The sequence below is a fragment of the Phyllobates terribilis genome, unplaced genomic scaffold, assembly GCF_046119375.1.
Source record: "Phyllobates terribilis strain yellow unplaced genomic scaffold, ASM4611937v1 Scaffold_3__8_contigs__length_932513732, whole genome shotgun sequence".
NCBI lineage: Eukaryota > Metazoa > Chordata > Amphibia > Anura > Dendrobatidae > Phyllobates > Phyllobates terribilis.
The window spans coordinates 831,177,082-831,321,260 of record NW_027362763.1 but is presented as its reverse complement, the minus strand read 5'-3'; the positions used below and the strand labels follow the sequence as shown (position 1 = coordinate 831,321,260).

The following is a 144,179-nucleotide window of genomic DNA, read 5'->3' as shown; positions in this document are numbered from 1 at the left end:
GAATTTTTTTCATTTAAAAATGCTTGCTTATTGTATTTTCGTTTGAGACCCAAGTCCTCTGGGGATGAATCCCAGCGCATAGGGTTCATAATGTCACTTTTGCGCAAAGAGCCTCAGGAGTGGGCCTTTTCTTTGCAACCTAGTGATACATGCTTCAGATCAGTGGATAGTTTTTTTTCTGCTTTGGGACTATTATATGATGATCCTGACCGTGTCACATCAGCTGAGACTGAGTTGAGACGTTTGAGACAGGGATCAGGTAATGTGGAAAAATATTGTACTCATTTCCGTCGTTGGTCTACTCAAACAGGGTGGAACGATTCTGCTCTGAAAAGTCTATTTCTTGCTGGGCTCAATGAAAGGGTTAAAGACCTGCTAATTGCTTATCCTACACCTGAAGATTTGCAACAGGCTATGCAATTAGCTATACGGGTGGATAGGAGACTGCGTGCAAGGGTTAATGAGAGCAAATCCTCTGCTATGTCAGTTTCTGGTTATGAGAATGTGTGTACTAACAGTGGAGAATTTTTCCGGTGATTTGGAAAGAGTTTGGACGGATGTGCGTGGTAATCTTCAGGAGGCCAACAGAAAATCTAAAGACTACTTTGATAGGAAACGACAGGAGGTTTTGTTCGCTGTTGGTGACATGGTTTGGTTGTCCTCTAGGAATCTGCGGTTGAGGATTCCTTCTAAGAAATTGGGTCCCAAGTTTGTAGGGCCCTTTAAGGTGCTTCAGGTTGTCAACCAATCTGCTGTTAGGTTGGAGGTTCCTACCTCCTGGAGAATTAATCCGGTATTTCATGTCTCTCTGTTAAAAAAAGCTGTTGTGTCGGATGGTGACGCCTCTGCCTCTGTTCCTCCGGTGGTGGAGGACGGGGAATATGAAATTTCTCGCATCCTTAACTCTAGACGGTATAGAGGCAGTTTGCAGTATCTTGTGGCCTGGAAAGGTTTCGGACTCGAGGATAACTCTTGGGTGAGGTCAGATGATGTTTCCGCGTCCAGACTTATCAGAGCGTTTCACAGGAGATTTCCTGATAAGCCTGGTCCTAGGGGATCCGGAGGATCCTCTTAGAAGGGGGGGTACTGTTAGAACCTTGCTCTTAGGTTTTTTCCTTTGCTGGTCACATGACCTTGTTGGCCTATTTAATCCTGCTCCGCCCTTCTGGCTTTGCTGGACTTCATTGTATAACTACTTTCTAGCTAGCCTGTGCTCTGTATCTAACTCTGTTAGTTTGCTTGGTCTACGGACCTCTATGTTCTATATATTTTGTTTGTTCGTCTGTCTGCTACTATTTCTGTTAGGAGGTGTCCATTTTCCTCCCAGTCCTTAGTACTTGTAGGGATTCCTTCCCCACATCTATAGGTCTCCGTGCAGACTAGCTTAGGACTTTAGCAGGTTTGATCGCAGGATCAGGTTCCCTGTTACATCGTAGGGATTAAGCTGAGTTCTATCGTAGGGACAGATCTCCTCTCTTTCCTTAGCTCTGGTAGCAGAACATAACAGGTACCATGCATACCAGGATTGGGGGATGAGGAGTGCCATGCATACCAGGATTGGGGATGAGGGGTGCCATGCATACCAGGATTGGGGGATGAGGGGAACCATGCATACCAGGATTGAGGGGTGAGGGGTACCATGCATACCAGGATTGGGGGTTGAGAGGTACCATGCATACCAGAATAGGTGTCTGGGGGTCCATGCATACCAGGATTCGGATGAGGGGCCATGCATACCAGGATAGGGATGAGGGGTACCATGTATACCAGGATAGGGATGAGGGGTACCATGCATACCAGGATAAGGGGTGAGGGGTGCCATTCATGCCAGGATTGGGGATGAGGAGTGCCATGCATACCAGGATTGGGGATGAGGGGTGCCATTCATACCAGGATTTGGGGTGAGGGGTGCCATGTATACAGGATTGGGGGTGAGGGGTGCCATGCATACCAGGATTGGAGGTGAGGGGTGCCATGCATACCAGGATAGGGATGAGGCGTGCCATGCATGCCAGGATAGGGATGATGGATGCCATGCATACCAGGATTAGTCGTGAGAGGTGCCATGCATACCAAAATTGGGGGTGAAGGGTGCCATGCATACCAGGATTGGAGGTGAGGGGTGCCATGCATACCAGGATAGGGATGAGGTGTGCCATGCATACCAGGATAGGGATGAGGGGTGCCATGCATACCAGGATTGGGGGTGAGGGGTGCCATGCGTACCAGGATTGAGGCCGAGGGGTGCCATGAATACCAGGATTAAGGGTGAGGGGTGCCATGCGTACAAGGATTGAGGGTGAGGGGTGCCATGCGTACCAGGATTGGGGGTGAGGGGTGCCATGCATACCAGGATAGGGATGAGGCGTGCCATGCATAGCAGGATAGGGATGAGGGCAGCACATAACAGGATGGGGGAACAGGATTGGGGAGCACAAATACCAGGATGGGGGCAGCACAAATACCAGGATGGGAGACCATATACCAGATGCTCGCCACCCGGGCGTAGAACAGGCTCAATAGCTAGTATATATATATATATATAGTGGTAGGACGCCTCACTCTGCCGCTTCTAGAAGGAGACTCAGGAACCGTGTTTTCTCTGCAGGCTTTATTATGTGGCATAAAGCTCTGCACTCTGAGCATTTAAACATTTAAACCTTGATCAGCCATTAAACCCTTGAGCATTTAAACCTTGCTCAGCCACACCCTGAGGCGGAGGTATGGGGAATGACTTCCCTCCCATCTCTACATCATTCCCATAAAACCACATCCTTTAAAAGAGTTAACCTCCAGCATATAACATGCTGGCAGAAAGTCTATTGGTTTCAGTTTACACAGGCCATCAACCTTTGTGACATATACCTCCCCTCATAAACCATACTAGTGACTCTGTCACAATATATATATATATATATATATATATATATATAAATATATATATATATATATATACAGGGTGGTCCAAAAGTAGGTGGACAGAAAGTGTAATAAGGTTATGAAGGGGGAGATTTATCAAGCACTAAATTGCAGCCGCCTGTTTGGATCATCCTCCAATAAACCATGAATTAGACGTGGACGATGAGCTTTCCACCCAATAGATTTCAGGATTCGCATGATAGAAGCTCGTGAAATTCCCAATTCCAAAGAGGCTCTTCAGTGGACTTTTTTGGACTCTGAACAAATGTTTCAGCAACAAGTTGTTTATTATCTTCTGTACAGACTGTTTTGGGTCGACCAGTTTTTGGAGCATTAAGGATTGAGCCAGTAGCATCGAATTTGTCACGAATGCAGTAAATGGTTTGTCTCTTTGGGGCTTCAGTACCAAATGTTTCAACCCAATTTGCTCTAACGGTTTCAGCATTTTGAGATTTCCAATACTCTGTTAAAATCCATTTTCTTTGATCTGTATTTAAATTATTGCCATTATGTGTTATGTGAATTATCTGAAAAGAAAACAGATTTGGAGGAGATCTATCTGTGAAAACTAGATCTATGAAACTGGCTCAGTTGGCCTTAGCAACCAATCAATTCCACCTTTCATTTTCCAAAGAATCTGTGAGGAATGAAAAGTGGAATCTGATTGGTTGCTAAGGGCAACTGAGCCAGTTTCACTTTAAACCATCTTTGATAAATCTCCCCCTTCATAACCTTATTACACTTTCTGTCCACCTACTTTTTGACCGCCCTGTATATATATATAGCATAGTATATATATAAATACTGAAAATTACACCCAGTATTCAGGATAGGGGCAGTGGTACTGTGCAGCGTATGTATATAGAATAATAATACAGATACTGAAAATTGCTCCCAGTATAAAGGACAGGAGCAGTGGTACTGTGAAAAAATATATATATATATAATATAGAGAATTGAGGGTGAGGATTAGGGAGCATGTGAGAGACATTGGTGCAGCAAGGACAGTGGCGGATTTTCTTCACTAAAAACTATCCCACGCCATTTTAGGCAATACCATGATTGCAGCCCCAAAACCTTTATGGTACGGGGAATTGAAGTCATCCATGGTGGGATTCGAGGAGGTGATATAAAAAAACTTTTAGCCCAAAGAGAGGCTAAATGGATAGTAGAATTGGGAACTGTGATTCCCAATGGCCTCAATGAAATGTTAAGTTTCGCCCCGTTTCTGTGAACATATAGTAACCATTTGGTATTTTTTAATTTAATTTTAATCACACGTTTTATTTTTTCTAATGTTTCTTGTCCTGTTTATATTTCTTTTTTCTTCCATAAAAAGTGTGCACGTGCATGCTGCGCTGTCCGATGTCCCCGCTCCACCCCCGGCATCTTTATGGAGCCTGCGTGTTGTCTGGGAGCCATGGTAACTTACCTTGTTCTTCCTGACATGAGCGGTCTGCCTTGATGGCTGTGGGCGGTGCGGCTGACGCGTGCGGTGCAGTGCGCATGTGCCGACATACCATGATGTGATTGGTTCATTGCGACCATGTGACCGCAGGTCCTGAACACACTTAAACTTGCATGGAAGGTCCTTTTTTGCATTCCCGCCGAGGAAGCTGTTTAATACACCATGCGAAACGCGCGTTGGGGATTTTTTCGGTTGAGCTTATATCTTAGCAATGGGTAAGAGTGCAATACTATGACCTAATTAATGTTTCTAGGGGTTCATGTTCTGATGCGACTATCATATTACTTTGTACAAATAATGAATGCACTTATGGATTTTTACTGTCGCAGGCAGTACTGTGGCACCTCTCTCCATTGTGATTTTCACTCTTCATAACTACCAATCTTAATGTATTTATATATGCAGCCCAATTTTTGATGCCGGGTTGTTCCTTGTTGTATGTATTGTGTCCTAAGTGTTTAATAAAATGTTTTTCTATAAATCATTGCCAAAAACTCCTGTTTTCCATGGTAGCATATTTATCAGTCCTATGGAGTGGCACAAATTTCCACTTTTCCAATTTTTGGGACCTCACTTTGGTTAAGAGTGGCTTTTCATAATGTACCTTATGAATATATGGTTATTTATCTATTTTTCTGTGTTATTCACAGCAGATTCAAAGGGTAATATGGACTTTAGGGCCCGCGATGAGGCGTGGCTCCTAAAATTAAATGACGTGTTCAAGGATGACTCTGGCTCTATGACTGATACCAGTGACAAGGGTTTACAGGAAACGGTGGTGAGACTTAAGAGCCTTTTAAATAAAAGGATTAAAACATGGTGGAACCGCGCATTCCTCGAGAAGTACACCCAAAGAGGATTAATTCCCCGTGGATTGAGGGTACAGGTGTTTCCATCTTTCCCTCTGGAAGATGACACTTTTAAGGCCAAATGGGAGGATTTGGCAGACTCATGTGCAAAAGGGTTCATGGAATTACTATGTAACTTTAATCAAACTACATTGAATAATCTTGAAAAAGAGATAGAGGAATTACAGGACATCTTAAAAAAGGATTTACCAGTTGATACACTGACGAAACTCAGTGAGGAACTGGACCATGATTTCCAGATATGGGAGAAAGAAATTGTATCTACCAAAACAAAGAAGTTTCAGAGAGACCTCAATGATAAAGCGACCGGTTGAGTTTATAAGTGGAAAATGAACACAAATCGCTCACGCACCATATATCATACTAGATCCAGATCTCGTTCCAGATCGGGATCGGGTGTATCTCTCACATCTGGAGATGAAGCTCAAACTAAGATAAATGTGGAGGGATATGAGGTTCAAACCCCTGTTTTCAGATACAATAAAACTAGATTGGCTGCTAAACGCAAGAATTTGACAAGTAATCAACTGGATAAAAAAACTAAGACAAGCCTACAGGTAATTAATTTATCATCTCTTAATCTTACTCCAGCCCAGTGTGAAGTATTGAGTAGAGGTTTGTATTTTGCACCAACTACTCCATTCCATCTGTTTACAGCCATGAAAGATCTTTATATCTTTTCCCGCAAACTCATCATGAAAAAATTACATAATCGTGGCACATCGGATTTTGGCCTGGATAGTGCAGCTGAACGGGAAGCTCTCTCCATTTTGGAGGAATTATTACAAGAGCAGAGCATTGAGAAACAAGGTATGTTTCCTCGGGATGTGGTACCCAGATCGACGAGGTTTCCCCCCTTGTCCTTATGCCCAGCTGTTGAGATCTTCACCAAATTAGTTTTGGATGATTTCAAGGGAATTTCCACACAACGTAGACATAGTAATCTTAGTTATAGACAAAGACAAGCCTTGAGAGAGCTACAGGCACTTGATGATGTGGTTTTCAAGGCTGCGGACAAGGGGGGAAACATTGTCATCTGGCCGATAAACTAATATGAAAAGGAGGCTCTCAGACAATTGAGAGTTAGAAATACCTATGAAAAATTACCTTTCTCACCCCTTGCTTCTTTCTTGACTCACCTGCACTCTATACTTTGTGGGGCCTTGGATCAGGGTATCATTACAAAACAAATTTTTGAGGGGCTAATGACTAAATATCCAAAAGTCCCAACGTTTTACCTGCTTCCAAAAATCCACAAGGATCCCGTCGACCCTCCTGGCCGTCCGATTGTGTCAGGAATGGATGGTTTATGTGAACCAGTGTGTAAGTTCATAGATTACTATTTGAAACCTATGGTGGAAAGTTTACCATCATTTGTGAAGGATACAACGGACGTGCTAAGGAGGGTGGATGGGATTTGTGGAGTCTGATTGTTATGATCTGCAACATAAACTAGGGAAAGAAGGGGAGAGCTGTCCCTACAGTAAGACTAAGCTGAGTCCCTACGTTGTAGCGGGCAACCTGTTCCTTGTGAACAGACCCTCCTTCGTCCTCGGCTAGTCTGAATGGAGACCTATAGAGAAAGGGAGGGGTCCCTAAAAGAAGTAAGGACTGGGACAAAAATGGGACACCTCCTAACAGAAGTTGTTGCAGAGCAAAAGATAAACTGACAAAAGTACTAGAGGTCCCAGAGGACCAAGCAAACTAGAGATAGATAGGCACAAAAGCACCTGGCTAGAGAGACAGTCAAAACAACACTGAAGTCCAGCAAAGCCAGAAGGGCGGAGCTGGAATATATAGGAAGATGGTCACGTGACCGCAAAACGCAAGATGGAAACAAAAACAAACAGTAGGGTTCTAACACTGATATGGTACTGGTTACTGCAGATATTGAATCCCTTTAAACCTGCATTGACCATGAAGACGGTATTAGAGCTGTCCGCTTCTTCCTGGGGAGTTCAAACTGGGACAGCCAATTGGGTGATTTGGTCCTTGAATTGCTCCGGTTCATATTAACACATAACTTTTTTGTTTTTAAGGACATATTCTACTTGCAGAAACACGGCACTGCCATGGGGGTGGCCTGTGCGCCCGCGTACGCAAACCTTTTTCTGGGATTCTGGGAGAGGTGTTTGTTTGGTGATGCGGGGGCATGGGCTGCCGACCATGTGCAGCGTTGGCTGCGGTATATTGATGACCTTTTCATTATTTGGCAAGGTACTGCCTGTGAACTGGAGCAATTCATGGACCTACTTAATGATAACCCCTTTAGCATTAAATTGACCTTCCAATATAGTGCGAAAAAAAATGATTTTTTAGATATTTCCCTTGAGGTAGATGAACAGGGATATATTCAAACTCATGTTCATCGTAAGTCTACATCGGTGAATGCACTATTACATATTGATTCAGCACATAATACTTCTACGGTCAGGGCTGTCCCAGTTGGACAATTCCTCAGGATGAAGCGGATATGCTCTTCTGAGGTGAGATTTGAGAATCAGGCCACAGATCTTACCCGACGCTTTGCAGAGAGAGGCTACAGCAAGCGATGTATAAAACAAGGGTATAGGAGAGCAAGGGCTACCCCACGTAATAAGCTGTTGAGTTCTACAATAAAATCAAAGGAAAACTTCGGACCACCGAGATTCATTTCCATTTACAACCAAGACTGGTCGCTTATGAGAACCATTTTGCAACGGCATTGGACGGTCTTATTGACTGAGCCTTCCTTGGCTCCCCATATCTCGGTATCCCCCCTTATGACCTGCAGAAGATGTAGAAATATTAAGGATATTTTAGTCAAAAGCCACTACATTCCGCCTAAGTCTAATCCATTTGGGTCAAGGGGACCAAGAAAGGGGTGCTTTCCATGTGGTCACTGCGTGGCATGCACCAATGTCTCTCGCAGCATTGAGTTCTCTAATTCCTCTGGAAGTCGCCACTATAAAATCAATGAATATATTTTGTGTGGAACTTCAAATGTTGTATACTATGCTACCTGTGGTTGTGGAAAAATATACGTTGGATTGACATCCAGAGAATTGCGGGTGAGGATTAGGGAGCATGTGAGAGACATTGGTGCAGCAAGGACAGTGGCGGATATTTCTTCACTAAAAACTATCCCACGCCATTTTAGGCAATACCATGATTGCAGCCCCAAAACCTTTATGGTACGGGGAATTGAAGTCATCCATGGTGGGATTCGAGGAGGTAATATAAAAAAACTTTTAGCCCAAAGAGAGGCTAAATGGATAGTAGAATTGGGAACTGTGATTCCCAATGGCCTCAATGAAATGTTAAGTTTCGCCCCGTTTCTGTGAACATATAGTAACCATTTGGTATTTTTTAATTTAATTTTAATCACACGTTTTATTTTTTCTAATGTTTCTTGTCCTGTTTATATTTCTTTTTTCTTCTATAGCTAGACTAATGATCTTGCGGCATGAACCATCATCACCTTTCAACTTATGAATTTATATCATCTGGACTGGATTTAATATTGTTATTGGAAGTTAATTATGTATGGGTCACTGTTATAAACTTGTCCTGAAAGGTGTGCGCGTGCATGCTGCGCTGTCCGATGTCCCCGCTCCACCCCCGGCATCTTTATGGAGCCTGCATGTTGTCTGGGAGCCACGGTAACTTACCTTGTTCTTCCTGACATGCGCGGTCTGCCTTGATGGCTGTGGGCGGTGCGGCTGACGCGTGCGGCGCAGTGCGCATGCGCCGACATACCATGATGTGATTGGTTCATTGCGACCATGTGACTGCAGGTCCTGAAGACACTTAAACTTGCATGGAAGGTCCTTTTTTGCATTCCCGCCAAGGAAGCCGTTTAATACACCACTATCTTAGCAATGGGTAAGAGTGCAATACTATGACCTAATTAATGTTTCTAGGGGTTCATGTGCTGATGCGACTATCATATTACTTTGTACAAATAATGAATGCACTTATGGATTTTTACTGTCGCAGGCAGCACTTAGACAACTATCCCACTTGGGAATAAGTACTGTGGCACCTCTCTCCATTGTGATTTTCACTCTTCATAACTACCAATCTTAATGTATTTATATATGCAGCTCAATTTTTGATGCCGGGTTGTTCCTTGTTGTATGTATTGTGTCCTAAGTGTTTAATAAAATATTTTTCTATAAATCATTGCCAAAAACTCCTGTTTTCCGTGGTAGCATATTTATCAGTCCTATGGAGGGGCACAAATTTCCACTTATCCAATTTTTGGGACCTCACTTTGGTTAAGAGTGGCTTTTCATAATGTACCTTATGAATATATGGGTATTTTTATATATATATATATATATATATATATATATATATATATATATATATATATATATATATATATATATATATATATATATATATATATATATATATATATATATATATAGTAAGGCTGCAGCTGGACAGGTTATTGATGGGAGGTATTTTTCCCCGAGGTGCCAAGCCTCGGTGATGTAGGACCTGGAGAAGTAGGCTCCAAGGCTCCAGCACACATAGTGCTGAGAGGTATTTTAATGGGCCCGGATTATGGGGCCGGGTTTTACAAGCAGCTAAAAGTGCTGTGTGGGATCGGCTGCTCACTTACCTCCAGTCCAGGTCTTGAAAGGTCTGATTTAAGGCAGCTGATGCTACCTCACTGTGTCTGTGTGTTTGCAAGGTGAGGAGGCCTTGCATGTGCTGCTGTCATGCAAGATGAGGGAAGGAACAAGTGTACAATGACAGTAAGAGGGGGAAGGGAGCCCAACTACTAAGGAAAGCAGCAGTGGAGACCCCTAGGCATATCTAATATCACCCTGACTACTCTATCATCCCTATATAGGTTCCGCACCTATTGCCGAGCAGGAAACCTAATCCCTGAATGTCCCTAGAGCTTGGACCTAGGTAAGGAGGGGACGAGGTGAACACTAGTCAGGCCCCACTGTAACTAAAGACAACAAGGTAAACAAGCAAAGGGGATACGCTTAGCTTGAGAAGACACCAGAGAGATAACGCCAACTGTCTTCCAAGGGAAGTCCAAGAAGAAACTAGCCGACTACTAGCACTCCAGGCATGGACAGAATAACATAGAACTATCACTAGCGACTCTCCGGAGACTCTGAGAGTTTTTAACTATCAAGCAAGGATGTGTCAATTAGCAGCAGAAGGTGGAGGTCGCTGCTGAGTCCTAAAGGAAGAAGGATATCACTACACTACAGAGATGAAAGGATCAAGAAGGAGTCGGCAATGCCAAGCGCAGTGACCTTCTACAGCCAGATGCAGAGCGACTGTCTGTCACACTTGATACACCCGTGACAGCTGCTCAGACCCTGCTGGAGTCAGAGAAAAGCACTTCATTTAAACGGCTGAGGCCGTGCTTTATATGGACTTGTTATTTGCCATTTTTGTTTAGTTATACCCTTTTGTACCTGGAAGAGGCTGTTATTTTGTTATCCTGACCGGTTTATGGATATTTAATAAACCGCCTGTTTGTTTAAACCGATGAACTGCATCCCGGTGTGTGAATCAGCATCTACCAGAGTGCTAAATCCTACAATTGGTGCTAGAAGCAGAGGCATGAATCCTGAGGGGCAGTGTGACTGCCGTAGATATACTGCAAGTCCTGGATGAAAGCAACTGCAGGAGCAAAAGCCATCAGCATGGAGGAGTTGTTAAAACAACTAGTGGAGGTTAATTTCCAGCAGCAGCAGATGCAGCACCAGCAGCACAAGCAGCAGATGGAACTCCTGACAGTGAAGAACCAATATAGGGACGTTAGTGACAACAGGGTGATATTAGATCAGCCTAGGAGGTCTCCACTTCCCCCTTTCCCTAGAGACTGGGCTCCCTTTCTCTCTTCTCTTTGTGTTGCACTAAGTCTTTCCCACACCTTGCGTGACAGGTCGTAGGCGTCCAGTGTATCCATGAGGATGCTAAGAACTATTCTGTGGCCCAGGTGGATGTAAGCACGGACTAAGGCATCTCGTCTCATGAAGTGGGAGTCATCAAGGACTTGTTGCATCTCATAATAATTGGACGGGACTTTGCATTTTTCTGGGACATGTGGGGGAAAGCGGGGACGCCTGGTTGCTCGGACCACAGCCAGATCACTCTTAAAGAAACCTCGCCGCTGGCCGTAGCGGACGAGTTTCCCATGTGTGTGGTTGTTGGCGATGAGGTTGAGGTAGCATCCCCTGAGGCCAACATCTTTGAGCTGGAGGTGTCCGAGGGAAACTTTGGAACTGCCCAACTCAGGGACTTAACTCTTAAAGGAGAGTACGGGAGCAGGGGGCCGACAGTAGGTTCATTTTGCTGTGAATGGGGATTTGCTTTATAGAGTAGAGGCGAGATGATATAGCAGTTACTGGTGCCAGGACCCTATAAACACAGGGTGTTAGACATGGCTCATTCCCATGTGTTGGGTGGTCACCTAGGGAAATATAAGACCCAGGAATGGATCCTCCGAAGGTTCTACTGGCCTGGGTGCTACAGAGAAATAATGTGCTATTGTCGTTTCTGTCCCACCTGCCAGCTAACCTCCCTGGTGTCCAACTTCTTCAGTCCCCAAGTACCATTACCCATCATCGAGGTTCCTTTCGAATGCATAGCTATGGATTTAGTGAGGCCCATGGTGACGTCTGCAAGAGGACACTAAGATATATTGGTGGTCCTGGATTATGCTACCCGGGACCCTGAGGCGGTACCCTTAAGATATTCCTCTGCAAAGTGTATCTCTTGGGAGTCGCTCCATATCTTCTCTCGAACTGGTCTGCTGAAGGAGATACTGACAGATCAAAGGACCCTCTTCATTTCAAAGGTCATGAGGGAATTGTGCAAGACACTGAAGATTTCACAACTCAGAACCTCAGTGTACCATCCTCAGAATGGACTGGTGGAGAGGTTTAACAAAACCTTGATAGCTATGTTGAGGAAACCAGTGGAGAAGGACGGCTGAGACTGGGACTGTCTGCTTAACTATCTGTTATTCTCCATCAAGGAAGTTCCTCAAGCTTCCACAGGCTTCTCCCCATTTGAACTACTCTATGGCCGACACCCTAGAGGACTCCTGGATGTGGCGAAAGAGTCCTAGGAAGCTGAGACCACACCCTATAGACACGTGGTGGAGCATGTTGCCCAGATGCAAGAGAGGATTGCCAACATGATGCCCATTGTGAAGGAGCACCTCCTCAAGGCACAGGAGGAACAGTCCAGGGTGTATAATAGGTCAGCCAGGGTGAGACAATTCAACCCAGGGGATCGAGTACTTGTGCTGGTGCCCACGGTGGAGAGCAAGTTCCTGGCCAAGTGGCAGGGCCTCTATGAGATGGTAGAGAAAGTTGGTGAAGTCAATAAAACCTTCATTTTGTAAGTATATTTCATTATGTGACAAATCAGTCTAGATTCAATATTTCCTATGTATTCATGTATTTTGACCTCTAACACAACATATTGCCGCTGCTTTTCCATTATATAAAACCCACCAACCAGGGAAGAGGAAGCCCTACCAAGTTTACCATGTTAACCTGATTAAACCGTGGCAAGACAGAGAACCAGTGGAAGCTCCTTGTCTGGTAGCAAAGTCCCAATTCAGCGCGGAAGATTTTAAAGTAGGAGACACTTTGTCCCACTCACAGAAACAGCAATGTCGGGAGCTATGGCAGCAGAATAAAGACCTGTTTTATGAGTTACCAGGCCTCACTCAGGTCATAGAGCATGAGGTACTCAGAGAGCCTCATGTTCGTGTCAATTTAAAGCTGTATTGGATTCCAGAAGCCCGCAGAGAGGTGATCTCGATTGAGGTGAAGCGGATGCTGAATCTAGGAATCATTGAAGAATCTAAGAGTGGTTGGTCCAGTCCCATAGTGTTGGTTCCAAAACCTGATGGGGAGTGGCGGTTCTGTAATGACTACAGGAAGCTCAATAAGGTCTCGAAGTTTGACACCTACCCAATGCCTAGGGTAGATGAGCTTATTGAAAGGCTAGGACCAGCTCGGTACATCACCACCCTGGATCTCACGAAAGAATAATGGCAAACTCCGCTGTCAAAAGAGGCCAAAGAGAAGATGGCCTTCTTGACGCCAGATGGATGTTATCAGTACATCAGGATGCCATTTGGGTTGCAGGGAGTTCCGGCCACTTTCCAGAGAGCCATGGACTGGATCTTAGCACCCCACAAAAAGTATGCAGAGGCTTACCTAGATGACATTGTCATATTCAGCCGGGACAGGGGAAGTCATCTTTGCAAAGTTCAGGCCATGCTTGACGCCCTAAGGAAGGCAGGCTTTACCATGAACCCAAAGAAATGTGGTATGGGGATGGAGGAAATCAAATATCTGGGCTACATGGTAGGTAGAGATGAAATAAAGCCACAAATAAATAAGGTGGAGGTGATCCAGAGCTGGCCACAGGCCCTCTCGAAGAAGCAGGGCAGAGCATTTCTAGGCATCGTGGGCTAGTATCGAAAATTTGTCCCTAACTTGGCCCTGATAGCAGCCCTACTAACGGATCTTCTGAAAGGGATGATGTCGGCTATGGCTAAGTGGTCCCCGGAAGCTGAGGCGGCCTTCCAGGAATTAAAACTGGCGCTCTGTAAATAGCCAGTCTTGGTGGCGCCCAACTTCTCCAAAGAGTTTGTGGTCCAGAAGAACGCATCGGATGTCAGGCTGGGAGCAGTCTTGTCCCAGGAGATTAACGGAGAGGAACACCATGTAATGTACCTCAGTCGGAAGCTGTCCACATGTGAGAACTACTTCATAGTGAAAAAAGAATGTTTGGCCATCAAGTGGGAGTTGGACACTCTGAGGTACCTGTTAGGTAGAAAGTTCAGGTTAGTATAGGACCGCGCCCCACTGAGGTGGATGCGAAAGAAAGGGAATTAATGCCCGAATAGCTAGGCAATGTCTAGCCCTACAGCATTTTAGTTTTCAGGTGGAGCATAGGCCTGGGAAACAACATGGGAATGCAGATGCACTATCAAGGGTCTATTGTATGTTGGCAGAAAGTGCCAAGCCCCCCGGCTTTGGACAGGGGGTATGTAAGGTTGCAGCTGGACAGGACATGACGGGAGGTATGTGTCCCTGAGGTGCCAAGCCTCAGTGATGTAGAACCTGGAGAAGTAGGCTCCAACACACATAATGCTGAGAGGTATTTTAATGGGCCCGGATTATGGGCCAGGTTTTACGAGCATCTGAAAGAGCTGGATGGGATCGACGACTGCTCACTTACCTCCTGTCCAGGTCTTGAAAGGTCTGATTTAAGGCAGCTGATTCTGTCTCACTCTGTCTGGATGTTTGCAAGGTGAGGAGGCCTTGCATGTGCTGCTCCAGACTCTGAGAAAAAAACTTCATTTAAACAGCTGAGGCCGTGCTTTATATGGACTTGTTATTTGCCATTTTTGTTCAGTTATACCCTTTTGTACCTGAAAGAGGCTGTTATATTTCGTTATCCTGACCAGTTTATGAACATTTAATAAACCGCCTGTTTATTTGAACCGACGAACAGCATCCCGGTGTGTAAATCAGCATCTACCAGAGAGCTAAACACTACAATATGTATACAGAATAATACAGGTACTGAGAATTACACAAGTATACAACACAGGAGCAGTGGTACTCTGCAGCGTAAATATACAGAATAATAATACAGATACAGGAGGGGGCTGGAGACAGCAAGGCTAGGGGGAAGCCACCCATGACCGGGGTTTGGCCTGGAGGTTTTACCCCACCCCGTTTTTGTTTGGATTTGAATAGTGGGGTGCTGGGATTGGGTAATGGGAAGATGGGGGTGGGTAGCTGGAGGGGGGATATATAAGGAAAAAGTGCAGGAAAGCGGCCATTCCCATTGGAACTGCAGAGGCAATCACCTGTCATGGCGTCAGTAGAATCCCTGGTGAGCCAGCTTCAGGATGTCGCACGGTCAAGAAGAGGTGGATGGCTGGAGGCCCAGCTGTCCGCATTGCTGGGAGCTGCAGGAATTTCGGAGGCGCAGGCCGGAGTCGGTAGAAGGAGCAGGAGGACCAGGCCCCCGGAGAGACTATCCCCAGAGGTATCAGCGCAGAACAGGCGCAGGCCCCGGAGCCCCTCCGGGGACCCTGCGGGGGGAGAGCAGGATGGCGCGGTTCCTGCCCGCCGCTCTCGCCCTGGCAGGAATCCATCCAGCCGGCCTGTTGCTGTTGTTCGGCGCAGAGCGCGGCCAAAACCGGAAGTCAGGGCCGCGCCGGAAGTGAGGGCAGCACCTGATGTTCGGCACGACGGAGGAGCGATGCGGGACACAGAGGTTCCGGCCCCAGACGAGCGACGCAGGCGCGGCGCACCTGCAACGCGCAACGCGGCTGCGACGTGCAGCGCAGCTGCGACGCGCAACACAGCTGGAAGGGACGACGCAGCTGCGATGGGAAACGCAGCTGCCATCAATGTTGGGGGCCTGAATGAATGGAGAGGACCCAGGACTATCGTGGGAGCGGAGACAGGAACGGCAGGCACCACAGGCGATGTTCCTGTCGGGGTGCCTGCTGGGAAGGCCATGAGGACACCAGGGAGGCGAGCATCGGCGGGCAGGCAGCAATCCGGGCATCCACGGCTGCTTGGCTCACAGGGAAGACGCAGAGGAGAGGGAGCAGCGGGCAGCAACATTGAGCAGCGTTGGTTACGGCAGCACGGACCAGGCCCGTGCGCCTGGGTCTGGTAACAGGAGGAGGCCCGGATCAACACCCAGGATTGCAAGTCGGTCCGGCGGGAGGCGGTCACCGAGGAGACAACACCCGGCAGCATCCATGTCCGTTCAGGTTCCCCCTGGTGACGGGGAGGCCAGGGGCGCGGGCCTTGAGCGGCGAATGGAGACAGACGGATCCGATTCCAGCAGCGACCGGGGCGGAAGAACCGATCGTCAGGACTCAGGATTTATGGCTGGCGGGGACACAGCACCTGCGCAGCGGCGTGAGTATAACTCCATGTCTTGTTTGTCGCCCGCAGGGGCAGCTTCGCTAGGGGGAGTTAGTGGTCCTTTTGTTGCCCCAGAGGAAAGGTGTCTAGCCAGTCCGGGAGGGACAGAGGTATCGGGAATTAGGGAAATCTTAAATAGTATGTCGCAGGTTTTACTGAGAATGGAGAACGCAGCAGCGGGTGGGTCAAGGGCATCTCCAACAGAAGCCTGGTTACTAGGCCTGGAGGTGTCGCTTCAACCCAGTGGTGTGGCGGTAGGGTCTGTGGTTGGTGCAGAAGGGGCAGTTACGGGGGTTTCAGTATTGGTTCAGACGGAGAAGGACAAGGGCGATACGGTGAAGTTGGATGACAGGGCGAAGGGGGAGGTGTATGTGTGCTTTGAGGGGCCATTATGAGCACATTTGAAAAAAGAGGTGAAGGAGAAAATTTGGCGTGACGAATACGTGGAAATTTTCTCCCTCCTTCCCCTGGAGAAGTTTAATTTGGACAGGGGGAATAAAGACGATAGCAAAAAGGAAGAGGAGGAGAAGCGGAGGTGGCGCTTGATACCTCAAACTTTTACGAATTGGCTTCAAGCATTCGCGATTTTGGCCAGGGTCATAGGGGAAAAGTTTCCTGAAAATTGCTCAGGCTTATTTTGTTATTTAGATGCCATCGGGGAAGCGCATCATACTTATGGGGGACAAACTTGGCTGAGGTACGACGAGCAATTTAGGCAGAGGAAGGCGATACGGCCCGAGATTAAGTGGGACCAAAAAGATATTGGCCTTTGGTTAAAGGTGATGGCTCCCACTAGATACAGGCAGTCCTTTCACGGGAGTGGAGGAAGTGGGAGTCAATCGGCAGGAACAAGTGGAGGTAGTCAGGGAGCGCAGGGAAGTAAACAAAAATCAGGAACGTGCTGGCAATTTAACGACGGCCAGTGCAAATACGGGGCAGGCTGTAAGTTTAAGCACGTTTGTTCCCATTGCAACGGGAGCTCCCATGGGGCGACAAAATGTTACAAAAAAGTAAAGGGGAGAGTGTCTGTGGGTCCCGGTCAAGGGGGTGACTCCGGTGAATCTGGAAAAGATGGCCCCCTTTCTAAGTAGATATCCTGATCAATTGAAGGCCAGGATTATTGGGGATGGTTTTTCAGAGGGTTTCAGCATCCCATCACCCGACCATAAAGTCCCTTTTTCAGTTAAGAATTTAAGGTCTGCTTTGTTGCATCCAGAAGTTGTGGAGGTTAAGTTGGCAAAGGAGGTGGAATTAGGTCGCATGGCGGGGCCTTTTCATAGCTTGCCGGTCGAAGGTGCGGTCATTTCTCCTCTGGGGGTAGTGCCTAAGAAGGAGCCAAACAAATTTCGCCTGATTCAGCATTTGTCGTACCCAAAAGGTTGTTCGGTTAATGACGGTATAGCCCAGGATTTATGTTCAGTCGAATACACATCATTTGATGCTGCCGTGGCATGGGTTCGGAAGTACGGGCCTGGGTCATTGATGGCAAAAACCGACATTGAGTCAGCGTTTCGGCTCCTTCCTGTTCACTCGGCTAGCATTCCACTTTTGGGTTGTTTTTGGAACAAAAGTTATGACTTGGATAGGTGTTTGCCTATGGGCTGTTCTATTTCATGTTCATTGCTTGAAACCTTCAGTACTTTTTTAGAATGGGTAGTTAGGGATGTTGCAGGCGTGCAGTCTGTTATCCACTATCTTGATGATTTTTTGTTTTTAGGTCCCCCAGATTCGTTGGTCTGTGGTAATTTGTTAGCAGCCATGAAGTGGGTTGCTGAACGCTTTGGGGTCCCTTTGGCAAAAGAAAAGACCGAGGGACCTTGTGCGGTTTTAAGTTTTTTAGGGATTCTAATTGATACGGAGCACATGAAGTGTCGATTGCCAGAAGAAAAATTGTTGTTACTCAGGCAGGAGGTTGAGCGAATTGGGAAACTGCGTAAGGTGACATTGAAGGAGCTCCAGTCGCTGCTAGGGAGATTGAATTTTGCCTATAGGATCATGCCGATGGGTAGAATATTCTGTCGTAGGTTGTCAAGGGCAACTGCGGGTGTGGGGGCAGCGCATCACTTTATTCGCATGAATAGAGAGCATAGAGAGGATTTGTTGGTGTGGAAGCGTTTTTTGGACAATTACAACGGCAGGTCGTTGATTCAGCAGGAGTTTCTGAACAGCTTTGATTGCGAGATTTACACGGACGCAGCAGGCGGAGTGGGATATGGAGCTTTTTGTAGGGGAAAGTGGAGCGTCGGTAAATGGCCCGATTCTTGGAAGGAGAGGGGTCTTACAAAGAATCTCGCTCTTTTGGAATTATTCCCAATTGTAGTTGCAGTCTCGATTTGGGGTGAGTTCTTTTTGAATCGGAGAGTCAGGTTCCATTGTGATAACATGGGCGTAGTAGCAGTGATTAACAGCTTTGGAACTGAATGCGTGGGTCTTGGCGGTACATGTGCCCGGTGTCCAAAACTCTACAGCGGATGCTTTGTCTCGTTTCCAGTGGGAGCGTTTCCGTTCGCTGGCACCAGAGGCAGAAGTCGCAGGAGTGGAATGCCCTTCGCAGTTGTGGCAGATGGTTTTGGACGAGCTGGAAGATTGATTCAGGAGTCAGTGGCAAGTTCAAACTGGGCGGCTTATGAGACATCGTGGCGAGTATGGCAAAGCTGGGTGTCGCAGTGGGGGGCATTAGAAAGTGATGAGGATAGGACGTTGGCGGTTTTGTTTTTTGTAGGTAAGGCTGCGGATTTAGGGTGGTCGTCATCCAGAATTAGCAAATTTATATCCGGGCTGGCTTTTGGTTTTAAGTTACAGGGTTGGACTGATGTCACTAGGCCATTTTTGGTCAGGCAGGCACTCAGAGGTTTTCAAAAGGGTAACAAGATTTTTGATAAGCATAGACCAGTAACGTTTGGTATGTTAGAAAGGTTAGGTCTGGTTTTGGAGAGCAATTGTTGTTCTGTTTTTGAGGCGGCGCTGTTTAAATTAGCCTTTGCCTTAGCATTTTTCGGGGCGATGAGAGTAGGGGAGTTGGTCGCCCCTAGCAAGAATAGGGAAGGTGGGCTATTGGCCGAAGACATGAGTTCTTGGGCCTGGGGCATTGATTTTTGGATCAGACGGTCTAAAACTGATCAGATTGGTAGAGGTAAGCGGGTCGTTTTAGGAAGAGTGGACGGGGCTCTGATGTGTCCAAGAAGGTGCTTGGAGGCTTATTGGCAATTGTGGTCAGGGAGATCCGGCCCACTCTTACGTCATTGTGACGGGTCATTTCTTTCCCATTTCCAATTTATAGGTTTGTGGTTCGCATTCCTTTAGGATTGGCGCAGCGTCTGAGGCTAGCAGGCGCGGCTTGGGGGCGGAGGTGATAAAACGGATAGGAAGATGGAGTTCAGACCGTTATTTGACATATATTCGCCGATAGTTGACACAGTACTTTGTTAGTTGTAAAACAGTTGTTGAATATGTTTGTTTATCATTCTTTTAGGTGAAGTTCCCACCTTAGCTTGGATTCTTGGACACTCGTACGTGCATTGGGGGGCACGGCGTGCCGATGTCAGGCGTGACGGTAGGCAATTGGGCTTTCCGAGGGCACAAGTTATTATTAGGTGGCTAGGTTTTAGGGGCATGTTATGGAACCGGTTTTTGGGGGAGGTTCATAAGGCTGCAATATGGGACAGAGTACCAGATATTTTAGTTGTGCATCTGGGGGGGAAAATGATTTAGGGGCAAGGCCGGTAAGGGAGTTGATTCGGGATATCCGTTTCGATTTCTTGAGATTGTGGACTTCGTTTCCGGGGGTTATAACAGTGTGGTCGGATATAGTCCCCAGGAAAAAATGGCGGGCGGTCAGATCGGAAAAGAGCATAAACAGGGCACGGATAAAATGAAATAGGGCGGTGTCTAGCTTTGTGTCCAGGAATGGGGGCATAAGTGTTAGGCATTTGGAGTTGGAATCCAGAGTCGGAAATTTGTGGTTGGAGGACGGAGTACATCTCAACGATATTGGCATGGATCTTTGGGCTCTTTCAATTCAGGAGGGGATTGAAAGGGCATTGGTGGCTTTAGGGCACACACGAGCCTGAGGTTTCAGGGCTGTTCGTGGTTGGCGGGGGGTGGGGTTCTTGGAGTTGGTTAAATTGAGTGGGGAGGTGATCTGTCAGTCGGTTATGGGCTCTGGACGGGGTTTTACCTCGGGAGCATTTTGGTAGTTGGTTGGCCTGCTATGGAATGTGGAGGTCTTTTGGGTCCCTCGAGCTGGTGCTGAACGGCTGGGGGTAACATGGCGGTGCAATGTTATAGTGAATTTAAAGCCAGATCTATTAGCTCCAAGAACCCTCCCTCCTTATATATATATGGATATATATATTTATATAATGATATTTTATTTCATTGTTATTTGTTGTTTGTTAATAAACGGCCGCTGTGGCCACAATTTATCCAACAAATAACTTGTTGTGGAGTTTTTATTTCAGGGGACGGGATCATGGGATCGCCGGGTATGTTGGGCAGGGTGAAGGTATCAGGTAGTAAAACCACTTTGGGCCATAACAGGTCATGAGAATTACACCCAGTATAAAGAACAGAAGAACTGGTACTGTCCAGTGTGTATGTGTGTCTGAGAGCTAATTTGGGTTGAGATACAAACGATCTCCAGATCTGCCATTGTTGGTCCAATTAAGTCCTTTAAAGCCTGGGGCGTATTAGTACGCCCCAGGCCATCACCCCCGGTTCAGTGAGGGATCAGGCGCTGAGTCCGCACTGTACCAAGGCATGTCAGCTGATTTATACAGCTGACATGTGCCCGCAACAGCCACGGGTGGAATCGCGATCCACCCGTGGCTGTGAACCAGTTAATTGCCGCTGTCAATCTCTGACAGCGGCATTTAACATCGCCGCGCTGGAGGCACAGCATTAGCCCCGCCCATCGGTGACCCCGTAACATTATCGTGGGTCACTGATGCATGGACATGACAACCCGGGGTCTGCAGCAGACCCCTGTGGTTGTCATGTAAAGATTGCTATGAGCGCCACCTAGTGGTCGGCGCTCATAGCACGCGAGCATTTCTACTGCATACAGGCGATCTGCTCATTGCCTGTATGGAGTAGATGCAATCAGACAACTGCTGCTTCTAGTCTCCTATGGAGACTATTGAAGCATACAGAAAGTGGAAAAAAATTGTTTTTAAAAATATTAAAAAATTAAAAAAAATAAAAGTTTAAATCAACCCCCTTTCGCCCCATTCAAAATAAAATAATAATAAAAAAAAAACACATGCACATATTTGGTATCACCGCTTTTAGAATCGCCTGATCTATCAATATAAAAAAAGAATTAATCTAATCGGTAAATGTCGCAACGAGAAAAAAATTCGAAACGCCAGAATTATGCTTTTTTGGTCACCGCAACAGTGCAATAAAATGCAATAACGTGCGATAAAAACATCACAGTTTCCCCAAAATGGTATCACTAAAAATGTCAGCTGGGCACGCAAAAAATAAGCCCTCACGCGGCCCAAGATCCCAAAAAATGGAGACGCTACGGTTCTCGGAAAATGGCGCCATTTTTTTTTTTAGCAAACTTTGGATTTTCTTTTCACCACTTAAATAAAAAAGAACCTATACATATTTGGTATCTACGAACTCGTAATGACCTGAAGAATAAGAATGACAGGTCAGTTTAGCATTCAGTGAACGTGGTAAAAAAAACAACTGTGGTATTGCACTTTTTTTGCAATTTCACCGCACTTGGAATTTTTTTCCTGTTTTGCTGTACACGATATGGTAAAACCAGTAATGTCGTTCAAAAGTACAACTTGTCCTGCAAAAAATAAGCCCTCACACGGCCATATTGACCAAAAAATAAAAACGCTATGGCTCTGGGAACAAGGGAAGCAAAAAATGAAAACACAAAAACGGAAAATCCCAAGGTCCTTAGGCGATGCATTGGAGGCAAGAAAACACACACAACCAGTGTCTGTCAGCGTACAATTCTTGTCTACCCTCAGATCCAAAGCAACAAGTATTTTATTACACCCACAGAAGATCGGGGAATGGCTAAGTACATTACCTAAGGAAAAAGTTATGTAAGTTAGAAAAAACAAAGTCGTGAATTATGGATTCTGCTGAATTCCTTCGAACTGGTTCTACCCAGTTTCCTAAGCTTTCTGTAGCAAAGAAAATTTTAACACAAAGAAACCTCTATATTAGAAACATTGCCCTGTGTTATTGTAACGGGTCTGGGAGGTGGAACCTCTGAGCTACTATACAAAGGGCAGTCCTTGTAAGGAAGCGGGTGGCTCCCAGGGAAGGCGGGCAGGTAGTCACGGCAAGTGACAGGAACAGTCTCTGAGTAGAAGGGCAGGAGGTCACGGCAAATGATGGGAACAGTCTCTTGACAGGCGGGTGGTCACGGCAAGTGACAGCTGGATAAGAGTCTCTAGACAGGCAGGTGGTCACGGCAAGTGACAGCAGGGTAAGAGTCTGTAGGCAGGTGGTCACGGCAAGTGACGGCAGAGCCTCCAGGTAGGCTAGCAGGCGAGTAGCAGGTGAGCGCTCCCAGGTGAGCGGGTAAGAGTCTCTTGGCTGGCTGGCAGGTGGTCACGGCAAGTGACGGCAGAGCCTCCAGGTAGGCTAGCTGGCGGGTAGCAGGTGAGCGCTCCCAGGTGAGCGAGTAAGAGTCTCTCGGCTGGCTGGCAGGTGGTCTCAAGCTGGTATCAGGCAGGTATCAGGTAGGTAACAGGCAGGTAACAGGCAGGTAACAGGCAGGTATCAGGCAGGTATCAGGCAGGTGCTTCCTGATCTGCAGGCGGACTGGTCCATAGACAGACTGGTGGATGCAGGTAGACAGACTATCGGACCGCAGGAATGCAAGCAGGTAGACAGAGCTGGAAAGCAGACTGGCAACGGGACCTGAGGGCTGAAGCAGAGGTGAAAGGCTTTGCAACAACTTTGCTCGGGCACCTCCATTTTGGAGGAGGTGCCTTATATATGGGAGCTCCACCGGCAATTGGCCGGGGACTCCTAAGGATGGCGCGCGCGGCCCCTTTAAGAGAGAGGGAGCGCGCGCGCGCCCTAAGCACAGTGCCCGGGAAGCGGCGAGCGCAGCCAGCAGCGCGGGAAGAGAACGCCGAGGACGGAGCAGGGAGGTGAGAGGAGCGGCGTCTCTGCCTAGCAGGAGGCAGGGACGCCGACACTACAGTACCCCCCCCTTTAGGCCCCCCCTTTTTTAGGCCGGAGAGAAATTTATCAAGGATGAGCAGGGCATGGATGTTCTCCCGGGGCTCCCACGTTCTCTCCTCAAGACCAAACCCCTTCCAATCCACTAGAAAAAAGGTCTTTCCTCTTACCCTTTTGGTGGCCAGAATGTTCTCTACCTCAAACTCATCTTCAGCGGAAACCGGAGCAGGAGGCGTACCTGTAGACTTGGAAAAAGAGTTAAGTACCACAGGTTTGAGGAGAGATACATGGAAGGAGTTAGGGATCCGCAAGTTGGCCGGGAGTTTCAATTTATAGGCCACCGGGTTGATTTGTTTGATAACTTCCAGTGGTCCGATGAACCAAGACCCTAACTTGTAGGAAGGAATCTTGAGCCGGACATATTTGGATGAGAGCCAGACTTTATCTCCAGGACGGAATTGGGGCGGATCCAGACGTCTTTTGTCAGCCTGTTTCTTCATCCGCTCGGAGGACTGAAGAAGTGCGGATCTGGTATTCTCCCAAATGGAGGAGAATTCGCTAACAAGAGATTCCGTGGCCGGATTATCCACCGAGGCGGAGACGGGAAACGGGATCCGAGGATGTTGACCGTAGACAATAAAAAACGGGGATTCGGAGGAAGACTCGCTCTCGTGATTATTATAGGAAAATTCGGCCCACGGTAAAAGATCCACCCAGTCGGAATGGTGGGCATTAACAAAGTGCCGGAGGTAACTGGTTAAAGTTTGGTTGATACGCTCTACTTGACCATTGGACTGTGGGTGATAAGCAGAGGAGAAGTCCAAGGTGACCCCCAGCAGTTTACACATGGCTCTCCAGAAGCGAGAGGTGAACTGAACTCCTCGGTCGGATACGATGTGGAGAGAGAGACCATGAAGACGGAAAATATGATGGATAAAGTCTTTAGCCAATTCAGATGCAGACGGAAGGCCCGGCAGGGGGATGAAGTGAGCCATCTTAGAGAAGCGGTCAGCGACCACCCAAATGACCGTGCAACCAGCAGAGACAGGGAGATCCGTTATAAAGTCCATGGCTATATGCTGCCACGGGGCAGCAGGTATGGGAAGAGGCAGAAGGCGGCCGGCTGGCAGATGTCTAGGAACCTTGTTGCGGGCGCAGGACGCACAGGCTGAGACAAAGTCTATTACGTCCTTGTGCAGGGTAGGCCACCACTAATGCTGGGTAATAAGCAGGAGGGTCTTTTTCTGGCCAGCATGGCCAGCTAGCTTAGATGAATGTCCCCAGTGTAGGACTTTCTCACGATCAGGTACTGTTACGAACGTCTTACCGGGTGGAAGACGATTTAGATCCACGGGAGCCACCAGCATTACCTTGGCAGGGTCGATGAGGTGCTTTGGCTCCTCCTCTAGATCGGAGAACAAAAAGGATCGGGACAAGGCATCAGCTTTGATATTTTTGTCTGCCGGGCGAAAATGAAGAATGAAATCAAAGCGGGCGAAAAACAAGGACCACCGGGCTTTGCGCGGGTTAAGTCTTTGGGCACTCTGGAGATAAGCCAAGTTTTTGTGATCCGTGTAGATTATTACCGGGTGAAGAGCCCCCTCGAGCAGGTAATGCCACTCCTCCAGTGCCAACTTAATGGCTAACAATTCTCGGTCTCCTATAGAATAATTGCGCTCAGATGAGGAGAAGAGTTTGGAGAAGAAGCGGCAGGTTACCATTCTTCCGGATGACGACTTTTGGGTGAGCACCGCTCCGGCTCCGGAGGAGGAAGCGTCTACTTCTAAGAAGAATTGTTTGTTGCTGTCTGGACGGTGCAGCACAGGAGCGGAGGAGAAAGCTTGTTTCAAAGACAGGAAGGCCTCCTCTGCCTCGGGCGGCCATTCTTTGGGATTAGCGCCCTTACGAGTGAGTGCAGAGATAGGGGCAGTCCGGGAAGAGAAGTGCGGTAGTAGTTGGCGAAGCCCAGGACCCGCTGGATAGCCTTCAACCCCTCCGGTCGGGGCCACTTCTGGATGGCAGAAAGTTTCTCAGGATCCATTCGTAGACCGGTCTGAGAGATGATGTAGCCCAGAAATGGAAGTGAGGTCTGCTCAAAGAGGCACTTCTCAAATTTTGCGTAGAGGTGGTTTTGCCTGAGCCTGAGCAGGACCTGACGAACGTCCCTCCGGTGTGTGGGGAGATCCGGAGAGAAGACCAAGATGTCATCCAGGTATACCACCACGCAGGAGTAGAGAAGGTCACGGAAGATATCATTGACCAACTCTTGAAAGACGGCGGGAGCATTACAGAGACCGAAGGGCATTACGAGGTATTCATAGTGGCCTTCCCGGGTGTTGAATACCGTCTTCCATTCATCCCCCTTACGGATACGAACCAGGTTATAGGCCCCACGGAGATCCAGCTTGGTGAAGATTCTAGCACCCCTCAGACGGTCAAATAATTCAGGAATGAGCGGAAGGGGGTATTTTTTCTTCACCGTGATCTGGTTAAGGCCTCTATAGTCTATGCAGGGACGGAGTGAGCCGTCCTTCTTTTTAACGAAGAAGAAGCCTGCTCCCGCCGGGGAGGTAGATTTCCGGATAAATCCCCGGGCCAGGTTCTCCTCGATATATTCAGACATGGACCGGGTCTCAGCAGCGGACAAAGGGTAGATACGCCCTCGGGCGGGGCGGAGTAGCGCCATGTACCAAGTCGATAGGGCAATCGTATGGTCTATGAGGAGGTAATGTCTCTGCTTCCTTTTTATTAAAGATATCAGCATAAGACCAATAGGGTACCGGCAGGCCGGGTAGATTGGCTGGGGGAGGAGAAGGACGGGCAGGACGAACGGGAACTAAACAAGTCTTATGGCAGTCCTGTCCACAGCGAAGGACTTCTCCGGTCTGCCAATCAAGCACGGGTGCATGTCTCTGGAGCCAAGGTAGGCCAAGCAAAAGGGCATGAGAGAGTCCAGGTACAACATGAAAGAAGATGCTCTCAGAGTGCAGTATTCCCACCTGCAGAGTTATGGGTTCTGTGATAAGTTGGATGGGATGCGGCAAGAGACCCCCGTCCACGGAGGCGACAGATAAGGGTTCGACCAGAGGTTTGGTGGGAATGCGGTATTTCTCTACCAGGGACTGAGAAATGAGATTTCCGGCAGCTCCAGAATCAAGTTGAGCTAGTTCAAAGTAACGGTTCTCCCCGCAGATGATAGAGACCGACAGCATCAGAGATGGAGAGGGTTTATTCTTGTCTAGGACGACCTCTCTGAGCGATCCTAGACACAGGCGTTTCCCAACCTCTCCGGGCAGGAACGGATCCGGTGCTCCTTACTGCCACAGTAGAAGCAGCTCCCCTCGGCACGGCGTGACTCTTGACGGGTTTTGACCATCCTGGTCTGGTCGACCTGCATAGGCTCGGGTGAGTGCGCCTGGGGAGTAACAGAGGAAGTGACAGGATTCTGGAAGGTAGGAGCAAGGCGAGGAAACCTCCTCTCACGGGTGACCTCTTTGGTACGCTCCTGGAACCGGATGTCAATCCGGGTGGCAAGTGCTATTAAGTCGTCGAGAGTGGTAGGAATGTCCCGACCGGCAAGTTCATCTTTAATCCGGCCGGATAGACCCTCCCAGAAGACGGACACCAGGGCATCGTTATCCCAAGCAAGCTCAGAAGCAAGGGTACGGAACCGTATGGCATATTGGCCCACGGTGAGACTCCCTTGACGGAGGCGTAGCAGAGATGAGGCGGATGAGGTCTTTCGTCCTGGTTCATCGAAGACTTTCCGGAAGGCCGTGAGAAAGGCTGGCAGGTTGGACACCAGGGGGTCTCCTCTCTCCCATAGAGGATTTAGCCAAGCCAGCGCCTCCCCAGTGAGATGGGACATGATGAAGGCCACTTTGGCTCGGTCGGTGGAAAACTGGTGTGCCAAAAGTTCGAAGTGCAGGGTGCACAGGTTAATGAAGCCCCGTGCCTGACAGGGATCTCCACCAAAACAAGGCGGGGCAGTAAGGCGGGGACAGGGAAGGGATGCCATGGTATTGATGGGCAGCGGTGCTGCCGGGTAGTAGTTGTGCGAGTGGAAGCAGCTCCCGACGAGGCAGTCAGTGTGTCCAGGCGGGAGTGAACACTATGCAGGTGGCCCAAGATGGAGTCCTGTTGGGACCTCTGACGGGAAAGTTCATGACATAGGTCCGAGAGCGAGGGAGATTGGATGCCACCGGGTTCCATGGCCCGAGCAAACTGTAACGGGTCTGGGAGGTGGAACCTCTGAGCTACTATACAAAGGGCAGTCCTTGTAAGGAAGCGGGTGGCTCCCAGGGAAGGCGGGCAGGTAGTCACGGCAAGTGACAGGAACAGTCTCTGGGTAGAAGGGCAGGAGGTCACGGCAAGTGATGGGAACAGTCTCTTGACAGGCGGGTGGTCACGGCAAGTGACAGCAGGATAAGAGTCTCTAGACAGGCAGGTGGTCACGGCAAGTGACAGCAGGGTAAGAGTCTCTAGACAGGCAGGTGGTCACGGCAAGTGACGGCAGAGCCTCCAGGTAGGCTAGCAGGCGGGTAGCAGGTGAGCGGGTAAGAGTCTCTTGGCTGGCTGGCAGGTGGTCACGGCAAGTGACGGCAGAGCCTCCAGGTAGGTTAGCTGGCGGGTAGCAGGTGAGCGCTCCCAGGTGAGCGGGTAAGAGTCTCTCGGCTGGCTGGCAGGTGGTCTCAAGCTGGTATCAGGCAGGTGTCAGGCAGGTATCAGGCAGGTATCAGGCAGGTAACAGGCAGGTAACAGGCAGGTAACAGGCAGGTATCAGGCAGGTAACAGGCAGGTAACAGGCAGGTATCAGGCAGGTATCAGGCAGGTAACAGGCAGGTAACAGGCAGGTATCAGGCAGGTATCAGGCAGGTATCAGGCAGGTAACAGGCAGGTAACAGGCAGGTAACAGGCAGGTATCAGGCAGGTATCAGGCAGGTATCAGGCAGGTGCTTCCTGATCCGCAGGCGGACTGGTCCATAGACAGACTGGTGGATGCAGGTAGACAGACTATCGGACCGCAGGAATGCAAGCAGGTAGATAGAGCTGGAAAGCAGACTGGCAACGGGACCTGAGGGCTGAAGCAGAGGTGAAAGGCTTTGCAACAACTTTGCTCGGGCACCTCCATTTTGGAGGAGGTGCCTTATGTATCGGAGCTCCACCAGCAATTGGCCGGGGACTCCTAAGGATGGCGCGCGCGGCCCCTTTAAGAGAGAGGGAGCGCGCACCCTAAGCACAGTGCCCGGGAAGCGGCGAGCGCTGCCAGCAGCACGGGAAGAGGACGCCGAGGACGGAGCAGGGAGGTGAGAGGAGCGGCGTCTCTGCCTAGCAGGAGGCAGGGACGCCGACACTACAGTTATTGCTTTTATGAATAACACTTATCAAGCTAATACAAATACACAAACTTATCAAAGATACATAGATATATAAATTGTCTAAATGATAATCAAAGCAAAGTATAAAATATTTACCATAACAATTCCTCCCTTTTCATTATTTACAATTTATCCATCATCTATATCTCCATGCTAAAATAGCCTGAAGGTGACGAATCCCATTCACCGACGGACATCTTGTTTGTAAATCTCATCATATATGTTTACTGGAGGAGCACTGTGATATTTTGCAGATGTGTTAACTGATGGCCTGTGATGATATAAGTCAAAAGTCCTTGCATTGGAAAATTGGCACACCAAGTTCTGTTGTTTTGGAAACCGACCTCATTCCCTCAGCATGTCTGAGCCTATGTGCCCACGATGCAGAAATGCTCCGGATTTTTCCTGAGCGTTTCTGCGTCTCCCTGGCAGAAAAAATGCATGTGCATTTTACATGCATTTTTTCTGCCAGGGACAAACGCTTGTCAAGCGTTTTTAGCATGTGATTTCGCATGCTTTTGTCAAGCGCTTTTGCAAGCGATTTTAGCATCACTTGGAAAAGTGCTTGAAAGTTGGTCACACAATATAAATCCATGCAACTGGCATGGATTTATAATGTGTGCCCAACATAATGTTTAAAAAAAAGAATTAGAACGTTAAAAGTAAAAAATAACCTTATACTCACCTTTCCAGCGGCCTCGGTCTGCTCCTGGCGTCGCTGCTGGCTCCATGGCGGGTACCGATAATGTAAAAGGACCTTCCATGACGTCAACGGTCGCGTGACCTGTAACATGACCGCTGACGTCATGGAAGGTCCTTTTAAATTACTGGTACCCGCCACGGAGCCAGCAGCGACGCCGGGAGCTGAGCGGGGGCCATTGGAAGGTGAGTATAAGGTTATTTTTTATTTTAATTCTTTTTTTACTTACAGGTACTATGGTACCGGGTTCTGGAGGAGAGTCTCCTCTTCTCCAGACCCAGGTACCATCCTCGCATTAAGTCATGCGGATCTTATGCGATCCAATGCAAAAGTCAATGGCGGCGATTTCGCAGCGAAATCGCACTAGAATTGGTTTTGCTGCGGGTTTTACCGCAATGCAAATTCACAGTGGAAATTTCCGCATGATGTGCACAGCACATGCGGATTTGCATTGCAGTCCCAATTTAGGGTCACCTTGCCGCTGGTGGGACGTCTTGTATACTTTTTTTGATCAAAAATAGTTCACTAAGTACCCTATATTTATTATGCAATTTTGCTTTACATTTATATATAATTATGGTAGGGTATGAGATATATTTTTGTCTTGCTTCTTTTTTGCTAGTGTGAACATGCCTCTGTTTCTTGTATGTCTGCCATCTTAGACCTCAGTTCACATTGTCTGGTTTTTTGACTTGTTTGCATTCTGTGCAATTTAAGGGTGTGGCATGCCCTTTGTTGAGCTGATTGGTATATATGTAGCTTACCACGGGCCTAGGTGGTCTGGAGTTGGGACCCGGTCCTATTTGTCTACCCTTTTATATGCATTACTTCAACTTTGATATACAGTAAGGTTTTTAATATAGGCAGTATAGGTACCGTCCCAATTTAGGGTCACCTTGCCGCTGGTGGGACGGCTTGTATACTTTTTTTGATCAAAAATAGTTCACTAAGTACCCTATATTTATTATGCAATTTTGCTTTACATTTATATATAATTATGGTAGGGTATGAGATATATTTTTGTCTTGCTTCTTTTTTGCTAGTGTGAACATGCCTCTGTTTCTTGTATGCCTGCCATCTTAGACCTCAGTTCACATTGTCTGGTTTTTTGACTTGTTTGCATTCTGTGCAATTTAAGGGTGTGGCATGCCCTTTGTTGAGCTGATTGGTATATATGTAGCTTACCACGGGCCTAGGTGGTCTGGAGTTGGGACCCGGTCCTATTTGTCTACCCTTTTATATGCATTACTTCAACTTTGATATACAGTAAGGTTTTTAATATAGGCAGTATAGGTACCGTCACAATTTAGGGTCACCTTGCCGCTGGTGGGACGGCTTGTATACTTTTTTTGATCAAAAATAGTTCACTAAGTACCCTATATTTATTATGCAATTTTGCTTTACATTTATATATAATTATGGTAGGGTATGAGATATATTTTTGTCTTGCTTCTTTTTTGCTATTGCAGTAAATGGCAGACCTATTACAAGCGATTTTAATGCATTTTCGCAGCGAAAATAAGCCGCAAAAACGCATTAAAATCGCTTCGTGTGCACATAGCCTTAGACCTAAAAGGGTAATTAAATGGGTCAAGTTGTTCACAAGTCTAGGCAGCATCTCTAAACTACAACTCACTATTGTCCAAATATCCATTGTTATTTTTCTGAAAACATCTATCATCACGAATCATAGAAGTGATCTTATGACGCGCCCCCTGGGCCAGTGCTGTTTGGGGATTACCCGGAGCCGGATCAGATGGGGGTTGTAGTCTCCGAGTGGCGGCGACCCGGTCCGTGCCCAGGGTGTCAAACTCAGTGTGTGGCAGTCTTTACAGATGTTATAGTTGTTCTTAGTGTCGACTACGCCACCCGTTGATTTGCGGTCAAAAGGCCGCCGCTGCAGCAGGGTCCGCTGAGGCTGGTGGTATATGTGCAGCTGTGGTAGTATAACCCCCAACGGGAGGGGTATAGCCTCAGGGGGTCAGGTGTAGAGGATGGTGGTAGTGGTGGTGCAGTGTGGATGGTAAGAAGACTCAGAGTCGGGCTGTGCAGTTCAGGGTTTTTACTTACTGCTGTTCTGTTGGTCACTCTGGCCTTGAGTGACCGCCCGAGCCGCGCTGCGTCCACCAGGTCCTGGACTCGGCCAACCCCCAAGCAATTCTGGAGCGTGGTCCTGAGCTCCCTTTCTGACTGTCCTCTCTACTGGCCGTTCCCACCAGGAGTCCACTTATGTCCGGCTCCCTCGGGTCTCCTGTTGGGTGAACCTTCTTTGGCTTCCCTGACCCTATGCTCGGTGTGCCTTCTTAGTGGACTTGGTGAGGGGCTGCTCCACATGTAATGTCGCAGCCTCCGGTTCTTAGTTGAGGGTAGTTTCTCTCCTCCACTAATTTGGGATCCGGTTCCCTTGCGTGCCAACCCTTCACCCTTCTGGTTGTATACTGGGTTCTTGGGGTTCCTTCTTCTCCCCCTCTGGGTCCTTCTCTTCTCCTCTCTCTCTTCTCTCTGCAGGCGCTCCTGGACCTCTCTCAGGACTGACTGACCCTCTACAGAAGACTGACCCTGATCTAAGATGGTGCCCACCTTATATACTCCCTCTATGTGTGAGCTCAGGTGACCAGCACCCAATGAGCTCCTAGCCTTACCCAGACTGCTCCCCCTATCTGCCCCTACACTACTGGGATGTTCCACCCCCCTCCCACTCCAGCCAGGGACAGACACTGTCGTACCTGCACATATACTGGTGGGAGTACCGTCGGTCTGTCCCCCGGAAATGGGATGTATGTAGTGTATGCAGCTATCTGAGCTCAGTCCCACACTCCATCCTTACCCGGGAGTGGAATACCACACCTCTGGCTTGAGGTGTAATACCCCTGTAGCAGCCGAGTCCTCAGGGTGCTACACTTACACCTTTTCTAGTCCTTTGAGTGTGGACATCGCAGGCTTAACTTAAGTTCTTTTACTGGAATCTCACCTACTGGAAACTTCTTAGCCCTGTGTGTTATGAATTTACGCTGTAGTAGGGCCAGATCATACTAATGTTTTAAGCAACCTGTAATATTTATCTGTAACCATGGACTCTCCACCCACCCCACAATCTGGACCAGAACCCCATGGCTGGTGGTGAGGTTTCCTCCGTCGTAATGGGCAGAATCAAAAGTCTCTTTGTGGAAACAGAAGTAGTTTAAAGTCTCATATGGGGTTAGGGGCACTTATTGAGAGTTAGGGCAATGGATGCCATTGCCATCAGCATGGTCCAAAGGGGCAGGACCATCATCTTTGCTGCTGCCAGGGTTCCGGACCCTTTTGCAGTGGCTGGCATGGATTCAAGTTTCTTTGTCTTGGAGGCTGACAGAAATGGCAGTGGTCAGTAATACCTGAAATGGCTCACTGTTCCTGGGTTCCAATAATCTACTCATATGTCTCTTGGCCACAACCCAGTCTCCTCGTGCCAATGTAGGTGTGCTGCTTATGCAGTTGGAGTTTGGAATGGAGGAAAGAATACGATTATGAGTAACAGTCAGATGCTTGTGCAACTCCAAGATATATTCAAAGAGGGTACAGTAGGAGACCTGCAGCTGCTGTGGGAAATACAACCCAGTTTTAGGGACACTACCAAACAGTATTTCATGTGGGGACAGCTTCTCTCTACCCCTTGAGACCATCCTCACTGAATGCAATGGTGAGCAATTTACTCAGAACGAGTATTTCTTTTATGCAATTCTGGATTTTTAATCTCAGAGTACCATTAAGGCGTTCCACCTTCCCACTACTTTGTGGATGATAGGGAACATAGAAAGCTTGTTCAATCAATTCCCCAATAAAGTGGGTGCCTCTTTCCCTCTTTATAGTTTCGAGCACCATATATCTATATACTGTAATGCACACGCCCGGGCTGAGCGGCATGTGCATGTGATTCCACTGGACCGTGCCGGAGAGTGAATGCCTGGAGGGGCAGGACGAGACCGCCTGGAGCGGTGAGCAAGAGCAGAGCAGGACGAGACCGCCTGGAGCGGTGAGCAAGAGCAGAGCAGGACGAGACCGCCAGGAGCGGTGAGCAAGAGCAGAGCAGGACGAGACCGCCTGGAGCGGTGAGCAAGAGCAGAGCAGGACGAGACCGCCTGGAGCGGTGAGTAAGAGCAGAGCAGGACGAGACCGCCTGGAGCGGTGAGCAAGAGCAGAGCAGGACGAGACCGCCTGGAGCGGTGAGCAAGAGCAGAGCAGGACGAGACCGCCTGGAGCGGTGAGCAAGAGCAGAGCAGGACGAGGCCGCCTGGAGCGGTGAGCAAGAGCAGAGCAGGACGAGACCGCCTGGAGCGGTGAGCAAGAGCAGAGCAGGACGAGGCCGCCTGGAGCGGTGAGCAAGAGCAGAGCAGGACGAGACCGCCTTGAGCGGTGAGCAAGAGCAGAGCAGGACAAGACCGCCAGGAGCGGTGAGCAAGAGCAGAGCAGGACGAGACCGCCTGGAGCGGTGAGCAAGAGCAGAGCAGGACGAGACAGGGCGCTGTTCACACGGAACAGACAGGAAGGGAAAGGCAGAGCCAGATACCCACAGGGTACTTGCAGTGAAGTAGCGAGTGGACCACAAACTCACAAACGGGAGTACAGAGACAACAAGCAGGAGTTAGGTACGAGTTCAGACTCTGCAGAAAAAGGAAAGGAACGGACATAGAGGCAAAACAGGTAAAGGATAGGAGAGAGTTCAGACTGGAACTGAGTGTACGGAAGAGACCGACACTGCAGCGGGATACAGGAGCGAGTCTGGGAACACGGCCCCCAGAGAGGCGGGACGAACAGGCAAGGAGCGTGTTCAGACAGGACAGACAAGATACAGGAGTGGGTCTAGGTAATCGGCCCCTAGAAGGCGGGAGGAACAGGCAAGGAGCGTGTTCAGACAGGACAAACAAGATACAGGAGCGGGTCTAGGTAATCGGCCCCTAGAAGGCGGGAGGAACAGGCTAGGAGCGTGTTCAGACAGGACAGACAAGATACAGGAGCGGGTCTAGGTAATCGGCCCCTAGAAGGCGGGAGGAACAGGCTAGGAGCGTGTTCAGACAGGCCTGGAAATACAGCCTCCAGGATAGGCAGACAAGAGAATACAGAACGGGACCTGGCACCTTCAGAGTGCAAGCACACACTGAATGAAACACAATGCTCAGGCCGGGATTGATTGGAGCAGCTGGGTTATATACCAGGTGACAGACAGCAATAGGCTGAGGACGCACAAGGGGTGTGACCCACAGCAGGTACAAAAAGCAGGAAGTGATCGGGCGCCGCCCTTAAGCAGCAGAAACAGACACAAACAGACAGCATGGAGGGAAGCCAGAGAGACATTCTGGACTGGAGATCAAGTGCGCGCTCTTGCACAGTGGGAGATGGACCACCATGCAAGGGCGCCGCCAGGTATGTTACAGTACCCCCCCTTACGCCCCCTCTTCTTCAGGCCTGCCAGAATCTTCCGCAGGGAATTCGAGGGTCAGTCCTTCACTTTAAGGAGATCACTCCCACTGTCCACAGGAAAAATTGGTCTCATCTGGTTAGCTAGGATGCTACCTCCTATCCAGCCATCCTCAGCAACAGACGAAACGGGTGGAGTACCAGGAACAGCACACAAGGAAGTCTCTCTCCACATATTTTCAGGTGGCACCCCAGAGGGTACAGGAGACAACTGGAAGTCCTCCACCGGGTTGGAGGGGAGCAGAGACTTGGGGGTAAACTCTGCTTCGAGGTACACCTTGTCAAGCTCACAGGAAGAAATAGACAGGTTATCAGGTACAGGATGAGGAAAAGTCACTGTCTCTTTGTTATCTGGTGGTACCCCAGAGGATTCAGGAAACAACTGGAGGTCCTCCGCCGGGTCAGAAGAGTGCAGAGGCTCGGAGAAAACATCTGCTTCAGAGTACACTAGGTCGGACTCACTGGACGAAGCAGGCGAGGTATCGGGTACCGAGTATAGGAAAGTCTCTGTCCATTCACCACCAGGTGGCACCCCGAAGGGTTCTGGAGACAACTGGAGGTCCTCCGCCCGGTTGGAGGGGTGTAGAGACTCGGGAGTAACCTCTGCTTCGGAGTACACTAGGTTGGACTTACTGGACGAAGCGAGCGAGGTATCAGGTACAGAGTATAGGAGAGTCTCTGTCCTTTCGCTACCAGGTAGCACCCCGAAGGGTTCTGGAGACAACTGGAGGTCCTCCGCCTGGTCGGAGGGGTGTAGAGACTCATGGGTAACCTCTGCTTCAGAGTACACTAGGTTGGACTCACTGAACGAAGCGAGCGAGGTATCAGGTACAGAGTATAGGAGAGTCTCTGTCCTTTCGCTACCAGGTAGCACCCCGAAGGGTTCTGGAGACAACTGGAGGTCCTCCGCCTGGTCGGAGGGGTGTAGAGACTCGGGGGTAACTACCACTTTGGGGTACCCATTGTCAGGCTCACAGGACGGAGCGGACAAAGTATCGAGTACCAGGTGTAGAGAAGTCTCTCTCCATTTGTCATCGAGTGGTATCCCGGAGGATTCAGGAGGCAACTGGGGGTCCTCCGCCAGGTAGTAGAGGTGCACAGACTCTGAGGTAATCACAGCTTCGGAGCATCCTTGGACATGCACACCGGTTAAAGTGGGTGAAGCATCTGATGCCGGGTGCAGGAAGTTCTCCTGTGTGGAGTCTGGATGGGCAGTAGTCTCTTCGGGCAGGAGAACTGGTGCACTACTCACGCACATTACCCATTGGGGCTTCTCCGGGATACAGGGAGATGAAGCTTCAGTAGGGACTTCAAGGTTGGGGTCAGGAGGTCTCAGGGAGGACAGACCCTGGCGTGACGGCTTGCCTCTACGTCTAGCACGTCTGGACTGCCTCTTGAGGTTGGGAGAAGTATTCCGGAGAGCGTAGTCACCCTGTGAGGATTCTGGGTGGGCAGTAGTCTCATTGGGCTGGAGGACTATTGCGCTACCCACACACATTACCCATCGGGGCTGCTCCGGGATATTGGAAAGTGAAGCTTCAGCAGGAGCCTCCGGGTTAGGATCATCGAAGACCATTAGAAAGGCCACCAGGAAGGCCATTATGTCCAGGACGATAGGATCCTGTGTTTCCCATAGGGGGTTGATCCATTCCAAGGCATCACCCGCTAGGTTAGACATAATGAATGCCACCTTAATCCGATCGGTGGGAAAACATAGAGGGTAGAACTTGAAGTGTAGCATGCATTGCTCCACAAATGCACGACTTTGTCTTGGATCCCCATAGTAACGTGGCGGATCCGCAGGAACGAGAGCAGATAGATCCATCTGGACGGGTGCGTAATTAGCCAGGAACTCAGCTAGAGAAAAAAAAAATTGTATTTATTTATTTTTAATGCATGTATTCACTGGAAAACGTCTCAGAGAGCGAAGGCCGTGGGGCTCAACGGGAACCATGGCCTGAGCATGCTGTAATGCACACGCCTGGGCTGAGCGGCGTGTGCGTGTGATTCCACTGGACCGTGCCGGAGAGTGAATGCCTGGAGGGGCGTAACTAGGTATTCACCCGATCCGACCAGGGTCGCACGACGGCATACGACGCCAGTGCACCAAGGAGGAACCAAGCAGAGGGACCAGGTGCTACTCCAGGACAGACCCCGGACACGGCTGTTGACCCACACAGGGGAATACAGGAACAGACTGGTTAGGCTGACACACAGACTGGTGGGAAAAGGCAGGCACGACTGGTATGCAGGCAGGTGGGTATGCAGGCAGGGGGGTACAGGCAAGCACGGCTAGAGTGCAGACAGGAAGGAACTAGCAGGTAGGAACACAGGTGGGATAGGACCCAGTACACACTGGGACTCAGGAACAGAACCACAGATGTGGCGGACAAACACAGCAGAGTGAGGCCACCCAGAGAGGTGAGCGAGAGCAGGGCAGGACGAGACCGCCTGGAGCGGTGAGCAAGAGCAGAGCAGGACGAGACCGCCTGGAGCGGTGAGCAAGAGCAGAGCAGGACGAGACTGCCTGGAGCGGTGAGCAAGAGCAGAGCAGGACGAGACCGCCTGGAGCGGTGAGCAAGAGCAGAGCAGGACGAGACCGCCTGGAGCGGTGAGCAAGAGCAGAGCAGGACGAGACCGCCAGGAGCGGTGAGCAAGAGCAGAGCAGGACGAGACCGCCTGGAGCGGTGAGTAAGAGCAGAGCAGGACGAGACCGCCTGGAGCGGTGAGCAAGAGCAGAGCAGGACGAGACCGCCTGGAGCGGTGAGTAAGAGCAGAGCAGGACGAGACAGCCTGGAGCGGTGAGCAAGAGCAGAGCAGGATGAGGCCGCCTGGAGCGGTGAGCAAGAGCAGTGCAGGACGAGACCGCCTGGATAGGTAAGCAAGAGCAGAGCAGGACGAGACCGCCTGGAGCGGTGAGCAAGAGCAGAGCAGGACGAGACCGCCTGGAGCGGTGAGCAAGAGCAGAGCAGGACGAGACCGCCAGGAGCGGTGAGCAAGAGCAGAGCAGGACGAGACCGCCTGGAGCGGTGAGCAAGAGCAGAGCAGGACGAGACAGGGCGCTGTTCACACGGAACAGACAGGAAGGGAAAGGCAGAGCCAGATACCCACAGGGTACTTGCAGTGAAGTAGCAAGTGGACCACAAACTCACAAACGGGAGTACAGAGACAACAAGCAGGAGTTAGGTACGAGTTCAGACTCTGCAGAAAAAGGAAAGGAACGGACATAGAGGCAAAACAGGTAAAGGATAGGAGAGAGTTCAGACTGGAACTGAGTGTACGGAAGAGACCGACACTGCAGCGGGATACAGGAGCGGGTCTGGGAATACGGCCCCCAGAGAGGCGGGACGAACAGGCAAGGAGCGTGTTCAGACAGGACAGACAAGATACAGGAGCGGGTCTAGGTAATCGGCCCCTAGAAGGCGGGAGGAACAGGCTAGGAGCATGTTCAGACAGGACAAACAAGATACAGGAGCGGGTCTAGGTAATCGGCCCCTAGAAGGCGGGAGGAACAGGCTAGGAGCGTGTTCAGACAGGCCTGGAAATACAGCCTCCAGGATAGGCAGACAAGAGAATACAGAACGGGACCTGGCACCTTCAGAGTGCAAGCACACACTGAATGAAACACAATGCTCAGGCCGGGATTGATTGGAGCAGCTGGGTTATATACCAGGTGACAGACAGCAATAGGCTGAGGACGCACAAGGGGTGTGACCCACAGCAGGTACAAAAAGCAGGAAGTGATCGGGCGCCGCCCTTAAGCAGCAGAAACAGACACAAACAGACAGCATGGAGGGAAGCCAGAGAGACATTCTGGACTGGAGATCAAGTGCGCGCTCTTGCACAGTGGGAGATGGACCACCATGCAAGGGCGCCGCCAGGTATGTTACATATACCACCTTACTGATCAATTTTTTTTTGTGTTAACTTTGGTCATGACTAAAGATGAGCAAACATGTTTGGAAAATGTTTGTTTTTTTCAAATTCAGCACAAACATTGCAAATTTGGATTCGTGATCGGACCCTCAAGAGTTTTTACTCAAAATCTGCAAAATTCTTTCAAAGTGTGGTAAATGATCACGTTTCCACTAATGTATTTTTTAGGACTTTGGCTAGGATAGTGGTGCTGTATGATGAGCGGGAGGACGTGTTTGACTGTTAATCTTTGTGGACAATTAATCTTAATTTTTTTTTCTTAACTTAATGTGTGGAGATTCTGGCAAGCCAATCAGGGCGCAGGAACCATCGACAACATCTAGACACAAGGGCTTGTGTCATTGGCTGCTGAAGTCACATGTCCCTCTCCATATAAAGAGTTGACATGTTGTTTTAGCGCCAATTTCTTAGTGTAACAGTGCAGAGAGGCTGCTGCTGCTACTGGATTGTGAGAGAATGAGATAGTTAGCTAGGCAGTTGCTTGTAAGTCAGATAGTTTAGATAGCTAGAATCCTGTGTGGCTGGGAAATTAACCTTCCAGCAGATCAATTGTTTTTGCGATTAGTGTGGTCTAGACAGAGACACCAGGCCACATTTCAGCATAGAACTCTGTTGTGCTGCTATTGTGCTTCATGCAGGAGTACACCTTTAAAACTCAATTTGTTTCTGTTCCTACCATGCTATATAAAGCAGGCCACATCTCAGCTTGTAATTTGTTTGCTCAGAGATTCTGCTGTATCCAGGGTTCCACAGTATCAAATCTATTTTTTTCTGTTACTACTGTGCTACAAAAAGCAGGCCACATCTCAGCTTGTAATTCTTTTGCGCAGAAATTCAGCTGTATCCAGGGCTCCACAGTAAAAGATCTATTATTTTTCTGTTACTACCATGCTACATAAAGCAGGCCACATCTCAGCTTGTAATTCTTTTGCGCAGTTTCAGGTGTATCCAGGGCTCCACAGTACAAAATCGATTTTTTTCAGTTACGACCATGATACATAAAGCAGGCAACATCTCAGCTTGTAATTGGTTTGCTCAAAGATTCATCTGTATCCAGGGCTCCACAGTACAAAATCTATTTTTTTCTATTCCTACCATGCTGCATAAAACAGGCTACATCTCAGCTTATAACTCTTTTGCGCTGTGATTCAACTGTATCCAGGGCTCCACAGTAAAAAAAAAACTATTCTTTTCGGTTACTACCATGATACATAAAGCAGGCCACATATCAGCTTGTAATTCTTTTACGCTAAGATTCTGCCGTATCCAGGGCTCCACAGTAGAAAATTAAATTTGTTGTTGCTAATAGCATGCTCTAGCCACACTATCTGAGCAAATAAATACTGATTGGTAGTTTAGTGACAGGTGACTCACAGGTCTGGGCATAGGTTTGTTAAACAGCTGGTTAAATGAGGGTAAGGGTACATCCAACATGAGTGGGAAAAAGTGAGGTCATGGTGGAAGAGGGAATAGGCTTGGTGTTTAAGGTGTATATGTGGTAGATGGTAATGTGTCACGGGTGTGTCAGGTGTGACAGACAGTCACTCTGGAGCCGGCTTCAGAAGGTCACTGCGCTTGGCATTGCAGATGCCTTCTTGATCCTCTCATCTCCCTGGTATTGGTGTATCCTTCTTCCTTTAGGACCCAGCAACGACCGCCACCTACTGCTGCTGATTGACACACCCTTGCTTGGTAATTAAAAACTCTCAGTTTCTCCAGAGAGGCGCCGGTAATAGTTCTATGTACCTCTGTGTTGGCTTGGAGCACTAGCAGTTGGCTAGTTTCTTCTCTGGTGCCCTTGGAGGACAGTTGGTGTTATCTCTCTAATGTCTGCTCAAGCTAAGTGTATTCCCTTTGTTTGTCTACCTTGTCTTTAGTTTGTAGTGGGGCTTGACTAGTGCGCACCCTGTCCACAGTCAGGGCTTAGGTTTCTGCATGGCGATAGGTGTGGTACCTATATAGGGATGGTAGGGTAGGCAGGGTGATATTAGATCTTCTTAAGGGTTTCCACTCCTCCTCCCCCTAGTGTTTGGGCTTCCTTCCCCTCTTCGCTTCATGTTGCACTTAGTCTTTCCCTCACCTTGCTTGACATTATCACCGGCCGTGCATAAAAAATAAGAAAAAAAACTGACACGTGGTTTTATTTGTGTGTGGGCTTTTTTTGGCTCGGTTTTTTTTTTCTCTCTCCCTTGGTTCATGGATCCCGTTGCAATGCTGGCAGAGCAGCTGCACAAGCTGTCTCTGGAGGTGACTGACCTTCCCTCTGGGGTTCAGCAGCAACGGCAGCAGTCTGCTAATGTTGCGGTCTCTGTGGGTAGGCTAGTCCAGCTTAAACCTAAAATTTCCCTCCCAGACAGATTTTCAGGAGGCAGGGACAAGTTGTTTGTGTTCAAGGAAACTTGCAAGTTTTATTTTAAACTTCATCCTTACTCCTCTGGAGATGAGGTGCAGCGAGTGGAGATTGTGATCTCACTGTTCCAAGGAAATCCTCAATCCTGGGCTCTCTCTTTGCCACAGGGTTCAGTTTTTCTCCAGTCAGTGGAGGGTTTTTTCAGGGCTCTAGCCATCTTCTATGATGATCCAGACCGTATCTCCTTGGCTGAGTCCAGGCTGCGTCGCCTTCAGCAGGGGAATCAGTCAGTGGAGACGTATAGCAGGTGAGCAACTGATACCAAATGGAATGACCCGGTTCTGAGAAGCCAGTTTTGCCAGGGCCTTATTGAAAGGTTGAAAGATGCCTTGGCAGTGTATGAAACCCCAGAGTTCTTGGAGGCTGCCATGTCATTGGCAATTCGTGTTGATAGACACCTTCGGGATAGGTGGGTGAGACCACCTTCTCCGGAGCACTCTTTTCGGGGTAATACCCCTTTGCTGGGGGAGCAATCTGGGGGTGTACTGGTTCAGTTAGGAGGTGCCTCTGCATTGTACATTTCCCCTGAGATCTGCAAAAATAAAGACACATTTTTTTTGTGGAAAAAAGGGACATTTTATTAAGGTCTCTCGCTCAATTCCTAAGCAAACTCGATTAACCCTTGGTAGTCTGGAGTTGGATAATCAAGGGGTGTGTTTGTCATCAACCTGCAGTTTTCGGTTTGTCCTGACAGCAGAGGTGATACTAGAGAGCAGGTCTGAGAAAATTTCTGTGTTTGTAGACAGTGGAGGTGGAGTCAGCATGGTTGATGCTGAGTTTGTGAGAACTCATGGGCTTGTTTGCTGTACTTTAGCTAGGCCCATTCCTGTTTTTGCCATCAACTCAGCGCAACTTGCACAGAAAGCTCTGACTTAGATTGTACATAATGTAAGATTGAGGGTGGGGTCTGTTCATTGTGAGATAATTCCTTGTTATGCCCTGGACGATCTTCCCACTCCAATTGTACTCGGTCTACCTTGGTTGGTGAAACATAATCTGATAGTGGATTGGCAATCCAGAGAGATGGGAAGATTACTGCCATGAAAACTATTTAAACAGTTTTTTCTGAGAAGGGGTGTCAGGATTTGCCTCCTCATCATGCATATGACTGTCATATTAACCTGACCCCCTGGAGCTGTCCAAACTGTATAATCTTTCTGGCCCTGAGAGACAAGCCATGAAGGATTTCATTGCGGAAAGTTTGGAAAAGGGACATATCAGACCCTCATCTTCGCCCGTGGTGGCAGGCTTTTTATTTGTGAAGAAAGATGGCGGTCTCCGTCCCTGTTTAGATTTCTGGGATTTGCATCAAATTACCATCCGAGATCCATACCCTCTAGCTCTGATTTCAGATTTGTTCAGCCAGGTTGTGGGAGCTAATGTGTTCTCCAAGTTGGATTTAAGGGGAGTCTACAATCTGGTTAGAATCAAAGAAGGGGATGAATGGAAAACAGCATTAAATACCCCTGAGAGGCATTTCGAGAGTCTGGTTATGCCTTTCGGTCTGATCAATGCACCTGCGGTGTTCCAGCACTTAATAAATTATATTTTCCATCATTTGGTGGGCAGGTTTGTGGTGGTCTATCTGGATGATATTTTGGTTTACTCACCTGATTTTGAGACACATCAAGGGCATGTTAAACAGGTGCTTCAGGTATTAAGGGATAACAAACTATATGCCAAACTAGAAAAAAAAAATTCTCCATCCTGGAGGTACAGTTTTTGGGGTACCTGTTGCCATCTCCGGATATACGGATGGATCCAGAGAAGATCCGTGCTGTCCTTGATTGGGACCGTCCCGAGAACCTGAAGCCTTTACAGCGTTTTCTGAGTTTTACAAATTTTTACCAGAAATGTATCCAAAATTATTCAGTAATTGTGAAACCTCTCACTGACATGACAAAGAAGGGGTCTGATTTACTATTGGTCAGATGCAGCCTTGCAGGCTTTTTCCTCCCTAAAGAGTTGTTTTGCCACTGCACCTATACTCAGTCAACCAGATGTTTCTCAATCTTTTATCGTGGAAGTTGATGTGTTGGAAGTGGGGGTTGGGGCTGTGTTGTCTCAGGGTCTGTCCCCAGGTTAATGGTGTCCATGCGTTTTCTTTACCAAGAAATTATCTTCGGCTGAGAGAAATTATGACATGGGTAATAGGGAGCTTTTGGCGATCAAATTGGCGTTCGAAGAATGGCGACATTGGTTGGAGGGGGCTGTCCATCCTAATACTATTACGGACCACAAGAACCAGTCATATCTCCAATCGGCTAAATGTCTCAACCCTAGGCAAGCTAGATGGTCCCTGTTTTTTACTAGGTTAAATTTTGTTGTCACTTTCCGTCCAGGGGTCAAAAACATCAAGGCTGATACTTTGTCCAGGAGCTTCCCTGGTGGTGGTGACCATGAGTACCCTGCCCCGATTTTGCAGAAGGGGGTAGTCATTTCGGCAATGTACCCTGAACTGGAGGGTGAGATGTGGGAGACTCAGGGGGACGCCCCTGCCTTCTGTCCTTCGGGGAGATTATTTGTACCATCTAATCTGCGCCGCAAAGTAATTAGGGAACATCACAACTCTGTGCTTGCTGGTCATCCAGGTGGTAAGATAACTGTGGACCTCCTTTCTCATCGTTTTAGGTGGCCAGGGTTGCATTGGGATGTGGTTGAACATGTGTCTGCTTGTAGTATTTGCGCGCGTCCTAAAGTATCGCATACCCGTCCATCTGGTACTCTTCTTCCACTACCTATTCCTAACAGGCCATGGACATACTTGTCCATGGATTTTATTTCTGATCTACCGGTATCTGCAGGCATGACTGTGGTTTTGGTGGTTGTAGATAGAGTGGACCATTTTACTGAACCTGTCGTATTACCGGCACTTCCGAATGCCAAGACTCTTGCTTGGGTATTTATAAATGAGATTGTGAAGCTTCAAGGAGTTCTCTCCGATGTGGTGTCAAATCGGGGGACCCAGTTTGTTTCTAAGTTCTGGAAAGCTTTCTGTTCTCAACTGGGGATGCAGCTGTCCTTTTCCTCTGCCTTTCATCCTCAGTAGAATGAACAGACAGAGCTCATTAATCAGAACTTAGAGACTTACTTCAGGTGTTTTGTCTCCGAAAACCAGGAGGATTGGGCATCTTACTTACCGTTGGCAGAATTTGCTATTAATAATTATCGCCAAGAATCTACCAGCAGGTCACCGATCTTTGGTGCATACGGTTTCCATCCACAGTTTGGTACTTTTAGTGGGGGAGGAGGTTTGAGAGTTCCGGAGGAGGAACGTTTTGCTTTGTCGCTCTCCTCTGTGTGGCGGGGGGTTCTGAGTAATTTGAAGGTCATGGGAGACAGGTACAAACGTATGGCTGACAGGAAACGCTCGCCAGGTCTGGACCTAAGTGTGAATGACTGTGTGGTTGTCTACCAGGAATATCAAGTTGAAGGTTCTGTCCTGGATGCTGGACCTAGGTTTATTGGTCGCTATAAAATAACCGCCATCATTAACTCAGCAGTTTTTCGTCTTGAGCTACATCAGGCCCTTAAGATCCATAATGTGTTTCACAGGTCGCTGCTCAAGAAATATGTAGAACCTCTTGAGTCCTCTTCCCTGCCGCCACCCCCAATCATGGCTGATAGTAATTAAGCGTTTGAGATTTTGAGGATTGTAGATTCTCGACTCCAGCATCGTTCCTTACAGTACTTGGTGCACTGGAAGGGTTATGGTCCAGAGGAAAGGATGTGGGTTTGGTGAATGCCCCCTGGCTGGTTTGTTGGTTCCACACCTCTTATCCTGAAAAACCTGGTCCTGAGGCCACTCATAGAAGTGGGGTACTGTCATGGGTGTGTCAGGTGTGACAGACATTCACTCTGGAGCCGGCTACAGGTCACTGCGCTTGTCATTGCAGATGCCTTCTTGATCCTCTCATCTCTTTGGCATTGATGTATCCTTCTTCCTTTACGACCCAGCAGCTACCTCCACCTTCTGCTGCTGATTGACACACCCTTGCTTGGTAATTAAAAACTCTCAGTTTCACCAGAGAGGCGCCAGTGATAGTTCTATGTACCTCTGTGTTGGCTTGGTGCACTAGCAGTTGGCTAGTTTCTTCTCTGGTGCCCTTGGAGAACAGTTGGTGTTAGCTCTCTGGTGTCTGCTCAAGCTAAGTGTATTCCCTTTGTTTGTCTACCTTGTTTTTTTTAGTTTGTAGTGGGGCTTGACTAGTGCTCACCCTGTCCCCTTCCTATCTAGGGCCAAGTTCTACGGACACTCAGGGCTTGGGTTTCTGCTTAGCAATAGGTGTGGAACCCATATAGGGACGGTAAGGTAGGCAGGGTGATATTAGTTCTGCCAAGGGGTTTCCACTCCCCCTTTCCATAGTGTTTGGGCTTTCTTCCCTTGTTCCCTTCATGTTGCACTTAGTCTTTCCCTCACCTTGCATGGCATAATGTTAGTGTGGCACCCCAGGGGTCCGGTTGCCACAGTGGCATTCCCCTCTCACAAGAAGTGATGCCATGCCTGGAAGCAAGCAGGGGTCCCCTAGTCAGGTATATTAGCATGCAACACTTTCCTGGCTCCAGACCAGCAAGGGGAGCTCCTCCCCTTAGCAACTGGGATCTGGAGGTGGGGTTAGTTAGAGTTAGTGAGTGGAGTTGAAAACAGGACAGAGACGAGAAAAGAGCTGGGCACGGCAGCTCACCCATGAGAGGAGCGTAGAAGAACCAGATACCGGAGTCCGAGGTTGTGGGGCACTGAAGGCCCTGCAGCAGAAACTGGAGGGCAGAAGACTGCAGGTCTCCTGGCCCCATCAGACGCAGGGAGGCTCCGCAGCACATAGGGCCCAGCACCGCCACATGGGAGCGACACTCCAGGAAGGCCCGAGCTGCCTGCCATACGGGTGAGCACAAAGATGTTTTACTCAGATGACGTCCCGTGGCGACAACAGAAAAGAATTACACCGACCAGAGGGAGGAACAGCGATTGCTACGACCAGGACGGACAACCCATCTGCCGCCGCGGTCAAAAGGCGGGGCACTACGCAAGATTCTATAATTTAAACGAGCAACCCCTGGGGAATATGGCCAACCCCCAGGAGTAAGACGACCAGGCCCACAATGCTGGCGAGACAAGTACGTGGGAGGACGACCGGTCCTACCTGTCGTGCTTGATGGCATCCCGATGAACGCACTGATGGACAGTGGGTCCCAGGTGACAACGATGCCATATATCCTTTATAAACAATACTGGACTGATTCAGACATTACCCGCCGTCCAGATGAACATCTTAGCATCTATGCCAGCAATGGTCAACCCTTGCCTCAGGTGAGGTATAAAGAGGCGACCATAAAAGTTGGCCGAGTAGAATTGCCATCACAAGGAATGATTATTGTTGATGTTGATCGCGGAGGAAGTCATCCTATGATAACTATAGGCACCAATGTGATAGAGAATTGTCTTGGGGAAATTATTCTTTAGTTGCAACAGGTCGTAGAGACTGCCAGTTCCAGTCAGCAGCGAGTTCTGCAGAAGGAAATCAGAGCCCTGATGAAAAGACAACAGGTAGAGCTGTCTGGACCATAACGGAGCGCTTCAAACACTACCTCGCCTCCTCCAGATTTACAGTCTTCACAGACAACAACCCGCTTACGCATCTGGAGACTGCGAAGCTTGGTGCCCTAGAGCAATGATGGATGGCCCAACTGTCTAACTACGAGTTTACCATCAAGTATCGGGCGGGGCATAAGAACACCAATGCTGATGCGCTGTCCGGGATGCCCAACTTGCCAGATGGGGGAGAAGACCCGGAAGATCTGGAGGAGATAGAACTACCCGGTTACCATCGCCACGGGGTGACCCAGTGCTCCCACTGTGTGAGGGACAGGCGCTCCGCCAACAGAGAGGCCACGTTTAACCCATTGCCCCACCATGGATGGGCAGAGACAAAGGATAGTGACCCGGCTGTCCGCCTAGTAAAGGAGTTGCTGACACAAGCTGAGTCGCACCCTGATCCAGATGCTCCACAGGAGGTCCAACAGTTGTGGAAGGAGAAGGGCAAACTGTTCATCTACAAGGGAAAGCTGTGTCGAAGAAGTATCAACTCCCAGACACACAAGCTGGTCTGGGAGGTGGTGGTCCCGAGGCGGGATGCGCCAATGGTCTTAGAAGCGTACTACGATGGAGCAGAACACTTAGGGTGGAAGAAGTTGGAAGTCCTGCTACAGTACATGAATGATTCTACTGGGTTGGCATGAGGAAAGCAATCGAGAGATGGTGTCGAGAATGTGGTCCATGCAACCTGAGATGGAAAGACCGTGATAGCCAGAGGGCTCCTCTGCAGCCCATAATCACCAAACAACCACTTGAACTGGTAGCCTTGGACCACATGAAGCTAGCCCCAAGCCGGTCAGGCTATGTCTACGCTGTCACTATAGTAGACCACTATTCCAGGTTCTTGGTAGTAGTGCCAGTGAAAGACCAGACGGCTCAGATAGCAGCCAAAGCGTTTCAACAACACTTTTGTCGCCCGCACGGTTACCCTGAACGAGTGCTCACCGACCAAGGTCCAGCCTTTGAAGCAGAAGTGCTTCAAGAATTCTGTAACTTGTACGGCTGCAAGAAAATAAGGACGACGCTGTATCATTCCCAGACCAACGGGTTGTGCGAGAAAATGAACCAGGTGGTAATAGACCTGTTGAAGACATTGAAGAACGTAGCCTGTGGCCAGAGAAGTTACCAGATTTGGTGGACCTATATAACCACATCCCGGTGAAATCCACCAACTGTACAACCGCTTACCTGATGAGAGCAAGACCTGGCAAGTTACCCATTGACTTAGACATGGGAGTCTTAACACCAGAGACGGCATCACCAGATGCAGACTGGGATGCAGAGCAGCAGCAAAAATACCGCAAGGTGCAAGAATGTGTGGAGAGAAGTTTGTCCCAGGCGAGACAGAAGCAGGAGAAAACTTACAATCAGCACGCACCTGCAGTTCCCTTATCACCTGGAGAACAGGTACTCAAGAGGAAGAGACGAGTCCATAAATTAGATGACCAGTGGGAGGTTGAGCCATACACCGCCGTACCCTCGAATTACGATAACACCAAAGTGTGCCTCATCAGTAAAGATGGAGGGGAAACTTCAGCGGCAGTCTTAAGAGACCACCTGAAGATATGCCCTGAACAGCTGAAACACAGGGAAGAAGACCAAGACACCCCTCAGCTCTTAGAAAAAGTGGAGGAAATGGTCCAGACAGTCCTTGGAGCATTTCCCCAGTCTTGGACGCAGGTGAACAGAGTAATTGTGGTCCGGTCCTGACCTTTCTCCAAGCGGCCTCACCGGAAGCGGCAGAGGCTCCAGAACAGCAGAGAGACCAATCGGCCCCAGAGACAGATGCCTCATCATAAGCAGATCAGAAGAATCTACCCTCTGCTAGCAGTGAACCTGTCGTACCCAGGGTGAGCCAAATAATTTGTAGGAGATTACCCAGCCTACCGGTGTTACCTCAGACTACCCGTAGTGTAGTTCACACTGAACCCACCACACCAGGGGTAGACACTAGGGACCAAGGTAGGTCAGTGACAACAAATGTACTACATAGATCGACCCGAAGTACTAAAGGTCAGATCCCTGCCCGCTGGAGGAACTAAAGTGTATGTTATATATAGTTGTAACCGTTAAATAATCTTGGATATATATAGTTGTTAAATTTATGGACAATCAGACCACAGGACTAGGTGTGGTTGGGACAATATTGAAAATAGTTAATAAGTGGCCTTGAAAATAAACCACAGGTGTGGCCGAAGACCGGGCCCAAAGACAGAGTGCTCTGAAGCCACGCTCAGGGACGATACACAAAGTGGGTTGATGCGGTTCCCACCAGCCAAATTTCAATTATCCGGAAAAAGACAATCCCCGGATTATGGCGTAAAGACTAAGTGCCGCAGTGACTGCTATATATGTTTGGTTGGGTTGTTTGTAATTTTTGACTTTGTAAACTAATTGTAATGTGAATTGTTATTGTTGTTGATTGTTAATTCAAAAAAAAAAAAAAGGTATCCTCAGTCCGGGAGTACTGAATTTAACTAGGGGGGAATGTGGCACCCCAGGGGTCCGGTTGCCACAGTGGCATTGCCTCTCTCACAAGAGGTGATGCCATGCCTGGAAGCAAGCAGGGGTCCCCTAGTCAGATATATTAGCATGCAACACTTTCCTGGCTCCAGACCAGCAAGGGGAGCTCCTCCCCTTAGCAACTGGGATCTGGAGGCGGGGTTAGTTAGAGTTAGTGAGTGGAGTTGAATACAGGACAGCGACGAGAAAAGACCTGGGGAGTGGATCTGCACGGCAGCTCACCCCTGAGAGGAGCGTAGAAGAACCGGATACCGGAGTCCGAGGTTGTGGGGCACTGAAGGCCCAGCAGCTGAAACCGGAGGGCAGAAGACAGCAGGTCTCCTGGCCCCATCAGACGCCCGGAGGCTCCGCAGCACATAGGGCCCAGCACCACCACGTGGGAGCGACACTCCAGGAAGGCCCGAGCTGCCTGTCATACGGGTGAGCACAAAGACGTTTTACTCAGAGACGAGGGCCACAGCACAGCTATAAGCAGCAGGGCCAAAGAGATTAGCACAAAGAGAAGGCCTCCAACTTTACCTGGCGAGGTGGATTCTCAACTTGCTTCTAGGCCGCCTAGACGTCTACTACAAGCTAGTACCCGTGCCCCGGTCTGCCTAACCACCACAAGTAAAGATAAGAGGAAACCGCCATTAAATTGTGGACTGGTTATTATCTGCGCCATCCCCTGCATTACACTGCACAGCAACATCTATAACATCACCATTTCCTGCCCTGGAGCTAAGCTCTGCCTGTGGAGAGCTGTCCCAACTCTGCTGCGTCACCATCAGCTCCATACGATCTGTATGTCAGCGGCGGCTCCATATAGTCGCATACCACAGGTGGCGTCACGAACATTAAACTATAAAAACTACAATCCCCTTTTTATTGACCGCCCTGGGTCACAGACTGGGTCACCGCCACTGTGACATCCCCCAGCACCGACCGGCCCGGCTACCGAGTACCCCACGGCCCAGGGGGTGCGTCATTAGTGAAAGCTCTACTGAACCAACACCGTCACATCCTATACAAAGACAACTGACAACTTCTGTTACAGAACGGGCAACTCCACTCCCTTTCTTTGGCAGCCGCACAGCTGTATACTTTGTAGATGAGGGCCAGAAAGAGCATGTCCTCTAGTGGATGGTAAGCTCTGCATCAAGTGGCCTTTCCTTCTCTTACTCCACCTCAACATCACACACAGTGCAGTCCTCAGAGGTGGAACCCCAATTCCCCTAGTCTCCTCCTGCATCACAACTCTCCAACCACCCAACTGGGCGAGTCTGCAGAGCTGTTGACACATTCTATGCCATGGGCATCAGATTTCAGCTGCAAAGATTCACAGACTCAAGAGGAGGAAAACATCTTCACCAATGCCCAAAATTTTTTTCTCTTGGATCGGTGGCAGGACGAAGTAGAGTCTGAGCAGAATTCTGACCCGCATCACCAGATGTTAACCCCTGGGGGTGGAGGTGATCCTGATAAGACTTAGATACCTGAGGCACACGCGGACTGTACTGTGTTGTCAGGGCAGGAAGAGGAGGAGGGTGACTCTCAGGGCGAGGAGTGGGAGAACATATAGGATGATTATGAGGTTGTAGATCCCACTTGGTGTGAACCCAGACGCATGCAGCTGAGTAGCTCAGCAGAGGAGGAGGAGGAAGATGAAGAGATTACATTGTGACCTACTGCACAGACACGGAGTGATGCAACCATGACGAGCACTGCATCCTCAGCCAAAACTGTGGCTGTGGCCAGCAGCAGTCGTGGGTCTGCAGCTCGCAGGGGCGCCAAGGGTTGCCTAGCCTGGGCCTTTTTGTGAGACTCAACTCACGTTATCTGCCAACTTTGCAAAAAATGACTCAGTAGAGGCATAAATTGCAATAATTTGACTACTACATGCATAAAACGGCACATGCGCGATCAACATGCGTTAGTCTGGGAATCTCACTGCAATAAAAAGAGGACCAGCGGGCCTCACCAACCATTGGCCGTCCCCATCACCCGCATCTGCTGCCTCTTCCTCCTCCGTCACCGTGCCAAGTGTTCTCACACAGGTCTCTGGCCGCAGAACCTCGACTTGCTTACCTGCTCCAGTCAGGGTGAGTGAGAGCCCGTCAGCTGAAATGGAAGTGGACAAGCCTGCTGTTTTTGTTTCACCGAGCACACCACATCTTTTTCAATCCACCATAACATCTCCGCCTGTACCTCACTCACGGTCCAGCAGTTTGTCGTGTTCACCCTACTCCACCCTCTCTCAGCACAGCAGCCAGCCCTTGGTCCCACAGTTGTGGTCACATAAAAGATTATTTCATCCTACACATGACAAAGCTAAGAGGTTGAACTCTACCATCTTCAATCTGTTGGTCACAGAAATGCTGCCTTTTCGACTGGTGGATACAGATGGTTTCCGAAAGCTGATGGCCATCGCAGTCCCCCAATACCAGTTGCCCAGTCACCATTACTTCTTTAAGAAATCTGTGCCTATGCTACAACACCATGTCGGAGACAACATCATCCGTTCCTTGACTAAATCTATGTCTTCCAGGGTGTATTTCACCACAGACACCTGGACGAGTAAGCATGGCCAGGGGCGTTACATCTCGCTGACTGGGCACTGGGTGACTCTGGTGGCTGTGGGGGCAGGCGGGGAAGGGGTTGCTCCACAAGTCTTGGAATCCCCAAGGCTTGCAGGACAAAACCTCTGTATCTAACAGTTACTCCACTGAACCTGCCTCCTCCACCTCCTCTAGGGCCTCCACCTGCGCCCTCAACCTCTGCCTTAATGAGACACGCATTCCAACAGTGCTGAAGGAATCCCTAACACCTCCATACTGCACAGCCAGGGCTCACCGCAATCAAGCAGTGTTAAAATTAATATGCCTTGGAGATCGCAGTCACACAGCTCAAGAGTTGTGGACAGCTATCCAGGCCGAGTTTGAGCAATGTGTTACACACACACCTGGACTGACTGGCATGAGCGTGGTTAGTGATCCCACTGAACCATGCACCGAGGAGTGCCTGGAGGGGCGTGACTAAGTATCAACTCGGTCCGACCAAGGTCGCACGGCGGCTCAGTCGACTCCGTGAACCAGGGAGGAACCGAGCAGAGGGACCAGGTGCTACTCCAGGTCAGACCCCGGTCACAGCTGTTGACCCACACTGGGGAATGCAGGAACAGGCAAGTTAGGCTGGCATACAGACAGGTGGGTACTGGTAACAAAGAAAATGATGGCACTTCCAATACAATAAATATGTGTGAACAGGTGCTTACCAAGAGGAGCTACCTCCATGTACAATGAACAAACAAAGCAGCACTCTGTAACGCTGAGTATGTAAATATGAAGCATGAAACATGAATAGCATTACTGCTGTAGAAAGTGGGTACTGGAAGGCACGGCTGGTATGCAGACAGGTGGATACTGGCAGGCACGGCTGGTATGCAGACAGGTGGGTACTGGCATGCACGGCTGGTATGCAGACAGGTGGGTACTGGCAGGTAGGAACGCAGGCAGGATAGGGACCAGTACAGACCGGGATACAGAAACAGAGCCGCAGGTGCGGTAGACAAGCAGAGCAGAGTAAAACCCGCAAGTGCGGTAGACAAGCAGAGCAGAGCAAAACCCGCAGTTGCGGTAGACAAGCAGAGCAGAGCAAAACCTGCAAGTGTGGTAGACAAGCAGAGCAGAGCAAAACCCGCAGGTGCGGGTAGACAAGCAGAGCAGAGCAAAATCCACAGGTTCGGGTAGACAAGCAGAGCAGAGCAAAATCAGCAGGTGCGGGTAGACAAGCAGAGCAGAGCAAAACCGGCAGGTGCGGTAGACAAGCAGAGCAGAGCAAAACCCGCAAGTGCGGTAGACAAGCAGAGCAGAGCAAAACCCGCAGGTGCGGTAGACAGGCAGAGCAGACCAAAACCCGCAGGTGCGGTAGACAAGCAGAGCAGAGCAAAACCCGCAGGGGCGGTAGACGAGCAGAACAAAACCCGCAGGTGCGGTAGACGAGCAGAGCAGAGCAAAACCCGCAGGTGCGGTAGACAAGCAGAGCAGAGCAAAACCCGCAGGTGAGGTAGACAAACAGAGCAGAGCAAAACCCGCAGGTGCGGTAAACAAGCAGAGCAGAGCAAAACACACAAGGTACTTACAATGAAGTAGCAAGTGGACACTAAACTCACAAACAGAAGTACAGAGACAACGAGTTGGAGTTAGGTGCAGGTTCAGACACTGCAGGAAAAGGGAAGATATGGACATAGTGACAAACAAGTAACGGGCTAGGACACTGTTCAGACAGGAACTGAACCAGGAACAAGATACAGGAACGAGCCTGGGAACTCAGGCCCCAGGGTGGCGGAAACAGACTAGAAGTCACAGACACAGGTAACGGGCCTGGGTATACAGCCCCCAGGGTGGCGGAAACAGACTAGAAGTCACAGACACAGGTAACGGGCCTGGGTATACAGGCCCCAGGGTGGCGGAACAGACTAGAAGTCACAGATACAGGTAACAGGCCTGGGTATACAGCCCCCAGGGTAGCGGATACAGACAAGATATAGGACAGGACCTGGCAACTCAGTTGCACAGAACACACTGAAAGAAAGTGTTGCTCAGGCACCTCCTACTGGGTGGAGGGGATTTAAGTATCCAGTGACTCACAGCAATAGGCTGGGAACGCATTAGTACTGTGCACACAGTAACTATAAGAAACAGGCAGCAACCGCGCCGCCGCCCTAAGTAATCAGACGAGAGACTTGCACACAGCAGGTACTGGAACAAAGTGTGCAGCCTGGACTGATAGGTAAGATGGCGGTCTTGCATGGTGGGAGGTGGTAAGTCATGCCAGCACGCCGCCAGGGATGTTACACAATGGCTGTCTCCACTGAATTTTTTGAAATGTGGAGACTCCTGATTGGGTCTCCATCCGGTGGGTTGGCTGTAATGGAAGGGGTGTTGGTCCCCATTATACTATTTCTACTCTAGTGAAATTTATGCCAATTTGGTAATGTCTGCCCCTAATTTTTTGAAATGTGGAGACTCATAATTGGGTCTCCATCTGGTGGGTTGGTTGTAGTGGAAGGGGTGTCAGTGCCCATTATAGTATTTCTACTCTAGTGAAATTGATGCCACTTTGGCGGTATCTGCCCCTAATATTTTGAAATGTGAAGACTCCTGGTTGGGTCTCTATCTGGTGTGTTTCCTGTAGTGGAAGGGATATCAGTGCCCCATTATACTATTTCTACTCTAGTGGAAGGGGACCGACACCCCTTCCACTACAGGAAACACACCAGATGGAGACCCAACCAGGAGTCTCCACATTTCAAAAAAATAGGGGCAGAAACCACCAAAGTGGCATCAATTTCACTAGAGTAGAACAAGTATAATGGGGCATTGACACCCCTTCCACTACAGGAAACCAACCAGATAAAGACTTAACCAGAAGTCTCCACATTTCAAAAAATTAGGGGCAGACACCACCAAAGTGGCATCAATTTCTCCATTATACTAGTTATACTTTGGGAAAATTGATGCCACTTTGGTGGTGACTGGCCCTAATTCTTTGAAATGTGGAGACTCCTGGTTGGGTCTCCATCTGGTGTGTATCCTGTAGTGGAAGGGGTGTCAGTCCCAATTATACTGTTTCAACTCTAGTGAAATTGATGCCACTTTGGTGCTGTCTGCCCCTCATTTTTTGAAATGTGAAGACTCATAATTGGGTCTCCATCTGGTGTGTTTCTTGTAGTGGAAGGAGTGTCGGTGTGGCAATAATTTTTTGAAATGTGGAGACTTCTGATTGGGTCTCCTTCATATGTGTTGCCTGTAGCAGTAGGGCTCCCAGACCGACAGGCCTGAACTTACTTTCAGTAAATTACCTGTGTTACTATCCTTACATTTTTCTAGCAATAGTCTACAAAACTTAGATTTGTGCAACTTGAGTGCGGCTGAGCAGAAAAGCAACTTGAGCTGTTGCATGTAGTATCAGGGCTCCCAGGACAGCAGACCTACACCAATCCCTCACCCACATCATCTTAATTTGAAGAAAAAATCTAAGCTGTAAATGCTGGCCCAGAACAAGATACCTCATGCATGGACCATGGCTGACCGCTGTGCCATTATAAAATTTGTACTGTGGGTCAATTGATGCCACTTTTCCTGGTGTCTGTCCCTAATTTGAGCTGCTTTGGCAGCTTTTGGGCCCCTTTGAAGGTGTTGTCTATGCGTTTGGCTTTGCCTCCCTTTGAATCCAATGAGATTCGGATATGTTCTACGTACTGTTCAACAAACTGTTTGGCGAACATCGGGAAGTTCGCAAAGCAGAAACGAACCGAGCCTTGAAAAGTTGTCTCATCTCTAGTCTAGGTCCAAGCTTCAGGCCACCTTGGAAAGAGATCAATGCATACCAGGACATATTCATAAGTACCCACCTTGGTTAGCTGTATGTAGTCCACTTGCAGTCTCTTAAACTTGTAATCTGGTTTAGGTGTGCATTTCTTTGGGACTCGATTAGGCCTACCAGGGTTATGTTTCGCACAAATGAGACATACTTTGTAGCTGCATTGGGGAACACTGGGGCGCACCAGTTTTGTAGCACCACTTCACACATTACACCCTTTGAGTTGTTCGCCTAAGCAAAATCGGGTGTTTACCTGCCATACCCCTGACAATGACCATAAAACACATGTTGTTTGAGATCAACGGCCACTGGGGCTGGTGCAGTAACAGTCACCTCTGTTACAAGGGGCTTTCTGCACATTTGGTTACTGAGTCCTTGGGGCAGCCGCGTCTGCTATGGCCAATATACCTGTCAGATGTAGTTGCGCTGCTTCCTTAGCCGCCTGGTTGGCCAAGACGTTCCCTACTGCAATGGGAGTTTGTTCCTGTGTGTGTGCCGATAACTGCCCTTTGGGGAACGGTGAGTGCTGTGAGTAGCTGCTCTATTAGCTGATAGGTTTGTCAGCAGAAGCCAGAGAATTACAGCTCTGACAAATTGAGCAAAAGTCATGTGTGACCCTTTAAAACATATCTTGAGTCTGAAAATACATTAATTTGTTTATCTTTTCCCAGATTGCATGGTGCAGTGAGTGCCTTCAGCTCATTGTCTTGTGCAGAGCAGCTGGAGGAGAGTGGTTCTTGTATTACTGCCTTACCATTGTGGACTACTGCATATCCGGTGATGAACTGTCCTTGATCATTGTTCCAAGCTCTGGAACCATCTACAAAATATTCAGCAGAGGGGTTAGTGAGTGGTACATCTGTGATACTTGCCAAGCCCTATTTTTCTGCCTCCGTCAATGCCTGACAGTCATGTTCATGTGTTAACGTCATACTGAGCTTCCTCATCTGCTAGTTTGAAAAACAGGGGAGGGTTTTTGGCTCACAGTCCCTCCCTCTTCCCCACCCTGATATTCTCCTCCCTTTTCTAAATCCCCTGGTAATAGTGTAGCTGGATTTAGAACATTACAGCTTTTGATAGTTGATATGGGGGTGTTAAATGGGGACGTTATAGGGACAATAAGACCTCTTCTCTGGAGTTCCCACACGTTATATTGTATCGCCACATTATGGAGAGCACTTAAAGGGTAATGCTTTATACATTTGGTTGGATACCTTGTTTAAGTTTTACTGTCAACCGTGAGAATGGGTAGTTTTCCCAAATCAAGTTTGTGACATGCCCACAGCTGCCTGGGTATGTTCTCAAACTAAGTAGGTAGGTAATGGGGTTCGGAGCATGTATGACGCGCCCCCTGGGCCGTAGGGTACCCGGTGCCGGGCTGGTAGATGCTGGGGGAATGTCACAGTGGTGGTGACCTGGTCCGTGACCCAGGGTGGTCAATAAAAGGGGTGTTGGATAGGGGATTTATAGTGTTTTTATAGAGTTCGTGACGCCACTTGTGGAATGTGGCTAAAGTAAGCCGCCGCTGCGGAGCACTCCTCTGAAGCTGATGTTACGGCAGTAGGGATGGTGTGGCTCTCCACAGGAAGAGCTAGCTCCAGGGCAGTGTAGATGATGTTGCAGGTTGTGCTGGGCGTTGTAGTGCAGGGGTTGATGGCGCAGCAAGAAACACAGAGACAAGGAAGTGCAGTCCCAGGGTCTTTACTGTTGGTGATTTAGACAAGCCGGGACTAGGGTAATGGCTAGAAGTGGAAGCTCAGGCAGCCTGGAAGCAAGTAAAGAATCCTCCTTGCCAGGTGAAGTTGGAGGCCTTCCCTTTCCACTAAACTCTTTGGCCCTGCTGCTTGTAGCTGTGCAGTGGTCCTCGTCCCTGAGTGTAACGTTTCTGTGCTCACCCGTATGGCAGGCAGCTCGGGCCTTGCTGGTGCGTCGCTCCCTCGTGGCGGTGCTGGACCCTGCGGTGCTGCTGAGCCTCTGGGCGTCTGATGGGCCAGGAGACCTGCAGTCTCCTGCCCTCCGGTTTCTGCAGCTGGGCCTTCAGTGCCCCACAGCCTCGGACTCCGGTGTCCGGTTCTTCTATGTTTGTTCCTTCTGGGGTGAGCTGCCACGCAGCTCCAGTCCCCAGCTCCTCTCTCCTCGATGTCCTCTCTTCAACTCCTCACACTAAGTCTAACTAACCCCGCCCCCAGATCCCAGTTGCAAAGGGGAGGTGCTCCCCTTGCTGGTCTGGAGCCAGGAAAGTGTTGCATGTTTAGTATACCTGACTAGGGGATCCCTGCTTGCTTCCAGGCGTGGCATTACCTCTTTTGAGGGAGGCAATGTCACTGTGGCAACCGGACCCCTGGGGTGCCACATTCCCCCCTAGTTAACTTCAGTACTCCCGGACTGAGGATACTTTTCAAAATTGACAAATAACAATAACAGTTCACATTACAAGATTATGACTGGTTATCAAAACATTATAAAACACTGTTAATAACATTCTTCTTTAGTCAGGTGCAATTTTGAGCAACATGAGGGACCCGTCCGAAAACCCTCAATGTAGGCCCTGGGCGTGGCTGCAGGGCATAGATGATCCAGGTGTTGGACCACGTCTTCGGCCACGCCAAACGGGTTTTTGTTCTGAGGTCATTTGTTATAATCATAAAACCAATAAGGGGCACTCTAATAAGTGCAACTATTTATAATGGAAAGTTCTTTGGTTATTCACCGTCCATAACCTACAAGTCTTTATACCCTTACCGGGTAACTAAATGAACACATGACCAACTTTTGCAATTCACTTTGAAAACACAACTTTTCTGCTTTACCCTTACGGGTAACTATATACAGCATACATGTTGGTTCTCTTATACTTTAATTCTTTACATTTTAGTTTCTCCAACGGGCAGGGAGCTGACCTTTTGTACTCCTGGTCGATCTACGTAGTACATTGGTAGTCGCTGCTCTACCCTGGTACCTTGTGTCTACCCCTGGTCTGGTGGGTTCAGTGTGAACTACACTACGGGTAGTCTGAGGTAACACTGGTAGGCTGGGTAACCTCCTACAAATTCTTTGGCTCACCATGGGTACGACAGGTTCACTGCTAGCAGAGGGTAGATTCTCCTGGTCTGCTGATGATGAAACTTCTGTCTCTGGGGCCGACTGGTCTTCCAGCTGTTCTGGGACTTCTGCAGCTTCCGGTGAGGCCGATTGGAGAAAGGTAAGGACAGGTACCACAATGGCTTCGTTCACCTGCGTCCAAGACCGGGGAAATTCTCCGAGGACTGTCTGGACCGTTTCCTCCACTTTTTCTGTGGGCTGAGAGTTGTCTTGATCTTCTTCTGTGTGTTTCAACTGTTCAGGACAGATCTTCAAGTGGTCTCTTGAGACTGCCGCTGAAGTTTCCCCTCCATCTTTGCTGATGAGGCACACTTTGGTGTTATCGTAATTCGAGGGTAGGACGGTGTATGGCTCAACCTCCCACTGGTCATCTAATTTTGGAGTCGTCTCTTTCTCTTTAGTACCTGTTCTCCAGGTGACAAGGGAACGGCGGGTGCGTGCTGATTATAAGTTTTCTCTTGCTTCTGTCTTGCCTGGGACAAACTTCTTTCAACACACTCTTGCACTTTGCGGTATTGTTGCTGCCACTCGGTATCCCAATCCGCATCTGGTGAAGTCGTCTCTTGTGTTAGGACTCCCATGTCCAAGTCAATGGGTAGCTTGCCAGGTCTTGCTCTCATCAGGTAAGCGGGTGTACAGTTGGTGGAGTTTACCAGGATGTGGTTATACAAGTCCACCAAATCTGGTAACTTCTCTGGCCACAGGCTACGTTCTTCAAGGGGCAACGTCTTCAACAGGTCTATCACCACCTGGTTCATCTTTTCACACAACCCGTTGGTCTGGGGACCACTATCTGCCATACCATCTCATGGGTTTTTGGATTGATGTACCTCCGGCACAGCTTCTCACAGTAGATAAACAGCCAGCTTGTCTCGTTCAACAGCTGCTTTGCTTGCAGAGACGCTTCTTTTTCTAAGGAGTAACCTTCTTGGGTTATCAGCTCCTTAATGCGGTTTACAACCGGGTCACTGTCCTGGGTCTCTTTCCAGCTGTGGTGAGGCAGGGGATTTAACGTCTTCACACGCTGCCTGCTGGAGGCCCGTTGCTCGTGGATCATCCCATTCCGGGAGAAAGGCAGGTAGCTCAATCTCTTCCAGGTCATCCACTTCTTCATCTGTGTCTGACTGGTGAGGCATCCTGGACAGGGCATCGGCGTTGGCATTCTTGCGGCCTGCCCGGTATTTAATTGTGAATTGATAGTTTGACAGCCGAGCCATCCATCGTTGTTCCAGTGCCCCTAGCTTAGCTGTTTCAAGATGGGTCAAGGGGTTGTTATCAGTGAAGGCAGTGAACTTACTGGAGGCTAGGTAGTGCTTGAACCTTTCAGTGATGGCCCAGACCAAGGCCAGGAACTCCAACTTAAAGCTGTTATAGTTCTCTGGGTTCCTCTCGGTCGGGCGGAGCTTCCTGCTTGCGTATGCGATCACTTTCTCTTGGCCATTCTGCTTCTGACTTAAGACAGCTCCCAGTCCTTCGTTGCTGGCATCTGTATACAGCAAGAACGGTAAGCTGTAGTCAGGGTAGGCCAGGATCTTGTCGCCTGTCAGGATCTCCTTCATCTCCTGAAACGACTCGGCTTGCTCCTTACCCCAGTGGAACGGGGTATTTCTGCCTTTGGGGGACTGCCCTACCAGGAGGTCTTGCAGGGGAGCTGCTTTCTTGGTGTATTCTTTTACAAACCTCCGGTAGTATCCTACTAGTCACAAGAACAGACGCACCTCTTTGAGGTTCTTCGGCTCCGGCCACTTCTGGATGGCAGTGACCTTCTCCGGGTCTGGTGCTACCCCGTCTGGACTGACAATGTGCTCCAGGTACTGTACCTTTCTCTTGAGCAGGTGGCACTTTGAGGGCTTCAACTTCATCCCGTACCTGGACAGTGACTCAAATACCTCACAGGTGCTTCAAGTGGTCCTCATACGTTTTGGGGTACACTATCACGTCATCCAGGTATAGTAACACAGTCTCGAAGTTGCGGTGTCCCAGGCAGCACTCCATCAATCTCTGGAACGTTCTAGGGGCATTGCAGAGTCCAAACGGCATACTGTTGAACTCGTAGAGTCCCATCGGGGTAGTGAAGGCTGTCTTCTCCCGATCCTCTTCAGCCACAGCTACTTGCCAGTACCCACTAGTGAGGTCAAGGGTGGAAAAGTTATTTGCAGACTTTAAGGCAGCTAGGGACTCCTCTATGCGTGGTAAAGGGTATGCATCTTTATGTGTAATGCAATTTACTTGTCGGTAATCTACACACATTCTCATGCTCCCATCCTTTTTCCTAACTAGCACTAGGGGAGATGCCCAGGGACTACAACTATCCCTTACAACCCCCGCCTTTCTCATGTCGTGCAACATTTCCTTAGCCTTCTGGTAGTGTGCTGGTGGTATAGGCCTGTAACGTTCTTTGATGGGTGGATGGTCACCTGTGGGGATATGGTGTTGAACCCCCTTAATCCTCCCAAAGTCAAGTGGATGTTTACTTAACACCTGCGCGTATTCTTGAACCACCCGGTGTACACCCTGTTTCTGATGGGCAGGAGTGGTGTCTATCCCAACATGGAGCTGTTGACCCAATCCTCCACCTGGGTTGCAGGGTCATCATTCTCCACTTCGTCTGGTGAGGTTAAGGACTCCGCCTTGTGAATGCAGTTGTTATTCACAGCATGTAATTTGGCAACAGTGGCATAACGTGTCAATCTGACCTCATCTTCCCCACAGTTGAGAAGACGGACGGGCACCCTCGCATTGCATACATCTACCACTCCTCTGGCGGTTAAGAGCGTGGGTCTGTGCTTGGAGCAAAGGGGTTCTACTACCGCCTGGTAGCTCTGTCCTCTAAGACCTATGGCGGCTCTACACCAGATAAGCATTTCACTCATTGGGGGGATCACAATGGGTATTGGGTCCGTCACCCGCACATTACCGATTTCACCATCTGTTAACCTTACTTGCTGTTGGTACATCAGGACTCGGATCTCCTTCTGCAGCGCCCTCCTCTGTCCTGGTCTGGCAGTGTCAGCTATCTGTTGGAGCAAGAACACAACTTCTCCCAAACAGTTAGTGCCTAGTACCATATACGGACTGGTATCATCAGGATTAGAATCTACTACAATTAGTCCCTGGTCCTTCAGCTCCACTTTCCCCACTTTTACTGTCACATTCTTAACCCCGATTAGGTTAAGGGGGAGTCCATTTGAGGCATAAACAGAAAGATTTGGAGCTGGCGGACGTAGGTCGTCCATGGACCAGAACCTCTTGTAGATGACGTCAGGCATTAAGGTTACCTGAGATCCTGTGTCCAGCAGAGAGTGCGTCGGGATGCCGTCCAGCACAATGGACAGGAAAGGTCTTCCTCCGACGAACCTGTTGTACCAGTGTGAGGGGCCTGGGGAGTTTACTCCTGGGTGTCGGCCCTCGGCCCCAGGGTTTTCTCGTTTAAAGGACAATTCTGGGTGGTGTGTCCGGTCTTGCGGCAGCGGTAGCAGGTAGGGTCCTTCTGTGGACTGCACTGGTCACTGATCCTCGTATTGGGTGGTGTTGTCCTCCTCCTCCTTCACATCCAGGGGACATCATGAGGGCTATCGGCTAACAGGATTTTCCCTCCCTCCTCAGGCTCCGTCCGCAGCTGCAGAGCACTCAGCACAGTGGTCAGGGTTTTGCTCAACTGGCGCACTTCAGAGCGCAGACTGTCCAGCTCTCTAGGGGACGTTGCTGGAACCTTGGCTTCAGCAGCCACTGGGGAAAAGGTGGGTGTAGCAGGCACTGGCGTAGCCCCACCCTGGTAACATTGGATGGCATTTGTTTCCAGGGGCTGCAGTCCTTTTATAGCCATGTCCTTAAGATTGTCAAAGGTGGCATCTGGATGATCTAAGGACCACCAACGCACAGTCCTGCTCTCCTCTGGAGACCTCAGTCCACGGACCAACTGTTCCTTCAGCATTTTGTTTTCATTTTCGATGCTGGTCGGACTAACCTGTTTCAGAGCCCGCAGGGCCCCTTGTAGACGCCAGGCATAGTCCCGAACATTGTCCTCCGGCTGTTGGGAACAGTTGTAGAACCTCATCCGGAGGTCCGCCTCAGTATGATCCTCAAAAACAGTCTGCAGCTTTTTAAAGATTGCGGACACTGACTCCTGGTCTGCGGCTGACCATGTTTCCACTTCCCGTTCCGCAGCACCAGTCAGTTGTCCTAATACAACAGCGGCCCTCTGCTTGCCTGTCATAGAGTACATGTCCAAGATACCGCATATCTTCCGTTTGAATCCAGACAGGGTATCTGGTTTGCCGTTGTACTGGGTGAGCCACTTTGCTCCAGGAATGTACGGTAGAGTTATGGGGATGACAGGAGTTACAGGTGCTGCTGGTAGAGCAGCCGCCTCGGCCTGCACGGCGTCGGGCGTGGGTTGAACATCAGGGCCGTTAACCGGTATTCCGGCGTGGTGCTGTTCCTCGGACATTCAGACGCCCCCCTAGCGAACCGTGGCCTACCTTCTTTTCTTCCGGTAGGCCGCAGCTCCGCAGGGGACGGTCGTCTTCAGGACCTTGCGTCGCTTGCGTCCTGCATCAGAGCGTTCAGCGACGCTCCTTCCAGGACCTGGCGCTTCCTGGTTTGACATCAAGGCGTGGGGCGTGTCTGGGGCTTTGCGCGCTTTTGCAGGTACGCCCCTCAGTTTCCCGCGGTTACGCCCTTCTTCTCGCTCGGCGGCCTAACAATGGCGACAATCTTCACCACTGTTTAACGTACACAGTTTTTAATTAAAGGCGCACAGTACCCGGTGGCAACGGGCATAACACTCCGTCATTGCAGCGGGCACGCGATCCTGTTCGTGACGCTAGGGAAGATGACTCGCCCAGGGGGATGGGGACGACTCGGTATCTGGGCCTTTGCCTGGCCTTGAGGATGTTGCGGTGGTCGGCTCCCGGGCCTGTACCCTGGGGTCAGCTTTTAAAAGGGGATTGTTTGCTAATTTTATGGAAGTTCGTGACGCCACCTGTGGTTTCTGGTGAGAATCACTAGCGCTGTGGCAGTCCACTGAGGCCGGTGATAAGGCAGCTCGATGGTATAGCTCCCCACAGGTGGAGCTAGGCCTCAGGGCAGCGTACGGAGAGGGGGATGCAGGACAGGCGAGACCCAGCCGGGTCAGAGCAAGAACGGGGACGGACTCGGTAGTCACTTCAGTACCTTTTACTGGTGGTAGTTCAGGCACATCCCGGAGCACTGTAGGGTGAAGGGTGCATATCAGGATCCTCCCCAATGAGCGGGTGTAGGGCCTCCTGTTTCTTGCCTCTGCATAGTAAGTTTCTGACCTGCCTGAAGCTAGGCCTAACTTTATCTGTGTCCTGCACCAGCTGACGTTGTGGTAGGGCCTTCTCTTGGAGTGCACGCTCCCAGTTTACGGGGCCTATGTGTCTCCTGGCTTTGTTACGTATCAGCTCTCTGGTGAACCTGGGTTCTGTAGTTCTCCAGGGATTCCGGTTATGCCTTACTGGGTCGTAGAGATCCCAGTAAGCTCGGACCCGGTGTCCGGTATATGTTTCGGGGTGAGCTGGGTAAGCTCCTCTGCCCTCACTGCTACTCACTTTCCACTCGCCTTCGGCCACGCTCGGGCCCTCACTAGGCTACTCACACTAACGGCAGCTTGCCGCTCTTTACCGCTCTTACAGGCGTCGGCACACCTTGGGCTCACTTACTTGAGCTCCTGAGTCTAGACTGGGCTTCAGGACCGCTGGAGTCCTAGCTTACCTACACAGCAACCCACGTGCTTCTCCGCACACACAGCTTTTCACTCTCTGTGCACTCCAGACTAACTAACTGCCTAGCTCCACCTTCCCTATTTATATCCCTAACGGGCTCCCTCCGCTTGTCTGAGGTGGAAGGTGGAGATGTGTGAATGTTTATGGGGGCCTCTTGTGGAGGATTCCATTAATGCACCCTTCTAGGATCTGTGGTACCAAGCGCAGCTGGGTGCCACATGTCCTCTGAGATGTGTTCTTGCAATAATACTGTACAGGCTGCTCCAGTGTCTATCATGAATGAAACAGTTCTACTTTGCGGCAGTCTCTATTTCTTCCTTGGTGGTTACTTCTCCCACTCCTCCTCCCTCTTCCCTTTTTAGTCTGCATAGATCCTAATTAACAATTTCTTTAACATGCTTTCTAGTTCAGCACCCCAGGGCTATTTCCTTCCAATAAACCCATTGCATATTGCGCCACTCTGGGCAACTCTTGAGTACTGCTGTCTGGACTAGGTCTAAGGGCATTCATGAAACAAACAGACAATCTCTGCATGTGTCACAGGTGTATGACAGATGTGACACATGCAGCCGAGGAAACACTTTCATCGATGCCGAGCACGCCGCAAATGCTCGGCGAGTACCCGAGCATGCTCGTTTAAAGGGTTAAATGAGCACGCTCACACATCACTACTAGATACCCTATGTTATTTACATGTATTATTGCTATCTACTTACTGCAAAGTATATGCTCATTTTGTTTTTATCTTAGGTTTTGACTATGTGGTTTGTGTAGAGATGAGGAGAGTGGGCATGATGTTGGAAAAGCAATGAGCCAAAGATGTCTATGCGTTGAATTCTGCAGAGACAAAAAGTTGTCATGGCAGTCTGGGACAGATAAACAATAAAAGGAAAAAATTAATGATTATGATCAGACAGAACAACACCAGTGATTCACTAGATTTAACTGATATTTGTAAATTATGCACATTTAAGGCCTTTTTCACATTATGATTTTGTGGTGTACTTGTCATACACGGTTGTAAAACTGATGCATTTTAAACAAAGTATAAGCATATACTTTTTAAGCATATAAATTGCATCCATTTGCATCTGCTTTTTTGTTTGTTTGTTTTTTAAAGTGATCCATTTTTTTAAATGACATATGGGCAGTGTCAAGAGAACAGGCGACTTATTTTCTGAATAAAATTAGGATGTAAAAACAGATGTGATTGAATGACAGTATGTTTGCATCCCTCGTCCATAGACTGAAAAGTCAAGGGATCTGTTTTTCATTTTTTATTGCATATTTTAGGCTATGTGCGCACATTCAGTATTTGATTGCAAAAATTTCTGCAAGGTTTCTGCATCTCTTGGCAGCAAAAACGCAGCAACAAAAACGTGCGTTTTGCTGCAATTTTGGTGCGTTTTTGTACAGAAATGAATGCTTTTTGGAGCTAAATAAAGATATTTGAAAAAAGAAACGTGGGACATTGCTTTAACCCTTGCATTACCATCTGACCTGCGGTGAGTATATTGGTTAATTTAAATGATTAAAGAATGTGTTTGTTTTATTTCAAATAAAGTGTTTTATTTTCAGTGAGTGTTTATTTAACTCTTTACTTAGTAATGAGGGTGTCTGGCTGACACCTCTTCATTACTAAAACTAGGGTTAGGTGTCAGCGACTCCTAATCCCATTAAGCCTAATCCCATTACTCCTAATGCCACACTTGTGTTGTCAGTACATGCGGATCCACAGCATGTAATGATATTTCAATCGGTCAAAATCTGCAGCGGAGACTAGATCTCCGCTACAGAGACTGACATGCTGCGGGTGAGCTTGGTTACGTACCCATGATCAGAAAATGCTGCGGATTTGACGCTGTGTATTTATGCAGCGTCAAACCCGTAGTGGCCAGATGTTACAGCATAGTGGATGGGATTTCTAGAAATCCCATGTCCACTATGCATGCATCGCTGGATCACCTGCGGACACTGACATGCGGCATGTCTTTCAGGACCGTAGCATGTCAATTTCTCTTGCGGAGTCGCTAGTCTCCGCAACAGAAATTTGACCACTAGAATGTACTGAATGTGGTAAATCTGCATGGTTCAGTGAACAAATGTGGATTTACCTGTGTTCAATAGAATGCAGAGTTTTGGAGGCAGCAAAAATATGCTGCATCCAAAGCACTGCTACATCTGGATCGTAAGCACATACCCTTAAATTAAAAAAATGGCATGGGCTCTCATATCATTTTCATAATCAGCAGAGGGAAAGCCAACCACTGGGGGCTGATATTACTAGCCGGGAAAGGGGCCATTAGCCAAAAATGTTTCCTGGCTATTAATAACAGCCCACAGCTATTTGCTTAGCCTTTACTGGCTAGATTACAGGGGGACTCCCAAAAAAAAAATTGACATAGGGTCCTGCTATGAAATTTAACCAGCAAAGGCTAGCTTGACAGTTGCGGGCTGATATTAACAGCCAGGGAACGGGCCATGGATCCTGGCCCCCTCCGAGACGCTAAATCTGGCTCTTAACATCTGCTTTTCCCACTTGCCATGGCACAGTGGCAAGTGGGGTAATAGGGTTGAGGTTCATGTCAGCCTTGTATTGGCAGCTGACATGAAGCCCAAGTTAGTAATGGAGAGCATCTATAAGACGCCCCCATTACTAACCCTGTAGTAAAAAATTTTAAATAAAGACACGGCCAGAATAAAGTCTTTTATTTTAAATAAAATTGCACACAGTTTTAATCATTATTTAAAAATCCGTTATACTCACCTAACGCCCATTCCGATGAAGCTATTGTCACCTGTAAAAAAACAACCACATCCCTCACCTGTCCACCGTGATGACATACAGTGGTGGCCAAAAGTATTGGCACCCCTGCAATTCTGTCAGATTGCAATCATTTTCAGGAAGAAACTGAGTATTATCTGACAGAATTGCAGGGGTGCCAATACTTTTGGCCACCGCTGTAATCCAGAGTGTCCCACGATGATCTGGGTCACTTCTAGTGCAGTCACACCAGCAATCACTGGTGTGACTGTTCTAGAGGGCAGCACTCTAGACACTGACAGGAGTGTAATCACTTCTTTCAGTGTATAGCGCTGAGCTGCCTGTAGTGAGGTCACTGGAGTTCAATCAGCTGATGATCAGCTGAGAGCTCCGGTGACCTCATTTGCTGCATCAGTGCTGCGTGAAAAAATTCTCACGCAGCGGTGCTGTGAACTCACCAGAGCTCTCAGCTGATCATCAGCTGATTGAACTCCAGAGACCTCCGTCCCAGATACGATCGCGCTCCTGTCAGTGTATAGAGTGCTGCCGGGTCATCAGATCACCGTGGGACACTCAGGGTATGACGGATAGGCGAGTATGAAGTGTTTTTTATTTTAATAGCAATTTATTTGATTTATTTATTTTTTTACACGGAGCACAGGCGCTGGCTAAGGAGACTACTTGTCCCCTCAGCGGCTGTAGGGAGGGTAATTCTTTATGTTTTTTTGCCGCGTTTTCGACTCATTGACTTGAATTTAGTCAGTCAGCAAAAATCAGCAGCAAATCCGCAAATATTTTTATACCTGAGTTTTTGCTGCGGATTTGACTGACTCAATTGAAATCAATGAGTGAAAAACGCTGCAAAAACTCACAAAGAATTGACATGCTGCATATTTAAATGCAATGACAATCCTGACCGGAAAATTTGTGTTCATGTGGACAGCACTTCAGTATTGTCATTGCATTAGCTGGCACAAGGATTCCTTAACATTTTTGGCCCATTTCCGCGCAGAGAAAATGCACCAAAAAGGCACAGTGTGCACACAGCCTTAAAGGATGAAAAAAACGCAGCAGACTGATTTTTTTTTTGCATCTACTAAAAAATGGATCAAAGCAGATATGTGCACAAATGTATTTCAGACAGATACCAGCTTGACCTACGTTTTTCTAATTACATTCTATGTACAGTGAAGGAAATAATTATTTGATCCCTTGCTGTTTTTGTAAGTTTGCCCACTGACAAAGACATGAACAGTCTATAATTTTAAGGGTAGGTTAATTTTAACATTGAGAGATAGAATATCCAAAAAAAAATCTAGAAAATCACATTGTATAAATTAATTTGCATTTTGCAGTGAGAAATAAGTATTTGATCCCCTACAAACCATTATGAGCTCTGGCTCCTACAGACCAGTTAGACGCTCCTAATCAACTTGTTACCTGCATTAAAGACAGCAGCCTTACATAGTCACCTGCATAAAAGACTCCTGTCCACAGACTCAATTAATCAGTCAGACTCTAATCTCTACAACATGGGCAAGACCAAAGAGCTTTCTAAGGATGTCAGGGACAAGATCATAGACCTGCATGAAGCTGAAATGGGCTACTAAACCATAAGTAAGACGCTGGGTGAGAAGGAGACAACTGTTGGTGCAATAGTAAGAAAATGGAAGAAATACAAAATGACTGTCAATCGACATCGATCTGAGGAACCATGCAAAATCTCATCTCGTGGGGTATCCTTGATCATGAGGAAGGTGAGAGATCAGCCTAAAACTACATGGGGGAACTTGTTAATGATCTCAAGGCAGCTCGGACCACAGTCACCAAGAAAACCATTGGTAACACATTACGCCTTAAAAGTTTAAAATCCTGCAGTGCCCGCAAGGTCCCCCTGCTCAAGAAGGCACATGTGCAGGCCCGTCTGAAGTTTGCCAATGAACACCTGGATAATTCTGTGAGTTATTGAGAGAGGGTGCTGTGGTCAGATGAGACAAAAATTGAGCTCTTTGGCATTAACTCAACTCGCCGTGTTTGGAGGAAGAGAAATGCTGCCTATGACCCAAAGAACACCGTCCCCACTGTCAAGCATAGAGGTGGAAACATTATGTTTTGGGGGTGTTTCTCTGCTAAGGGCACATGACTACTTCACCGCACAATGGGAGAATGGATGGAGCCATGTACAGTAAAATCCTGAGTGACAACCTCCTTCCCTCCACCAGGACATTAAAAATGGGTCGTGGCTGGGTCTTCCAGTAAGACAATGACCCAAAACATACAGCCAAGGCAACAAAGAAGTGGCTCAAAACGAAGCACATTAAGGTCATGGAGTGGCCTAGCCAGTCTCCAGACCTTAATCCCATAGAAAACTTAAGGAGGGAGTTGCCAAGCGACAGCCTCAAAATCTGAATGATTTAGAGATGATCTGCAAAGAGGAATGGACCAAAATTCCTCCTGACATGTGTGCAACCCTCATCAACTACAAAAAACATCTGACTGCTGTGCTTGCCAACAAGGGTTTTACCACCAAGTATTAAGTGTTGTTTGCCAGAAGAACCAAATACTTATTTCTCACTGTAAAATGCAAATAAATGTATTTAATTTACATAATGTGATTTTATTTTTTTGGATATTCTATTTCTCAATGTTAAAATTACCCTGCCCTTAAAATTATAGACTGCTCATGTCTTTGTCAGTGGAAAAACTTACAAAAACAGCAAGGGATCAAATACTTATTTCCTTCACTGTAAATACAAATGTATTTGTTTAAATATGTTTTTAAAGTACAAATGGATAAGTGAAGTACACTACAAAAACATCCACTACATTATACCATTCATTATACTCAGAGAGTTATCACTGTGTTATCTGTGGTCTTGGTCAGACTGGTTCTGAGGACCAACTGTTCAGGTACATGCAATAACAACTAGTGATGAGCGAATATGTTCGAAAACCGATCGCAAATGTTAAAATCGGCACGAATATGGCACATTCAGATTCGTGATCGCAAACAAGAGCATTTTTTCTTAAATTAGGCAAAAATCGATAACATTCGGTGAAAAAGTGCGGGAAAATTATTGCGGTGCAACTGAAGTGTTTTTACCAGTTTGGCTAGCATACTGATTGTGTATTATAAGGGGGGGGGACGTGTTTGATGAGGGGATGGGCTGGGGGGAGCGCAGACAGAAGCTGAGAGCAGCCCCGTGCTTCTAATTTTTTTCTCTCTAACTTTGTGTGCAAATCGTGACTAGCCAATTAGGGCGCAGGATGCATCCACACTGTCCAGACACAAGGGCTTGTGCCATTGGCTGCTGAAATCACGTCCTCTCTATATAAAAAGCAGACATGTTGTGTGAGCGCCATTTTCTGCTTATAAGTGGTCACAGATGCTGCTGCTGGATGCTGCTCCTCCCTGAGAGATTTTAGCTAGATAGATAGGTGGTTGCTTCTAAGTCAGATAGTTTAGATAACTAGTGTCCTGTGTGTCTGTGAAATCGACCTTCCAGCAGATTTTTTTTCTTGTGCCATTACTGAGGTCCACACAAAGACAGCAGGGCCCATGTCATAGAACTATGTTGTGCATTGCTTCTATTGTGCTCCATGCACGAGTATCCCTTAAAAATTCTATTTTTTTCACTTGCTAATGTGATACAGCAAGCAAGCCCTACTAGCCCACTTTTTCATTTTGTGGGGTTGAAATTCAGATGTATGCAGACTCCTGAGTGCAGAGTACAAAAATCTATTTTTTTCATTTGCTAATGTGATACCGCAAGCTATAGTAGCCCATCTTGTCATTTTTTGGAGGTGAAATTCAGCTGTATGCACAGTAAAAAAAATCTATTTTTTTCTGTTGCTAACCAGAGTAAAAAAAAATATTTTTTTCTGTGACAAACGTGATACAGTACATCATATGTCACCTTGTCATTTTGTGGCGTTGAAATTCAGCTGTATGCAGAGCTCATGCAGAGTAAAAAAATCTATTTTTTTCTGTGACTAACGTGATATAGCAGGCTAGATCTGTGTTTGGAATATCTTGGAGCATATATTCTATGTTATACAGGCCTCATCCACAGTAAAAAAAAGAATTTCTTCTGTTACTAACGTTATACAGCAGGGGACATCTCAGTTTGAAATAGCTTGGAGCATATCTGATAGGTTATACAGGCCTCATCCACACTAAAAAAAATACTTTCTTCTGTTACTAACATCATACAGTAGGGGACATCTCAGGGTACCAAGAGAGGGTGGATTACTGCGATCGAGGGGGGTTGGTAATACCAGACAAACTGTTAGTGAAGGTGCAAGAAGCGAGGAACAAATGGAGGAGGAAGAAGTGATGGGCGAGCAACAGTCAGAACATGAAGAGGATAATCATCCCCTATCTGTTGTTCATGTTTGGCGGGAGGGGACGGAGGAAACAAGCATCAGAGTTACACAGCCACCAACACAGCATGGGCTTGAACCTCATGGAAAAGCCTGACATATGATTGCCTTTTTGCTGCACTATCTGCAACATGATCCCCATAAAGTTATGATTCGAAATAGTGCCGACTACTGGGTTTCCACCCTGTTAGATCCACGTTATAAGAGTAAATTTGATGATTCCCGCCCTGCAAAGGGACCTGTGAATGCTGAAGTATCGAAACATGCGTTTACACAACCTTAAAGATAGGTTTTCCCCAAGACAGCAGTGAGGCACATAGTGTGCATCGCAGCTCTACACTTCTAACCTTCAGCACGTCAATTCGTCAACGACAAAATATTAGCAGCAGCAGTAGTGTAAGTGGCAGAAGCAATTTCTGTGGTCCTTTCACACATTTTTTAGACCAGCTTGTGCACTAGCACAACAGAGTAGAAACGTGGTGAACGACTGGAGAGGATGGTGCAGGAGTATCTAGAACTCAATATCGACACCATCAGGGAGGGTTTGGACCCTTTGACATTTTGGTCTTCAAAATTGGATGAGGGCCCTGAGCTCGCCTGTCACGCCTTGGAGGTTTTATCATGCCCGGCAGCCAGTGTTCTCTCAGAACGTGTCTTCAGCGCTGCTGGTGGTGTCCTGATAGATAAGCGCAGCCGGCTGTCCTATGAAAGTGTAGAACTCCTAACTTTCATCAGGATGAACAAGTCATGGATCTCCAAGGAGGCGATGTTGTAGTTTTTAGTGTGCTGCATTGATCTCGCATAATTGCAATCTATGATATCTTTAGCGTGGCTTCTGTGCCTGCTCTTACTGCTGCTGCAGGTGTTAACACTAATTTTTGGAAATATGAACACTCCTGATTGTGTCTCCATCTGCTGGGTTGGCTGTGGTGGAAGAAGTGTCGGTCCCCATTATACTACTTCTACTCTAGTGAAATTGATGCCACTTTGGTGGTGCAGGGCCCTAATTTTTTTAAATGTGAACACTCCTGATTGAGTCTCCATCTGCTGGGTTGGCTGTAGTGGAAGAGGTTTTGCTCTCCATTGCAATAGTTATACTCTAGTGAAATTAATTTTTTGGTGCAGATATTGTTCTCCACACAGGGGTATACAGACATGATAAACTTAAAATCGTTTTTCTTACTACCGTTGTATATAAAGCAGGCTACATCTCAGCTTAAAATTTTTTGGTGCAAATATTGTTCTCCATACAAGAGGAAAAAAAAAGTAGGGTCCGAGCAGCTTCTTGACCCTCATCACCAGACATCAACCCCTAGTGGAAGGGAGGTGATCCTGATGAGACTCAGATACCTGAGGGTCACGCGGACTGTACTGTGCTGTCAGGGCAAGAAGAGGAGGCTGGTGACTCTCAGGGTGAGGAAAGGGATAACACATTGGATGATGATGAGGTTGTAGATCCCACTTGGTATGAAGCCAGAGGCACGCAGCTGAGTAGCTCATCTGAGGGGGGTGGAGGAGGAAGACGAGGAGGTTATGTTGCGTCCAAAGGCGCAGATATGGACGCAACGAGCACTGCATCCTTAGCCACAACCGTGGCAGTGACCAGCACTGGTCGCGGGTCTGCAGCTCGCAGGGGCAGCAAGGGTTGTCTAGCCTGGGACTTTTTTGACACCGCAAAAGATAAGCCAACTCACATTATCTGGCAACTTTGCAAGAAAAAACTCAGTAGAGGGGAAAAAGTACAATCATTTGACAACTATATGCATGAACCTTCACATGCACAATCAACATGTGTCACACTGGAAATCTCACTGCGATAAAATGCGGACCTCAACAACTATCACCCGTCCCATCAACCTTATCAGCTGCTTCTTTCTCCTCCTCTGTTACCATGCCAAGTAATGTCACGCAGGTCTCCCACCGCAGAATCTACAGTTGTATATCCGCTTCAGTCAGGCTGAGTGACAGCCCGTCAGCTGTAATGGAAGTGGACATACCTGCTGTGATTGTTTCACCGAGCACACCACAACTTTATCAATCCATTGTAACATCTCCGCCTGCATCTCACTTACGGTCCAGCAGTTTGTCTGGTTCACCATACTTCGCCCTCTCTCAGCACTGAAGCCAGCCCTCGGTCCCGTAGTTATGGTCAAGTAAAAGATTGTTTCCTCCTACACATGACAAAGCTAAGAGACTGAACTCCACCATCTCCAATCTGTTGGCCACGGAAATGGTGGTGTCAGGCCCTCATTTTTTTTTAAATGAGAACACTCCCGGTTGGGTCTCCATCTGTGGGTTGGCTGTAGTGGAAGAGTGGTCGGTCCCCATTATACTAGTTCTACTGTAGTGAAATTAATTCTTTGGTGCAGATATTGTTCTCACAGGGGTACACATGATAAAACAAAAATTGGTTTTCTTACTACCTTGGTATATAAAGCAGGTTATATTTCATCTTTTAATGCTTTGGTACAGATATTGTTCTCCATGCAGGGGTACACATTATTGATGAGTGAGCACTAAATGTTTCTCAAAACCTACCCAGATCTGCCAGAACTCCTTGTGAAAGTATGCCGCGTGTGTGCTCATTTCAGAAAGTAAACTATAAGGGCAGTTGTTGAGTACCAGCTTCAACACACCCATTGGAATTTAGGTCAGCCTCTGCACATAAGAGCTTATGAGTGGGCATGGATGTCTGACATCTGTGCCGTCCTCCAAAACTTTGAGGACTCCACCAAGATGGTGAGCGGTGATGACGCCATAATTAGCGTCACCATCCTGCTTCTCTGTCTACTGAAACGCTCGCTGCTCACAATTAAAGAGGAGGCATTGCAGGCGGAGCAAGGACCTATACAGGGTGATGCTACACATCCCAGCCTCATCTCAACGTGGATTTTGTGATAATGAGGAGGAGGATGAGGAGGAGAACATGGACAGTCGTCCTCTCGGTGAAGACAGGGAAGTCTTAGCTGTCTTGGAAGTCTTGATACCCCTCTTTCAGTCTGTGGGAAAGCTGTATGAGTTTCGCTTAATGATGACCTTCAGTGGCCTAAACCATGGCTTTGCTTATGCATGTTATTTCTCAAAATGCATTGCAGATCTGGCCATTGCCCAACTCTGTAGTCATGAAATTCAAGGCGTAAAAAAATATCTTTGTGTGTCGAAGTACCACCGAGAAGTGTTAGCTGACGGGCTGCAATTGCTTATGCGACAAGATGCATTAGAGGACTTCCTGGGAGAAATGACAGCCGGAGTAGATACGGTTTCCCTCTATGACAGTCCTTTCACCGAGCTAAAGAATATGGCTGTGGTGAAATACAACTGACTCGCCCCCTGGGCCATGGGGCACTCGGATCCGGGCAACAGGGCAATAATGGGGGTAGTAGTGGCAACCCGGTCCGTGGCTCAGGGTGGTCAGACCAGTGGCAGTCTTCTATATGTTTTGCAAAGTCCGACTACGCCACCCGTGGATTGCGGTCATGGCTAACCGCCGCTGCAGTGCAGACCGCTGGGGCAGATGTAAATGTGCAGCACTGAATAGTACAACTCCCCACGGGAAGAGTATGGCCCCAGGGCAGTATATAATGGATGATGAAGGGGATGATTCAGACCGCAATAGCCAGGAAACGGAGGCCTCTTAAACAGTTCAGGGTCTTTATTAGGACAGGTGAGACGACCCAAAAACAGTCCCGGCTAGGAGGGGGCCTGGATATCTGAGAACAAGTGGGAGGCTGGCCCTGATCAGGGTGAGGGTGTAGGCCTACCGTGCTCTCTGCACTCTCTCTGGCTATTTCCCTCCTCGTGGTGTAATAGCCCACGTTCCTGAGCTTGCCATGTCTTCTCGGCTGTATGGCTTGCAACTTGGGTCCCTTTCTACTCCCGGCCTGGTACGGCTTTGCTGGTCCCTTCTGCTGTGGCGAAACCTCCGGCTTCTTAGGCCAGGGAACATACAATCCCCTGTGGACTGGCTATTTGCTGTAGGACTTGGAATCCTCACAGCCTCAGACACCAAAGTCTGGTACATCAGTTTCTCTATCTGCCAGGACAGGCTCGCTTCGCCTCTTGTCCCTGGCTCGTGACTCTCCTACTGCCACACGGCCTCTTAGGCTGCAACACAACTGTCTGTCCCTGCTCTGGGACACCTCTCAATCCAGAGACAGGTTGTCCAGTTCTCCCTAACCCTGCCCCCAGTTCCAGCTTTTATAGGGGCAGCCTGCTCCCCCTACTGGCCTGGGACAGGAGGTATTGCATGCTAATGGTCCTTGACCAGAGAACCTCCCCCTTGCTCTCAGACACAGCTTTATTATACATTTGTGGCATCCAGGCCAGGGTGACACACAACTCTCATCGAGAAACAGTGTCAGACTAAAGAACATTGGGCCCACCAGAGGATTTGATTCTGAGGGCCCACCTTTCTCTCTCGCTCAAGATCCCCAGAGCAGCTGCAAGGTTTGCGCTATGAACTCTCCTGAAGGAGAAGCCAGGGCCCACCGGAGGAGTCTCCGGTTCTCTGGTGGGCCCGTACAACCCTGCCGAGAAGCAGCCCTGGCTAAGAAAAGTCTGTGTGAAGGGTCCCAGACAATCTATGGCTGCTTTTTTTTTTTACTGAGGAGGAAACCGGTGAACCTGGGGGAAAGTGCCATGGAAAGTTTCTGGAAATTTTTTTTCCATGGAAGAGGCATGGACGAGATGGGGGTGTGACAAGGGTGAGGCTCGAAAAGGGAACTGGCTTTTGATAAACATTTCCCCCATGTTATATCCTTCTGGGAGAGCTGGCGTGATATTTATTTTTCTAATGACACATCATAGCTAGCTTACAAATAAACTAGAATTTAGCATTTTTAAAAAGGTGCTACTACTACTGGACAACTGCAGATTAAAGGGGTTGTCCAGTACTTATTTGAACTGGCCCAATGTATTAAACATGAGTCCATAAGTTATTTTGTAAATACCTTTCGTTGTATGTATTGCCTGTGAGCGGCGCTATCACTGGCCGCTCACAGGCATCACGCGACCCCCGTCCGCAGCCGGCTCTGACATCTGCTGATGTCACGTCAAGTTCCGGCTGCAGCCGGGGGTGACTTACTTCTGTGTTCCACTCAGCATCCACCGCGTGCTCTCCCTCTCCTCATTCATTGAGAAAGCGCGCAGTGTGACGCGCGGGGTAACCCCACCCACAGCCCAGCAGCTACCGCGGGGACCGCGTCACTGATGTCACACCTCACTTGACGTCACATCAGTGTGGGGTCACGTGATGCCTGTGAGCGGCCAGCTATAGCGCCTCTCACAGGCAAGAAGGACACCGCAAGGCATTTACAAACATACTTATGGCCACATGCTGAATACATTGGGCCAGTTCAAAAAAAGTACTGAACAACTTCTTTAATAAAATAAAAATAGTGAAAACTAATTTTCTGCAACTGTGCCATTCTAGTAACGTCAGCAAGTGTGACGTGGATTCGTAGTGTCATAAGCAGGCGGCAGCTAATGAGCGGCCACTGATCAGCTGCAGCTCAACAACATTCCATCAGGACTGACGTCCGCTCTGATGAAATAATAAAGGCTTTGGCTGCAGTTTGCACTTGACACAACAAGTCATGTCACACTCTGGGAACAGTGGCGCTGGCATCACTGGAAGGAGAGGAGTATACACTGATTTTGTTTTAATAGATAGTTTTAATTAATTTGATGCCACGCACAGGGGTGTACATAGGAATCATGGGGCCCCATAGCAGAAGCTCTAATTGGGCCTCTCCCCCAAAAGAAAATGTAAATAATAGTCGGGGTCACCAAAGATCAGATCTCACAACTTTCCATCCTTTACAAAGTAATTTTCCTCCTGCTGAAGTCCTAGATCTCTCTTTCATTGCCCCATAAAGTATGATGCCAATAAAAGGGCCCCCCAAACACAGTATGATACCCCCATGGTGAATTCCTCCACATACGCAGTATAATGACCCTACTATACTCCACCTCAACTCCCAGGGCAAAGTATGCTGACCCCAACACAGTATGATCCCCCAAATGATCCCCCAAATGTGAGCCCCTAGAGCTAGAGAGGATGGTACATAATAAGGGAGGGTGTTATACATAATAAAAGAGGAAACTATATAACTAAGGGCGGCGCTATACATAATAAGTGAGTACACTATATATTAAGGGACTGTGCTATACATAATAAGGCTACATACCTGCATCTGTGTGCAGTGTCGGTGTGCTACCCTGTTTTACTGACGCATTGAGCATGTTCTATTCTAATCCTCAAAATCGGATCAGAACAGGGCATTCTCTGACCCTCACAGAGCTCATTCTCAGATCCGTGATTTTCATGGATGTGTGAATGGATCTATAAAACTCTACAAGTCCGTGGACAATCCTATAAAAAAAATTGGCAGCACACGGACATTTCACACAAATGTGAGAATGCAGCCTAAGGGATTTTACAGATAACATTATCACTCCAAGTCACACAATGCAGATATAGAATAATATTTACATCCAGACACTTACCGCTGACGTGTCATATGATCAGAGTCGGTTTCTGCTGCTTCTTCTCCATCTAGTCAGACCTTCATGTCGACATCTCCCAGCCACGACTCATCTTGTCATGATGATCTCCAGCCTAGAAAATAACAAGGTCACATATTGTATGCATACATGTGTCTCCCCCGCTCTGCGTCCTCGAATACAGATATGTACCCCCCCATTAATATACTATTAGCCACTTAGTAATCAAAATATAAAGTAATAAGCAGCACTGCCCCCCATTAACTATAATCTCCACCAGCCAATAATATAAATTATTCAGTCTCTGTGACTCTCCCCAATTAACTGTAAGGCTATGTGCACATGGAAAACATACAAGGCTTCATAGTACAAGCAAAGAGACCCCAATCATTGCTCTCTCCCAGCACCCCCATCATTGCTCTCTCCCACCACCTCCATCATTGCTCTCTCTCAGCACCCCCATCATTGCTCTCTCCCAGCACCCCCGTCATTACTCTGTCCCAGCACACCCATCATTGCTCTGTCAAAGCACCTCCATCATTGCTCTCTCCCAGCACCCCCATCATTGCTCTCTCTCAGCACCCCATCATTGCTCTGTCCCAGCACCTCCATCATTGCTCTGTCCCAGCCCCCCATCATTGCTCTGTCCCAGCACCGCCATCATTGCTCTCTCCCAGCCTCCCCATCATTGCTCTGTCCCAGCATCTCCATCATTGCTCTCTCCCAGCACCCCCATCATTACTCTCTCCCAGCACCCCCATCATTGCTCTGTCCCAGCACCTTCATCATTGCTCTCTCCCACCACCCCATCATTGCTCTCTCCCACCACCCCGTCATTGCTCTCCCCTTCCCCACCATCCCCATCATTGTTCTCTCCAGCCCTATCAGCCCCATTATTGCTCTTCCCAGCCCCATCATTGCTCTCCCCAGCCCCATCATTGCTCTCCCAAGCCCCGTTATTCCTCTCCCCAGCCTCATCAGTCCCATTGCTCTTCCCAGACCCATCAACCCCATCATTCCTCTCCCCAGCCCCATCATTGCTCTCCCAAGCCCCATCAGCCCCATCATTTATCTCCCCAGCCCCATCAGCCCCATTATTGCTCTCCCCGGCCCCATCCGCCCCATCATTCCTCTTCCCGGCCCTATCAGCCCCATTATTCCTCTCCCCGGCCCCATCAGCCCCATTATTGCTCTCCCCAACCCCATCAGCCCCATTATTGCTCGCCCCAGCCCCATCAGCCCCATTATTGCTCGCCCCAGCCCCATCATTGCTCTCCCCAGCCCCATCAGCCCTATTATTGCTCTCCCCAGCGCCACCATCCCATTATTCCTCTCCCCAGCACCATCAGCCCCATTATTGCTCTTCCGGCCCCATCATTCCTCTTCCCGGCCCTATCAGCCCCATCATTCCTCTCCCTGGCCCCATCAGGCCCATTATTGCTCTCCCCAGCCCCATCATTCCTCTCCCCAGCCCCATCAGCCCCATTATTCCTCTCCCCAGCCCCATCATTCCTCTCCCCAGCCCCATCAACTCCATTATTCCTCTCTCCAGCCCCATTATTGCTCACCCCAGCCCCACCATCCCATCATTGCTCTCCCCAGCCCCACGATCCCCATCATTGCTCTCCCCAGCCCCCGTCATTCCTCTCCCCAGTCCCATCATTGCTCTCCCTAGCCCCACCATCCCATTATTCCTCTCCCAAGCCCCATCATTCCTCTCCCCAGCCCCATTATTGCTCTCCCCAGCCCCATCAGCCCCATTATTGCTCTTCCCAGCCCCATCACTCCTCTCCCCAGCCCCATCAATCCCATTATTGCTATTCTCAGCCCCATCATTCCTCTCTCCAGCCCCATCAGCCCCATTATTGCTCTCCCCAGCCCCACCATCCCACCATTGCTCTCCCCCCACCAGCGTTTCAGTAAAAAAAAAAAAAAAACTTACCTCAGCTCGCTCCCCTGCAGCAGCATCCTCCTGGTTGCCGGCAGCTTTCTTCCTGACCCAGGTGCGCGCTGCATGATGACGTCATTAAGCTGCACGCGCCTGGGTCAGGGAGGAAGCAGAGGACAAACCCTCCAGCTCTCCAGCTCCGCTGCTATTCTCCTCCTGACAGCAGCAGAGCTCCAGGGATCAGCTGCACCTTGCGGGCCCCTTGGTGCAGCTGCATGGTGGGGACCCGGTGCAGCTGCACCGGCGGCGGTATGTCCACCCCTGGACTGCTATGGGGTCTCCCCAGCTCATGGGCCCCATAGCAGTCGCGTGGTCTGCCGCCATTGGCGGTACGCCACTGGCCACGCACCTTTTCCCTAGACACAGTAATCGACAGCAGCAGCGACATCAGCATAAAAGGCATGTCAGAGTCCTCCAAAAGAATAACAGCTTTGCTTTGTACAGTGTTTTTCAATTGTAGGAGGCTGATGGACAGGTCTGGTCACATGCTTCTTCATCAGTGGCTATTTTGAGACCAGAAAAGCTGTGCAGCCTTTGAATAAAGCTGCACTAAGAAATGCAGCAAGAGAACCTGTAAGGGAGTAGTGAGAACAGCAGTATAAATCGGACCTAGATCAGAACGCTGTGCACAAATTGACCGGCAGCTCTCCTGACTCGAGCTTGACAGCTTCATGTATTTCTATGCAGCTGTTATGCTTTGGTCGGGAGAGCCACCGGCCAGTCCGTGCACTCTGTTCCGACCTCGGTCCGATTTATACAGCCGTCTGACTGCACCCTCATACTTATATTTCAGTCAAACATACCTAAGGATACCTAAGGTCCGGCAATGCCTGCACATGATGAAAGAGACATAGCAAATAAAAAAAACTATACTTTACATCACTAATCTGGGGAATTTGCTAATATTATTATTACACCTACTATATGTTGGGATAGGATCTTAGCGATGGGAATACTCCTTTAATGCAAAATTCAGGGACCAAGTATATAATTTTGAAAAATTCTGCAAATACCACAAGATAAAAAAAGAAAAGTGATGTCACGATTGCACCCCTCCATGTCTGGGATGCAGTTACGGACAGCTAAGCAGTCCAATCTACTACAGGAGCGTGCTGAAACTGTCAGTACTTCGATTGACAGCTCAGTGTCCAGTCTGGTGCAGGGGCGTGCTGAGCTGTCAGTGATTTGATTGACAACTCAGCCATCCAATCTGAGACTGGGATTTGCTGGGCTGTTTCCAGGCGTTCATTGTCCCAGGTGATTCTCGGCTACTTAGCATGTCTCTGGTAGATGTACATTCAGCGCTGTGTGGTTTGTCTCTCTGTGCCTTGTGTTCTGCTTTTTGATCTTTCGTTACCTGACCTTGGACCTCGTTCTGGCCATCCCTCTGTTTAACCCCTATGTTCTGATCCTCTATCCTCCTGGTATTTTGACAAATGACCGTGACCTGACTACGCTTTTGTCTCTTCCCTATGTTTACGATGTACCTTCCTGGCTTTTAACCTTGGACTCCTTGACTATCCCAACTTACGGTTTGTCTGTGAGAAGTGACTCAGCGTCACAAGTGACTTATCAAAATTGAACATTATGAATGGGACCCAAAGTGGTCAACCCCTTTAATGACTATTTCGTGACTCAAGTAGAGAAGGCTGACATGATAGTACTACAGTGCACAGCAAAGTCAGGCCAACGGGCAATAAGATTATTTTACTATCCACTTGTAAGTAATAAGATTAGCCTTTAGATGCCTTAAGTTAATATTAGAAGTGCTTGGCAAAGGTCCAAATAAAGAGCACTATCAACTGAATGCCAGAGTACTGTATAATAGATATGTTTTATCTATTCATCAAAATATATAGCGCCTTGAAAAAGCAGTCAGACCCTGTGAACTTTTCCACATTTTTTCACGTTACACCCACAAACTTAAATGTATTTTATTGGGAATTTATGTGATATACCAACACAAAGTAGCGAAGTGTAAAGGAAATGATACATGTATTTCTAATTATTTTAAATATATAAATCGGAAATGCCTTTGTAAAAATAATCTAGCAACTTTGTTCTACGCATACATAGTTATGCTGATACCAAATTTATATAGTTTTTTTTGTTGGTGTCCTATTACTTAATAAAAAAAATAACTTGCAAATATTTTAACCTTTATTTCTGGTATATTTCTTGGAAATACTTTTTATTAGTCCCCTCCATAGGGGACTTAAATCTGTGATTTTTTGTCCAACCAAAACTTTTTTGTCCAACCAAAAAAAAACTGATTTCAACTGGATCCGCTTTTTTAACATTGAAGTCCGTTCCATCCGTTTTTCTTACATTTGAAGTGGATCTATTTTTTGTATAAGGGATCAGTTTCAAATGAAAGAAAAACTGATGGCTATTTAACAGATGTTTTCCATAGACGTCAATGTTAGAAAAGCCGGATCCAGCTGAAATCAAGTTTTTTCTTTACCTGGACAAAAAAGTTGTTTGTACAGCTTTTTTTATTAACGGATTGCTGCTAGATCCATTCTAAAGGATGATTACTGGACATGTGAACACAGCCTAACACAGTGATAGCCGAGTATAGAAAATGTAGATGTTACCTGCAGTCCTGTGCACAGTAAATCCAGATAACACAGAGAGAGAACAGATAATGTAGTAGATGTTATCTGAGTGGAATCCCACAAAGTGCCCATGTAATAGCTTCTGGAAAGAGCTGGAACAAACTCCCCTAGGCAGTCAGCACGCACGATTTGTATCCGATATTCAGATCGCACTCGGCCATGCAAGTCAATGAGTCTGTGGAAAAAAATCAGACCGCACTCAGATGACATGATTTTCATAGACTGACAGAAGGGAGTAGATGGAGAAAGTTTTTTCCACCTTCTCATCTGAGAAAATCAGAGCACACTACGCTCTCAGTCTGATCGGAGTGTGATTACCATAATCGGACCGATGTTCTCGGATGAGAGAAAATACAGTAGTGTGACCTGGTCTCAGGATATTCACACATTGAGCTATTGCTGCGTTTTTTTATGAGTCTTTTTTTATGCAAATTTTCAGCTGCGTTTTACAGTACCAGCAAAGTATGAGATTCCAAAAATATCACGCACACACCTTGGTTTTTGTTTGATCGGTATTTTATGCTTTTTTTGCACATTAGAGCATGTCACTTTCAGTGTTTTTTCTGCGTTTTTCACCCATTGAAAGTAATGGATGGTGAAAAAACGCCTAGTATGAACATAGCCATCAGGTTTTTTATGACTGCGTTTTTAGTGAAGAAAAGCAAGTACAGCAACATGTAAAACTCTATTTTTGTGATTTTACCATCTTGTCTTGGTCACCTGAGATGAGGGCCAGCTCCAGGTTTTCATGGGCCCCGGGAGAAAGAGTCTCAGTGGCCCCTTTAACACATACCACGATTCATGATGCACAGATACGGCGGAGATATATACAGTACAGACCAAAAGTTTGGACACATCTTCTCATTTAAAGATTTTTCTGTATTTTCATGACTATGAAAATTGTACATTCACACTGAAGGCATCAAAACTATGAATTAACACATGTGGAATTATATACTTAACAAAAAAGCGTGACAACAACTGAAAATATGTCTTATATTCTTGGTTCTTCAAAGTAGCCACCTTTTGCTTTGATGACTGCTTTGCACACTCTTGGCATTCTCTTGATGAGCTTCAAGAGGTAGTCACCGGAAATGGTTTTCACTTCACAGGTGTGCCCTGTCAGGTTTAATAAGTGGGATTTCTTGCCTTATAAATGGGGTTGGGACCATCAGTTGTGTTGTGCAGAAGTCTGGTGGATACACAGCTGATAGTCCTACTGAATAGACTGTTAGAATTCGTATTATGGCAAGAAAAAAGCAGCTAAGTAAAGAAAAACGAGTGGCCATCATTACTTTAAGAAATGAAGGTCAGTCAGTGCGAAAAATTGGGCAAACTTTGAATGCGTCCCCAAGTGCAGTTGCAAAAACCATCAAGTGCTACAAAGAAACTGGCTCACATGAGGACCGCCCCAGGAAAGGAAGACCAAAAGTCACCTCTGCTTCGGAGGATAAGTTTATCCGAGTCACCAGCCTCAGAAATCGCAGGTTAACAGTGTGACGCCTCTTCTCGAAAGCCCTTTATTTACCCTGGGAGATGGGGGACTCGGAGTCGGGTCCTATGATAGAGAGATGGGGTGCAGCCGTGGCCCGGACCCGCTCCGTGCCCAGGGCCGTCACATTAAAAGGATGGTGTGGGCTTATCCGGGTCGAGTGGCTGATTACGACTACGCCACCTGTGGCACCTGGTGAAGGGCACCAGCGCCGCTGCAGTCCGCTGAGGCATGGTGGTATAGCGGCCAACATTGTTACTACTCCCCACAGGCGGAGCAAGGCCTCAGGGCAGAGAGACAGGATGACGGGGGTAGTAGTCTAGAAAGTCTGTGTCGTGCGGTGTAGCGCAGAATAAAGAGTCTGGAGGCCATAGGGGTGAACTTCCAAGGCTTTACTCACATCAGAGATGGCAGAAGGAAGGCGACTCCCTGCTCCTCGCGGAGTTCTGCGGCCACCAGAGACGAGGGTCCGACAACCTCCGAGTAAGTCCAGTGTTAAATCAGGACCCTGCACCAGAGTGTTCCTGAACTACAGACTGAGTCCTTTCCTGTCCGTGTGTGCAAATAGGCCGGGTCTCCCTCTGAACTCCTCTCAGAAAAAGGGTGCGGGTGGCAGCTCTGCTCTGTCCGTTACCCGGTGGGATCCTCAGGGCCTACCGGGCTTTCCCGACCAGGACGTGGAGTAGCAAGGTCGGGTGTCGGGGGCCGGTACCCCTCTTGCAGCCGGGCTCCCTCTGAATATATCAGGTTGGCGAGGACAGGTGGCGTACACCGCTCCGTCTGCATCCTCCCTGGGACCCATTTGCGGTGGAGCTACACTCTTAAGCTCTGGGCCTTCTTGGTCGTGGTCCTTGACCAGGTTGAGACATTCCTTGTCTGCAACCTGCCCCTCGTCCCAAGGCCGGGGTACGAGGGCTGTGCCTCCATCCGCTGCAGGTCAACACAGGATCCACGCTCATGGTGGGAGATCACAGTAGATGACAATAAAATTGACTAACAAGGACCAAGAAACAAGATGGCTTTTTATTAAATATGAATTTTACAGTGTCACTAAAATGTGAGTCATCCACCCTCACCCACTAAATGGTTCCCCTAACTCTTGGTTCCCCAGTCTCCCTGTAACCAGGAGGGCAGCACCTAGTGCATTCTAGCCCCCTCTGGTGGAGAAATGTGGTGTTGGATGTGAAGGAAGGGTCCTGACCATCGCACTGTTCTTACCTCAGAGCAGGAACACTACACTCCATTAAAGAAGTGCAGCATCCCCGTGGCGATCGAACCTCCAGGGGCGCCACAACCGCAGCTCAGATTAGAGACCAGGTCAATGCCACACAGAGTTCTAGCAGCAGACACATCTCTTCAACAACTGTTAAGAGGAGACTTTGTGCAGCAGGCCTTCATGGTAAAATAGCTGCTAGGAAACCACTGCTAAGGACAGGCAACAAGCAGAAGAGACTTGTTTGGGCTAAAGAACACAAGGAATGGACATTAGACCAGTGGAAATCTGTGCTTTGGTCTGATGAGTCCAAATTTGAGATCTTTGGCTCCAACCACCTTGTCCTTGTGCGACGCGGAATAGGTGAACGGATGGACTATACATGCCTGGTTCCCACAGTGAAGCATGGAGGAGGAGGTGTGATGGTGTGGGGGTGCTTTGCTGGTGACACTGTTGGGGATTTATTCAAAATTGAAGGCATACTGAACAAGCATGGCTACCACAGCATCTTGCAGCGGCATGCTATTCCATCCGGTTTGCGTTTAGTTGGACCATCATTTATTTTTCAACAGGACAGTGACCCCAAACACGCCTCTAGGCTGTGTAAGGGCTATTTGACCAAGAAGGAGAGTGATGGGGTGCTATGCCAGATGACCTGGCCTCCACAGTCACCAGACCTGAACCAAATCGAGATGGTTTGGGGTGAGCTGGACCGCAGAGCCACTGGCGCCCTGTGCTCTTCACAGATGAAAGCAGGTTTACACTGAGCACATGTGACAGATGTGACAGAGTCTGGAGACGCCGTGGAGAGCGATCTGCTGCCTGCAACATCTTTTAGAATGACCGGTTTGGCAGTGGGTCAGTAATGGTGTGGGGTGGCATTTCTTTGGAGGGCCGCACAGCCCTCCATGTGCTCGCCAGAGGTAGCCTGACTGCCATTAGGTACCGAGATGAGATCTCCCTTGTGAGACCATATGCTGGTGCGGTTGGCCCTGGGTTCCTCCTAATGCAGGACAATGCCAGACCTCATGTGGCTGGAGTGTGTCAGCAGTTCCTGCAAGATGAAGGCATTGAAGCTAAGGACTGGCCCGCCCGTTCCCCAGACATGAATGCGATTGAGCACATCTGGGACATCATGTCTCGCTCCATCCACCAACGTCACGTTGCACCACAGACTGTCCAGGAGTTGGCGGATGCTTTAGTCCAGGTCTGGGAGGAGATCCCACAGGAGACCATCCGCAACCTCATCAGGAGCATACCCAGGCATTGTAGGGAGGTTATACAGGCACGTGGAGGCCAAACACAATACTGAGCCTCATTTTGACTTGTTTTAAGGACATTACTTCAAAGTTGGATCAGCCTGTAGTGTGTTTTCCCACTTTAATTTTGGGGGTGTCTCCAAATCCAGGCCTCCATTGGTTAATAAATTTGATTTCCATTGATGATTTTTGTGTAATTTTGTTGTCAGCACATTCAACTTTGTACAGAACAAAGTATTCAATGAGAATATTTCATTCATTCAGATCTAGGATGTGTTATTTGAGTGTTCCTTTTATTTTTTTGAGCAGTGTATATTTGTGTCCTCAGGTCGGGATGAAGTAAAAAGTTATGGGGGAACAGAGAGACTTCTGCTCCCTGCTCCACCACTCACCTTGGTAGCCGGGGCATCGTGGGAGAAGCTGATGAGAGGTCATATTTATTTTGTCTTCATCGGGCAAAGAAGAACCTTATAGTAACACAAATGGAGGAGATTATTGTGTGTGGGCACAGTTACTATTCAAACTCATATACTGCACAGCGGAGGTACAGAGGGGGCACTACTACTGCATGAGGGAACAAGGAGGAGCCCTATTACAGTACGGAGGCACAGAGGGGACACTATTAAAGTCTGGGATACTTTGGGTGAGTATAAAGTATACCAGGGAAAAAAATCGGACATTTGTAAGACCCCATCTCCTAATATTGGTCCGGGTGCGATCTGATGTTTTGTGTAATCGCACTCAGACCGAAAATATGTCTGCACGAGCCCTTGCAATCCGTTATATAAAGAAGTGCGCTTATATTAAGGGGTGTTTCCAGCGCAGCGCTTCGATCTCTGCAGGCCCCGTGCAGAGCAATGTTAGGGTATGTGCACATGGTCTGTATTGGCAGCACATTGATTGCAGTAAACTTTATCCAAAGCTCTACACGCAGGTGAATCCACATGTATTCATTGAACCATGCGGATTCACCGCCTCCTATACATTGCACCTATAGAACTTCTCGTACAGAGATTAGCGACTCCGCAAGAGAAATTGACATGCTGCGGTCTGTGAAGACGCGCCGCATGTCCGCAGGTGACTGCAGGTGCACGGAGACGCATAGTGGGCATGGGATGTCTTGAAATCCCATCCACTATGTTGTAACATCTGGCCACTGCGGATTGTGTCCAATCCGCAGCGATTACTGATCGTGTGCAGGTACCCTTAGGCTGTGTGCCCACTATGCGTTTTTCAAGCGTTTTTGCCGCGGAATTTCCACAGCGAAAGCGCTTAAAAAACGCTTGGTAATACGTGCCCCATGGTCCACAATGATAATCCGCATGTGCTGTGCACATGCTGCGGAAATTTCCGCTGCGGATTATCATTTCGGAAAAATCCACAGCACTACCAATTATTTTGCGTAATCGCTGCATTTTTGCCGCCATTGACTTGCATTGAATCGCTTAATATCCGCATGACTACATGTGTACATGCGGATATTAAGCGTTTCAATGTGCGGATGGTACCCGGGTCTGGAGAAGAGGAGACTTTCCTCCAGACCCGGGTACCATAGTACCTGTAAAAAAAAGAATTCAAATAAAAAATATACATTATACTCACCTTCTGATGGCCCCCGGTCTCCTGTATGATGCGTCCTGGCTCCCAGGCGGCTCGCGATGGTGTAAAAGGACCTTTCATGACATCATTTAGTCATGTGACGCTGACGTCGGCGGTCGAGTGACCTGTCACATGACTAAATGACGTCATGAAATGTCCTTTTACACCACAGAGAGCCGTACAAGAGACTGGACGCAGCGGAGAGAAGGGGGGCTATCAGAAGGTGAGTATAATTTTTTTTGTTTTACCATTTTTATTCTTTTTTTATCTATTAACTTGGTCACACTGTATAAATTCATGACGTTTGCATGGCTTTATATAGTGTAACCAAGTTGTCAAGCACTTTTCCAAGTGATGCTAAAATTGCTTGGAAAGCGCTTGACAACCCGCATGCAGAAATGCATGTGAAGAACGCTTGACAAACGCTTCTACCTGGCAGGAAAAACGCATGTACAATGCGCATGCGTTTTTCCTGCCAGGGAGATGCAGAAAAAATCTGCAGCATTTCAAATCGTGGGCACATAGCCTAAGGCTGGGTGCCCACGTAGCGTTTTTCAAGCGTTTATGCTGCGGAATTTCCGCAGCGTAAACGCTTGTGAAACGCTAGGTAATCCGCACCCCATGGTCCCCAAGGGGATTCCGCATGTTCTATGCACATGCTGCGGATTTTTCCGCAGCGTTTATGCTGCGTACAAAAATCCGCAGCATGTCATTTAATTTTGCGGTAGCGCAGCGGAACTCCCGCCATTGACTTGCATTGAAACGCATAGAAACCGCGACTGTACATTTCTACAAGCGGCTTCTATGCGTTTCTATGTGCGGATGGTACCCAGTTCTGGAGGAGAGGAGACTCTCATCCAGACCTGGGTACCATTGTACCTGTAAAAAAAGAATAAAATAACAAATAAAGTTTATATTCACCTGTCCCGCGGCTTCTCTCTGAATGGTCAATGTAGCAGATAAGTATCTTTCCAGTTAGGGCCATGATCCGGGGCCTCGGGGGTGAGTATAGCTTTATTTGTTTTAATTTTTACGGTTCACACTGTATAAATCAATGCTGTTTGCATGGATTTATACAGTGTGACCTAGTTGTCAAGCACTTTCCAAGTGATGCTATCGCCTGGAAAGCGCTTGTCAATCTGCATGCGGAAACGCATGTGAATCCGCATGTGGATCCGCATGTATTCTGCAGGAAAAACGCATGCACAATCTGAATGCGTTTTTTCTGCCAGGGAGATGCAGAAATGCAGAAATTTTCTGCTTCATTTCTGCATCGTGGGCACATAGCCTTATGTTACTAAGCGCTTTGCAGCATTTCATTGTGAGCAGCAGCGGTGGTGCACGGATGTAGCAGAGCTGGGTCTGTCACCATATGCCTGATCACACGCTCAGCTCTCCCACATCCTCACACACAGCAATTCCCCGAGCAGGACGCGCGCTCCCGCCTGTTTAGCGTTCACCGCGACGCTGGTTGTCCTGGAGACGCCTCCGCCCTCAGCCCCTGCGCGTGCACGGTCCCTCACTCCATCCGGGGTCCTGACTCCAGCGCCGCAGCCGAGACCCGGAGGAGGCGCCCGGTGTGTGTGGCCGGAGAGCGGCTCCCAATGGCCGAGGACGCGGAGTGGGTGCTGGAGAGCGTGCTGGCCTTCCTCGGCTGCCCGGCCTGGACTGTGCCAGTCAGCGGCTTCATAGAACACAAATGCTCAGGTACCGGGCGCCCCTCTCCCGTCATGCATTGCTGTAATCTGTGTCGGTCTACAGCTGTGTGCCCTGTGTACCGCGCTGCGCGGGGATGTGGGCGGTGACATGGGAAAGTAAGTGAACCCTCTAGTCATTGAGCTTGTAGCTGCATAGAAAGGAGCAGCTTATTCACCAACTGTGCACCCCAAATCCCCCCCCCCTCGCCCCAACGTGCGCCACAAACCCCCCCCTCACCCCAACGTGCACCACAAATCCCCCCCCCCTCGCCCCAACGTGCACCCCAAATCCCCCCCCTCGCCCCAACGTGCACCACAAATCCCCCCCCCTCGCCCCAACGTGCACCCCAAATCCCCCCCCCTCGCCCCAACGTGCGCCACAACCCCCCCTCGCCCCAACGTGCACCCCAAATCCCCCCCCCTCGCCCCAACGTGCGCCCCAAATCCCCCCCCCTCGCCCCAACGTGCGCCACAAATCCCCCCCCTCGCCCCAACGTGCGCCACAAATCCCCCCCCTCGCCCCAACGTGCGCCACAAACCCCCCCCCCTCGCCCCAACGTGCGCCACAAATCCCCCCCCCTCGCCCCAACGTGCGCCACAAATCCCCCCCCCCCTCGCCCCAACGTGCGCCACAAATCCCCCCCCTCGCCCCAACGTGCGCCACAAACCCCCCCCTCGCCCCAACGTGCGCCACAAATCCCCCCCCTCGCCCCAACGTGCACCCCAAATCCCCCCCCCCTCGCCCCAACGTGCGCCACAACCCCCCCCTCGCCCCAACGTGCACCCCAAATCCCCCCCTCGCCCCAACGTGCGCCACAAATCCCCCCCCTCGCCCCAACGTGCGCCACAAATCCCCCCCCTCGCCCCAACGTGCGCCACAAATCCCCCCCCCTCGCCCCAACGTGCGCCACAAATCCCCCCCCTCGTCCCAACGTGCGCCACAAATCCCCCCCCCTCGTCCCAACGTGCGCCACAAATCCCCCCCCCTCGCCCCAACGTGCGCCACAAATCCCCCCCCCCTCGCCCCAACGTGCGCCACAAATCCCCCCCCCCCCTTGCCCCAACGTGCACCACAAATCCCCCCCCCTCGCCCCAACGTGCGCCACAAATCCCCCCCCCTCGCCCCAACGTGCGCCACAAATCCCCCCCCCTCGCCCCAACGTGCGCCACAAATCCCCCCCCCTCGCCCCAACGTGCGCCACAAATCCCCCCCCCTCGCCCCAACGTGCGCCACAAATCCCCCCCCTCGCCCCAACGTGCGCCACAAATCCCCCCCCCTCGCCCCAACGTGCGCCACAAATCCCCCCGCCTCGCCCCAACGTGCGCCACAAACCCCCCCCTCGCCCCAACGTGCGCCACAAACCCCCCCCCTCGCCCCAACGTGCGCCACAAACCCCCCCCCCCTCGCCCCAACGTGCGCCACAAATCCCCCCCTCGCCCCAACGTGCGCCACAAATCCCCCCCCTCGCCCCAACGTGCGCCACAAACCCCCCCCTCGCCCCAACGTGCGCCACAAACCCCCCCCCCCTCGCCCCAACGTGCGCCACAAACCCCCCCCCCCTCGCCCCAACGTGCGCCACAAATCCCCCCCCCAACGTGCGCCTAGTCACAGTGTAAAACAGTTCCACCTCGCTGGCAGAGCTGACGGGCAGATGCCCAGTGATGGTACGGTCTGCGGCATTACCGATGCTTCTGTACACTACATTGCTGTGCACCTATCTCTCGGTGAGTGCTAAGGAGACCATAGAAGCGGTAATACTTGGTGAGCTGCTTTTGGGTCCTGAGTGACCTCCTCCTTCTTGATCGCAATAGCTGGAGCTTTAATTCTGTGCCGTAAGGGAGAGTAAAGAGCGGCTGCAGCGTGTGACCAGATTAATACCTTATAGAGGCGATGTTGTGGTGCCTGATTGGGTGATATGTTCTCAGTGCTCAGGTCCCAAAGTGATCAGAGCTAATAATGGCGACCCACTAGAGAGGAGCCCTACTCTGGGAAGAGCTGAAGTTTTCTGAGGTCGACTACAATGCACCACACAGCCTGGTAATGTCAGAATGTGCAGGACCCCCCCCCCCCCCCAACTGATCGCACCCAGTTGTCAATTTAGGCCTTACTCAGACATCCTTGATACAACACATACCCAATATAATCTATGGAGCTGTTCATACGTCAGTATTTTTTTGAGGACTGTGTGTCCACAGTAAAATCACTGGAGACATCTGTCTTTTTATTCTAGTCACTTACCAAAATTACACAAACAACAATCCATGAGCAGGCTTCGAATCGGGCCCCTTTCACACGTTCAGTATTTTACATCAGTATTTGTAAGCCAAAACCAGGAGTGGGTGATAAATACAAAAGTGGTGACGTGTTTCTATTATACTTTTCCTCTGATTGTTCTACTCCTGCTTTTGACAAATACTGATGTGAAATACTGAACGTGTGAGCATGGCCTAACATTGTATTTGGTAGTAGAAGTACTTTTTTTTTATTTTTCCTCATATGTGAAAAATCACTGATGAAACGTGGATGGTAAAAACTAACATACTGACTAAACTCTTCTGAAAAGCAGATCAGATACACTGATGAACAATGATCTGTGTTTTTACATATGTGACAAAACAGCTTCTAATCTTAATCAGCAAGACGTCTAGATTTGTTAAGCCAAGAGAAATACACTATTATCTTTGACTTTTAATGTATTTCATTGGTGGGTCAAGAAGGACAGACCAGTATTTGTATAACCCTGATTGTTGTCTTCTCTTGGTTCTGAAACAATGATGTTTGTTACTATGCTAATTGCAGATTGTACTAAAGCCAGCTAGATGTTGATTTAAAGAGTCTCCCTGCTGTACCAACTAAAATATGTCTCTGTAGCAAGCAGATTTGAAATGGAGAATTGAAAGAGACTTTACAGGGAGAATCAAAGATCAGACTCTGTTCAGACCATCAGCTTAATAGCATGGCTTTATCCAAAGAGACACAGATTTGGATTCTACATGATTCCAGCCTAAGGGTATATGGCCCTAACTGGAAAGATACTTATCTGCTACATTGACCATCAGAGAACCCATGGATACATTTGGAGAGCCCAGGTTGGGACGATGAAGTCACCTGGCCTCTTGAATATGTTTGGGATTGCCAGGCGGGACCCTCTGGTTGCCTGGAACCCATTGAGACATTCGGAGTTGCCAGATTGGGACCAGCCGGTCATCTAGCCCCATGGAAACTCTCGGAGAGGCCAGGGTGGGAGCCTGGGGTCTCCTGGCCTTGTAACTCGATGGACTACTAGCTTCCCAAGCTTGCCACAACCTCCTCTCTGTGGGGCCTTGCCAAAAGAGGGGCCACTGGTTGAGGTAGTTGGCCCTGGAAGTCCTAAAGATGCAGCTGTCCAATCCCAGGCGGGCGGAGAAGGAAGGGGGAGACTGTGTAATGTTGTACCATCTTGAGTATTTGCTGGGCCTGCTCTATGTGTTTGTCCGCTTTGTGGTTCAATAAAATATTGCCACTCTGCTTTACCCTCACCCTGTGTTGTCTGAGTAGTATGACGCCCACTGAAGACCCCGGGTCTTCACAACATATAATAAAAATCTGGGGTTAAAGCGCACCCTCCCCCCTCCCGTAGAGGACCCTGAAGAAGAATCACCCAATTTATCTGCAAGCAGAATTTCACATGCTGCGCTTCAAAAGCAACAAATGTGAAAATCTCTGCAATGGAGCCACGCAGAGCAAAACTGAAGCAAGCGGCACAATCAGTGAAGCTCAGGGATTTTTACAAGGATTTTAACTACATTTTGTTTTTGAGCAAGAGACAGATTGTCTTTAAAGGAATTGTGCACCTAGCGGGATGGTCGGTCTGCAAGGCAACCATTTTCACCCATTGTGAATCCTTCTGTTTCTAATTTCTAGGACCCGTGTATGATACATGTCAGTTTTCGGTTGGTTGCCTCGGCATCTGTCCCAACCAGCTTGCTGCAGCATCTCTCAATGGCCGATGTGAACATGGACAGTATTTCAGTCACTGTGTCATAACCAGTTGGGAAAACCATGCTGTCTGAGAGGGGGCTTATGTCCCTCTGGTCACTTTCATCCAGCACCCATAATCCTGCAGAAGAATAGTGTGTGAATCCGTGGTGTTGTCTGAGGGCATTGTAGGAGTTATATGGGTATATTTACATTAGATGTTTTTGGAACAGCAAATAAGGCTGTGTGCCCACTATGCGTTTTTCAAGCGTTTTTGCTGCAGAATTTCCGCAGCTAAAACTCTTAAAAAACGCTTGGTAATACGTGCCCCATGGTCCCCAATGATAATCCGCATGTGCTGTGCACATGCTGCCGAAATTTGTGCTGCGGATTATCATTGCGGAAAAATACGCAGCATGTCCATTAATTTTGTGGTCACGCAGCATAATTGCCGCCATTGACTTGCATTGAATCGCTTAATATCCGCATCTCTACATGTGCACACGCGGATATTAAGCGTTTCAATGTGCGGATGGTACCCGGGTCTGGAGAAGAGGAGACTTTCATCCAGACCCGGGTACCATGGTACCTGTTAAAAAAAAAAAAAAAAAGAATTTAAAATAAAGAATAAACATTATACTCACCTTCTGATTGCCCGCGGTCTTCTCTCTGGTGCGTCATGGCTCCCCGGTGGCTTGCGATGGTGTAAAAGGACCTTCCATGACGTCGGTCGCGTGACCTGTCACATGACTAAATGACGTCATGGAAGGTCCTTTTACACCATCGCAAGCCACCGGGGAGCCATGACGCACCAGAGAAGACCGTGGGCCATCAGAAGGTGAGTATAATGTTTTTATTTTTTACCATTTTTATTCTTTTTTTCAACTATTAACTTGGTCACACTATATAAATCCATGCCGGTTGCATGGATTTATATAGTGTGACCAAGTTGTCAAGCACTTTCCAAGTGATGCTAAAATCGCTTGGAAAAGTGCTTGATAACCCGCATGCAGAAATGCATGTGAAGAACGCTTCACATCCGCATGTCCCTGGCAGGAAAAATGCATGTAAAATCCGCATGCGTTTTTCCTGCCAGGGAGATGCGGAAAAAATATGCAGTATTTCTGCATCGTGGGCACTTAGCCTAAGGCTGTGTGCCCACGTAGCATTTTTCAAGCGTATATGCTGCGGAATTTCCGCAGCGTAAACGCTTGAAAAACGCATGTATATCCGCACCCCATGGTCCCCAATGGGATTCCGCAAGTTCTATGCACATGCTGCGGATTTTTCCGCAGCGTTTATGCCGCGTTCAAAAATCCGCAGCATGTCATTTAATTTTGCGTTTCCGCAAGCGGAATTGCCTTTGTCCAATGCATAAAAAACGCAAGGCAATTCCGCATGTGGAAAACGCGTGATAAACGCGCAAAAAATGCGCGATAAACGCGTGCGGAATTCCGCATGCGTTTTTCCGGGAGAGGACTTGCATTTATGCAGCAGAAATTTTCTGCTTCATAAATGCAACGTGGGCACATAGCCTTAGTGTAACCCTTATTATTAAAAGCAGTCAGTATCTTTGTGGAGAGTCTCCTTAGTATGAGGGATCTTCACTTACTACTTGGTAATCATTTATCAACCCAGGCTTTTAGGCTATGTGCCCACGTTGCATTTATGAAGCAGAAAATTTCTGCTGCATAAATGCAAGTCCTCTCCCGGAAAAACGCATGCGGAATTCCGCACGCGTTTATCGCGCATTTTTCGCGCGTTTATCACGCGTTTTCCACATGCGGAATTGCCTTGCGTTTTTTATGCATTGAACAAAGGCAATTCCGCTTGCGGAAACGCAAAATTAAATGACATGCTGCGGATTTTTGAACGCGGCATAAACGCTGCGGAAAAATCCGCAGCATGTGCATAGAACTTGCGGAATCCCATTGGGGAACATGGGGTGCGGATATACATGCGTTTTTCAAGCGTTTACGCTGCGGAAATTCCGCAGCATATACGCTTGAAAAATGCTACGTGGGCACACAGCCTTATAGTCCGAGTGCATATTGATCTTGACAACCTGGTGACAGTAAGGCTATGTTCACACATCATGGTTTTTTCAGCATTTTTTGCTGCAGATTTTTATGCAAATTTTCAGCTGCCTTTTGCAGTACCAACAAAGTTTGAGAAACCAGAATCCTCTGTTCACACATCATGGTTTTTTTTTGTTCAGTATTTTGTGCCTTGGTTGGGTTTTTGGAAAAAAGAGCATGTCACGTCTTTGGGTATGTGCACACGATGCAGAAATGCTCAGGATTTTTTCCTGAGCGTTTCTGCATCTCTCTGGCAGGAAAAAACGCATGCGGATTGTACATGCGGTTTCCTGCCAGGAACATGCGGAAATGAAGCGGTCTTCACTTTCATTTCCGCATGCGGGTTGACAAGCGCTTCCCAAGCGATTTTTAGCATCACTTGGAAAGTGCTTGTCAACTTCACACTATATAAATCCATGCAGCCGGCATGGATTTATATAGTGTGTGAATGTCAAAAAATAAAAAATAAATATATACTTTACCCTCTGATGGCCCCCGGTGTCCTGCTTCATCGGTCCCGGCTGCCGGCAGTGAAGACTTTAGGACCTTCCGACGTCAGCGTCACGTGACCCGTCACATGACTCTGACGTCAGCGAAGGTCCTTCATTCAACCGCGAAGTGCGCGGGAAGCCGGCAGGACGCAGCGCGGGCCGTCAGAAGGTGAGAATATATAGATTTTTTATTTTATTCTTTTTTTTTTAATGGTACCTGGGTCTGGATGAGAGTCCTCTAATCCACACCCGGGTACCATCCGCACATTAGACCGCATGAAAAGCGCATCAACATATACAGTGATGCGGATTCCATGCGGTCTAATGCAAGTCAATGGCGGCAAAAGAGCAGCGTTTCCGCAAAATTAATTGACATGCTGCGGATTTTTGACCGCAGCGTTTACGCTGCGGAAAAATCCGCATCATGGGCACAGCACATGCGGATTTCCATTGGGGAACATTGCTGCCCTTCTACCATGCGTTTTTCATGCGTTTCCGCGGCGTTTACGCAACTGCAAAAACGCCGCGGAAACGCATGAAAAACGCATCGTGTGAACTCAGCCTTTCAGCGTATTTTCATCCATAGGAAGTAATGGGTGGTGAAAAAAACACTGAAATAAAACGCAGGTACCATTTTTTTTTCAGCTTTTTTGATGGCAAAATAGAATGGGGTTCTTTTTTTTCACAGAACTTTATGTACATACATAAAAAGAGACAGAAGGACAGTGAAAAAAATGCACCAAAAACACATCAAAAAAGCACCAAAACTGCAAGAAAAATCTGCAGCAAACCTCCCTTGAGAGATCAAGTTTTACTGCAGATTTGTGACGCAAAAAAAAAAACATGATGTGTGAACATAGCCTTAAAGTGAATTTCTTATGTTGGGATATGTGCTAAATGTTGAGGGGCCGTCTGTGGTGACCAGCGTTGGTCATGAAAATTGGGGATGCTTTTCCCGAATTTATTATGTATGATTTAGCAGTAGAGCCGAGAATACGATTGTAAAGGAGACCCTCTCTGCTCTTCTCTGAGTGCAGACATGCATTGAAATCCACCATGAGAACCCACAGAAAGAAATGGCACCCTGCAAAGTGCAGAACCCACACCAGAATTAAATTTACACGAAAAAATTTCTTGTGTGAACATGACTTCTAGGATCTCATTTACTTAGTGGGAACAGTAGGGACAAATTTTAACAAAAGGTATATGTATAGGTAAAAAACTAAAAAAATATATATAATAAGTAATGATCAAAAGTAACACATCAGAAAACATAGGTTGCCCACTACTGAGCATGTACATAAAGTGCAGCACAGATTCATCTCAACTAAAAGCCCAGATCCTTAGATCAGGAACAGACATTTATTGGATATTTCAAAACTTTCCCAAATTCTTATGGAAATATTTACAGCACATTCTGCATTGAACTACTGTACCCAATTTATTATATATTTTGGGAGTCGGAGTTGCTCCATTTTATACCGACTCCACCAAAATGGACACTGACTTCGACGCCACAGCCCTGACTCTTACCCCCAACTTGTTTTGCCTGGCACTTGTTGCAGCCTTGCAAGGCAATACTGATTTCATACAGAGACGTTTTCTGGTGGATTCTGCACGTATTACTTTTAAGGCCACGGCCCCACTATCAGTATTTGGTCAGTACTTTTTCTCAGGAGTGGGAGCCAAAACCAGGAGTGGGTGATAAATGCAGAATTGGTGACTTGTTTCTATTATACCTTTTCTCTGATTGTTCCTCACCTGGTTTTGGCTCCCACTCCTGAGAAAAAATACTGACCGAATACTGATAGTGGGGCCGTGGCCTAAGGGGGAATATCTCTCAAATGTTATGTATTATTTGCAGATATTGGAAAGTAAGCAGTACTATGCACAGTCGTGGCCAAATGTTTTAAAGGGAACCTTTTAGTATTATTTTATATATTGGGGACATGGGGTTAATCTGCAGGTTAGTAGTGTTCTGACACTGAGAGCCCCGCTGCCAGGAGGAGATTAACTTTATTCCCATGGCAGCCTTTCTCTTTCAGTTATAGGGATGGCGCCGACACGGTTTGAGTAACCACTCTGTGTATAGAGAGCAGCGGCTGTAACCGCGCCCCCAGAACCAACAGTGGGCCTTAAGCATGATCCCACTGTCAGCCAGTACTGGGGTCGTGGTTACAGCTGCAGGTCTCTATACACAGAGCGGTGACTGAAACCATGCTGGCACCACTCCTGACTGACTGAAAGAGCAAGGCTGCCAGAGGAATAAAGTTAATTTCCTCCCGGCAGTGGGACTCTCAGTGCCAGTGCCGCACAGTGTCAGAACACTACTAACCTGCAGACTAACCCCATATCTGCAGGTTAATGGTGTGACAGGTTCCCTTTAAACTCTGTGAAAGCCAAAATTGGTCAGTCTTATCATGTCTGTGTCTTTTGGCCACCCTCTCTTTGAGGATTGACCCCAGGTTCTCAATGGGAATGAGATCTGGGGAGTTTCCTGGCCATGGATCCAAAATGTCACTGTTTTGTTCACCAAGCCACTTATCTCTTCTGCCTTGTGACATGGTGCGCCATCATGCTGTAAAAAAGCATTGTTGATCACCAAATTGCTCCTGGATAGTTGAGTAAAGTTGCTCTTGCAGGATGTTTAGATGCCATTCTTTACTCATGGCAAGTGATCTTAGGCAAAATTATGAGAGCCCACTGTATTGGATGAAAAGTAAACCTACTGATTAATAGTTCTGGGAAGAGATGAGAAAATATATTCAAATGGAATTGAATTCTACTCAAATTTTCCAAAAATCCATATTTGCTTTGATGTGGATTTTTATTTTTTTTTTTTACTTGTTTCCGCGCGGAATCAGCAAAATGGTTGCCGCTGAACACCATTATTCTGAACTTGATAGCCAGAAGGTTAAAAAAAAAATCCTTTTACTCCCCTCACTGCTCAACTCTTCCGCCCCTCCGCTTCACGCTGTCACCTGTCCTGGACCTCACCACATCTTCTTATCATCACTGCACCAGAGCATAATAGGGGACATTAGATTTGCATAGAATAACTTCTCTGCAAATAAAATTTCCCCTGGAAAATCTGAGAAAACAGTGGAATTGGAATTTTGCCCAATACTCTCTAGATTCTTTACTGTTGGCGTGACAGGGGACTCATGGTAACGAACATCATTTCTTCTACGGATAATCATTCTTCTAGATTTCCCAAACAGGTTGAAGGGGGCTTCATTAGAGAAAAATAACTTTACCCCAATCCTCTGCAGTCCAATCCCTATACTACATGAAGTTATGTTCAGTCGCACTTGTACAAGAAGATATCTGAAATTCCAAAATACAGTTGAGTGCTCGAACACCCTTCCGGCTAACAGGTCAATGGTATAGTTAAACGGGTTGTCCCACAAAAAAAGTACATAATAATAATGATTTCCACAATTGGATGTGTTAAAAATAAAATGTTCCTGTGCTGAGATAATCTTATAAATGTGCCCCTGCTGTGTACTGTGTAATGGCTGTGTCTGACCGTACAGGAACATGGTCTGATCATACCACAGCTCCTGGGCAGGGGCGGAAGCAAAAAAGAGTATACAGACATTACACCGCAGGATCACAGCTGCTTCTTTCTGTGAGATAAAACATTTGCCTGCCTGTTTCATATCATGAAAGAGTATTTCCAGTCTCATGAGCTCATTATAAGTCAAGTCAGCGACCTATGAGCTTAGCGCCTGGAGCTTCTACGTCACTGACTTGATTTATGAACTCAGAGGACTAGTGATAAGGCAGAAACACTCACTCCTGTGTTGCCTTCAGCAGGGAATTGTTTTACCTCACAGAAAGAAGCAGCTGTGAGCCCTTGCTATATCCTCTTTATAATCACTTTTTCTTACTCTACTGATCATGATTTGTATGCTCACACTATGTCCCTGTATGGTTCGACATAGCCATTACACAGCACATTTATAAGATTATCCCAGCACAGAAACATTTTATTTTTAACTTATCCAATTGTGGAAGTTATTTTTATTCCAAGATCTATTGATTAAAATGAATTTTGTTTGTGGGAAATCCGCTTTAACCTCTTCACTTAGCCTAACAAGCGCTGACAGGGGTGCGTGACATTCCACACTCCCATCTGCACGCTCGTGACTTGATCATAGGGCGCCAATGGGTTGACTTGTCATGATAGCCAGGGGTCTCCTGTGAACACCGGCCCACAGCAGATCGTGATTTCTGCTATACATGTATAGAAGTAAAATTTCTTCTTCCTTAATTTAATAATTATAAATGTACATATAAAGGCAACACTGTATGGCACCTATGCATCGGAGCGATGGGAGATGAGGGGTGCAGAGAAGAAAAAAAAACTAGCGTTTTTCAAGCGCTCTTTGTGTTCTTAGACTCGCGCTCTTTCAGGATGAGTCCAAGAATGCATAGACTCTTCGAAACACGTTGTTTTTTTTTGTTCTTCTTTGCATAGGTGCCATACAGTGTTAACTTTATATATACATTTTTAATTGTTAAATAAAGGAAGAAGAAATTTTACTTCTATGCATCTCAATTTAAAGCTGGATCTTTTCTTTATGCATACATACCTGACATTCAGCAGCAACGTGATCCTGTGCTTTATTTTACTGGAACTTCTCTGGATTATTCTTAAGACAAACCAGATTTTTTTTGTTTTTTTCTCCTCACTGCTATATATACAGGTGCATCTCACTAAATTAGAATATCATCAAAAAGTTAATTTATTTCAGTTCTTCAATACAAAAAGTGAAACTCATATATTATATAGAGTCATTACAAACAGAGTGATCTACAACCCCTGGCAAAAATTATGGAATCACCGGCCTCGGAGGATGTTCATTCAGTTGTTTAATGTTCTTGAAAAAAAGCAGATCACAGACATGGCACAAAACTAAAGTCATTTCAAATGGCAACTTTAGGGCTTTAAGAAACACTAAAAGAAATCAAGATAAAAAAATGTGGTAGTCAGTAAGGGTAATTTTTTTTCTGACCAAACAGAGGGAAAAATTTATGACTGGCAGCGCCAAGCTCCTGCTCTGATCGGGCAGAAGATGCTGATATTTCAGCTTCTCCTGTGCGATCATGCTGTGATCAGTCAATCAGATTGACTGACCAATCACAGCGATCTGGGTGTGGGGACCGACGGCATGGGGCCCTGCGCCCCTTCTCATGCCGCTCAGCTGTCAGCGCTCAGCTAACACGCCTTGACAGTTCAAAGACATATGACGGGCATAGCAAGGCAAGGAGCAGGAACTAGCTCCCGGCCATGACAGGATTCACTAAACCATCTCAGACAAATGTCTGTCCAGCCTCTTTTTGAAGACTTCCATTGAGGGAGAGCTCACCACCTCTCGTGGCAGCTTGTTCCACTCATTGATCGCCCTCACTGGCAAAACTTTTTCTAATGTAGAATCTGTATCTTCTCCCTTTCAGTTTCATTCTATTACCTCTTGTGTTTCCATGTTCAAATGAGAATAAGGATGATCCCTCTACACTGTGACATGCCTTTAGATATTTGTAGACCGCTATTAAATCTCCTCTTGGCCTTCTTTTTTGGAAGCTAAACATTGCCAGATCCTTTAACAGTTCCTCTTAGGACATTGTTTGCAGTCCACTCACCATCCTGGTAGCTCTTCTCTGAACTTGCTCCAGTTTGTCAATGTCTTTTTTAAGATGTGGTGCCCAGAACTGGACACAGTATTCCAGATGAGGTCTGACCAAGGAGGAGCAGAGGGGGATAATTACTTCACGTGATCTAGACTCTATGCTCCTCTCAATACATCCCAGAACTATGTTTCCCTTTTTTGCTGCTGCATCACACTGTTGAGTCATGTGCAGTCTGTGATCTCTTAATATACCCAAGTCTTTTTCACACTTGCTGTTGCTTAGTTTTATTCCTTCCATTCTGTAGATGTCATTTTTGTTTTTCTTGCCCAAATTTAAAATCTTTCATTTCTCCTTGTTAAATACAATTCTATTATTCGCTGCCCATTGTTCAAGCTTATCTAGATCCTTCTGAAGTCCATATTGGTAATAAAGCCTGACAGAAATAATGTGATTTTCTGACTTAACGTTCCCTTTAGTATTCTAATCAGATCTGTTTGTGACCGGTAATAAATATGTTTGTGTGCTCTACTCTGTCCGTTTTATACTGTATGGGTTTTCCATGCTGACAGCTCTTTTTTTTTTATTTCTGATTTCAGTATTTGATGACGAAGAAGAGAATAAGTTGTCGTACACAGAGATCCATGATGAATACAAGGATCTGGTAAATATGATATATTATTACTGAAAAGTGATCTTGAAGTTAGGAGCTCTGCAGGTACTTTGGCCGAAAGCATGGAATCACCTGTATAGTGAATGACCCTGATTCACCATTTCTGTTTCTCTTGTTTTCTGGAGTAATTTGCTTTTTTTTAGTAGCTTTAGTATTTGCACCTAATTCTTGTACTTTTAGGCTGAGTGACCATGATGCGGATTTAATGCGTTTCTGCGGCGGCATTTCCGCTGCGGAAACGCATTAAAATCGCTTGTTAAGAGGTCTGGGATGTATCCCAATGATAATCCGCATGTGCACATGCTGCGGAAATTTCCACTACGGATTATCATTGCGGAAAAATTCGCTGCACTACCAATTTGAGCGCAATTTTGCAGCGAAATCGTGCCCATTAACTTGCATTGAACCGCATAATATCCGCATGTATACATGCGGATGTTATGCGGCTCAATGCGCGGATGGTACCCGGGTCTGGAGAAGAGGAGACTCTCCTCCAACCCGGGTACCATACTACCTGCAAGCTTTAAAAAGAATTATAAAGTAAAAAATAAAAAAAAATATTCATAGTCCACCGCTCCGGCGGCCCCCGGTCTCCTCGGCGTCCCGCGGTGTACTGGCAGGACCTGCAGTGACATCATTTAGTCAGCTGATGGTCACGCGACCGCGCTGACTTCAGCTGTCAGGTGATGGTCGCGTGACCATCAGCTGAATAAATGTCGTCATCCCGGGTCCTGACAGGACACCGAGGAGAGAGGACGCTGCCGGGAGGAGACCGGGGGCCGCTGAAGAGGTGAATATAAGGTTTTTTTATTTCTTTTTACTTTTTAATTATTTTTTTTACTTTTTAGATGCAGCATTTGAAGTAGAAATTTCCTCTAAGTTGGTCACACAATATAAATCCATGCCAGGTGCGTGAATTTATATTGTGTGACCAACTAGTCAAGCCCTTTTCCAATTGATGCCCAAAATCGCATGTAAAAACGCATGCGGATTTTACATGCGTTTTTTTTCAGCGTTTATGCATGCGTTTATTTTCAAGCCAAAGAGATGCAGAAATGCTCGGGAAATTTCTGCCTCAAGTCTGCATCGTGGGCACATGGCCTTAGTGTCTCTTTTTTAAGTTTTCTTTTTCCTCGACAACTTTGCCCATCCAGATGTTTTAAATGAAATGTAGTCAATTTTTTATGCATCACACTCCAGTCCCTATCTGTATTGGGGCACTGGAGGAGTTTGTTTGGCACATATTTTTTTCCTGACTTTTCAAAGTATTTGTACCTTTTCGTGCTGAAAAACCCAGTTAACGGCAAAAATAAAGAACATTTTTTATTTTTGGATTGGATTCATGAACTACATGCCAGACTGAAGAATTTGTCGCAAAAAAACACAGAGAAATACTACAAGATAAACAAAGAAAAGAGACTTCAATAAATCCCAAATGATGAATCTGACCAATTTTTTTTATCCTCCGTGTATTTTACCATGTATATCTCTATGTACAGTTGTCTTTTTTGCAAATATGAAGAGATTTAAAGACCCTGATATTTTTTGTCAGGCCTTATAGCACAGATTTAACCCCTTCTGGACCTATGACGTACTGTTACGTAATGTTGGGTCTGTGTCTTTGCAGCAGGCTCAGGAGCGGAGAATGCATTATTACTGGCAGATGATGGCTGTATTATTCAGCCATCATCTGCCTGTAACAGCAGTGAGTCGAGCTCAGCTCCACCACCTGCTGTTAACTCCAATGTCAATCTCTGACAGCAGCATTTCCAAGACGCAACCCTGGGGGTGTGAGGTTCCACGCTGTCATCGACTCCCTCACGGCATGATCGATGGTTGCTATGGCAATCGGGGGTCTGCTATAGACTCTCATGCTTGCCATGCTGGTACTTGGCGGCGTAACTAGAGTCTGATGGGCTCTTGTGCAAGATTTAGACTACCATCCCCCCCTCCCCTCCCCCCCCCTCCTCATCCTGATTATATATCCCCTCCATCCTGATATCTATGTCCCTCATCCTGGGCCAGATCCTGGTATATAGGTCATCTATCCTGGTATATGTTCCTCTTCCTGGCCTCATCCCAATATATATATCCCTTATCCTGGGCCCCATCCTGGTATATGTGCCCTGTTCTGTTTCGGTTCTTTAATGTATAGAAAAAAATAAAATAAGCCATTATACTGCCTCCCATCCGCTCCCCCGCCGCGCAGGGTCCTCTTCTGAAGCCGGCAGTTGGTTTCAGCATGCAAGTGATGAGGGCGCATGACGTCACTGCCATGTGCCGCCAATCACATGCACGCTGACGTCATCTGCTGGCCTCTGACTGGCCGGCAGCGTGTATTGCCGCGCATGGACCCGATTGGGTTTCTGCACCGCAATACGCTTTAGCGGAATGTGCGTCTCGGACGCACTCTCGAGCTGAAGTATTTGCTAGCACAGGCGGGCCCCTCACCCGCCAGGCCCAGACGAGGTTGCTACCTCTGAGACCACGATAGTTACGCCCCTGCTGGTACTCCTATGAAAACCAGCCTATGGCTGTCATTCATTGGAGATCGTGATTTTTACTATATATTGCAATACTGTGGTAGTGAGGTACATGGTACAAGTGATCGAACGATCGCAGGTTCGAGTTCCCTAAGTGGACTACAAAATACTGAAAAAGTGGAAAAAACAAAAAAGTTTGGAAAAATTGAAAAAACAAAAATTTGAATCATGCCACTTTTACCCAATTAAAATAAAGAAATAAAAGAAATGAAAAAAAATATTTATATTTGGTATCTCCACATCCGTGTATGTCCAATCTATCAAAATATAAAATTAAAGCAATCGGTAAATGGGGTAATGAGAGAAAAAAATTGAAAAGCGAGAATTGTGTTTTTTAGGTTGCCGCAACTATGCAAAAAAAAGTAGTAAGAAGCATTCAAAACGTATCTACCCCAAAATGATATCAATAAAAACATCATCTCAGGACTGAAAATCAAACCCTCTCACAGCCTCATCAACTAAAAAATGAAAACGTCATGCATCTCAGAAAATGGCAACACATGTAAAATTAAAAACAAAAAACACACAAGTTTGGTATTGCAGTAATCATACCAACCTGGAGAATCATGTAGCCTGGTCAATGTTACCACTTAATTGACACCATAAATACAAAACACAAAAATCAAATGTGGAATTGCGTTTTTTATGCCATTTTACAGCACTTGGAATTTTTTATCTGTCACCCATGACAGCACCATGAGAGAGGGGATCTGCCAACCAGGGACAGGAAACCTACAGGCTAAAAGGGCAGCACCTCTCTCTCACATCAGTTTGTTTCCTGGCCTTGATGTGGGAACCTGTTACAGGCTTACCTGCATTATGAAGGAAGAAAAACCGACAGGGATCCCTTCTTTGCCTCGGCCGGCACAGGGCTCCTGGAAGCGCCACGGTTGGTTCAAGGGGGCTTGCTCCTTGCGAGGTCGCAAATTGAGCGACGTCCCCTGTCTGGGGATGGGCTGCTCTGGCATGGCTCAGCTGGCAGGCATTTCAAGTGCCTGCCGTGTCTTGGATTCTCCCTGCAGCACGACCGAAGGCGGAAGTGCCGCGCCCGGATGACGAGTGGTGATGGGGGTACGGCTGGTGATGTCACCAGGAGGTGCCCGTGACGCGACAGGTGACGAGCCCAGAGAGTAGACATACCAGGGTCGTGCCGGAAGTATTCTAATAGTCGCGGGGAGGCGTCCCCCGCCAGGAGGGGGACATGTAGTGCCAGAAAATAGCGTGCCGGAAGCTGTGCAAGGGTCACGTGACCCGTAAGTTCAGACGTACCGGAAGCAGTGGCCAGTATATTGGAAGCTGTCTCCACTGCTTAGATGCATCCCAGCCCATCTGTTCCCTAGAGTAAGATGGAGAGTGTTTGCGAGCAACAGCAACAGCAGCTTGGGAAGCTCCAGGAGCGGGTGGAGCGGCGTCACCCTCGTGTTAGTGGAGGGAGCAGCCGAACCGTGAAGAGGTGTGGATCTGCAAGCAGGCCCAGTCAACGAAGCTCCAGCTGGATGGACAAATCTGTAGCCTCCAGGGACGATCCCCCGACTGATAAAGGTCCTTCCCCTAAACTGTTACCGATCGATTGAGTCAAGGTGGTAAGTCATTTTCACCAGAAAGGAAAAGCAAAGGGTAGAGTAGGCACCAGGCATAGTAAATAATCAAATATAAAGGCAGTGTATTGAAAACATTGTAGAAATTTTATTGTCGAAAAGACATCCAACACCACTTAGTAAAAATGCAATTAAAAAGACATGTAGGACCAAAAAAGAAAACACATGGACAAAAATAACCCCTTGGAGAGTTCTAGCATGTAAAGCCAATTGATTCTATGTGCATACAAATACATATATCAGAAAATATATGGCACAGGTATAGTACGGGATCCAATAATTCTGATAGTATAAGCAAGTAGCTATAATGAGCCCTCCGAATAATTTATAAAGATGTTGTTATAATAAAAAATTCCAGACATGAGGGAAGAAAATGCATCCGCATCCTCCCTAAAATAGATGCATATCTAATAGTTCATGATATAGCAGAGAGGCTACATGAATCCATTATAAAAAATAGAGAATACCAACCATATGGATTCACAATCGAGTACAGGGGATGTCACCAGTGCATGACCCTACGCGTTATGCCATTAGGTACCGGCTTCCTCGGGGGTATAGAGTAAATGTCCCAGATACCTCATATATATACACCTCCAAACACGCCCACACCAATTAGTCAAACTTGAGAGCAAATAAATATACAGACCGGACCAAACAGAGAGGCTGCCCCTTGGTGGTGAATCGACTATGGGAACCATAAAAGCGTCCACAGCTCCCTCTCTCTTAAAGGGGCCGCGCGCGTCGTCCGAAGGAGTCCCCGGCCAATGGCCGGTGAAGCTCCCATATATAAGGCACCTCCTCCAAAATGGAGGTGCCCGAGCAAAGTTGTTGCAAAGCCTTTCACCTCTGCTTCAGCCCTCAGGTTCCGTTGCCAGTCTGCTTTCCAGCTCTGTCTTCCTGCTTGCATTCCTGCGGTCCGACAGTCTGACTACCTGCATCCGCCAGTCTGTCTATGGACCAGTCCGCCTGCGGATCAGGAAGCACCTGCCTGAGACCACCTGCCAGCCAGCCGAGAGACTCTTACCCGCTCACCTGCTACCCGCCTGCTAGCCTACCTGGAGGCTCTGCCGTCACTTGCCGTGACCACCTGCCAGCCAGCCGAGAGTCTCTTACCCGCTCACCTGGGAGCGCTCACCTGCTACCCGCCAGCTAGCCTACCTGGAGGCTCTGCCATTACTTGCCGTGACCACCTGCCAGCCAGCCGAGAGACTCTTACCCGCTCACCTGCTACCCGCCAGCTAGCCTACCTGGAGGCTCTGCCGTCACTTGCCGTGACCACCTGCCAGCCAGCCGAGAGACTCTTACCCGCTCACCTGGGAGCGCTCACCTGCTACCCGCCTGCTAGCCTACCTGGAGGCTCTGCCGTCACTTGCCGTGACCACCTGCCTGTCTAGAGACTCTTACCCTGCTGTCACTTGCCGTGACCACCTGCCTGTCTAGAGACTGTTCCCGTCACTTGCCGTGACCTCCTGCCCTTCTACCCAGAGACTGTTCCTGTCACTTGCCGTGACTACCTGCCCGCCTTCCCTGGGAGCCACCCGCTTCCTTACAAGGACTGCCCTTTGTATAGTAGCTCAGAGGTTCCACCTCCCAGACCCGTTACATTTGGTGTCATTCAAAACTAAGTCTTGTCCTGTAAAAAAAGAAACAAGCCCTCATATCGGTATGGGGACAGAAAACTAAGAAAGTTATGGCTTTTGGATGACAAGGGGGAAAAAACAGAAAATCGCCCGGTTGCAAAAAGGTTAAACACTCTGAAGAAAGAAACCATCCACAAAGTCCTGCACTGGGAGCAACTCAGTATGAGGTTTTCATGCCGCGTTCTGTTGAAATTTTATATGGCCTGGATTAGCTCACAATTTGTTGTTAGGAGTTACCAGAATTGTAAATAACAGCTATTTCCAGGACGTCCCTCCTGACAGCACCCTCAGGAGGACGTCCTTCATATCTCTGATAGGGACAGGAAACTCAGAAGAGTTTAAAAGGCCCCCCCTCCACCCATACCTTCAGTGTTTTTCCTGTCCCTATCGGAGACAGGACGCAGAATCATAGAATCATAGAATGGTAGAGTTGGAAGGGACCTCCTGGGTCATCTGGTCCAACCCCCTGCTCAAAGCAGGATTCACTAGATCATCTCAGACAGATGTCTGTCCAGCCTCTGTTTGAAGACGTCCATTGAAGGGGAACTCCCCACCTCTCGTGGCAGCCTGTTCCACTCATTAATCACCCTAACTGTCAAAAAGTTTTTTCTAATATCTAATCTGTGTCTCCTCCCATTTAGTTTCATCCCATTGCTTCTAGTCTTTCCTTGTGCAAATGAGAATAAAGATGATCCTTCTACAATGTGACAGCCCTTGACATATTTGTAGACAGCTGTTAAGTCTCCTCTCAGTCTTCTTTTTTGCAAGCTAAACATTCCCAAATCCTGCAACCGTTCCTCATAGGACATGGTTTGCAGACCAGTCACCATTCTGGTCGCTCTTCTCTGAACTTGCTCCAGTTTGTCTATGTCTTTTTTAAAATGTGGTGCCCAAAACTGTACACAGTATTCCAGATGAGGTCTGACCAAAGAGGAGTACAGACCGATAATGACTTCACGTGATCTAGACTGTATGCTTCTGTTAATACATCCCAGAATTGTATTTGCCTTTTTTGCTGCTGCATCACACTGTTGACTCATGTTCAGTCTATGATCTATTAGTATACCTAAGTCTTTTTCACATGTACTGTTGCTTAGCTCTATTCCTCCCATTCTGTATATGCTTTTTTCATTTTTATTGCCCAGATGTAGTACTTTGCATTTTTCCCTGTTAAAAACCATTCTGTTGGTTGCTGCCCACTGCTCCAGTTTATTTAGGTCTTTTTGAATCCTCTCTCTCTCTTCTCTAGTATTAGCTATCCCTCCTAGCTTTGTGTCATCAGCAAATTTAATCAGTTTACCCTCAATTCCTTCATCTAAATCATTGATAAAGATGTTGAACAATACAGGTCCCAGGATGGAGCCCTGTGGTACCCCACTTGAGACATTCATCCAGCTGGATGTGAAGCCATTTACAACCACCCTTTGAGTCCGATCACTAAGCCAGTTATGAATCCACCTAACAGTTGCCTGGTCCATTGCATACTTGGTCATTTTTTCAATAAGGATGGTGTGAGATACTTTGTCAAATGCTTTGCTGAAGTCAAGATATACTTTATCTACAGCATTTCCCTGATCCACCCAGTCAGTGATTCTGTCATAGAAGGAAATTAAGTTAGTCTGACATGACTTGTTAGTTACAAACCCATGCTGACTCTGGTTAATCACTTCATTCTTATCCATGTACTTACATGCATGTTGTTTAATAATTTGTTCAAAGATCTTTCCTGGTATAGAAGTCAGACTCACCGGCCTATAGTTCCCTGGGTCCACCTTCTTCCCCTTTTTGAAGATAGGAACAACATTTGCCCTTCTCCAGTCTTCTGGGACTTCTCCTGTTCTCCAAGAATTTTCAAAGATTATGGAGAGTGGTTCTAAAATTTCTTCTACGATCTCCTTCAGTACTCTGGGGTGTAATTCATCTGGACCTGGAGACTTGAACTCATTTATGTTAGCTAAATATTCCCTCACAATCTTTCTGTTTACAGATAACTTGGATTCCTCTATTCCTTTAAAAGGACAGTGAAGATCAGTTGATGTTACATTTTCTTTCTGAGAGAAAACAGATGCAAAATAGGAATTAAAAAGTTCGGCCTTCTCAACATCCTCTCTTACCATTTCTCCATTTTCATCCTGTAAAAATCCTATAGCATCTTTGACTTTTCTTTTACTTTTGACATACCCCCAAAATCCTTTTTTATTGCTTTTGACATCTCTTGCAAGCCTTAATTCATTGTCAGCTTTAGCTAACCTGATACGTGCCCTGCAGGATCTGCAGACTGCATTATAATCTTCTTTAGATATGCCTCCCTCTTTCCATTTAATAAACATTTCTTTCTTTCTTTTTAGCATGTGTTTAAGTTCTGTGTTCATCCATCCTGGTTTCCTTAAATGCTTCCCATTCTTCCTACTTTTCGGGATTGTTAACGATTGTGCTTTGAGAATCTCATTTTTAAAAATTTCCCATCCTTCCTGGACATTTTTGTCCTTAAGGACATCCAGCCATTGGATCCCTCCTATTCTCTTTCTGAGTCTCTTAAAATCTGCCTTTCTAAAATCTAACCTTGAAGTTTGAGTCTTCACATGTCTTCCTCCTCTAGTTATCCAAAATTCTATAATAGCATGATCGCTGCCTCCTAGGGTCCCAGCCACCTTCACCTCCTCAACCATTTCCTCCCTGTTTATAAGGATTAGATCCAAAGTAGCAGATCCCCTTGTTTTCTCCCCTACCTTTTGGAAGATAAAGTTGTCAGCAAGCGAGGATAAGAATTAGCTTGACCTGTTAGTTTTACTTGAGAGAGATTCCCAACAAATGTCTGGATAGTTGAAATCTCCCATGACCACTACGTCATATTTTTTGGAGAAGTTGGTCATTTGATACATAAAGAGTTCATCCATATCTTCAGTTTGCCCAGGTGGCCTGTAGTAAATGCCTACAATGGTGTCCTTTCCATTGTTCTCTCCTTGTATTCTTACCCAAACAGTTTCCACAGAACTCCCAGTCTCTGAAGCTTCAATCTCTGTGCCGATATACGCTTTTCTAACATACAATGCAACACCTCCTCCTCGTTTATCAAGTCTGTTTCTTGCAAATAAGTTGTATCCTTTTAGCCTTTTATTCCAATCATGTGTATCGTCCCACCAAGTTTCAGTGATTCCAATGACATCATATTCCTTTTCCTGCATTAGTAGTTCCAATTCTCCTTGTTTGTTGCCCATGCTTTGTGCATTTGTATAAAAACATTTTAGTTTGTGATTGGTTTCTCTTCCTCCCATATTTTTATTATTTAAATTGTTTTGTCTTTGTTCTTCCTTTCCACTTCCAGTAGCAGAGATCTCAATAGTATTTGTCAGCTGTATGGCTTTTTCTGGCCTTTTGCTTCCCTTCCCACATTGTTCTAGTTTAAAGCTCTTCTGATGAGTGTAGCAAGGCGACTTCCAAATACATGTTTTCCAGTCTTCGTAAGGTGCACCCCATCTCCAGCAAGTAGTCCATCGTATAGGTAATTCATTCCGTGATCCAGAAATCCAAATCCTTGTTGACGGCACCATCGACGTAGCCAGTTGTTCACCTGTAGAATCTTATTCCACCTCATTGTTCCATGGCCATCCACTGGGAGGATGGATGAGAAGACCACCTGCGCTCCCAATTCTTTCACTTTCTTGCCTAAGTCTTCAAAGTCACTGCAGATGGTTTCCAGGTCCTTTCTTGCGGTGTCATTTGTCCCCACATGTATTAACAGGAATGGGTAGTGATCTGTAGGTCTGAAGAGTCTTGATATCCTGTCAGACACATCTTTAATTTTTGCTCCTGGAAGACAGCACATTTCTCTTGAGGTTATGTCTGGTCTGCAGATAGCGGCCTCTGTTCCTCTTAACAGGGAATCCCCCATGACCACCACTCTCCGTTTTTTCTTCACAACATTCTTCTTTCTCCATCCAGGAGTATTCTGAGGGCTTACAAGGTTATTCATTGCTGGCAAAGTCTTATTTTGCTGTATTTCTTCATGGTTCTCCTGCGTGAGAGCCTGGTACTGGTTCCTGAGCAGTATGGGTGCTGACTGCCTCTCGATCCTCCTGCTTCTGTGGGTCACATGCTTCCATTCCTCTGTTTCGTCAGGTGCAGTTCGAATTTCTTCTCTTTCTGAATCATGAAGAGATAATTCTGCTCTGTCTAAGAACTCTTCACCTTCCTTAATGATTTTCAAGGTAGTTAACCTCTCTTCTAGATTTCGCAACTTTTCCTCCAACAGGGACACAAGCTTGCATTTCTGGCATGTGAAGTTTGGCTTTTCCACTGGCAAGTCTGTGAACATGTAGCAGGATATGCAGCTCACCAAATGGCTCCTGGACTCTTCCATGTTCTTATTGTTAATGTTCTGAAAAACATTAACAGAAGATCTTACCTCCAGTGAGCAGGAGCTCCTGAAGCCAGACGCAGGAGGATCGGGATGGGGTCCTTGCACTTCTCCCCTTCCTTCTGCCGCTTTCTGGAGGCAGACACCCTGCCTGACAAGGGGTCCCTCAGCCTGGCCGGTTAAGCAGGTGGCTCCTGAGGTGGACCGGTTTCCCCCACAAAGGGGGCTCTGGGTCCATGCCGCTGCAGCCCTGTGCGCGATCCTATGTGCGCAGGGGAGAAGAGTGGCATTTTTGGTTACAAGGGTAGTGGAAGGCCTGCCTCTAGTAACCAGCGTGCGTTCCACGCTGGAACGCATTTCCGGTTCCGGTCTACGTTTGAAAAAAAGGGCGCCAACCTGAAATTAAAGGGAAAACGCCTACATTTTGAAGAAGCAGGTGGAAGACAGGCTATTTAACTGTGGGGTTGCATCTGAGGTATCACTCTGTCTGGACACCGGCCATGGAAATATTAACCACTGGTCCCCCTGATATGCCAGCAGAAACCCCGGTACATGTGAGTTAATGGGAGTTTCTTGGTCTAAGTTACCTACTACTATCTGTAGGTTATTACTATATGATCCCTTGTTGTTTTAGGACAAGGAGGGCTCTAAAAAACCCACAACGTCATCAACCCCTAAGAAAAAAGGGAAAAGATGCGCCATCTGTAACCTGAAGCTACCGGACACATATGGGAAGCAATTATGTACCGACTGTATTGCCAGAGTAGTCAGGGATGAACATTCCTCCTTCATGTCGGACATAAGATCCATAATAAGAGAGGAGGTCCAAAGTTCAGCCGCAAATATGATCACACTAGGCAAAAGAGACCCCGGTGGGAGATGGAATCTAGCTCAGAGGAGGAGGAAGAACTATCAGTTTACTCCGATCCTGAACAGGATGAAAGGGAGGGATCTATTTCAGTTTCCCCAGAAGAAAGGAAGAAATATCTCTTTTCTTGGGAAAACACTGAACCACTTTTATCGGCAGTAAGGAACACTATGAAGGTGGAAGACACCCTCCAACCCTCCTCAGTACAAGATGAAATGTTTGGAGGGTTGAGAACCCGTATGAACAGAGTATTCCCTGTCAATAATCACATTAAAGCCATGATTTTAGAGGCATGGGAGGAGGTGGAGAAAAAACTAGTAATTCCCAGAAGTTTCAGATCCCGTTTGCCTTTTGAGCCAGAGGAAATCAAGCTGTGGGAGGAAATCCCAAAGATTGATATCCCAATAGCTAGAGTAGCAAAAAAGACATTGATCCCCTCCGAGGACTCATCGTGCCTAAAGGACCCTATGGACAGGAAGGCAGACAACATCCTTAAGAAAACTTGGAAAACTGCAGCTGCGGTAATTAAAACAAACATCGCAGCAACCTCGGTAGCAAGATCCATGATCATTTGGTTGGAACAGTTGGAAGACCATCTGAGGAACAAAACTTCCTGAGAGGAGATCAGAGACTCCATCCCTCTGCTAAGAATGGCAACAGAGTTTATGGCCGACGCCTCAGCCGAATCAATTAGGTTTGCTGCGAGAAATGATGCATTATCTACTGCAGCCAGGCGAGCAGTATGGCTAAAAACCTGGTCTGGAGATAACCAGTCCAAAAACAAATTGTGCTCCATCCCCTTTTCTGGCCTCAGAGTGTTCGGTCCTGTTCTAGATGATATGCTGGAAAAGGCCTCGGACGAAAAGAGAAGGGATTTCCAGAGGAAAAACCCAGGAAAATAACATCCTTTCGGAGACCACGTCCCCAACAGAAATCAAAATACACTGGAAAGGGAAAATCGGGTAGATGGATCTACCAAAAGGGGGGTAGGAGTATGATTACCTTTTCTGGTACGGGAAATAGCTCGCGTAGACAATGACGCCATGAGAGTAGGAGGGAGACTCCAACATTTTCTGGGAGCATGGTCGGGGATATCCAGCAATCCATGGATACTCCAGTTAATTGCAGATGGGTACAAGATAAAGATGATAAAAGTTCCCCAAGAGAGATTCCATCTAACGTCTGCTCAGTCTCCACTAGTCCAGCAGAGATTACGGACAGATGTCAGGAAGCTGTTACTTGCAGGCGTAGTAATACCGGTGCCAGTGGCCGAACAGTTTTCTTGGTACTATTCAAACCTGTTCTCGATAAAAAAAAAAAAGCCAGGAGGCGATTACCACACAATTATAAATCTAAAGTCATTAAACAAATCAGTGGTGTACAAAAAAATCAAAATGGAATCCATCAGATCCATGATTCCCCTGATCAGAGAGAACATGGTGATGTGCACGTTAGACCTGAAAGAGGCTTACTATCATGTACCCATTCATCCTCCCAGCCAGAAATATCTAAGATTCGGACGGGCAGAACATACAACATTATCAGTTCAGCTGCCTCCCGTTTGGTCTCTCCTCAGCCCCACGCATTTTCACCATACTTGTAGCCGAGATTATGGCGTTTCTAAGAGAACTAGGAATTCTAATTGTCCAATACCTGGACGATTTCCTACTAATCACAGACTCTCCTCAGCAATTAAGAGCCAGTTTATCCTCAACCACCTTAGTTCTGAAGAATCTAGGTTGGATTATAAACTGGGAGAAATCAGAAGAAGAAATATCTTTCTAGAAATTCTTCTGGACTCAGAACGACAGATGTCTTTTCTTCCAGAACAAAAACAAACAAATCTCCAAAAACAGAATCATCGCTTTCAGGAAAAAATCGAAGGTGACAATCAGAGAGTGGATGAAGATCCTGGGTCTGATGACAGCCTCCATACCTGCGGTTCGGTGGAGCCAATTTCATTCAAGGCCCCTTCAACATCAGATCCTAGGATCCTGGAACAGGAAGATAGAGAGTCTGGACAAGAAGATAACCTTGTCAGGAACAGCAAACAAATCTCTGAAGTGGTGAACTTCAAAAACCAACCTGGAAAAGGGAGTTATGTGGAAGTTGATTCCCTTCATCACCCTTACCACCGACTCAAGCAGCAGAGGCTGGGGAGCACATGTGGAAAATCAGTACCTACAAGGTACCTGGCACGCACAATATCTTCCTGGATCATCGAACCTAAAAGAGCTCCTAGCCGTCTGGAAAACCTTGAAGGCATGTCAGACGGATCTGAAACATCAACATGTCAAAGTCCTGTCAGATAATATGACAACCGTGGCCTTCCTCAAACATCGGGGGGGCCAAGACATCACCAGCTGCAAGCCTTATCGACCAAGATTTTTCAGTGGGCAGAAAAAACAGTACTTTCAATAACAGCGATACATCTGAAAGGGTCTCAGAATTCGGTGGCTGACTTCCTCAGTCGAAAAACCTTACAACAGAGTGGGAGCTGAATTGGGAGGAGTTTCGTCGCATAGAACTCAGATGGAGTTCCCCTCAAGTCGATCTATTTGCCACCCGGAAAAACGCAAAAACTGAAAAATTTTTCTCCCTCAACCCAGGAGACAGACCAGCCGGAGTAGATGCTCTGTCCCAGAAGTGGGGCATGGACCTGGCTTACGCATTTTCTCCTCTACCCTTAATTCCACTAGTGTTAAGAAAGATACAGGAAGATCGGTCCAGGGTAGTAATAATCTTACCTTTCTAGCCCAAGAGGAGCTGGTTTCCTTTACTGAAGAGGATGGCCCTGGAGGATCCAATTATTCTACCAGAAGACAGGATCTACTCTTCCAAGGACCGTTATACCACCCCAAGGTAAAATTTCTACAACTTTCAGCCTGGATCCTGAAAGGAAGATCCTAAGGTCCAAAGGACTCTCAGACGCGGTAATCTCAACAATGAAAAATAGTAGAAAACCTGTAACATCAGCAATCTACACAAAAATATGGAAGACGTTTTGTACACTATACGGGGAGTCTGCAATGGAAGATTCGAGTCCTAACATCCCAGAGGTATTAGAATTTCTGCAGGCTGGTTTTGACAAAGGTCTAAGACCTAGCACTCTAAAGGTGCAGATTGCAGCTTTAAGTACTTTTATGGACTTCCCCCTAGCACATCATCCTTGGATTGAGAGATTCATGAAAGCCACAATGAGAATGAGACAGACAGTGAAAACTCAAATCCCCCCTTGGGATTTGAATGCAGTCTTAAGTAATCTGTGCAAACATCCTTACGAACCCCTTGGAGAGGCAAGTGAAAAAATTCTCTCCTTCAAAACTGTTTTTCTAGTGGCTATAACCACGGCGAGACGCATTGGGGAGGTACAAGCATTCTCAATAAAAGATCCCTACCTAAGGATTCTGGACGACTGTATCATCCTCAGACTGGATCCAGCATTCTTGCCAAAGGTAGTAACACCTTTCCACATGAATCAAGAAATAGTTTTACCCTCGCTCTGTCAGGACTATAGAAATGAGCAAGAACTAGCCTTTCATTCCCTAGATGTCAGGAGGGCAGTTCTTCAGTATCTAGAAACAACAAAAGACTGGCGAATTGACTCTAACATGTTTGTACAGTTTGCAGGTAAAAACAAAGGGAAAAAGGCTTCAAAAATGACTCTGGCAAGATGGGTCACATCCGTGATACATCTAGCCTATTCTTCAGAGGGGAAAACCCCTCCAGGTAATATCAGCGCCCATTCTACCCGTGCAATGGCCACATCATGGGCAGAACGAGTAGGTGCATCTATGGACCAAATATGTAGAGCTGCAACATGGTCAAGTTTAAACACCTTTTGCAGACCCTATAAGCTGGACATTCTGTCTAACCAGAAAATGGCTTTCGTAAGGAAGGTCCTCCAAGCTATAATCCCTCCCTGAATATATACTCTGGTAATCTCCTGAGGGTGCTGTCAGGAGGGACGTCCTGGAAGGTGGGCATTAGACCTACCGGTAATGGGATTTCCAGGAGTCCCTCATGACAGCACCTATTATATTCCCTCCCTTATATTCCATTCTGCTGTGTGATGTTAACATAGATAGAAGGAAGCTAAATAAAATGGCATTGCATCCTTCCTGGTGTGGTACTTGGAAAATCACTGAAGGTATGGGTGGAGGGAGGGGCCTTTTAAACTCTTCTGTGTTTCCTGTCCCTATCAGAGATATGAAGGACGTCCTCCTGAGGGCGCTGTCATGAAGGACTCCTGGAAATCCCATTACCGGTAGGTCTAATGCCCACCTTTCTTCCGGAAATGGCACCACAACTGTCCATGGATTGTCTGAGCTGCAATACCACACACAAACTGTGAAGGGGTGTGGTGCTGTTTTGCCACTTCCAAATTAAAGGGATTGTGCACTCTAACTTTTTTTTTTTTTCTGGGCGTTGCATGGTCTAAAAATAAGTGATTGGCTGGTATGGTAACACATAGTCTCCGCCAGAAGATGAAGCAATGAGACCGAACAGCATCAAAGCAGAAAAGGGCATCTTTTATACGTGTGACTTGGTTACCCTGCTAGTTGGCTATGTTCATATGACATCAAAAGTTTTCAGCTGAGTAAAACGTTGTTCATTGCTCTATGAAGAATTGAATTGATATTTTGCCCATACTTACTGCTGCCCTTTGCATGGTATTGATTTATAAAATAAAACTTAAAATGATGGTTACTCTTTAAAGTTTAATAATGAGCGTGATACCAGTAATAAATGTGATGCACGTATTATGCCCAAATCAAAGCAAAATCTAGACACAACCAAGATACTGAATGTTACCCATTGTGCTCAATTGCGATGTGTTTTTCGTGGCGCTTTTCACATTACAGATCATGTGATTCATTGTGGGAGTTCGGAATTAGCCAAAGGCATATGGTGAATAAATGAAGAACATCCAATTTCTGCAGGGGGCAGCAGGGTGACTCATTGATTAGCACTGTTGGTTTGAATTGCTGGGGTCCTAGGTTCAAATCCCACCTAAGACCAGATCACTTGGTTTGAAGTGCTGGGGTCCTGGGTTCAAATCCCACTTAAGACAAGATCTGTAAGCAGGGCTATAAAATGGACCGACTCCAACTCCTAAAATATAGAATAAATTGGGTACAGTAGTTCAATATGTGGGGGTCGTGATGACATTCCACTCGTCCTCCAGTCACTCCAAATTAAGGCTATGAGCATGGGTCAACCATTCAAAGAATGAGTCAGACAACAAGCTGGTTCAAACTCAGAGCACGCTCAAAAGACTACTACAGACAACGTTCTCAGCAATGTTCTGTGTTTATTCCTACATACACAAACCTAAATACACTACGTAAGGGGGAGGGGAAAGGGGTTGTCCGGGGCGGGGTAAGCCATGAAAGTCCAGTGTCTGGCCACTCCTGATTGGTCCACATCTCCTTATCTCAGTCTCTGGGCAGATATTGCAGCCGTCAGCTTATAATCTTGTTTCGTTTCTCTGAAATAAGTCTTGGCAACACTGGAACTGTCTTAGTTTAAGTTTCGATTTAAATAATACGTAGCAAGGAAAGCTTATTGTTATATGACACAAAATGGTGGTTAGTACATTAGCAAAAAAAGCGTATAAAAGTTACAAAAGTATAAAAGTTACAAATATATATATTCTCTTTTACCCCGACAAATACAGTTTGTAGGAAATATTTTTTTTCAGAAGAATTTGGGAAAGTTATGAAATGTCCTATTCCTGATCTAAGGGTCTAGACTTTTAGCTGAGATGAATCTGTGCTGCAGTAAATTTATCACTTAAACATGAGCCATGTATGAGGGAGTCTGAGTCGTGGAGTCGGCGTCATGGAAATTGAGGAGTCAGAGTTGGAGTCGGAGGTTTGGCTTACCGACTCCACAGCCCTGTCTGTAAGGAGTTTGTATGTTTCCGTGTTTGCGTGGGTTTCCTCTGGGTTCTCCGGTTCCCTCCCACTCTCCATAGACATACTGATACAGAATTTAGATTGTGAGCTCCAATAGGGACCGTGCCGATAATGTCTGTAAAGCGCTGTGGAATTAATCGTGTCATATAAGTGAGTAAAAATAATAATATTTGATCTGATGGTTTACATGAGGCTCTTGCGCTATGCATCGGTTGACATTCGCAGTTTGCAAGTCAATTTTCTTTCAGAGCTTTGTTCCCACATCAAGCTTATGAGGTTCTGGAAGTACATCTGCCTACTCCACTGTGTCTCCTATAGCTCTACATAGATTCCCGATATATAGGAGGACCGCTGATGTGTGGATTCGCAGTAACAGAAGAGTATCCTGCTGATGAGCAGCAACTCAAGATGCAAACACAAAATCTGCCACAATGACTTTTAGTCTTGCATTTTGCCTGATGTACGAGACGTTACAGTAATTCTATTCTCACATATAACATTTTTTGTCATTTCTTCTAATCTTGCAGGTGGAGAAACTCCTACAAGAACATCTGACTGAAATGGGGATTAGTGAGGAGCAGTTTCAGCAAGCGTGCATATCTCCTCTCGCTCAGTCTCCGGACATTAAGGTGACTTAGAATTATCACCAGCCTGTTATAAATCGTGCATATTTGCCTTAATAATTCATTAAAGGGGTTTTTCCACGAACAAAAGTTAATTTTAATCAATAGATCTTGGAATATTAATAACTCCCACAATTGGATGTGTTTAAATAAAATGTTCCTGTGCTGAGATAATCTTATAAATGTGCCCCTGCTGTGTACTGTGTAATGGCTGTGTCTGACCGTACAGGAACATGGTCTGATCGTACCACATCTCCTGGGCAGGGGAGGAAGCAAAAGAGTATACAGACATTACAGCAGGGGATCACAGCTGATTCTTCCTTTGAAGTAAAACATTGTTTTAAAACAGCCAGGGAAATGTTTTACCTTACAGAAAGAATCAGCTGTAATGTCTGTATACTCTTTTGCTTCCTCCCCTGTCCAGGAGATGTGGTATGATCAGACCATGTCCCTGTAGGATCAGACACAGCCATTACACAGAGGAACATTCATAAGATTATCTCAGCACAGGAACATTTTATTTAACCCCTTCATGACTGGAGCAATTTCCGTTTTTGCATTTTCGTTTTTTGCTTCCGTTCTTCCCAGAGCCAGAACTTTTATTTTTCATTCAATATGGCCGTGTGAGGGCTTATTTTTTGCGGGACAAGTTGTACTTTTAAACGCCATCACTGGTTTTATCATATCGTGTACGGGAAAACGGGAAAAAAATTCCAAGTGCCGTGAAATTGCAAAAAAAAAAAAAAAAATATGCAATTCCACAGTTGTTTTTTTTTTTTTTTACCACGTTCACTGAATGCTAAAACTGAGCTGCCATTATTATTCTCCAGGTCATTACAAGTTCGTAAACACCAAACATGTATAGGTTCTTTTTTATTTAAGTGGTGAAAAAAAATCCAAAGTTTGCTAAAAAAAAAGGAAAAAAAAAACAAAACAAAAAGCGACATTTTCTGAGACCCGTAGCGTCTCCATTTTTCGTGATCTGAGGCCGGGTGAGGGCTTATTTTTTGCGCGCCAAGCTGACGTTTTTATTGATACCATTTTGAGATAAATCTGATGTTTTGATTGCCCGTAATTGCATTTTACTGCAATGTGGCGGCGGCCAAAAATGTTGCCGTTTGGAATTTTTTTCTCGCTACGTCGTTTACCGATTGGATTCATTCTTTTTTTTATATTGATAGATCGACAATTCTGAACGCGACGATACCAAATATGTGTAATGTATGTGGGGTTTATTTTTTATTATTTTATTTTGAATGGGGCAAAAGTGGGGTGATTTAAACTTTTTTATATTTTTTTAATATTTTTAAAAACATTTTTTTTTACCCTTTCTGCATGCTTCAATAGTCTCCATAGGAGACTAGAAGCTGCAGTTTTCTGATTGCTTCTACTGCATACAAGCGACGAGCAGATCTCCTGTATGCAGGAGAAATGCTCCTGTGCTATGAGCGCCGACCACTAGGTAAGCAATTATCATTTTTTCTTCGTGGCAGCCTTCCTGACCAATTTTCTTCTCATCTTTTCATCAATTTTTTAGGGACATCCATTCTAGGTAATGTCACTTTTGTGCTAAATTTTAGCCACTTCTTGATGACATACTTCACAGTGTTCTATGGTATATCTATCTGTGGATTGGGCAGCATGCATCAGCTGTCACATTCACTTTAAAGCATGCATGAAAAATTCTGGCCCGCCGAACAAATCTGGCCCGCAGGGTGATTATATTTGGTTTGCGTCACCAGAACCGACACCTGTATGTGCGGCTCTTTATTCTGTATGGAGGGTTATGTGGAGCCCAGTATACTGTATACTGGTTGGCCCGTGACTTTGTCAAAGTTTTTCATTTTGGCCCTCTGTGTGTTTGAGTTTGACATCCGTCCTTTAAAGGGAACCTGTCACAAAAAAAAACCCACTATTAACCTGCAAATATTTGGTTAATCTGCAGATTAATAGCGTTATTAACCTGACTGCACGAAGTCTAATGCTGCCGGGAGAAAATTAACTTTATACCCCCCCCCCGGCAGCGTTTCAGTCACAGGTGCTGCACCGGCGTGGGATCAGTCACCCCTCTGAGAATAAACTGTAACTGCGCCCCGGCCCCGACTGACATCTCGCTCAGCATTAGGATCAGCTGTCAGTCAGGGTCGGAGGCCCTCTGTATTCTCAGAGTGGTGACTGATCCCGCTGCGTCCCGCCCCGTGACTGAAGCCCGAATGCTGCTGGCGTGAATAAATTTAATTTTCTCAGCATTCAGCTCAGTGCAGGCGCCGGGCTGGTTAATAACGCTACTAACCTGCATATTACCCCATATCTGCAGGTTAAAAGCATTTTTTCTGGTGACTGGTTCCCTTTAAGACGTTTGGCCCAATACTTTTGCCCATGTCGGGTGTATTGGATGTTTTTCACATGATAACTATTAATTATTAACTAATTCTCTGATCTTTATATATTTATATCTACCGTATTTACTGCGGAATACGATGCTTATCTGCCAGCGCTGGTGGTTTGAGTAAATAGGTATTGTCTCCTGTCCTGACGGGACATGTGCTGTGGTTTCTCCTGCTATAAATCTTTCCAGATAGTCTTTGAAGGCTAACACAGATTAAGAGATAATACAATTGTAATCCTCCTATTGACCTAAGGTAAGTTAATCTACATGGAAATCGCCGTGTGCTGTTACCTTCTGAACTGCCATACAATAAGCTTTAATTAATGTGGCAGGGAAATATCAGAATAGACGTAACCTTCAAGCTGTATTGTGATACATCATAGACGGACCTAAATTGTCTTGTCCTTATTTTCTAGAACATGTTGCAGTCTGTGGTCGCTGTAGAAGATTTTCTTGTCTTTAAAGAAATGATGCTGCAGAAGAACCTTGAGCTTCAGCTACAAGCAATTCAGATAATCCAGCAGAAGAATGGTAATACATGGAGACTTCTGCTCCAAAATGCAACTCTTTGCCACTTTTACAATACAAGCTGTGCAGGTTACTACATAGATATGTTAGACCTGATGAGGCTGGTGTAATTACTGTGAAAATCCATGACAGAATGACTGTATAATCCTTTCTGAAAGTTTTCCCACCAGATAATTATAATTGACTTACCTTAGTATCATGCAAGAAAAAAAAAAAAACAGCCATTCTCTCATGGATTTTCACACAAAGTACACCAGCCTCATCAGGCAGAGAGGTCTATTTAATACTGTATTAAGTTTGCATTGAAAAAATCGTGACGGATCTGCTTTAAAAATGTCTGTCAGAGAAAAACCTGAGTGTATCTTTACCATATACTCGCATAACAGTTTTCATATTTTTTTTTTTAAATAGGTGATCTTCCAGAATGCCTGAAAAATGGTGCAGATTTTATTTCAGACCTTGAACAAGAGGAGATAAAAATGATCTCCGAAGCTTTAAGGTAAGTAAAGACCTTCCTGGGTATTCTGCAAGTCTATATTGGCATAAATTAGAAATTTAACACCAAAAAAGATTGGCACTTCGTATAGTTGCAGATAAGGAACATGGGTTATACTGTATTATTTGTTGTAGTGATGGTCATTGTTAAGATCTTTCAGCCATTATACAATTTACATTAAGTATACAGAGTGAATAAAGCATATTGCACCATTTCTAATCATGTATAACCCTTTTTTCGTAAGCATCAGATAGCTCAGCAGTCAGCTCCTATGGCTGGGGAACATCCACCCTAGCAAAAGTATTACAAAGTGGCCATTCATGTAATTGGCTTAAGAGCAGCACTCCTCTCTGCCAAGGTTCCATAAGTCCTAATTGTGGCACATGAAAGGGTGTGTATGGATGGAAAAGCCCCTATAACTTTCTAACGTGGTTGTTCTAGGTGGATAACTGTACTTGCAAGTAATATTATAGGTCGACCATGACAGCACCACGAGAGAGGGGATCCGCCCACCAAGGACAGGAAGCCTTCAGGCTTAAAAGGGGCGGCCCTCTCTCTCGCCTTCTTTTTGGTTTCCTGTCCTTGATGGAGGGAACCTGTGACAGGCTTACCTGTTGAAGACGTCAGAGAAGCGTGCTGTCGAGCTGCGCCCCTGTCTGGGGTCGGCAACTCCGGCATGGTCCTGTGCCCTTGGCTGTGGGAGCTGCGCCCGTTTGGGGTGGTTGCTCCAGCCGGATGTGATTGTGGCGACAGAGGCTGCGCCCCTATCTGGGGTCTGCAGCCCCAACATGAGGTGGGCACAGCATTGGGGGGCTGCGTCCCTGTCTGGGGTGAGCAGCCCCAAACTCTGCACACAGGAGGGAGCGGCGCCCCGCTCCGGAGTAGGGCCGCCCCACGCAGCAGGAGAACACTGGGTCTGCGGCCTTGTCCAGGCCGGACAGCCCGGAGGGAAAGCGACGATATCCGGTACGGACCTGAGGCCAGAGAAGTCAGTCTAAGACGTCATGTTCAGAGGACTGGGACAGAGGAAGAGGAAATGTTTTCCGTTTAATGATAAACTTCAGGATCTAATCCGTAAAGAGTGGCAAAGGCCAGAAAGAAAGGGTTCTCTCCCCCCCATTCTTTAAAAGGAAGTACCCCTTTGAGGACTCGGTCTCTTCCTCCTGGGAGAAGGCTCTTAAACTAGACGCAGCTATAACTAAAGCTTCTAAAAGTCATCACTCCCCTTTGATGATATGGGGGCCCTTAAAGACCCTCTGGACAGGAAAGCAGATGTGTTTCTCAAAGGCACCTGGGAGACGACTGCTGGGGCTTTAAAACCAGCAATTGCCGCAACTTGTACAGCTAGGTCTTTGATGATATGGCTAAATCAGCTGGAGTCACATTTAGAAAACAATACATCCAGGAAGGAGATCTTGTCTGGCGGATGCTTCCGTGGACTCGGTTAAGTTAGTTGCTAGATCAGCCACCATGTATAATGCAGCCCGCAGGGCCCTGTGGCTCAAGTGTTGGCCGGGTGATATCTAAGCTAGAACTAGACTCTGTGCTATACCTTGTGAAGGGGGACATCTCTTCAGTCCAGTCCTGGATGAAATCCTGGACAAAGCAAGCGACCGGAAGAAAGGTTTCCCTAGCCTGTCAATGCCTGCCTATAAGCGGTCTTTTCGCAGGAGGAGATTTGTACGTAAGAAGCCACAGAGGGACCAAGGTAAATGGGAAGACCGTAAACCAAAATGTAGAGGTCTTCTGTTCAATACGTCGTCTTCTACTCGGGAGCCCCGGAAATCGAGTCAATGGGCTTCTTACCTGCCTGGACAAAGATTTCAGCGAGTAACTGAATCCTTAATCTGATCGGTTCGGGTTTGAGATTCCAGTTCCAAGCAGTTCCTCGTGGAAGGTTTATCTTGACCCTGATTCTTTCCTCTATGTCGGAACAGTTCGTCCTTCAGAGAGAAGTCCTGGACCTTGTTCACAAAGCAGTCCTGGTGGAGGTCCCGGCGTCCAAAAGAGGGTTGGGATTTTACTCCCCTCTCTTTCTGGTCTCTAAACCGGACGGTTCTTTCAGGTGTATTATAAACGTAAAAGCACTGAATAATCCCCACCTTCCAAATGGAATCAGTCAAATCAACAATTAAATTGCTGTTTCCAGATTGTTACATGGTAGTTTTGGATTTGAAAGACGCCTATTACCATGTACCTATCCATTCAGATTACCAGAAATATCTTAGACTGGCGGTGGTTATAGATGGGGTAATCAAGCATTTTCAATATAGGGCCCTTCCGATCGGTTTAGCCATAGATCCCCGGGTATTTACCAAAATTGTGGCTGAGGTAATGGCTCATGTCAGAGAACATGACATTTTAATTATCCCTTATCTGGATGATTTCCTGATAGTTGGTAATTCTGCCCTCCAATGTAATAACCATCTAAAAATAGTGATCTCCATCTTAGAGAATCTGGGCTGGGTGCTCAACCTGAATAAATCTAGGCTAACTGCCACAAAGGTTCAGCAATTCTTGGGCTTTATGCTGGATTCAAATTCTCAGACATGTTACCTCCCTGAAGCCACAAAACTAAAGATCAGGGTCAAGTGAGAAGGGCAGTGTCAAACCCAGTCATGTCCCTGAGAGCTGCGATGTCCCTGTTAGGTACCCTGACATCTTGCTTCCCTGGGGTTCTGTGGGCACAATACCACTCTAGGGTTTTACAAGGGATGTACTGCATAATGAAGTTTTGTTGAAGGGACACTTGGAGGAGAGGTTTTCCTTGTCCCCCCAGTCGGTTGAATCCTTACAGTGGTGGGTTGATGAAGCGAACCTATCCAGACGGGTCCCCTGGATTTTTATAGCCACCAGAACAATTACTACCAATGCCAGTTCCATTGGGTGGGGGAGGCCCATCTAAGAGATATGGTAACCCCCAGGGGTCATGGTCTAGTACGGAAAAGAGTCTCTCCTCCAACGTTAAAGAGTTGCTAGCGATAGACAGGGCAGTCAATTATTTTCTAGTCTTTCTTCAAAAACGTGACGTAAAGATTCTTTCTGATAAAATTGCAGTAGCTTACGTGAACCACCAGGGGGGTACACGATCAAGATCTCTGATGAGGGTGGCGGATCATCTCTTTCAGATCTCGGAATGCCATCTTCGTTCCCTAATAGCCCTCCATATAAAGGGAAAAGAAAATTCAAGGGCAGACTACTTAAGCTGCTATACCCTGAAACAGAAAGAATGGGAGCTAAATCAGGACATTTTCTTCCAAATAGTCCCAAGGTGGGGGCCTCCAGTAGTGGACTTGTTTGCCACGAGGTTAAATCTGTTCCCTGAATCCCGAAGAAAAACCCCTGGCAGTGGATGCTCTCCAAATACCCTGGGGGTTCAGCCTAGCCTATGCCTTCCCTCATTGACCCTTCTTCCCATGGTTATCAGGGAGGACAGGGCGAGAGTTCTGCTGGCCGCACCCTTCTGGCCCAGGAGGCCCTGGTTCTCATGCCTGAGGAGCATGTCTGTGTCAGATCCTTGGGTCCTACCAGAAGTTCCGGATCTCCTCTTCCAGGGTCTGATAGTCCATCCTCAAGTGTCTGGCCTCCCCTTGACGGTATGGAACTTGAAGGGGAGCTATTAAGAAAAAAGGGGTTCTCCCAAGGCCTAGTAGCTACCTTAATGCGTAGCCGTAAACCTATTACAACCAGAATTTATGCGAGGACCTGGAAGAAGTTTTTATCTTTTTCCGGTTCCAGAGTTGATGAGGGGGCTCCAATAAGTAAAATTCTAGAATTTCTGCAAAAAGGTCTTGCTCTAGGGCTAGCCACTAGCACCCTAAAAGTTCAGGTGTCCACCTTTAGGTGCCTTATATAGCTGTGATCTGGCGAGTAATTATTGGATTTCTCGTTTCATTAAAGCCGCCTTTAGGTCTAGGCCCATTGTCAAAAGCAAATTGGTACCCTGGGATCTAAATTTGGTTCTAAAAGCCTTAACTAGTTCACCCTTTGAGCCAATAGAGTTAGCTACTCTTAAGTCCCTCTCCCTTAAAACAGCACTTCTGATAGCCTTAACATCTGCTAGGAGGATTAGTGATATTCAGGCTCTGTCTTCAGCCTTGCCCTTCACTCAGATCTTGGATGATAGAATAATTTTTAAACCTGATCCCGCTTATCTATAAGTAACTACCCGGTTTCACAGACTCCAAGAAGTAGCCCTACCCTTCTTCTGCCCTAATCCGGGTAACCATAAGGAAGAAGAGTTTCATACGCTAGACTTAAGGAGATGTGTAATTAGGTACCTCTTGGTCACCAGAGACTTTAAGAGAGAGAGTTCGTTATTTATATCCTACCAAGGTGTTAGGAAAGGCTTTAAAATCACAAAGTCCACCATAGCTAGATGGATTAGGGAGGCCATTTCACTAGCTTCTACATCCAGCAGTGAGGAAATACCACAAGGGTTAAAGGCTCACTCCACCTGGGCAGTGGCGACCTCCTGGGTGGAGAAGACGGGGCTATCGATAGAAGACATATGTAAGGCTGCTACATTGTCTTCTCCGTTTACTTTCTATAGGCACTATAGACTGGATTCAGGTGTCTCATCTGATCTCACTTTCGGGAGAAGGGTGCTCCAAGCTGTAGTCCCTCCCTAAACTTCTTCATCTCTACAATTCTCTCGTCGTGCTGTCATGGTCGACCGATAAAGTCATAAGTTACTTACTGGTATCAGGATTTTTCAGAGACCATGACAGCACCCTTATATTCCCTCCCTTCGCGTTTGTGGGAGCACTCCTTGTTATTGATTTTCACTCTTAGTTGGTGATATATAAAAATGTTGGTTTATCATGTTTGCTGTGTCTACTAACCTGGTGGTCCTCTCAATGCTCTGTAATCCAAACTGAGGCGAGAGAGAGGGCTGCCCCTTTTAAGCCTGTAGGTTTCTTGTCCTTGGTGGGCGGATCCCCTCTCGTGGTGCTGTCATGATCTCCGAAAAATTCCGTTAGCGGTAAGTAACTTATGACTTTTCAACTGTCCTCTATGCACATGAGGAATAATACCATTTTTGGCCATAAAAAAGATTTGTATCCTGCATTTCACTAGTTTCCCGCAGTCTGTCAATTTGCAAATGACTCTGAGCTGGAGAGAAGAGACTAGCTGCTGTGATCTCTTGCATGCACAGAGAGTGATTTCTGTAAGTCATTCTTTAGCCAGCACACAGAAACAAGCATGGATGATATTATATGGCAATACTGAACAGTGTAGCTGTGAATCCATCTTTGGGGTGAGGTAAAAGACTGCCTGTATTCCTCTGCCTGTTTTCTCACCCTTTCCATAGAGTAAAATAGAAGGTAAAACCTGACCTCACTGCTGGAAGTCAGTCCTGTCTATGTTAGCTGTTTTTCAGAGTGGGAGATTAGTTTAGGAAGAAGGGGAAGAAGTAGCTCCTAAATAGAACAGAGCAGCACGGTGGCTCAGTGGTTAGCACTGTTGCTTTGCAGCGCTGGGGTCCTAGGTTTAAATCTCACCAAGGACAACATCTGCAAGGAGTTTGTATGTTCTCCCCATTTTTGAGTGGGTTTTTTTCTGTGTATATTTTAACCCAGGATAAATTTCTGTATATTTGTACATATGTGAGGCAATATTTTCTCTGTATCGCAGTATAAAGAAATGATATACTATATTGATCGGTAGAGTATTGGGTGTTATCCATGTTCTGTCAGAGGGAGGACTATTTTCTTTAATTTATACAAGGCAAACCTGTTTTTTTCCAGGATATCAAGAGAGGAATATGAACAGGAACAATTGCGCAGAAAGGTTGGAAAATTACTCTTATTTTTTTTACGAGAAAAATACATTTCTGTTGCACAATAAACTATATTCAGCAGCATCATGTCCTTTTTTTTCACAGGACAAAAATGGATCGGATGTAAATAAAAATCTCCCTAAAATGTCTGTACATGATAAAATGACAACTCCAGAGTCAGGTAATAGCAGGGTTTATGGCCAACTTTACTCCAGTGTGCACAGGGGTCAAAATTCGCTCTTAGTTCAGCGAGTGAATTTGTAAGGGAAAGTGATGCATTAGATATCCGCTGTTTATTTATTTTACTCACTTATATAGCGCCATTAATTTCACAGCTCTTTACAGACATCATCATCGCTGTCCCCATTGGGACTCACAATCTAAATTCCCTATCATTATACCATATACAGAATACCAGGAGCATAAAGCCAACAGTAAAATCTAATGAATTTTATTGATCAGAGTAAAAACACACACTTAAAAACAAGATACAAAAGGAGAAGTTATGCCAGAATAAGAGCTGACCAAGGAAGTACATATACACAAATTATTATACAAAAATCTAGGTACCATCATCACAGAATAAATGAAACTAAGGGTAAATGTTACTTTTGTGCATATATTTGGCTCAAATAAAACATGCAAAGAAGCAGATTAAGAAGGGCAGAGTATAAAGGGCTATCAGACATGTACATCACAGGTGGATAAACAAATCCTACAAAGAAGTAGTTAACAAATTATAATATAGTATAGTATAATGCAATCCAAAGAATATCATGTACCCCGCTATAAATACTACATAGTGTCACATATGCATCTAATCATCCAGAATCCACCTGGATGATATAGAGTCACACAAATCTTACTCAGGTAGTTTCTATCAAAGTAATAACCTATAAGCAGTCTTATGGTGGCATAGTTACCCAAGGCCAGAAGAACACCCCTAACGCACGTTTTGCATTTTGGCTTCTTCTTCCTCTCATGTTTTATTTGATTCCAATATGTGCACATAAGTAACATTTACCCTTAGTTTCGTTTATTCTGTGATGATGGTACCTAGATTTTTGTATAATAATTTATGTATATGTACTTCCTTAGTCAGGTGTTATTCTGGTATAACTTCTCCTTTTGTATCTTGTTTTTAAGTGTGTGTTTTTACTCTGATCATCATATTTTACTGTTGGCTTTATGCTCCTAGTTTTCTGTATAGGTTATACTTATTGTTTCGTAGGAGAGACTTTGACTTTATAGGTGTAATTATAGGTATTAAATTCCCTATCCGTATATCTATGGAGTGTGCGAGGAACCCGGAGGAAAATATATATAATTGTCAATGCATTTTTTAGGTTTCCCATTTTTTTCAAGTTTCCAGTGTCCATGTACTTTGTTCCTTATTTGCAGAACAAGTCAGACCTCTTCAGACCATCAAGCAGTCCTTAACGGAGGAAGAACGTCCACACAAACCACCGTTTGTACGATTTAATGAGCTTAGTAGCGCAGAAGCCGCTGAAGCCTGGATGGAGCAAGCCAGGAAAGAAGCTGGCATACAGGGCGCCTTAACTGTAAGAACTTAAGTTTATTTAGTTATGTCTTTAATCACATGTCCTAAGGATGACAGCTGTGGAGAATAATAACTATTTCAAGACATGGTGTTTTTTTTTTCTTTTTCCTCCCCTTATTTCAAGAGCCATAATTTTGTTTATTTTTCCTTGAGCAGTCTTATCAGGGCTTGCTTTTTGCAGAACAATTTGTAGTTTTGAGTGACACTATTAATTTTTACCATACAATGTACTGAAAAATGAAGAAAATAATTCCAAGTAGGGTGAAATGGTAAAAAACAAAACCCCCTCAATTCCATTCGTTTGTTTCTTTTTTTTTTGTGGTGGTGGTTTGTGTTATAGCTTTCTTTGTGCAGAAACAATGACCTAAGAATTTCATTCTCCAGGTCAGTATTATTGAGGCGAGACCAAATTTGTATAGTTTGTACAGACCTGTAACTTTATATTTTTCTATTGATCAAGTTGGGTGAGGGCTTATTTGTTGCATAATGAGCTGTAGTTTTTCTTGAAACCATTTTGGAGTACATAACGTATTTTTCGGACTATAAGACGCACCTAGGTCTTAGAGGAGGAAAAAAAAAAATTTAAGCAAAAAATGTGTTCATGATGCACTTTTAAGGGGGAGGGGGTCTTCTGCTGACACTGGTATAGGGGTAATATCCCCCAATTCTGACAATATCCCCCATCCTGGTATATATGCCCCCCCTTCCTTTTATACGTGGTCCCCATCCCCATCCTGGTATGCCTGGCATCCCTCCATCCTGGTATGCATGAAACCCCTCCATCCTGGTATGCATGGCACCCCTCATCCCTGTCCTGGTATGCATGGCACCCCTCATCCCTGTCCTGGTATGCATGGCACCCCTCATCCCTGTCCTGGTATGCATGGCACCCCTCATCCCTGTCCTGGTATGCATGGCACCCCTCATCCCTGTCCTGGTATGCATGGCACCCCTCATCCCTGTCCTGGTATGCATGGCACCCCTCATCCCTGTCCTGGTATGCATGGCACCCCTCATCCCTGTCCTGGTATGCATGGCACCCCTCATCCCTGTCCTGGTATGCATGGCACCCCTCATCCCTGTCCTGGTATGCATGGCACCCCTCATCCCTGTCCTGGTATGCATGGCACCCCTCATCCCTGTCCTGGTATGCATGGCACCCCTCATCCCTGTCCTGGTATCCATGGCACCCCTCATCCTTATCCTGGTATGTATGGCCCCCTCAGCGTTATCCTGGTATGTATGGCCTCCTCATCTTTATCTTGTTATGTATGGCCCCCTTATCCTTATCCTAGTATGCATGGTCCCCCTAATCCCCATCAGGCTGCACATAAAAAAAAAAAAAATAAACACTCCTACTCACCTTTCTTCTCTCCTCCAGCGCTGCGCCCGGTCTGCCCGCCCTGATCTCTCCATGCGCGGCTCACAAGGACAGATCAGCTGTCGGAAGTCACTGCTCCCAACCCCTGGTGCGCGGGGAGCAGTGACTTCATGCTCCTTCATAGCCGGCACACAGCTTAGCCGCGCTGCAGCTCCTGCTGCTGCCGGGCTATTGCGTGTGCCCGCTTATTAAAGGGCATGAATATTCACCCCCTCCCCACACCCATGGGCGTGGAGAGAGGTTGAATATTCATGCCCTTTAACAGCGGGCACAGGCGATTCCGGCAGCAGCAGGAGCCGCGCTGAGGCTACACTGTGTGCTGCTATTAAGGAGCATGAATATTCAGTGCTCCCCACACCCCATGGGCGTTGTGAGCACTGAATATTCATTTTCTTTAGGAGCGGGGACAGTGTAGGCTGCAGTGGGCGGCTGCTGCCTCCTGTGCCCCGCTCCTCCACTGCTACCGCTCCCCCCATACCCCACAAATATATATATATACACACCCCCAACATTCGGACTATAAGAAATTTTGGAGGAAAAAAGTGCGTCTTATAATCCGAAAAATACGGTACATTTTTGATCAGTATCAATTGCTATTTTTGGGGGGTGTTAATGTGGTACTGAAAACGATAATTCTGCATTTTTTTTTTGGGGGGGGGGGGTGCGGGCATTTATCGTACTGTCTACATAATTTCATATTTTGGTCAGTCTCTTATTGCAAGGCAAAACCTGTTTTTGTTTTTGTGTTTTTTACTTTTTTTTTGATGGGAGGAGGGGAAAGGGAATGATTAAAACTTCACTGGAGGACTAAGTTGGCAGCCATGAAGGCTTTCAGCAGGCCCTAGGGCTGCCATCGTAACCCATTAGCTCCCCACAATCGCGTCGCAGGGAATGCTAATGGGGGCCGCTGCTAAGGCAGATTGGTCGTTTAAATGCCGCTGTCAGGAGCTGGTTCTGGTTGCTGCTGTTACAGGCAGAGACTCTGAAATCGCTTCACACTCCCTTCATTCAACCTGTGACAAAAATATACGCCACAGGTCATTAAAGTGTTAAAGATTACCTGTTATTAATATGTAATTTTTTTATCTGGTCTAAATGCCGCTGTTCTACTGAATCTAACATTGTTTGTTTTTTTTTTAAATCCTGTGCCTACTTCGCCACTATCAGGAGCCATTGCAGGTTTAAAGCTGCGTGTTTATACAGCGCCAAACCTGCAGCGTCCAGATGTTACAGCATAGTGGATGGTATCTCTAGAAATCCCATGTCCATTATACGTGCATCAGAGGCTGCGAATCACCCATGGACTCTGACGTCTTTCAGGACCTCAGCATGTCAAATTCTCTTGCGGAGTCGCTAGTCTCCGCAACAGAAATTTAATCACTAGAAATTATAGAATGAGTTAAATACGCTTGGTTCAGTGAACACATGTGAATTTACCTGCATTCAATAGAATGCAATGTTTTGGACACAGCAAAAAATATGCGTCCAAAGCGCTGCTGCGTCCGGGTCGTGGGCACAGAGCCTAAAATGTAAAAAAAAAAAAAAATGGCGTGGGCTCCTGCGTCATTTTTATAACCAACAGAGGGAATGCTGACCGCTGGGGGCTGATGTTAGTAGCTGGAGAAGGGGCCATTAGCCAAAAACGTTCCCTGGCTATTAATATCAGCCCACAATTGTTTGTTTAGCTTTTACTGGCTAGATTACAGGGGGATCCCAGAAAGAAATTGATGTGGGATCCCCCTATAAAATTTAACCAGCAAAGGCTAAACTAGACAGCTGCGGGCTGAAATTAATAGCCAGGGAAAGGGCCATGAATACTAGCCCCCCTCCGACGCTAATAATATCATCTCTCAGCAGTCCTAGAAATGGCGCATCCATAAGATGCACCAAATCTGGCGCTTAGCCTCTGCTCTTCCCACTGGCCTTTAGCGGTGGCGAGTGGGGTAATGGGGTTGGTGTTCACGTCAGCCTTGTCTTGGCGGTTGACGGAAGCCCAAGTTAGTAATGGAGGGCAGTATAAAACACCCCCGTTACTAACCGCGTAGTAAAATGGTCACCGCTTCTTCAATAAAAGTATTTTAATGAAATAAAAAACACACATGGTTCTACAATTTTTTTTTATTACCGCACAGCCCTCGATCTCCTGAAAAAAAAAAAACGTAAGATAACAAACAACCATATCCCTCACCTGTCCGCCATCAACGACGTAGTCTACGTACTGCCAACGATTGTCCCATGACGATCTGTGTCACTTCTACAGCAGTGATCCTTTGTTGGGTGAAGAGAGTGGGGCATCAGACTGCGCTGCTTGCCTGTCAGAATAATGTACCAGAGGAATCCAAATCGATGTAATGATGAAATAGACTTTATTTCTACGCGTTTCGTGGTGATCACACCACTTCCTCAGGACGAAACGCGTAGAAATAAAGTATATTTCATCATTACATCGATTTGGATTCCTCTGGTACATTATTCTGACAGGCGAGCAGCGCAGTCTGATGCCCCACTCTCTTCACCCAACAAAGGATCATTGCTTCGGGGTTTGCAGCAGCCGCCAAAGCTAAGTACAGTGGTTGTGTCTTACACAACCCTAATAGGTGAGTGAATTTGAATTATCTTTCAGAAATATTCCTTTTATCTCGGATAAGACCCTATGTGCGTTCTATATTCCTTCTAGTTAACTTCTACAGCAGTGACATCAGCCATCACCGATGTCACTGCTATAGAAGACAGCAATGTATACTGACAGGGGTGTAAAACTACCCCTGTCAGTATACATGCTGCAGGAGGTCACTGGGGTTGATCAGCTGAAGATCAGCTGATTAGCCCTAGTGAGCTTACGGTCAGCTGATGGTCATGTGACCATCTGCTGATCGGTGATGTCAGCGATCAGCTGATGGTCACGGGGCCGCTCAGCTGATCCGTGACGTCGGAGCAGGTCCTGTAAGGACAGTATACTGTGGGGAGCGAGCCCGCTCCCCGTAGTATACCGCTGCGAAGAGATCGCCGCCGGACAGGTGAGTATAGTGGTTTATTTTTTTCTTCTTTTTTTACAGCGTGTGGTAGCCGGCTTGGAGAGGAAGACTACTGCTCCCTCCACCCATGCCGCTCACGCTGTTATCAGCGGGAGCGGCGGCCGGGATGAGAGAAGTTGGAGTCCTCCTCTCCAACCCGGGTACCACCCGCACCGCGTTTCTGCCGCAAATTTTCATCCATTGACTTTAATTGAAACGCAGCAAATCCAAATATACCTGCGAGTTTGCTGCGTTTCAGTGGACCTCAATGGACATGAATTCGCTGCGGGATCGTGCTAGAAATGGTCCTGCTGCGTATTTTAACGCAATGCGAATCCGGAGCGGAAATTTCCACATCACATCAGGATTCGCATTGCTATGCATGGCAAACCTATTAACCAGCTTTTTCCATGGCGGGAAAACGCATCAGAAACGCTACGTGTACACATACCCTAAAGGAGTATTCCCAAAATCAAAATGTGGTTTTATAAATTACACATATATTTATTCATTTGTGCCAATTTTAAAATCTACCTCTATCACTATCTATTTTGCACAAATCACTGCCCTAAAGATGACCCCACAGGTTCTATTTACTTTTTAGTTGCCATTGGAACCATCCTTTAGTAGTTCCAGCTCATGGTCCCTCATACACAATGCAGTCTGTGTCCCGGGTGGCTTCCAGCCGGCATAGCCGTGCTCTCGGATATCTCTTCAATGGAGCTTTTACTGTGAGGGATGATATCATGGAAACAATCAGAATCTCCATCACAGTGCAGAGAGCTCATACCAGGAAACTATGTAGTGCAGGATCGGTTGTATACAGGACAGAAAGGAGAGATGTACTGGTGGATGGACTGTAGAAAGGAGGCTGGGAGGATAAATATGCTTCAGGATGGGGCTCTGTGTACAGGGAGCTGAGAGGAGAGAAACTCCAGGATGGGCTGAAAGTAGCGATATATTGTAGGATAGGCTGTATATAGGGGATAGAAAAGAGAAATGTAGTGCAACATGGGCTGTATACAGGGGACTTAAAGGAGAGGTATATTGTAGCATGGGCTGTATACAGGGGGGCTTAGAGGAGAGGTATACTGCAGCCTGGGGCTCTGTATACAGGGGGTTGAAAGAAAAGTTGTACTGGAGGAGGAGACTCTGTATACAGGGGCTGAGATTGAGCTGTGTTGGCTGCTGCTTAGACTAGTGATGTGAAACCTCAAATGCTTCTCTATTGCTGCTTATGACAGAGGATTATCTTCTGCCACACACATGAATAGAGTAGCATTTGCACTTTCACAAAACTGATCTGTCAGCAGAAGGCAGCATACACTGCTCTGCACCCAATTTGGTGGAGGATAGGAGAGTTTAGCTCTACTGTAACCACCTAATTATATGTAAAACCACACAGGCCACTTACCTGGATAAAGCATAGGCCGCTCCATGGTCTGCGCGGAGACATGTAGTTGTTGACTGCAGCGGTCCTGTGACTTTGAGCAGTGCATCATTATAAAATATCTGATTGTACACTGCTCAGGTTACCTGACCTACTGCAGCCAATCACTGGTGCACAGTTCCCTCCCCCCTTCACATAGCGCCTACTGTGCTGAGGCTCTGGCACTTTCAGATGCCAGGTTGGGGGTGTTTTGCAGTACGCCACTATGTCCACGAGCAGCCAAAATGTTGTGCGTGGGCTGCATTTTTGCCCAGGTCTGTTCTACAGGAAACTATAGATCCTAGTAAAGGGTTGATCTACTGAGGGACATAGCTGCTTCTGAATGTATTGAGTGAGACTCTCATAAACCAAAGACCACTGCAGATAGGTAGAGGAGCTAAACAGGATTTGCCACCATAGCTTTGTCTTCTAAACTCCCCGCTGCTCCATAATACACAAGAATCCAACTTATATTACTCCATATATTACTACATCCTACGTGAGGACAGGACCACAGAACTATCGTGTATACATGCTGCACACTCCCAGTCTCTGTACACAGCGCTATTTCCAATCATAGAGGCAGGGAGTCTCCAGAAATGTTTCAAGATGGTGAGACAGCGGATCTTAACTTTAGCCTGACTTCAATCTTTCTCTCTTAAAGAGCCATAGCTTTTAATACTAAATTATTGAGGAAATCCTTTTAATTTTTCTAAATATATTTTGGTCTTTAACCCCATGACGTTTCCCAGGAGATTATAGATCCTCTTTAAGTCTATAACAGTCTGACTGCTAAAAATAAATATAAAGCATATCACATTTTTTTCTGCAGAACTTGAATCAAACAGAGAAGGAGCAACTCCAAGAACGTGCCGAGTATCTGAAACAAAAAAGGGCCGAACTTATAGCCCGAAAAGCGGATTCTAAGAAGGGAACCCAAAGCACTGAAGAGAAGAGGGAAAAGGCGTCCTGCTCAAGACAGGTAACCTGGTTTTAGTGGTAGTTATCAAAGGAAAATCTGTCCACTCCCCAATGTTCCTGCATACAACACTTGTTACTTTTGCCTCACTATGAAAGATATGACAAAAATGAAGACAGGGCCGCAGTATCAAACACAGTCAGCTGCTTCTGTAGTTTTTATAACTAGGTTGTTTTTATATTTTGTAGCTACAAAATGAAATGACTGAAGAAGAATTGAAGAACTTACAGAAAAGGAAACAACTTGCTGAAAAGCTTAAAGAAGAAGTAATTAACAAGTGAAAAGCCGCCACTGCTTTGTACATTCTTCCATTTATCTACTTGCCAAAGCTATTCATATACACATTCTGTGAGCCTTAATTAAAAACGTAGTCACAGTCTCTGAATACATTGATTCTGTAACAAATGGAGCAAACCCATCCCCCCTGACATTTACAAAGGCTTTAGATCATCACAGGATATTCTCCTAATATGCTATTAATGTCCGATAGCTAGGTGCGCCTCTTGTCAGAACTGTGTCCCAATTCAATTTTTGTAAGGCAATATACAGCCCATCTCCATTGTGGTCCTCCTCCTATATGACCCGAATGCCAGGTATCCCAGCTTGCTGAACTGAGGTTATGGGGGCGAGAAGTAAGTCAGACCACCTCCTATCAAATTCATGGCATAGCCTAGATGTCCCATAAATATACAAGGCAAATGAGCAGTTTGATTTGTTAAAGGTTGCGAAAACATGCAAATGTGTCCTGTGTCTGTTTACAGAAAGAGAGCGCCCACTTGTTAAAGCCCCTTTAAGATGAGTTGCATGCTGACTCAAGTTTTTTGGAATTGCAAATGAAAGGTGGAATTTGGCTGAAAGTTTACCTGAGCCACGCTCTCCCTATGACCACGCATGTACCCCGTAAGCCCTAGCAGATCAGCATTGCCAGCTGTACATTGTGTGAATCCCAGTTTGCATGTTACCTATAAGACGTTATTACCCACTGAGGTTGTGCCATGAAACTTACTAGTCACCAGCTATTATTCTAATGAATGGGGCAATCTGTAGCCTCATGAAATCTGTGACTAGCAAAAGCTACATGTGTTTACTTGTGCGGCTGCTTCATATCACACCATTGCCCCGATATATGTATGAATAAAAGGAAAGTATTGCTCACTTGTAATATGCATCTGTACATGGACGCCTTACTCAACATAGAGCATCGGATAGATCAGCTAGGGTTTAGCATATGGCTGAAAAAGCAATCCACAGTAAAATCCAGGGCAAAATAGTTTGCCTCATACCAGGCATACATTTAATAGATGTTGGAACTTGGTTAGTCTTTTAATTAGGATACGCTTTAACACTTTAATTGGTTTGGATCCAACCTCCGGTACCCCCCACCAGTGACTAAAATGAAGTTTCTCTAGCGGTTCTCCTGCCACAGTTCTAGCCACTCACTGTACTGGGAACTACAACACTGCTTCATTCAAGTAAATGGTGTAAGGTTCTAATCCTTGCACAGCGGGAGGGCAGGAGTATTGCAGTGCAGCGAAAAAAATCACTGAATGCTCTGAAGGTCCCCATGCACATTACATGAAAGTCAGTGAAAGTCAAACTCTTCTCCCGACATGTCAGGGGGAGAGAAAGATGGGGCTTTTTGAATTTTTTAGCCCGATTCATTTGTTTTCAAGGGTGTCTGGGAGCAGCTTTCTCTCCATAGAAAATGCATGTCTGAGACAAGTGCTCTTGTGTATGGAGAAGTTGGGAGCGATAGCGGTCGGATGAACATTGGTTCAGCAGACAGCCATCTTCAGTTTGTCCAGTTTAGAGATCAGTAGGCTTCCCAGCAGTTGAACCCTCCCAACCCAATAGTAGTCAGTCACATACAGTAATATAGTGAAAAAAATAAAATGTGGACTGGATGGGTGATGATTTGAATCAATACAGAGATCTCATACTCTGTATAGTTTCTTTCCCAGAGTGACTGATGGCAAATCTCCATTAAAAGCAATACAATCTAGTCAAAGTTCCTTTTATAATATATTCTATCACATTGTTCCTCTGAGCAGGAACTTCCTGCCAGGTGACTTCCACCTTCAAGTACGCATTTGTTAGATGGAAAGTCACATACAATAATATTTTAATAAATGTTATTTGCTAAATTTGTGCTAAATGTGATTTAAGGCAATATGTATTTCTTACGTTATTGGAGTGAATGAGTAGGGTAAATGATGATCTACGTATATGTATGTAGGTCCTACATAAACTCTTGCTTTTTTATTTTATTTACTAGATATGTATTTTTTTTTCTATTTTTGATGACATTATAGATTGTATATGCACAAAAGCAATAAATCTACAGCAAACTGTAATGGAGTTTATTTTTGTTCACCAAGATTTTCTTGTACTTCAAGTAGATTTCACAATTTAAAACTACAATCATTAATTAATAGGTATAACCTGAGAAGACTTGTTTGGAGTCACGGGGGTCAGTGGGTCCTCTCTTCCACTGGTCTTTAGAAAGACAACATGGACCAGGGATCATCCCACTGAATGCCCACATGCCTTCCCCGTGGGCATAGTACTACTCAGACAAATACACAAGATGGTGCAAATTACAGTCTCGCCTTTCCACTGGCTCGCCGGGAGTACAGCAGCTGCAACTTCAGGGCTGACTTCCCTCTCCAGTAGCACCCTGCTTTCGGCAGGCACCGACAGAGAGGAGGTAACGACAAGCTTAGGAAGCTGACAGGCCATTGAGGTACGTGTCTAGGTGACCAGATTGTCCCAATCTGGCTTCTCCGAATGTCCCCATGGGTCCAGGTGACCGGATGGTCCCAACCTGGCTTCTCCGAACATCTCCATGGGTTCAGTGATTGTCAATGGAGCAGATCTGTATCCCTCCAGCTGGGACCGTGGTGCCTTAAGCTGGCATCCTGTAGTGTGTCAAATATGTATGTTGGAGCCATGGTTCCCTGGCTGTTATTCTTTAGAGTCTCACTGCAGAAGGATAGAGGTCCATTTTTATACCCACAGCTGTACTCCAGGCCATCATCCACAGGTCAGGGGAAGGTAGAATAAGGTCAACTCTCATTGGTCCAGTATTCAATCAATCTGCATAGTTTGTCCGTCAATGTTTGCAGATCAACAATCTTCAGGGACTGATACAATTGTTAATCAACATTTTAGCAAACGTCAATTGTTCAGATACCTGCGTCACTGTCTCCCAATGCTTACAGCACAATAAACTGCAGAAGCTGATATAATACATATACAGCAGCCATTCAACAATTCACAAACATCAATTCAATCTACAACAAAAGTCAACGTTCAGACTTATATGAACAATGGCCTATGTCTCTTGACCTACTGGAAAATACATCTGGCCTAATTAAGAATAAATGCTGTGTCATCACATTCCTCCCCAATCTTAATTAGCCTGACGTGATGGGCATCTGATCATGGTTCTCCTGGTCCCTGTCTTGACCTGGGTAATACCTCACGTAATTGACGAGAACCAAACTCGTATCCATTGCGTCCACACATGACGTCCTCCACATCCCATGGTTCCTGGAAGCTGATGAAGGTGAACTGTGTGGCACTGCCTCCCCAGCGATTCTTCAGCTCAATGGTATGGTTCCGTCCGTACCATTAGTACAAGTCCTCCAGCTCCTCCCGCTTGAAGTTCCGGGTCCCAATGCGACCAACAACAGATTCTGTCTGCGTGGGACTGGGTACTTGATTCCAGACTGCCACTGAATCCTTAATTTGGCAGACAGTTCAATTCCTCTAGGTCAAACTCATTGTCCTCCATGACGTTCCAGGCATCCCAAAGGACCAATTCCTGTATCAAATCCGACCGAGTGTCGGTGGTCCTGTATTCGATCCTTCGAATCTGGCACAACTCCTGTAGTTGCAGTTTCCTGTTGAGGCTGTATATCCACTCCAGTTCTCTTCTTAAGGCCGAGCTGGTGGGGTTGATGATCGTGGCGTCCGAAACCTGCTGTGTATGCCTCACCTATTTTCTGTTGGGTTTGTCTATATGCCTGGTGTCCTATAGAGTGTCAAATCTGTATGGTTCCCCGGATGCTGTTCAGTAGAGTGTCTCTGCAGAAGGATAGAGGTCCCTTTTTTATACCCACAGCTCCAGGCCATCATCCACAGGTCAGAGGGAAGGTGGAATGAGGTCAGCTCTCATTGTTCGAGTATTCAATCAATCTGCATAGTTTGTCCTTCAATGTTTGCAGGTCAACAAACTTCAGGGACTGATACAAGGGTTAAACAACATTTTAGCAAACGTCAGTTGTTCAGCTACCCTGCATCGCTGTGTCCCAAGGCTAGCGGCACAATAAACTGTAGGAGCTGATAGCATAGGTAAACAGCAGCCATTCAACAATTCAGTCTACAACAAGAGTCAACGTTCAGACTCATATGAACAATGGCCTATGTCTCAACCTACTGAAAAAAACATCTGGCATAATTAAGAATAAATGCTGTGTCATCGCAACTGGTGTACTTACTTTGAAAATAACAGTACAGGACAGAAAGGCCCCTGATTAGCTGTAAATGTGATTAAGTGGGTGGTGTTAAACTTTCAAAAAGGATTAGATAGGCATTCTGACATGGATTTTCAAAGTAAGTACACCAGTCATCAAGTATAAGATCTATTTAATAATACATGCAATTTGTATTGTACAATCTGATGACAAATCTACTTTAAAGACTTTGCATTTCTTGCACTACTCGAGATATTGACCAATTTAGACCTGATACACAGAATAATTGGATTTGGTATTTAAATTAAAATACCTCTCTTGTTGAATAAATTGGCAGACACAGGATACCCTGCCTCTAGTAAACTCGACACAAGGGGAAAAAAAAGGGTTGGCTCTGCCTGGTGGGCTGTACCCTCTCCTAGAACAAGAGGCTGCTCAGTTCAGTGCCAAAAGCATTAGAGTAGTAATCAGAAAACCGGAAAAACTACTATAATGAGGAATAACCAACATGATCAGAACCCGGGAAAAAAAACGTCCACAGGCAACCAGCACTAACTCCGGGACAGAAGAACAAGGAAATGGGTAGGAGTTGTGCCCCCAAATATATTCATCGAGAAAGGGATTTTAAAAATCCAATTTAACAGCATTGGGGAACACACAACTGTGGGACATTCCTGAGCAGTCCCAATAGGTGGGAAAAATCAATAGCTGACCATGTAGACCCACTAACAGCGGCCTGCAGAACCTTACATTCAAAGCTTACATTAGCAGAAGCCATATAGTGAATCATGTAAAATTTTTAAAAGATTAAACAGATATCCAGTTGGGAGACCTGACCGCCCTGGAGGTTCAACTGCTCTAGTGAAGTGCATGGTAGCCTGGAAGAGTGGAGATTTCTCATTTGGCCATGTAGGCTTCCACAATAGCTGACCTAATTCAACTGGTAATAGCGGTCTTGGAAGCAGACAGAACCATCAGTGATCAGAAAATGAGAATCAGAACACCAAAAGGCAGATCTTAATGGCTCTGACCAGATCCAGACTGTATAGAGAACATTCCCAGGGTGAACAGTAGATGGGCGAAAGGAGAAAATATGTCTTTCTTTATATGGAAGAACAAAATCTTCTTTGGAAAGGATGGCACTCTGTAAGACTACCTTGTCCTGATGGAGAACAAGGAAAGAGAGCTTTGCAGGAGAGGACAATAAGTTCAGACACTTTGAGAATGGAGGTGATTACCACCAGAAAAGTCACTTTCTAGGAAAGGAACTTTAGGGAGCTGGTGTGAAGAGACTCCTTAAGTACAGATAGCACCAGGTAGGTCTCAATGCTCACTTCATACCTAAAAAGAAGGGGTCAATGTGTTTGCAAAGTGCCAGGGTATGCTGAAATGTAATGGAAAGGGCACAAAGCTGTCCATTTAGGAGGAGAGGCTAAGGCCTGTTTTCAGGCTGGACTAAAGAAAGGAAGGTATCTTAGGAATGGAAAAGTCCTAGGGATGGAAATTCTGCTGTTCACATATGCAAAAGCAGGACCTTCAAGTACCATAGTAAACCTTGACAAATTGAGGCCTATGGTCTGGACAATTGTGTCATAGAGACCCTTAGATCTCAGCCACGGGTGAAAATGCAGCTGAGGGTTAGTAGGGTGGAACACAAGACCTTGAGAAAGGACTTGATGAACAGAAAGTGGCCGTAAAGAGTCTGCAAC

The 144,179-nt window shown here is 47.0% G+C and overlaps 1 protein-coding gene across 1 annotated transcript; it reads left to right on the top strand.

Moving 5' to 3' along the window:
* Positions 1-89,815: 89,815 nt before the first annotated feature.
* On the top strand, positions 89,816-140,346 carry CFAP36 (cilia and flagella associated protein 36). The gene is made up of 10 exons (XM_073672444.1): positions 89,816-90,056; positions 102,807-102,871; positions 120,338-120,439; positions 123,239-123,353; positions 123,762-123,849; positions 129,597-129,639; positions 129,734-129,809; positions 131,030-131,190; positions 137,846-137,995; positions 138,181-140,346. Exons 1-10 carry the CDS (start codon positions 89,954-89,956, stop codon positions 138,271-138,273), a joined length of 996 nt encoding a protein of 331 aa, XP_073528545.1. The 5' UTR covers positions 89,816-89,953; the 3' UTR covers positions 138,274-140,346.
* Positions 140,347-144,179: the final 3,833 nt, after the last annotated feature.

Excerpts from the sequence above, each read along its gene's own strand:
- CFAP36 (XM_073672444.1), top strand. The coding sequence starts at position 89,954 with ATGGCCGAGGACGCGGAGTGGGTGCTGGAGAGCGTGCTGGCCTTCCTC. Across the intron at positions 123,354-123,761 it reads GATAATCCAGCAGAAGAATG|GTGATCTTCCAGAATGCCTG; the intron begins GTAATACATGGA and ends TTTTTTAAATAG. Across the intron at positions 137,996-138,180 it reads AGGCGTCCTGCTCAAGACAG|CTACAAAATGAAATGACTGA; the intron begins GTAACCTGGTTT and ends TATATTTTGTAG.